The following is a 144,179-nucleotide window of genomic DNA, read 5'->3' as shown; positions in this document are numbered from 1 at the left end:
ACCTTCATTCAAACCTGTCCCTCTCTCCATCTCTCTAGCCCTGCCCTCCATTCAAAGTGTAACTGTGAACCATTAAGACTGCTTTTCTAGTGTGGTTCATAACCTAGTGTAAACAGAGGTTAAATGACTACTGCCAAGATTATAAGATTAGGTAAGAGGCAAGCTAGCATTAGACCCTATGTCTCCTGCAAATCACAGCATGAGAAACCAGCTAACAGAGAGACTTGATGACAAAGAGACCTAATTAATGGAAATGGATACGCAAAGGACCATCGGTTCTTCATCCCTAAAGGTCTTTCCAAATCTTTCACAGATGACGTAAGTATAGTGCTGCTTGATGGCAGTAAGAATTCCCTGTGATTTGGTACTTCTCTCCAGACAAGTCCAACTGGGGATCTGCCAGCATCTCTGAAAACTGACTTTCCAAATAGGGTATAAGTAAAAGGAGGTAAGAACTCTCTACTTCTTATCCCTTCTGGAAACAAAACAACAACAGCAAGACTGTAGGAAAGCCAGGGCTGTCCCTGAGAAACATTGTGAAGGCAGAAAAATATGCATCCTTGGCAACCAGTTTTCCAAATCTATACCCCTCCCCCCATCACCACTTTCTCCCTATTTCCCTGTTCTCCAGTGAGGGAGAATTGTGTCTGATTTGTGCATTCATGCTAAAGGGTTGCACAGATCATCTGCATTTTAGAAGAGAGCATCAGTGCTGTGATTATCCCAGAGGGAAAGAGATCAGACCAGCAGAGACTTCTGATGCATCATTGAGGGAGATACTTTTAGGCAAGGCAGGGGTATGCCAGATCACCCCGGAGAGGCAATATCTACCACTCTTGTGCATGAACTTATGCCTGGAGGGAGCTCTATTGCAGGCTGCTTTCCCTCAAGTTCTGGGCACTGTTTGAAGAGCTGGACTTTGAATTACAGAATTTCAGAGCTGCCAAAGCCCCCAGAGAGGAGGCCATTCCCTCATTTTGAAAACTGGGGCCTAGGGAGGAGCAGGGTGAAGAGTGGCCTGCTCCCAGATCACACAAGGAATTGCATGGCCCCATGCGGGGCTAGAGTTCAGGTCTCTGGCTTCCCACTACACCACAGCATGCTGCAGTGAACACCTGACCTTTCTTGGGTGTCTTCTGGCCAGCAGTTTTTTGCAGAAAGCCCAGCTCCTCATTTAGTGTACCCCCAAGGCTTTTTGAAGTGGGCCACGGTTCTCATGCTAGTAACCTCTGGCTAGTGATAGAAGAAACTCTTGTGTTTCCCCCACAAAAAAAAAGGGAGTGAGAGAAATGTCAAAGTCCTGTGCCCTTTCCAGAGACCCAACACCTTCTCTCTTTTGAGGACAAGCAATCCCACTGGGAACTCAGGAACATTGCTTTTGAGCCCAGGCAGCCAGCATCCCTTCCACAGCAACTCAAGTTTGTATTTGCTGTTGAATCCCTAAGATGAACTATTGGAGAAAGTATTCCACTAATTATGTTTTCGTGGGGCCCAGAGCACATGGTCTTGATTAGAATGAGCAAGAGCAAAGCAGATTTCCCCCTGTGAAGGCCTGAAAGCAACTTGAAATTCGGCCAATATTGTTCTAGCAGCCAATGCCTGGCTTCCAGCTGCTGCTTGGTAAAATTTCCAAGCTCAAGGAGATGATACCTGGTGGGGTAGGTGGAGGTGCAGAAGGTCAACCTAGGGAGGAAGAGAACCACAGGAAGACTGTAGTTAGAAGTGTTATATTATGGCTTTCCCTATCCCCTCTGTCCCAACTCCAAACCCCAACACACCCAGGCAGAACTGATTGCCAACCCAACACAGTATGCGGCTGCATGGTGAGACTCACTGGATACTAGGTCTATTCCTACCTCCTGTACAAAATCTTTCCCGACTATTCTATCTCACCAGGAAGCCTCCATGGCCTCTCAGCTCTTACGGTAAGAATGCAGTTGCTCACAATTGAGCTCACATCTCTCCACTATTATATCCAGTTTTTCAGTATCCAGTGGGTATGTTAACCTTTTCCTCCCGATTTCTCCTCCTTTGCATAACCCATAGTGCCTCATTCAGTTAAGGCCTCATAGGTGATTGACCACAGAGGAGTCTGGAAAGGACGCAGAAGTACAAATGGCCCCTTCAGCTTTTGCTGGACTTTTCCATCCAGGTTGCCACTCTGACATGCACTATTCTGGGCAGGAAGAACATGAGGTAAGGTCAGCCCCTGAAGAGGCCACTGGAAAGAAGTTAAGTTGAGGATAGGCGAGTGCTTTAGCAGGATGTGGCAGTGAGCGCAGGCGATTTGGGCACAGGGCAGTGAGAAGGACATTAAGAGAAAGAACCACCCCCCCCCATTTTTATCTAGAGATTACCTTGCCTGGAGGAAGATCTGTGAGAGAGGAGGAGAGTTACAAAGAATCTAACTTCTTCAATCCAGATGTGAGCACTATAGCTCTTATTTGCGTACATATGCGAGGCCAAGCTTTGCTGCTGTGCCTGTTTATGTGTGTGTATGAAAGAGGTGTGCTAGGGAGAGGAGGTTAGAAAAGCCAAGAACCTTATGAATGTGTATGTGTGTGTGTCTATGTGTGCTGCATGTGTGCATGTGTCTATATATTTGAACTCTCTTGTGTTTTTCACACTGTGTCCCAGCTACTCGAAAAACTCATGCCTTTGTCACATCTTTTCTGAAATGTCACCAACAGGTCCCAATCCACACAGCTCCCAGCACCAATAAGATGGCATGAGAATAATATGTTGACCGCCACATGCTAAGTGGAAACACATGACCTATCAATCAAACAAGAATCAGTTTTTCCTCTAGGATGCAGAGCATTAGTAGAAAAGGAGCCCCAAGCTAGATTCAGAGAACTGAAAATAACACCTCTACAGACAAGCTGGAGAAATAAGTTGGTTTCTGCTTTGGTTTTTCTTTAGTTGTGCCAGGAATCTCTAAAGTACCAGGAAATTAAGAAATGCTCTGACTCTTGACGATTCCTGCAGGACTTCCCAGAAATAATAAGAGCAAAAATGGTTCTGAATGTTTTCTGGGCAAGTGTCACACACTTAAGTGGGATTTCTTTGCTGGCTCTTATTAGCCTGGCCTGTTGAGGCCAGCAACCTATGTCATTCCCTCAGGCTGGGGCTCTGAGCTGTCCAAACTGCAACCGGATTCTCTGTCAAGCAGAGAAGGTGACCTGATCTTGAAGGTTTACCTCCTTTGTATACCCCATAGCGCCTCACACGGGAAAGCCCACTCATCACTGCTTACATCACCACCTGCAAACCAAGAAGTAATAAGCTTGTGGCAACACAAGAAATATAAGTTAGGAAAAGGGAACATTTACAAACATTAATTAAGGGAATTTCTAAAAAATTCTTTAAAATAAGTGTGCTGTGGCATCAGCCTGGAGTGATTTAAATGTGACTGTTTCTCAAAGTCCCTTCTTGCCCTAGGATCTTGTCATCTAAATGTCCTCCTTCTTAGAGATCCAGAGGAAAAACAACTTTAATCTAAAAGGGGTAATGCCTTAGCCCTCATTGCCCTCTTCTCTGCCACTTATGCTGTTTTGTTCCCCTGCTTGTTCAGACACCTGTTAGCCCCGATGGCTTTGTGGAAATGTACAGGTGCTTGTTGAAGGTGGAAGGCAACTTTGGGAGCAATTTCAAGGGTGGGTACCCTGGTTTCAGGAATTCCTAGAAATTGAGTCTGTCTTGGTGGATGGGTTGAGGTGGGTTGGGGGGCACCTTTAGGTATATGTGTATATCTCTTCAGCTATCTTTTTTCTTTGGAAGGAAATAGACACATAGTTACACAGACACATGCAAAGACACACACAGCCTTCCCAAACAGGCTAACTACTATAAGGAAGCTGAACGATAGAACTGCACCCTTATAATGAAAGGCAAAGGGTCAAGGAAGCCAAGTTTACAGTTTTCTAAATAAAATAGTTTTTTAAATAGCAGTACTAATGACAGAATTTGGGAGTGAAAGGGATCTAGAAAAAACCCAAATCTGTTCCAGCACCCCTGCCCTTAGTTATTTAGAGAACGTGCTTGTTTCCTCTCTGTCCATTGAAGATGTACCTGCTACTTCCTTTCCATGTCACCAGAACCAACAGAGTTCCTCATAAGGTTGGCCTTTAAGTCTCCCCTGCTGCACTGAATGCAATGTAGTTACTGGGTTGCTGGTGTCTGGTGTTTCACCTGAAACTTTAATGAGGTATCAGAACTCCACAAAAGCTGCCGCCAGATTTTTGTTGATCTGATCTGCTGTGTTTCTGGTTTCGAATTCATTGATCTCTGCTCTAATCTTAATTATTTCTCTCTAATGTGTGGCTTAGGCATCATTTGTTACTTTTTCTCTAGTTCTTTAAGGTGTAAAGTTAGTTGGTGAATTCGGGATTTTTTTTTTTTTTTTTGAGTGAAGCTTGGATGGCTATGTATTTCCCCCTTAGGACCACCTTTGCAGTATCCCATAGCTTTTGGACCGATGTGTTTTCATTCTCATTGGTTTCCATGAATTGTTTAAGTTCTTCTTTGATTTCCTGGTTGACCCAAACATTCTTGAGCAGGGTGGTCTTTAGCTTCCAAGTGTTTGAATTTCTTCCAAATTTTTTCTTGTGATTGAGTTCCAGTTTGAAAGCATTATGCTCTGAGAATATGCAGGGAATAATCTCAATCTTTTGGTGTCGGTTGAGACCTGATTTGTGACCCAGTATGTGATCTCTTCTGGAGAAAGTTCCATGTGCTCTCGAGAAGAATGAGTATTCTGTTGTTTTAAGGTGGAATGTTCTGTATATATCTATGAGGTCCATCTGGTCCAGTGTGTCATTCAAAGCTCTTGTTTCTTTGTTGATTTTCTGCTTAGAGGATCTGTCTATTGCTGAGAGTGGAGTATTGAGGTCTCCTATAATTAATGTATTATTATCAATATGACTCTTGAAGGAGATTATGCTAAGTGAAATAAGTCAAGCAGAGAAAGTCAATTATCATATGGTTTCACTTATTTGTGGAACATGAGCAATAGCATGGAGGACATTAGGAGAAGGAAGGGAAAAATGAAGGCGGGGGAAATTGGAGGGGGAGACGAACTATGAGAGACTATGGACTCCAAGGAAAAAACTGAGGGTTCTAGAGGGGAGGGGCGTGGGGGGATGGGTTAGCCCGGTGATGGGTATTAAGGAGGGCACGTACTACATGGAGCACTGGGTGTTATACGAAAACAAGGAATCATGGATCACTACATCAAAAACAAATGCTGTACTGTATGGTGACTAACATAACAAAATAAAATTTAAAAACAGCTGCCACCAGAGGGAGACTATGGGTAACTTTCAGGTAGAACCAGATAGCAATTTGGGCCAATAGGTAAGACAGTAGGACTTAAGAAATCCAGTTGTCCAGGGGTACCTGGCTGGCTCAGTAGGAAGAGCATGAGGCACTTGATCTCAGGGTCATGAGTTAGAGCCCCACATTTGGTGTAGAGATCACTTAAATAAATAAGTGAACTTAAAAAAAAAAAAAAAGAAATTCAGTTGTCCATCTCCAGGATGGGGTGCTAAGCTGCATGAGGGAAATTACCTAAGCACTTCTATAAATCCACTTGGACTGTATTACTTTACATCCGCTGTACTTTCTTGGAATTGTCCTAAATTCATGTGGGTATGTTTAGATAGCAGGATAAGGCATACCAGGGCAGGGAGGACTTCCTTTTTCTTAAGTTCCTGCCATAATTCCAGTGCTGTGAATTTACCAGATACACACATTCTGGTTATCCAGCTTTGTGTAAATATGATCTCAACACACCTCATTGTCATGACTCAGGGACACGCAGAGGCAAGGTTTGCTCTATTTTATTTCATTTCATTTTCTCTCCCTTCCCTTCCCCTCCCCTCTCCTCTCTCTCTCTCTCAGTCTCTTTCTCTCACTCTTTCTCCCTCTCTCGCTCTCTCTCTCATTCTTTCATCCTTTCTTTCTCTCTAGTTCTTTTCAACACCTCTTTTAAGAGCAGAAACTAAAAAGGCATTTCTTGGAAATCTGTGCTGCCTTCAGCATGGATGGGTGGAAACAAGTGTGCTAACTTGGCTGCAATGACTCCTGCATGGCACAGAACTGACTGGCCACCTGACTTGTCAGGTCAGGGAAGCCCTGCTGTTCTTGCACTCTGCCCTCCATCGCTTTGGCTCAGCTCACGACAGAGTGCAGTGGCTGGCCTTGTGTACTTTGGCAAGGCAGCACTGTTGTAATAGGCCAGGATGAGGTTTTCCTCAAGCCACTGTACAGTCCCCTGGGAGACTGTGGATGGCCCAACCTAGCTGAGAATTCACTTCCTCTTAAGACTTCATCAAGAAGTTGTAAAATGCTCAATGACTTCCTTAGACATTGGAAGGAATACAGCTGCTGTCAGGCTCGGAATACTCACCAAGGGAGGCTTTCCAAGAAGTAGTTTTCCTAGGTTAATGAAAGGCAGTTAACTTAGCAGCCTAGGGAAGAAGCTAAGCTGGATGGAGGCAATTAGCCAGAATGGGTAATAGGCATTCCCCATTTCTATTGACAACAGCACAAGAGGAAGTGCTCTTAAACTAAAGCATATGGGCTTTAGGGGAACTTTAAGGGACAGTCTGGATTGCTGGCAGACAATGGACCAGGCTTGGAGGAAGACACAGACAGCAACTCCAGAGTGGATCTTTGGCAGTTTGGGAACCAGATGTGCATACCTTGCTTGGAGTGCAGAGACCACTCTCCCATGTAATAGTTGGTACCTCTGATTGAGAGGGCAACCTGGATGGGTTAGGCCATTGTGCCCAACCAGAAGAGACTTCTTTTTGTCTATTCTCAGGACAGAAAACAGGAAAATTCCTTTCTGTTTAGGAAGATTTAAGGAAAATACACTAAGCAGTCTGTAAAATTGCTTCTAGCTCAAGGGGTTGCTGACAATCGGCATCCGCTCAACCAGGATGCATGTAATACATGGGCCAGATCTAAGAAACTGGAAATTTCTCACCCAGCATTGCTCTGTCCTTGTGGATGGGGGAGCACCTTCAGTGAGAGCTAAGGATTAATTGTCTTCTTATCTGAAACCGGAAGCATAGAGGGCCAGGCATTCTTGGGTTCTTTTGATCTTTACTTCAAAAACTCCTGCACTGTCTGCCCATCTTGTGTTACTCCCATCCACTTTGTCATTCATTATTCCTTTATCCCTGGCATGCCAAACCATTTTCTCTGCCATCTCTTTCTTTACTTATTCCTTAGATTATATACATATTTCTAACTATATATGACTGATATGTGCATTAGTCAGGATATGATAGGCTATAGTATAAAAACAGACTCTTCTTATATCTCAGTGACTTGGCACAACTAAAGTTTCTTTCATATACATATAAAATCTGATGAGAGGGATGCCTGAGTGGCTCAGTCGGTTAAGCGGCTGCCTTTAGCTCAGGTCATGATACCAGGGTCCTGGGATCGGGTCCCGCATTGGGCTTCTTGCTACACAGGGAGCCTGCTTCTCCCTCTGTCTGCTGCTCCCCCTGCTTGTGCTTGCTTTCTCTCTTGGACAAATAAATAAATAAAATCTTAAAAAAAATAAATAAAATCTGATGAGAGTCATCAGGGTTTCTCCTCCAACTTGGACAACTTGGGAATCCAAGCTCTTTCCATTCTGTGATGGCACCATTTCAACATGAGGTCCAAGTTCTCTGCAGCAGGGTGAAAGAGGGCTAAAAATATTTTAAAGGCCCGACTAGAGAGAAGTATACATCATTTCTTCCACATCCCATTGGCAAGGATGTAATCACATTGTCCCCACCCAATTGCAAGGAAGGATGAGAAATAAAACTTTCCTGTGAGCCCAAGAAAAGGAAAATAAAACAAGACGTGACAAATATATAACATTGTCTTTGACAGAGTTTATGTCTGTGGTTTTGTGCCTCCTTTTTCATCTTGGTGTCTGCCCTCTAGGGGAGCACCTTACTTCCTGGGCCCCCACACAAAAGGATAGGTATCACTAGATAATAGTGAGCATTAACATTATCTCAGAGCCAACCTAGTAAGTAGAGCGTGGCACCCCCACAGCCATAGTAACATGTGAAACTAATCTGCCTCTTTCTCTAGTGGGAAAATGGGATGTGATATTTATCTTGCAGGGCTGTCAGGATTAGAAATACCATAAGCCAGACACAGGTAGAAAAGGGACACCTTTACAGTCTTCACTTTGACCCATGAAGATTCATGACCACTAGGATGGATCCAGAAGCGTGCAGGCTGGCTTCTCTGGGGTATAGTGAAGCCTGTAGCATCTTATAGTGAGCTGTTCCCTGATATGTGGACTGAAGACGGCTGCCTGGCTGTCACTCTCTGCCTGAGTATATATATTTCACCCTTCTGATGAGACTGGCTTGCCTTCTGATAGGCATGCCTAGGTGGGGAGATTATCTGGGTCTGCCCAGAGGGTAGTGAAGATTTCATTATACAGCAATAGAAAGTTCCACAGAGCTGTTTTAAGGAATGGCAACAGCTACCATTTATTTTTTTAAGATTTTATTTATTTATTTGGGAGAGAGAGAAAGAGAGAGCAAGAGAGGGGGAGGGTCAGAGGGAGAAGCAGACTCCCCGCTGATCAGGGAGCCGGACACCAGACTCCATCCTGGGACTCCAGGATGATGACCTGAGCTGAAGGCAGCCGCTTAACCAACTGAGCCACCCAGGCGCCCAATAGCTACCATTTATTGAATGCTTGCTATATGCCAATGACTTTATATGTATATTTACATTTAATCTGCATAAAAATCCTCCTAAATTTACAAATGTGGAAAACTGAAGAGAGGTTAAGAAAATTGTCCAAGATCCACTAATAAGTGACCAAGCTGGAGTATGAATTCAGGTCTCTCTGGCCTATAGCAGTCCTTTGTTGGGAGATACAGAGTAAGGGAAAGGAGTGTTTGGAAGAGTGAGCCCTTCTGCTTCAACTGCATTTTTTCTTCCTCTGATCCAACTCCACTTTGAACTCCCAATTTCTCCACTTTTCCTTGTCTTGATAGCACAGCTCCAGCAATAACTAGTGTAGGAGAGCAACTTGGTTTAGAAGAAACCTCCAGACCATAGAGATATCCACTCAGAAAGGGTTTTTGGACCAAAGGCAATCTTATCTATCATAAATGAACAAATCAGTTTATTAGAGAAATAGCATATAGCTAGAGAGCCATGAGCAATTAGTGAAGTGACCTTTAGTTCTCAGCTAGCAGACCCCAGCACGAAGCACTCTTTTGGTGATATAATGCAGAGCTGTAGGGGAAATGCCATCCTGAGCTGACCTTGCTGAACCTGTAATGGGGCAGAGGAGTAAAAACAGGATGAGGAAGCTCCTGCCACCAATCCAGCAGCAGCTGGAAGGAAACTTGCTGGTAAACAAGGATTGAGCTACCAGGGAAGCCTCCATCAGCCCCAAGTGAAGCAGTGGCCAGGTAATGAACTGAGGTCAGTTTGGATAAGGGATGGAGTAGTGTAGGGAGGATGTTAAAGTTACAGGGGCCTGCAGATATGTCTAGTCTAACTCCCTCATTATCCCAGTGAGGAAACCATGGCTCAAAGGGAAGGGACAGGAGACTTGCCAGAAATCACACAGCTGACTAGTGTCAGAACCAGGACTAGAACTTGGGTGTTTGAACTCTAACTAGAAGGCCCTTTTCATCCTTTCAATACATGATGTAAGCAACCAGTATTTAGAAAAGATGGGTCCTCCTAAGTGTGCACATTTGGAAAGGTAGGGAAGAGATTATACTTTGGGAAGACTACTTGTGCTACCTTGCTTTACCCAGGGACTGTACCAGATTGTTTCGAGAAAACCTGTTTTTCTGCTGATAGGACATCCCTGCTTTTAGCATACCCTCATGCCTCAGAAGGATAATGGGAAGAACCATCCTTCCATCTTTCTACCCTCTTGGTCCAGAACTTTCTTACCCTATGTCCTCACATCTGACTGTTCTGGAAGACTAGCCAGTGTCATCCCAGACCAGCCAGGAGGTTGCCTCCAAAAGGCTGAGATTGTTAGCTCTCATATAGAGCAGAACTTACCAGAAGCCAATATGTGGACCAGTTCTGGTCTGTGACCATGTTTCCACTGGTCTGTGTTGAAATTAGATGAATCAGGGGATGCCTGGGTGGCTCAGTTGGTTAAGCGTCTGCCTTCAGCTCAGGTGACAACCCCAGGGTCCTGGGATGGAGTCCCTCATCGGGCTCCTGGCTCAGCGGGGAGCCTACTTCTCCCTCTGCCTGCTGCTCTCCCTGCTTGTGCTCTCTCTCTCTGACAAATAAATAAATGAAATCTTTTTTTAAAAAAAGAAATTAGATGAATCAGGACAAAATAATGGGTTTTTTTATGAATTAAATTTAAATTTATTCTGTCCTTGCTACCTTTTTGGAGCTAAAGTATAATTTTTATTTTTTTAAATTTTTAAATGAAATTATGGAGATTTTTGCTTGTAGAGGTTTTTTGTTTCACAAAATAAAAGCCAAGCAACCTATGCATCCCTAAATAAATGATTTGTACTCTTCTGCAAAATTCTAAATTCTGGGGGGCACTAATGTAAGCTACCCAGTCTGTTTCCAACAACACATCCTCCCCCTCTCTAGGCCTTTTCTCTGCTTGCTGCTTTTTACTCAATTTTGCTTCCTGCTCTGAAAAGTGAATCTTCAGATACAAGGAACACAGCCAGTGTCAGGTATTAGTGATGCTAATGCTAATCACTGCTTTATCAAATGCTTAATGAGATGCCTAGGGAAAGGCACACATGCCATGCCTATTTGTTAATGGAACTGAGGGTAGCCACAGAATTATTAGTAAATTAGCTGCTTTATGATGTGAACCTCACACACTTCTCAGGCTCATCCTCCTAGCTATTGGCAAGATTAAAAGAAATAATCTGTTAAGTTGGGGACATCCCAAAAGAAAATTTGACAATGGCAAAGGGTTGGGGTAGCCTGCACATAGGTAATTCCTTCTCATGGTTAAAGCTGGGAAGCAAGGCAAGACAAATACAAAGCCCACAGAGGAGTGGAAACACAAAAGCTCCAAGGTAAAAGGACCCTTTCTCATAACACAAAGTCATCTGATCTCTCTAATAGGCCAGTGGTAACCACAAGAAAGGATGAATGGCATGGCCATGGTCTGATGAGACTATGTGCATTGGTGTTCCTCGGTGTTCCCAGGGCTAGGGTAAAATTAGGGAGATCAACTGGATGATTTTTGACCCATTCCAGCTCTGCCATTCTGTGGGTCTCTACATTATAGCCTGCTAACTGCAGTGATCTTTAGACATGATTAGACTAGTAACTCCCTGAACAAGGCAACATATTTCTTAAACCAGTGGTTTTATGATCTGAGTTCTACAAATCTTAGGCACAACCCTACTGCTGCTTGGTAGTTATCCACTTTAGAGAAAGAGGTGTCACTTCCCATTGTGTGGCACTTTTAAAGTATGATAGAACAGCTGAGATTCTTAACTTCCTCGAGTCCTTGGTAAAATGAGGTGAGGAGTGAATAAGTGAATGCTTGCAAGCATGCTAAAAATCTGACTCTATTGAACCTGGTTCTGAGAAGCAGACATCAGGGTGCAATACACTTGGCTTCCACTAGTTTTTCAGTTCTTTCTCCCATTGCTGGGGTTTCCACAATCCTTACTCCAGGCCAAGTACCTGACTTCCACCCTTGCAGGGCTTCTTCACTGGTGACCCAAGGGGGACAACTGTTTATAAAATCTGTGAGTGGGTGGCAGGGAAAGGCACTTAAATGTGTAAGACTGGAGGGTGCTCTGGATGAAGGACTAAATGTAAATATGTTCTATGTTCCAAAAATCCAACTCCCAGATCTTCCTCCCTTCCAGAGTAAGTTGGCTTGGTTAATCCCTAGCCATGAACCCACCATGTATGTATGTCACTTTCCTCTGTTGCATCTGGGACTCTTCCACTAAGAGCTTTTTTTTTTAATTGAAGTATACTTGACACATAATGTTACATTAGATTTATTAGTTTCATAGTGATTGAACAACTCTATATGTTATGCTATGCTCATCACAAATGTAACTACCATCTGTCACCATACAACGCCATTACAATACTATTGACTATATTTCCTGTGCTGTACCTTTAGTCTCCATGATATATACATTCCAGAATTGGAGGCCTATATCTCCTACTCCTATTTACCCATTTTGCCCATCTCCCCAGACCCCCCACCCCTGGTAACCATCAGTTTGTCCTCTGTATTTTTTTTACTTTATTTTTATTTTATTTTATTTCTTCTGTATTTATAGGACTCTTTCTGTTTTGCTTGGTTGCTCATTTGTTTTGTTTTTTAGATTCCATATATGAGTGAAATCGTATGGTATGTTTTTCTCTGTCTGACTTATTTCACTTAGCATAATACCCTCTAGGTCTATCCATATTGTTGTGAATGGCAAGATCTCATTCTTTTTTATGGCTGATTAATATTCTTCTATCTATATATCTATCTATGCCACATCTTCTTTATCTATTTATCTATCAGTGGACATTTAGGTTGCTTCCATACCTTGGCTATTGTATATAATGTTGCAATAAACATGGGGTTGCATATAACTTTTTGAATTAGTATTTTCATTTTGTTTGGGCAAATACCCAGTAGTGGAATTATTGGATCATATGGTATTTCTATTTGTAATTTTTTGAGGAACCTCCATGCTGTTTTCCACACTGGCTGTGCCAATTTACATTTTCACCAACAGTGCACAGAGGTTCCTTTTTCTCCACATCCTAACCAACACGTGTTATTTTTTGTATTTTTGATTTTAGCCATTCTGACATGTGTAAAGTAATATCTCATTCTGGTTTGGATTTTCATTTTCCTGATGATTAGTGATGTTGAGCATCTTTTCATGTGTCTGTTTTCCATCTGCATGTCTTCTTTGGAAAAATGTCTATTCAAGTTCTCTGCCCATTTTTAATCAGATTTTTTTGGTTGAGCTGCATAAACTTTTTATATATTTTGGATATTACCCCCTTATTGGATATATCATTTGTAAATATCTTCTCCCATTCATGGGAGAATGTTTTGTTGATAATTTCCTTCACTGCACAAAAGCTTATTATTTTGCTATCGTCCCAATACTTTAATTTTGCTTTTATGTCCTTTGCCTAAAGAGACATACCTAAAAAAATGTTGCTACGGTCAATGTCAAAGAGATTACTGCCTATGTTTTTTCTAGGAGTTTTATGGTTTCAAGTCTCATATTTAGGTCCTTTATTCATTTTGAGTTTATTTTTGTGTATGATGTAAGAGAGTAGTCTACTTTCATTCTTTGGCATGTAGCTGTCCAGTTTTCTCAGCACCATTTATTGAAGAGACTGTCTTTTCCCCATTGTATATTCTTGACTCCTTTGTCATAGATTAATTGAAGATCTAAGCATGGATTTATTTCTTAGTTCTCTATGCTGTTCCATTGATCTATGTGTCTATTTTTGTGCCTGTTTTGATTATTGTGGCTTTGTAGTATATCTTGAAAACTGGGATTGTGATACCCCTTGCTTTGTTCTTCTTTCACAAGGTTGCTTTGGCTATTCAGGATCTTTGGTGGTACCATACAAATTTTAGTATTATTTGTTCTAGTTCTATGAAAAATGCTATTGGTATTTGATAAGGATTGTATTGAATCTGCAGATTGCTTTGGATAGTATGGACATTTTAACAATATCAATTCTTCTAATCCATGAGCATGGAATATCTTCATTTGTTTTTATTATCTTTAATTTCTTTCATCAGTGTTTCATAGTTCTGAGTATAGGTCTTTCACTTTCTTGGTTAAGTTTATTCCTAGGTACTTTATTCTTTTTGGTGCAATTGTAAATGGAATTGTTTTCCTCTTTTCTCTTTCTGCTACGTCATTATTCATGTATAGAAATGCAAGAGATTTCTGTATATTAATTTTGTATCCTGCAACTTTACTGAATTTATTACTTCCAATAGTTTTTTTTTTTTTTGGAGTCTTTAGGGTTTTCTATGTACAGTATCATGTCATCTGCAAATACTGACAGTTTTACATCTTCCTTACCAATTTGAATGCCTTTTTTTCTTTTCCTTGTCTGATTGTTGCAACTAAGACTTCAGTATTATGAATTGCATGGACAGCCTTGTCTTGTTTCTGATCTTAGAGGAAAAGCTCTGAGTTTTTCACCATTGAGTATTATGTTAGCTGTGGGTTTTTCATATAAGCCCTTTATAACATTGAGGTATGTTCCCACTAAACCCACTTTGTTGAGAGTTTTTATTACAAATCGTTGCTGAATCTTGTCAAATGCTTTTTCTGCACCTTTGGAGATGATCATTTGATTTTTATTCTTCATTTTGTTTTTGTGGTGTATCACAGTGATTCTTCTGTAGATACTGAACCATCCTTACATTCCCAGAGTAAATTCCATTGATCATGGTGAATGATACTTTTAATGCATTGTTCAATGCAATTTGCTAATATTTTGTTGAGGATTTTTGCATCTATGTTCATCAGGGATATTGGCCTATAGTTTTATATTTTTGTAGTGTCTTTGTCTGGTTTTGATATCAGGGTTATGCTGGCCTTATAGAATATATTGGAAGTTTTCCTTCCTCTTCTATTTTTTTGGAATAGTTTGAGGAGAATAAGTATTAACTCTTCCTTAAATGTTTCATAGAATTCACCCATAAATCCTTCTGGTCCTGGACTTTTGTTTGTTGGGAGTTTTTATTACCAATTCAATTTTGTTATTAGTAATCAGTCTATTCAGATTTTCTACTTCTTCCTGATTAAGTTTTAGAAGGTTCTATGTTTCTAGAAATTTATCCATTTCTTCTAGGTTGTCCAATTTGTTGGCATGTAATTTTTCATTGTAGTTTCATAATTCTTTGTATTTCTGTGGTGTCAGTTTTAACTCTCCTCTTTCATTTCTGATTGTATTTATTTGGGTCCTCTCTAACTAAGAACTTTTAGCTAAGTTAACTCACTTGACCAAGGCTTTTTGTTTTGGGAAGAGGGACCAGAGCAGAGCAAGCAGGAGCATGAAAAGTCACCTACAAAAAGTCATGTCACCAAAAATGTTGGCCTTTTATCTTCACCAAGACATCTTATCTCTCAGGCTGGCATGGATATTTGGCTTCAGCCACAACCCATGTAAGCGAAAAATGTTCAGCCTATGTTCTAGGCTGCTTTGGTGACAACATGCTGAAGTATAGGGGTCCTACATGTGTCTCACCAAGCATCTTATTAATGGGCAGCCAACCAATTATCCAGCACATGCATTGCCACCAAACAGCAGGGGTCTCAAAGAGCCATGCCATGCCAGCCAAGGTTTTTTAGCTTTCCTAATTGTCCTGTGGTCTGTCGCACCTGGCATTACCAGAATTCAAAATTTAATTTCTCTGGTTCAATTGCCTGAATTTACAGTACATAGAAAATTTTCCAGAGCTATACATACCAAACTGCATACAGCATTAACTCATGGGGTAGAGATTGGGGGATTAAAAGGGATATTTTCCATTTTAGTTTATACATGTTTGTATTGTTGAAAATCTGACAACAAGTATGCATGTCTTTTGTAATTTCAAATAACTTAATCTGTGAATGTAGATTTGGTGCCAGTTTAAACGGCTGAGGAAGGAAGACAGGCTTAGGCCATAAGACACCTGAGAGGGAGAGGTGCCAAGAGCACTTAAATTTCTGAGCCAGGGATTGGTGTGGTCAGCCTGAAGCAAAGCAATGAGGGCTCCTCCCAGGTTGGGCTGGAGCTAGGCGTTGCAGCGGGCTCCTAGGGGCACTGCTGGACTTGTTTCACCATGACCAACCTACTCCCACCACCCCCAGAAACAAAAAATCAAAGTGGTGAGTGGTTGAGGTAGAGCTGCAATGGGGTGAATTGTGAGCAGAGAGAATAAGGAAGTCTATTTCCTGTCCCTTTTCCTCTAGCTCAAAACCTACCCTTAAAGTTAGTTGATACTCAGAGGACTTAGGGGGCAGAGGACTCTTTAAATGTTCCTTTTTCTCTCTTCTTTATTCACAGGCAGCCACAGCTTCTACCCACCATCCACCCCCTCTTCCACCCCACCCTTTACTACCTTTAAAAGCTCAGGATTATTCTGGCAGCATAGAGTAGTCAGTCTCATTTGAAGCATTAGCCAATGGCTGTGCAGTCAATTCATTTAAAACTTTGGGGGAAAGCAGATTTGTTTTCATATTTCATCAAAGTAACCATGCCAGCCTATGATCCCTAAAGACATGCCCAGGTGATGGATGGAAGATGAATAAGAATCTTTGTATGTACAGACTATAGCACCTTTCACATAAATTTAATTCAGGGACTTCATCAACAGCTTGTTGTTTCGCTGTATTGGATTTGGATTTGGGGTAGGTGGACACCAGGACACTGAGATATCTAGTGACTTTTGATGACTTGTTCAGTGTATGTCCATGGCAAGCCACAGGAGGGCAGAACAAGATGGCCAGGAAGGAGGTGAACTGCTTATTTCCTCAGGCGTAGTGATTTTAGGCCATCTAAGAGACTGGTGATTGACCAAATCCTGAAGGATTAAGGGGACTCTAGCCTGGTTCTTGAGGTAGCTGAACCAAATAGGTCATTGCTTTGAGTCTCTGTTTCAAATGTGCAGCTCATTCTCAGGTCCAGTGGAAGTTTTGGCAAAGAGAATCAATTGGGATTCTGGCTTCAAGTTAGACTGGCCTTTTGGACTTAGGGCATGCTTTTCCAAGGATTAAGCCTGACCAGCCTCATTAACTAGTAGCTTATTTGTTTTTTGTCCCCAGGGGCTTATCTTAGTTTAGGAATATGAGAAGACAACATGACGTTTGCACGAGGTTAAACCAGTGAAAATGGCTTCTTGCAGAACACCTGACCTCAATAGTCTGGAAAGAAACATACACATATCTAGTAACTTCTATTTTCCCAGGGACTTCCATATATATTATTTCTTTTGAATCTAGCAACATCTCCATGAATGAGATAAAGAAGAAACAAATAGTCCTATTTGACTAGTGAGGAAACCAAAGTCCAGAGAGGTGACATGATTTGTCCCAGACCGCAACAAGCTAATAACAGAGTTTAGACTAAGTCTGAGTTTTCTAACTCCGAGAGTTATGTTCTTTGTACTGTGCCATATTATCTTATGTCATGTTTCCTTTTTTCCCAAATATTTATTGAATACCTACCACATGGCAGGCACTATTTTAAGAACTGGGGATAAGGCAGCGAACAAAACAGTCTTTGCTCTCATGGAACTTACATTCCTGTGGGGGGAAACAATCTGTAAACAACTAAACATAAAGGTATAATTTGTCAAGTGGTGTTGGATGCTATAGAAAAATTTTTAAAAGAAGATGAAAAGTGTGATGGGTGCTATTTTTGATAAGATAATCATAGAAAACATTCTCCATTAAGTTGATATTTGAGCAGACACCTGAAAAAAGGGAAAGGGCAGATTATGTGAAGGCGAAGTATTCCGGGCAGAGGGAATGGCATGTGCCATGGCAAAGACTAAGGCAAGAAATATACATAGTGTGTTTGAGGAACAGTAAGGAGGTCAGTGCATATTTTATAATGACATCCACAAACATCCTACTGTATATGAAAGCAGACAACACTCTTCCACCCTAGTCTGTTACTCATGCTCTCAGAATTTGAGTGGGTTTATGGGTAATATGACTCAGGGAGCAACTCAGTCGAGGCAGAGCTGAGCCCTCCAGAGTAGAGCTCAGCTCAGTGGCATCGTCAATCAAGAACTGAAACTACACTACATCTGTATCAATTCAATTCATATTTAATATTATGATTTTGAAGTTCTGTGTTAGTTTTGGCTAAATCACTTTAGAAAATGCACAACATCAATATATGTTAAGAAAACAACAACACACTTTTTTAGTTTTTATTTAAATTCCAATTACTTAACATACAGTGTTATATTAATTTCAGGTGTACAGTATAGTAATTTACACTTTCACTCATCACCTTATGCTCATCACAAGTGCACTCTTTAATACCCATCACCTATTTAACCCACTCCCCCCACTCACCTGCCTTCTGGTAACCATCATTTCATTCTCTATAGTTAAGAATCTGTTTTTTGGTTTGCCTCTCTCTCTTTTTTTCCCTTTGGTCATTTGTTTTGTTTCTTAAATTCCACATATGAATAAAATCATATGGTATTTGTCTTTCTCTGACTGACCTAATCTCACTTAGCATAATACTCTCTAGCTTCATCCACATTGTTGCAAATGGCAAGATTTCAGTCCTCTTGATGGCTAATATTCCATATATATATATATATCATGTCTTCTTTATCCATTCATCAGTCGATGGACACTTGGGCTGTTTCCATAGTTTGGCTATTGTAGATAATGCTTTTATAAACACTGGGATGCATGTATCCCTTTAAACTAGTGTTTTTATATTCTTTGGGTAAATACCTATTAATGTTGAATCATAAGGTAGGTCTAATTTTAACGTTTTGAGGAACCTCCATACTTTTTTCTGGAGTGCCTGCACCAGCTTGCATTCCCACCAACAGTGTAAGAGGGTTCCCCTTTCTCCACATCCTCGACAACACTTGTTGTTTCTTGTGTTGTTGATTTTAGCCATTCTGACAGTTGTGAGGTGATATGTCATTATAGTTTTGATTTGTATTTCCCTGGTAATCAGTGATGTTGAGCATCTTTTCATATGTCTATTGGCCATCTGTACATCTTTGGAAAAATGTCTGTTGATGTCTTCTGCCCATTTTTTAATTGGATTATTCATTTTTGGGGTGTTGAATTGTATAAATTCTTTATATGTTTTGGATATTAACCCTTTATCAGATACGGCATTTGCAAATATCTTCTCCTATTCTGTAGGTTGCCTTTTAGTTTTGTTGATTGTTTCCCTTGCTGTGCAGAAACTTTTTATTTTGATGAAGTCCCAGTAGTTTATTTTTGCTTTTGTTTCCTTGGCCTCAGGAGACATATCTAGTAAGAAGTTGCTATGGCTGATGTCAAAGAGGTTCCTGCCTGTGTTCTCCTCTAAGATTTTGATGGTTTCAGGTCTCACATTTAGGTCATTCATCCATTTTGAATTTATTTGTGTGCTTGGTGTAAGAAAGTGGCCCAATTTCATTCTTTTGCATGAACAACACACTTTGGTTCAGATTACAGTTCACTGAGAATATTTGGCTTCAGTTGGTAAAGTGTGACTTAGCAAATAGGTGTGGCTAGTCCTAGCATTTGGTTTTTTATTTGGTTCCATCCAAATTCGAGTATTCAATATCCATCAGAGGTCCCTTCTGTAAGCAGAGGTAGAGCTTCTTGAAGCATTGATGGTGTCGGTGATATGGAAGTGTTTTTTACTGTTTGTTTGTCTTTCAAAATTTTATTTTTAAGTAATCTTTATACCCAACATGGGGCTCGAACTCACAACCCCAAGATCAAGAGTAGCAAGCTCCAATGACTGAGCAAGCCAGGAGCCCCTATATGAAAGTTTTTTTTTTTTTTTAAAAATGGTTCAGTAGCTGGAGTGGAGGGGGGTGGGAGGGATAGGGTGGCTGGGTGATGGACATAGGGGAGGGTATGTGCTATGGTGAGCGCTGTGAATTGTATAAGACTGATGAATCACAGACCTGTACCCCTGAAACAAATAATACATTATATGTTAATAAAAAAATACAAAAAAATAAAAAATAAAAGACCATCTGAAAGAAAAAAAATGGTTCAATAAATAGTTTTTCCTATGTCAAATGTTTTGAAATAAAACCTCTAAGAGGCTGGAACTTTGGTTAACAGCAATGTGATTTAATGGTTTGTGTTTGCATATTTCATTTCACATTTTGAGGAAACTTATTTCCACTTATCTGGCCAAACAAAACCCAGGGAGCACACACTCTGACTCTGGTTGCTGACTATGCTTGCCCCCCACCCTTCTGGGACTCCAGTATCTGCTTCGTCCATCACGTGTCTGTTGAACCAAGCCTCAAAGCTAGGAAACTGTTCCCTCAAGTGGGAAAAGAATTCCCAGAATTCAGAATTCCAAATAGTCCAGTGCCTTGCAAAGTCTATAGTGAAAATGTTATTTTGGTCTCCTTGGATAATTTCACATCATGTGAGTATAGTAGAATGTGAATGGGCTTTGGAATCAGGATGAACTGGTTTTGATTCTGCTTGGCACTTACCATGTTTGTGGCCTTGGGTAATATGCTTAACCCCTCTGAGCTTCACTTTGTTCATTTGTGAACTGGGGTTAATAATAGTACCTGTCTCCCAGGACTGTCGTGAGGACCAAAAGAGATCGCGTGTGTACGGTTTCTAGCACCCAGTAGGTACACAGTGATAGTGCTAATGACAATAATGAGATTTTCTGCCAAGAGGAATAGATTAGAAATTCCTGAGTTTGAAAATGTTGTTAACTGGCTCTTCAGAAAACTAATGGTGCCTGGAATTAATAGCCACAGTTGATGTTTACTCCAAGGATGATCAGCTAAAAAGGCAGTAAGTCTTAAAAATTCTGCAGCAACTTGATTTCTCATAAGTAGACACCCAAGATCATTTCAGCACCACTATCACAAACAAAAATCCACCTTGGAGACCACTTATCTGGTTTGGCTGCTTCTGCGGATCTGATTAAAAGGGTTTTTGCCAGATTTCTTTGCCATATTTGTCAACCTTACCTTGATTCCTTGGTTCAGAAATGGATTGGAAGAGAAGCAGAAAAGAAACTCCAACTATTACCCATCTGGTGCTACCTCTTTGACACTGTAATAAAAAATGACTGGAGAAACTTCCAAGCACATGCCCAGGATTGCCAGGCTATATGAATACCCAGCTGATGTCACAGGATATAGATTAACCAATGAGTTAGTTTAATGGGGAAGACTCTGGACAGGCTCTAGAAGACAGCTTATGCCAAATTGTTCTATTGTAGTCAGGTAGGTGGATGGTATATCAGTCTTCTGGGTAATAGTCTGTTTCACTGGTTAGCATTCAATATATTAAAGTGTCCTTTGGAAGTTGAGTTACCTCTACGCCACTGACCAGAGAGAGGAACAGGGAGGACAGGTCAGAATTGCAGTTCCACCGAACTTAGCGTCACCACTGCCTATAACTGACTTTGAACAAATTCAATTCTCTTTTTCCCAAAATAGAGACTACCACTCTCGTGAGCGTCATAAATAAGTGAATTAGCACTCACTGGCATAAGTACAGGATAGAATTTTGAAATCAGTTACCTTAACATCATGAAAGCATTATGTTAAGAAGTTAGTCCGAAAACCTGTTACCTAGAAGATATGGCAGCTCTTAGTAGATTCTTGATCTGGTTGTAACTTTTCACAGTCCGAAGATTTAGGTCAGAGGATTTGGAAACTAACCAGTCGATATGTGATCCTAAACTGATCCACAGATTGATAATTTCAAATCTTTCTCCCATGGGGGACAAGAAAGCTGAATAAATATATTACTCACATGAGCATGGTTTACTTCCTTGTAAAGTCTGAAGACTAAGTCCATTTAGAAAGTATAAGTCAGGAAATTCTTAAGAGTGTAGACTAAATAATCAAAAGTTGACGCCTTTCCTTTCTACTGATGTGATATAACTAACCAACTGAGCTCGTCCAAAAAATGGTTTGTGTAGCTTTTTCAGTCAGTGCCAAAGAGGAAGGGAGAAAATGCAAGATCATGGAGGAGACTAGAAATTATACTGCCACATGAAGACCTAATGAATTACTAATGATTCATTGGCTTCATAATGGAAAGGGGTCAGAATATATTGAACTGAAGCACAAAAGTTATTATGGACACTTGGTACCTTTTCAGTAGCAGTTACTCTGCCGATAGCCAATGTTTAAATTTAATAGTAACTATGCACCTGAAACAGAAAAGAAGTTCTAGCCCCAGCTCTGCCACCTACCAGCTGTGCAAACTTGGAGAGGATAATTTCTTCTCTGAGATTAGTTTCCCAGTCTGTAAAATAAGAAAGTTGAACTAAATGATATTTGAGGTCCCTTCCAGCTTTAAAATTCTATAAATCTATTTATTGGGAACAGAAAAAGGAATAAGAAGGTGCAAAAACTGTATATTTGGGGTCCTGTAGGTGGGATATTTGGGTAGATGATAAAGAATGTATATCATAGTCGTCAACCGTTAAGCTTGACCTGCATTTTTATCAATATATGAAAGAGCCTTTGCTAAGTTCTTAAAACATTATGCCAACACTGCTATGAATCATTGAGTTATTCTCATTGCTGTGTTTATGCCATCTACTACTCTCAATATCTATAATCAGAGTGAAAATCCCATCTGGTGTCAAAATCCCATGACTTACATGAGATAGTAAGGTAGAATGAATACTGAAGTGATTGACTTTGTTAATCTGGGAGTAATCTTGAAGAGATCTAGAAATTTAGGCATACTAAATTTTGACTTTACCTTTTCTATAATACATAGAAGCTATCATTTCTTCACTTCTACAGGTAGTATTAGGGCCATAAATGAGAAGACAAAAATGTTTTCTTCATGCCTTTAAAGTGCTTTCAATTGAATTTTCTATCCTTAGCCAACATTTTTGTTAATAAAAAGGACGGTATGATTGGTTACTGAAATATTTACATTTGCCTTTAGAATTTGGGGTTGGATTTTTGTTTCAAGAGGTATTCCTAATGCTTAGGGACTTTACACCACAAGCCAAATACTGAAGCTGCATTGCAAAGGGCAGGTATAGAAAGCACTGGGAAGTTTAGCCAGCCCCTCTTTGCTCTCTCTGTATGTTGAAGATAGTGTCTTTCAGAATGATGTATAGACCTAGTTCAAAAGGGGCTTCAGCCCTTCCACCAGGCTTGCTGCCTCTTCTGACCACATCCACCAGGAGATTTTTGCTATATCTAACTACTGTTGCCAAATATTTTTGTTTCCAACTTTTGTGGGAAAGCCTATTTTATAAGTTGGAGTAGAAAAGAAGAGAAATTGGGTTAATAACAAAAAGGAGTGAAATTGAGTGATTCTGGTAATTCATCTGTCCATAGTGAAGAATTGACTAAACCCACATCATGGTGTGATGGGGTGAAAATTATTAATGTGTATATGTTAAACCCAACTTTCTCCTCTATCAAAGAGAGGTTGGCTTTTGTTTTCTCGGATTTTTACCACTCAACCTCTTCTTTCTGTGTTTGGCAAATTGATTTTTGGCCTTATATAAAGAAGAATCAAGAAGAGAAAGAGCAAGAATACATGAGAGGCAAGTGGGAAGTATTTAGGCTGAATTCTAAGTCAATATACATAATAAAGTGCTTGGAGCAAGGCTGATATTGAGAAAAGAGAATTGTTCTGCCTGGAGGTCCTGGAAAAGTTGGAGGGGGTGATGAGTTGAAGAGAGAGACACTAGAGACCTGTGGAATATGATGGAAAAAAAAAAACAGGAGAGAAAGTAGGATTTCAATGAGTTTTTCTGAATCCCCTCCATGGTTTTTGATTAGTGCAAGGATATGAATTATTTTGAAATTACTTTTGGTAGCTAGACTATGTCTTTGACCAAGACACTACTCTGACACTGGTCAACAAGGGTCCTTACTCCATAAAAGTTCCATCAATTTCATAAAATCATCTTTCTCTGAGGTTGAATGCCTTACCCCTGTAGATATGCAATGACACTTCATAGCAGATCTGACAAATTGGCTTTTCCCAGTAGCTAACCATCAAAGCCCTCCCTGAGGCTTAGGCCCTGGTGAGATGCAGTCTGATGGCAATAACACTATCCCTCATCCCTGACATTTGGTTAGAAATTTTAACTTTCTCCAGTGCTTTGACATCAATTTTCTCTTCTTCCATCTTCATGGCATCCCTATGAGGTAGGTAGGACCGGAATGCATATCTCTACTGTCTTTTGCCAGCAAGTAACTGGCAAGACCACAAATCCTTAGACTCCTAATCTCTATTTTTTATATGTTCCTCCGATAATTCAACAAAAAATTGTCTGTGATCCAAAGGATTAACTTGATACAGGAGATACTTGAGAGCAGATAAGGATCATGTTAACTGTCCATTCTTCTAGGTTCTCTGTGCCAGGTCTCTATATTAAGCCAGATCAACAGAAAGCAATTTACCTTAACCATAATATCTTAGCTTTTTAAGAGAAAAAGACTCCTACTGGCTTAAGATGTGACATTTTACAGCCTTTTTTTTTTTTTAGAGGGAAGCAAAGACGTTTCCACTTGAAGATTATATCTGTATCTTTTGTAAAACCACATTGTCCATTATAATAAACACTACTTATTATATAAGGAATTACATGATAAATTCCTCCTAGAATTCAGTGGCAGGGGAAAATGTCTAGGCAGATGAACTCATAGTCATTTTACTTTTTTACTTGACAGAGAACCATGTGACTCAATTTTGTTGTTTTCCTCCCTTTCTACCTTAACTGCCAAGAAACTCAAGAGTAAAATTTAGTGGTCAAAAACAATGATTTATCATGAGGCTATCTAAAGCTTCTAATTCTGCCTCTCATTACTACTTGTCTGCTTTTAATTTGAACTGATCTGTTTTCATGTGTTCTTAACATTTGAATACTGCTTTAGTCTATTTTAAGGAGGCATGTTAGAAAATCATGAACCAAAGACTCAAGTGGGAAGGAATATCAAAAGACCATTTATCCCAATCCTTCATACAATGCTAGAAATATCATCTACTCTTCCTCATAACATGACCATCCAGCCTCTGTCTGAATACCCCCAATAACAGAGAGCTCACTATCTTTGAGACCCATACATTCCTTTTTGGACATTTCTGATTACTAGAAAGTTCTTCCTTATGGTGACCTTCTGCCTCCAGCTTCCATCACCTGATTTAGATTCTATCTCTTGAGGCCCCATAAAACAAAGCAAAACCCTGCTCCCCATCTTATTTTTTTCACATATATCAAGAGAGCTATCATGGCCCCCCTTAGGCCTTTAGTCTCTACCTCTCTTGGCTAAATGTTATAATTCCTAAAATTGGTTCCCCTCAATGTTTCAAGGGAAAACCATAGTAAACAATAACTGGATTCTTTTCAATGCATGAATCATCAAAAACACAAGAAATAACAAGTGTTGGTGAAGATGTGAAGAAAAAGGAACTCATGCACTGCTGGTGAGGATGCAAATTGATGCAGTCACTGCGGAAAATAGTATGGAGGTTCCTCAAAAAAATTAAAAATTAGAATTCAGTGCATGAATGGGGAACATTTTTGCTATCAAAGGTTAGTAACCATCAAGAAAAAAATAGCTAACCAACAATGGTATAATAAAAATGTGACTTAATTTATCTCTGGAATTTTATGAAGGGGAATATGAAAACACTACTGCTTTTCAGGTTAGAAGGAATGTATTTAACCTCAACTTAATAAACATGACAAATACAAAATATACTTTTAAAATAATAGTTAACTAAGTTGTATAAATATATCATTTTACATATCTAGAAATAGGGATAGAAAAGGGTAATAGGAGATAAACAGCTGTATAGGAAGAAAAACATTAAAGTAAAAAGGGAAAAGAGATAAAAATGTGCAGAGAAAAGTACACAGAGAGGCATAGAAACATTCATTTATTTATTTAGCAAATATTTATTGAGTGCCTTTTTTATGTGTCAGGCACTGTGCAGAGTACGAAGATGATTCAGACATGATTCCTGTCCTCAAGAGGCTGTAACATTTGCTATTCTCTCTAGATCAGAATATAAGAGAGACAAGTATGCAAACAGCTATATAAAACAAGTAAATATTATATAAACATTAAGGAAGTATAGGTAAAATTATTATAGAAATTCAGAAATAAGGACATATCACTACAGAGAAAAGGAAAGCTTTATGGAGGAAGTAATATTTGACTAGACTTTCAAGGATGGGTTGAATTTAGGCCTGTGGTGGTGGGAAGCAGGGGAGAAATTTTAGATAGAGGGAAAAGCATGAATAAAGGCATGGAATCAGAAAAGGTCAGGGGAAAGAGCAAGTAATAGGTTTGGGCTAGAGCATTAACTGTAAGAGGAAGGATAGAGAAAGTTAGGTTGGAACTTCACTAAGGAATTTATAAAAATGTAAAAACATTAAAATTTCTGGAACAAGACCTGAACTTTAATCCCAGAAAAGTACACTGAAATACAGACAGAGGTACACACAGAGGGAAAAAATTACTTCTCTGGAGTAACATAACCACCTTATGACACTCTTTTGGAATACTATCATTATAAACCATGAAAGTAATGTTGTATTTTTAAATTATAGGCATAAATGAGGATATTCCATGTTAATGTTTGTCCTGTGGGACAGTAAGTAACTAAGTCAACCCAAATCTGACAATGCGGCAGGTTCTACAGACTCACAACTATGCCAACGAATTTACTCTGACTTTAGGTTGCTCCTGGACCAAGAAGGAATACCCAAAAGAACAAGCCTGTCTTGCTTCTTAACCACACTGCCACTTGTAAAGAACCTAGCTCTATCAGCTAGCCCCATAGAGGGCTCCCAGCAATTGCATTGCTTTTCCTTTGATCTCTCATTCCAGGAAGGCATGGTCATGAGAGGTTCACCTGGGACTATTCCCCATGATGGGCTCAATCACCCCTGAAGCAGCTGAAGTCAGTGAGCACAGGAGCTAAGTCCCTCTTTGGCTAGCCTATACTCACTGGGTACACAACTATGCCCACAACTCAGATTTCATGGTTCTGGAGGATAAAGGTTGTGTCAAAAATAGTAATCTGAATTAGTTCTTATCTTGCTTTGTAGTTTGTGGGCTTAGTTCTCCTCTGACATCCCTCACTATATACTAGAGCTATTATTTGGATGATGGGCACAGTGAAAATATTCCTAAGATGTCCTCTGAAGTCAGGCCTCCTCTCAGATATTTTTGAGGCTAATTCTGTAAATGGGAATAAGGCCTGTACTATAAACTACAAATGAATCCATAGGGTTGGGAAGAATTGAAGGTTTGTTTTCCATTCACTTGGGACAAATCAACTTAGGAATATTTATGGCTATGGATGAGATCCTGTTTGCATGGTAGAGGTGATTTAGGAATCTGCAATCTTTTCTCTCTCTCTCTCTCTCTCTCTCTCTCTCTCTCTCTCTCTCTCTGGACTGTTATGTCAGTACAGTCACCTAGCTCAAAACACTAAACCAAAGTATTCCTGCCAAGCTTGTGCCCATATACATGGTTAGAGGTCTTACCCCAGGTTCTCTAAAAGAAGTGTTCCCAAGGTCAAGGGTTGTCCTTGATAACTGAGATCTCTTTTTGACCTTGGTAAGAGCAGTTCCTCTTCTACCAATTAGATGGTGACCATAAAAATATGACTTCTCTTCTCTGGACCCCAATATCCTTTTTCACATCTCAGCAGGGTTGACGATCTCCAAGGTCCTTCCAACTCTATGATTCTATGTGCATATTTATTTGCTTGGAATTAGGTCACCTTTGAAAAATTCTTAATGGCTCCTGGAGCCACTCTAATTTGCAGTAAGCCAAAGTGAGAATATAGATTAATGGTCACCTTTATTCTCGGTGCCTCTTTGAAAAAGATCCACTATTGCTTGCCTACAGCAAATTCAAATGGGAAAAGAGGTGAGATAGCAGGGTTTTTACAAACAACTCCAGAGAAACCCAAGCAACACACAAACAACAAATATATCATGTATTTTTTAAGGTAACTTGTGTTTGTGTCTGTGGTCTACTTCTCAATTATCTTGACCTGAAAAGATGGCATGGACCAGAAAACGGGTAAGAAAGAGAGTTTCCACTATTTTAATGGACTAGAAGCAACCAACCAGATGGAAAATGTGCTTGATTAGGTCAACCAGCTTTAACTGGAGAACAGGTTAAAATAAAATGGTCAATCTACTGTGGCCTTTCATCTCATTAATGCTTACTTGATCCAACTAAGTTTTTAAGTTACATCCAATTGTTTGATGTCACATAGATGTGACCACCCCGTGCATGAAGTATTACTATTTGGCTGTTTGCCACCTCCCACTCCTTGCAAGTTGATTCCACTTGGATTAAGGATAAGAATGTGATGAGATGAGTAGCTCAGTAATAAAGCTGTTTATACTAACTCTAAGACAAGGTAGACAGAATGGGAGTCCTTGGAACAACACTTTTCGGTAGAGTATCTTTATGTAGCAAACTGAGTTAGAGCTCTCTGATGAGGTATAGCCATCTGCTATCTCCTCCTGCTTAGCTATGCCAAGAGAAATAAGGAACGAGTGGATCACTGAAAGCTGTCCACATTCTAAGCAGATTCAGCCTCAACCACCAAAAGTATGAGTAACATGGCGAGCAATAAAAGTAAAACGGGCTAATTTGAGAATCAGCTGACTTAAGGTATTATTTGGCTGAGTGGGTGTTTTAATAACATGCAATAATGTATGAAATGAGCCCAAACAAGGATAAAATAGAATAAAGGATCTAAAAGGAATCTAAGCAATTTAAATTTCCTATAAACCTTTCTGTGTTTTCTAAATTTTCTATAATGAACCTGCATTGCCATTGAGATCAGTAAGAAAAAAATCTAAAGGGACTTAAATGATGTCCCATGGGATGACCATTTTGAAAAGTTACATTGTAAAGTACAGTAAAACCTCAGATAAGCAGAACCTAACATGCAATTCATTAGCATTTGGCTTTCTTTTTCTAATGATCTATTTTGAGAAGAGACAATTCACAGGAAAACACGCAGATATAAGAGGGGTGATGAAACGTTCAAATCTGTTTGAAAACATTCAAATTGTTTCTAAATATTTTATTTTGTACAAGGAATATAAGCTAGAAAAGAACTGTGATAACAAATCATTTTGGTCGCTCTTAACCACCAACGCAAGCCACTGTGCACTAGCAACAGGTGAAGAGAGAAATGATCAGTTGTATATAAGAAATAGGCTTTACTCCACTATGGTTCAGAGGAGTAGAGAGTGTTTTTCTTCTCCACAGATAATTAAAATGCTAAGCAAATTAAAGAGAGCTTAGTTTTGGTCAATGCAGAAGGCCTTAATGAAAAAGAATACAAGAAAGAATAGACTGGTTTTAGATAGGGGTTCATGACAAAATCAAGCAAAGAAAGATGTGATCATGCACAAGACAGGATTAGTAGGCTATAAAAGGTGGGTTTGGTTGACATGCTGGACTTGAGAAATACCAAAGAAGGAAATAAGGGATAGGATCAGACACAGAACTAATGGATTCCCCTCAGTGGGTCTTGTTGCTCAATATTTTGCAGGCCTAGCCCTGGGGCTGTACTTCCTGCACTAAAGGACTGGACTAGGTTTGGGAGAATCCTGATCCATGGAGCCTATAGTTGCAGCCCCATCCCCCTCCCTTGCCCTCAATGATCCTTCCAATTCATAATAGAGGGCAGTGCCACCTCCTCTAGGAGAAGTGAAATCCTCTGTTTCGAGTTGGTATCTTTCTTGGCCCTTGCCTCTCTAGAATTCTTTTCTTTTTTTTTTTTTTTTGCCTCTATAGAATTCTTAAAAGCTCAGCTTTTGACTGAGACCTAGCCACAAGTAGAGGATGATATTTTATGTCTCCTTCTCCTCCGCCATGTCTAGAAAAAGGAATTAGAAACTCTGATCAAGGAAGCTGAAAGGCAACATCAGCCTCTTCTGCATCCTCTTGAACAGTTTTAGCGTAGTAAATAGACTACCTGAGGCTGAGAGAGGTTAAGCTTCTATGAAGAGTCCGAGGGTGTTTGTTTTGACTGAAAGTGGAGGGGAAACTGCCAGGAAGAGCTTTTGACTTTAAGCTTAGATTCAGGGTGAGTTGATAATGGAAAAATTAAATATGAGTGAGAAAGGTATCAAATTATACACTAGGTATTTCTTTTTTAAAAAAGGCTTGTTCTAAAAGAATTAACTGCTTTACTGGCTGATATGTTTGGGTTCAGCTGTTTTAATAAAGAGATTATTTTTTATAATAAAAGGGAGGAAAACCTTGCTTAACTATTTTAAACATGCCTGTGACTTAAGTCTTATTGCTTTGGTCCATGTGACTGTGGCAAGCCACTGCCAATAACCCCTTGAAAGTAGAATCTGGAAAACTAAAAGCACAAAGTAAAAACAAATGTTCAAAGGGATTTATTTTAGGGGCCAGGGTAGGGGCTTGAAAGGCAGAGTGGGCAGGAGAAGGGAGAAAAAGAATAAAACCTAAAGGGAATTGCTCAATCCAATCCACTACTTCTGTATCTTTTACCCTGACAATATCTCTTACATCTCTTCCGTCATGTTCAGAATTTATAACCCTGAGGCCCAGTGAGCTACTCACCTATCTAGTGAGGATAATTCAATTATGTTGCTTAGATTCTCCTTACTTAGACAGGAAAAGAGACCATGACAGTTGTGGAAAGATTTTGAATAATAAGCAATAAGAAAACAAAGGAACTTCTTAGTCTTCAATTATCCAAACAACACAATTAACCAGACTCTTCTCCTCCCCCCCTATTCCCTATGCATTCCAGTCAACTGAGGTCACAGTGGACTGGGATTCAGATGTATGTTTGCTGGAAGTTTTTTTTTCCTGGCACTAATCTCATAGTATCTGAGTTATAAATTATGCTCATTAAATACTTTCTAGAGATTCAAACGAAATGAAAAAGAAAACAAAGTGCCTCCTACTTTTTCTGTGAAAATAGAGACCTTCTTATCTTAGTCCAAGTTGGGCCTGTTATTTTGGAATGACTAAACTTGGAGGTGGTTCTCTACCCTTCCTTAGGGTTCACATCCATTGCAGTTTACATTCAAATGGCCTTTTTGGTGATAGCTGTGTAAAGAACAAAACTTATGAAAGTTACTTCCCAGGGGCCCCCTTACACTGGAGTTAGGCTTGAATAACCCCGTAGACTGGTCATCCTCAGAGGTATAGTCATTCACTAATTTCTTGCCCAGGCAGAACAATTTGTTGAACTGGAGTGAGCTTTTCCATTGCCTCACCAATAGAAGATTCCAATCTCACAGCCATTCACTCCTGGGTGGGAGAAAAAGAACACAGTAAGCATACCTTCTCCACCCTAGGCCTTTCACAGGATTTCAATATGAATGACTCCAAGCCACACAACGCCACTCTACATGAAAAGCTTGCAAATTGCTAAACTTTCCTGGATCACTGAACAAATAAACATTATATTTGTCAGGTTTGCATAACTAGATGTTGCTATTTATAAGGGTTTTTACAAATTTAAGAAAAAAAGGGGGCATGTTAATATATAAGTAATCTTCAACTTACTAATGAGATGTGTCCTAAACATTTATAAGTCAATGATTTGGAACTTGGAATGCCTTGCTCCATAGAAACTGTGTTATATATATGTAGTGGTCAGGTTTCTAGGCCAGTCCACAAAGGCTGATTTAACCCACATGGAGCAGTTATATCAGAGCTCTGGCAGAGGTCCTAGGTCCTGAGAGCAGAAGGAAAAGCATGCTTTCTTCCCATTCTTTGTGTCCAAAGAAAACCCAGAGCAAAGGTTTAAAAGTGGGGGAATCTATAAACGGACTTTTCCACTCCCATACTTGTTTTCACCCTTCTCCCATCTCCCAGGGATCCGTTGCTCTTGTGTTGTCTGAAGACCTCCACTATGACCTTCGGTTCTCCATAACTGCCAGACTTCCTCATTTCTCCTGGTCCCAACTAAAATGAAATTTCCAGGTGCTCCTGAACATCTAGCTCAGTTCGCCTTCACTCTGATATGAGAAATTAATCACCCCTTACTCTCCAAAAGGTATATCTATGATTGAAAGGCTCATCAACCCCAAATAGCCCAGTTAGTGAAATTCTAGGGCAAGTAACTAGATGAAGTGATAACCTTTAGAAAGGTTTGAAAAGTGGTAGATATTTGGGGACATGAGGAAGGAGCTACTAGGGAGACAGCAGGGCCCTGCTTGAGAGGCAGCCACAACAGTCAGTTCACCAAAGCTGTGCCCCTTTCACAGCATTTTTCTTTCGTCCCAGTCTGACCCCAGAGGGCTCTCTAAAGGTTTCAGATTTCCCCCTAACAGCTCCCATGACAACAACAGCAGGTGAGAGGCATTCACTGGTATTGTGGGTCTTCTGTGCATTGGTCTATCTCACCAGAAGTCAGCCTGAAAATTCATAGAAAGTTGGAAACATTGTGGAATAAGTGGTGCTACTGCATGACATCAACATAGGACATTTAATGAGGGAAGTGAGATGTCTGAGAGTTCTTAGATTTAGGTCAAGCCTTCTGATATTTGTCAAGGGTGCTCTTCCTGAGGATTTTTGTGATTTGCACAGCCTGCCAAGGCCACTGTGGTCAATTAACATGCTGATTAAAGCATAAGTGCTAATGAGGCCAAGATCAGAGGTCAAATCCACTTTGGGGCCAGTTGGCTTCAATCCGTCCCATATACTCACAGCCCACAGAAGAATGCCCTCTGTCAAGGGGGTGCAGATGAGTGAGTATAAATGGCCTAAGCCACATCCATCTGTAGTGCTGGGAAAGCACTACAAAGTACACAACCAGTGATGGTGAGTCAGCTGCAGTGTCTTCTATAAGCTCCAACACATTCTTAGGAATGGATAGGTTCTTGCACAGTGCCTACAATGTCTATGCCACCCCACCAAAGGGAAAACCCTTCAAGAGCTTCCAAGACCTTTCTTGCTGTGAGAAAAAGAGAGACAGAGAAAGAGACTGACCGTGTGTCTATGTGTGTCTGTTTTCTTCCCCATGGGAAAAAACGCTCCTGGAAATTAGATGAATGTGTGCCCCAGCTGCTTAATCTGCTTGTATTGACCAAGAGGAAAAAAAACAGAGGTAGGCCCCAGGTGGAAGGATGGCAGAGGGTGGTAAATGGAGCTTCAGGGGAGACACATGTTCAGTACTGAAGCCTTTCTGAAGCATAAATAGTATGACTTACAGAGGGTACCTGTGATAGCTGCAGAAATGAAGATACACTGGTTTTCCTTAGGAAAGAACCAGTCATAGAGAGCTGACAAAGTTAAACAGAGGTTAATGGGAAAACAGGAAGTATGTGGATGCATTTGGTAGTTGCTGCTAGAATTGTGATTATTCTGAAACAAGGGAGCAGGAATGTGTGGAGATGACTTAATGTTTACTTCAGAATCTTGTGATTTCTAAGTATATGTAGAGGGAGCTATAAGTCTTAGGGTCAAAGTTTCCATAAAAGAGAAAATAAGAAAGCAAGATAGAGAAGAGATACTGACAGGAGCCCCAGAAAGCAATGGATTCCTCAGAGATAAATATATGGGGAGAATTATTGATAATTAGGCCGTTGCTGCTTCAGAATCATACCATTCTAGTAGGAGCAGGACCAATGGGGGAAATTGTCCTGAATTCAAGCCAGGCAGTCAAGGAGTAAACAGTCTTATTTTGGTTGGCAATGCCAACCTCAGAAGGGATCAAGCAGTGCCTCCAGAGGAAATGACATAATATCCCCTCAAAGATGGTCTTGCCAATGGATCCTGGGAAACGGGGGTCATCATAATATTGCTGTATTGCTTAGATAGATGTGAATCTCCAAAGATATGAGGTGGCTCATCATGTGGTCCAGGTTCTTGACAATGAAACAGACAGGTGCTCCTGTCTGATAACTAGATGACAAGGCCAGCCTTGTTAACATTCAAATGTGTTATCAGTGCAGGAGGCAAGGGTCTCTCAGGCCAGGGCAGCTGACCTCCTTCAGATGCAGCTTGCTCTGCAACAGGCCTCCCCACAAGGTTTTTGCTCAACTCAGTGGAGCTTGGAAATTCACCAACTTCATCACACTCTGCCAAAAGAGTGTAGGCTGAGACTGGCACCCATTGCCAAAGGGAGCCCCAGCTTTGAAAATTTGGCAAACTCCTGTGCTCTGTTTTCCTGCTGGCCATTACCTTATGGCTTGTTTCTCACCAGCTGCCTTTCTGCTTTTCTTCTCTGGAAGGCTGCAATCTCCACTGGTTGTAAGCCATGGCCCACTTGCCTGTGGGGCAGGAGAGACACAAAAATAGTGAAGACAGTGGAGCAGACTAGGGCATAGGAAGACTCTAAGTGTGAACTCTACTTACCCATCTTTGCCTTCTGGTGGGGGCTGAGGAAGGGGCTTCGTGAAGCCTTTTTTTCCAACCAGCCAGAAGGTCTCTTCTGTGCCTTTGCCCTTATTATAGAAAATACAGAAAATCTTAAATGTGCTATAACCAATTTTCCCAAAGATGTGCTTCTGATCAATGGGGTATAAGCATTCAGTCTGGCTCAGAAATTGCCTGTGCTTTCCCCTTATCACCACTCCCTGGAGTCTTCCTTCCTACACAGCTTCCTTGCTATATATACCTGTGCCTCAGGCAAGCTCCATAAGCCGACACAGCAGGCAGATGAAAAGTGAACACCGTTTGGGGGAACCTGGGTGGCTCAATCAGTTAAGTGTCCAACTCTTGATTTTGGCTTAGGTCATGATCTCAGGGTCATGAGATCAAGCCCTGCCTTGGGCTCCACGCTGAGCATGGGAGCCTGCTTAAGATTCTCTCTTTCCCCTTCTCCCTCCGCCTCTCCCCACTCTCTAAAAAAAAAAAAAAGAAAAAAAAGAAAAGTGAACACCATTTGAGGCTGTCATCCAGATGTTTTGTCTACCCACTGCCACACAGCTCCATCGTTGGGAACATGTTGTTGTTTGGCTTCATAGTAACCAAACATCTGGATGCTGAATTCAAGATTTTGTTTGTCATTTTTGCCCTGATCTTTGGGCCTTAGGCATCCCATTGTCTTTCCTGTCTAGAGTACATATATTCAGAGTCTACCTCCCCCAAATACTCACCATCCAAAGGCTCTCACAAAACCCAAAAATTGGAATAGAAATGGAAAGCAAGCTGTGCAGGCCAGGGCATCCTGGCTGCTTAGAGAGGTTTACATTTCTGCAGTGTTCTTTTCTTCCTGCCAAGGGATTCTCACAGGTAGAGAGAGACCCCAGGGAGGCCTCCTTCTACAGCCCAGTTCCTTGGTTGTCAAGAACCATGGGTCTGAGAAGAGAAAGGGAGTGTAAACTCCAGCTGGTCACCCCAGAGCCTAAGTGATGACCTCAGAGGAGCCAAGTTTTCTGTCTCTGCTTTGCCCTCCCTTTTTCTAATAAACCCTCCTCTCAATGTGTTTCACTCTCCTCCTTTCAATTGTCTTTCATCTGTTCTTTCATTTCCTCCAATCCATAAGGAAAAAAAATGTGTTTACTAAGACTAAGAAAAGTAATGGGATGTGTTTCCAACTCATTAATCTGAAATATGGTCTCACTCTTGGCTGATCTCATTTGAAACAGTTCTAAATGGTTTAACTTAGAAATTCCAATTAGGTTGTCCCCCCTTTAAATATCAAATCCATTGTTCTCTATTTTACATCACATATATTCATCCCTTAACAATAATGACAACCATAATAATAATAATAATAATAAGCACACTTAATGGAAGAATCTCAAAGCATTTTGCTGATACTTGGTTCAAGGCTCTGAAAAAGCCCACTATAGGCAAGTAGGAAGAGAATACCACAACAGCCCAATCTTCACTAGCTGGCAACCAACTCACTCTAAACCTCAAATAATTGGACTGTTTGGAGCCACGCCACTTTGTTTTCAGAAGAAGTGAACAACTTTAAAATATACTCGTATCACTCATTCTTACATTTATTCTACCCTCACTGTACCAGGTGTGGAAAAGCAGAAATGGCTCTGTCCTTCAGGAGCTCACAGTGCAGTTAAATAAAAACACTGTCAGGTCATGTTTTGGGCTCTAAATACAAGCCCAAATCTTCTGCCTCCTAAGCTCTTTTCCTCACAGTACCTGGTGCAGTGTCTCATACAGAACAGTTGCTCAGTAGATAAGACTGTTCCATTCACTGGAAAACTCAACCCTTGAGCACTTGGAATACTCAAGGTGTCAATGGACCTCACTTTGCTAAAACATACTCTTAAAGCTCAAACTTGAGGATCCCAACCCCCAGGCGTATTTGGCTGTTTGTCTTGAGATCTAGAGGCTATCAGGATAGTGTGCCAATCCCCAAGGGAGATTTGTGGATGCCAGGATTGTCCAGATATTTGGGTGAGTCCTGGGACACACACTGGGATGCCAAAACTAATGGTTGCAAAAGAGAATGGGAGTGTTATGGACTCAGGCAAGCTTCCAAATCAAAGAGTATGCAGGGGAGCCCCAGGGGCTCTCTGAGGTTTTGGAGCCCATCCAGGAGAATTCTTAGAATCCTAGCTCTCTGTTTACCCACCCTATTTCCAAAATTCTGCAGAAGAGAGAGAAAGGGGGGAACAAGGGGGGCAACAACTAAAATCTAAAGCACACCCTTGACTTGTTATCAATCCCTAGGCAGTCCCAGGACACCCCCCCCCCAATAATAGCATCTTACTTTGGCCTGACACTTTTAAGACACTTCGGCATCTCCTGTCTTTTTTAATTCTCACAAAAACTCTGGAAGGTGCGTTTATTATTAACCTCATTCTGCAAATAGGGACACTGAGTTTCATGGAAATTAAATGACTTGTCAATAAGCAGGCATAGCTGGAACTTGAACCAATTTTACTAAACTCCAAGTTTTATTTATTTTCTTTTTACTATGACTTAGCTATTTTTATTGAGGTATAACTGACACACAGCATTATATTAGTTTCAGCTGTACAATATAATGATTTGATATGTATATATATTGTAAAATGCTCATCATAATAAGTCTAGTTAACATCTTAGACTCCAAATTTTAAGTGCTCTTCCTTCTATACCACATAATTTTTCCAACACACTGGAGTCAAGGGACAGGTCTAGAGGCCAAAAAGCAACTGTTGGGAATTTTATAGTTTGTGATTAATGAGCTTCCTGATAATCACAGGTCAGAAGAGGACTCTATGTGAAGAAATGGAAGCACAGAGAGGATAAAGTTATTTGTCCAATGTCACACATTGAGTCATTGATGGGACAAGAATTACAGACCAGATCTTCTGACCTTCATGACTCTGCCAATACAACCTCATTACTTCTTTTTTTCTTAGAGAGGGAGGTGGGGAGGGGCAGAAAGAGAGGGAGAGAGAGAGAGAGAGAGAGAGAGAGAGAGAAAATCTTAAGCAGGCTCCATGCCCAGCACAGAGCTTGATGCAGGGCTCCATCTCACAACCCTGAGATCATGACCTGAGCCAAAATCAAGAGTCAGACGCTTAACCAACTGAGCCACCCAGGTGCCCCCAACCCCATTACTTCTTAGCTCAATTGCTGGTGTGTGTGTGTGCACGTGTGTGTGCACATGCTTACTCATGTGCAAACTTGTGTATTTGAGTGTTAGGAGTTGATGATAGGGGTGGAAGAGGTTGGGGAAAAAAGAGAAATCACAAATAAAACAGGACTACTGCTTAGGGGCCTGAGAATCAAATACTATTTAGCCCCAGAATTCAGAGACAAGGTCACAGGTGTCCACGTCTGGCAAGGACATAAACTGGCTGAGAACAACCATTTAAGAAAGTCTTCTCAGAATGTAAATCTACCTAAGAGGCCCTAGTAAATACAACTGATAAGCCTCAAAATATACAAAGTCTCAGCAAGAAGCTTCGAACTTGTCAGTAAAACAGTAACTAAAATAGGATTCATGTAAGAGAAGAGGTAATAAGATGACTTATCACCAGGCCATTAGGAGAGAAATATTGAAAAGGGCAGAATTGGTCAGTTAAGCACTGATGATTTGTTGCCAGTAGAGTCCAAAGGGGGTTGGAGTGGGCAGGACAACTCCCCAGAGAGGCTGAGCTTGTCATCTCTAAATGAGTCCTCCCCCAATCTACCTTAGCTTCCTCAGTTTGACGTCTTTCTTTGTAAACCCCACCCACCTAATTACTCAACTGCACTATGTTCTCTTCTCTCACCAAACCCAATCCACACTTTTGAGTCCCACTAGGCGAAACAACTTAAAGTGTCATCACCCCAATGAAGGAGATGGAGTGGGAAAAGAGTGTTGTTACTGGATCTAAACCTTGAGCCCAAGAGAAGAGGCTCTGATGAAGGAATTTCAAATACCAGCCCGCTTGAAGGAGAGGATGTTTTCTACCATCGTCTTGGCCATCACACCTGGCAGGCTATCAAATGTGGTCCTTCTGACCCATGTACTAAAGCAATTCTTGCTTTCCAACAACACAGAGTGAATGAGGGATGGAAATATTGAATCAGAATTTCTGAAGTGTACTCGTGATATGGTCTCATTGGGGATATACTGCATGCCCTCAAGGAACAAGGAATCTCCTGTCTCCCAGTCCCTACTATGTAATGTCCAATACCTGCCTCTGGTCAGGGGCAGGGGTACAGAGGCAGAAAGGATCTCCCATTTTCTCCCTTCCTTCTTTGGTACTTCTTATTCTCTTCTCCACATTGCCCCTTCCTCTCCCTTGGGGCCCCCTCTCTTCTCTCTCAGTATCTCCCTCTCCATCAGGAAGCCTCTACCACCTCAATAAGCATGGCCTGATGTAGGGCCTTAGGGGAAGCCTCTCCCTGCTTCTTCCTCCAACTTGCTGTAGCAGGTTCCCAAATTCCCTGGGGTAAGGGAAATTGGGAAGCTGCAAAGGGCCCTTTTGAAGTAGTCCTGCTTTTGTACTCAAAACACCCAAAGGTATAATGCTTCCTGACTGGAATTTGGGGGGCAATAAAAACCATGGGGTGGGGCATATTTTCCTTTTCAGTTTCAAAAGTGTCACCTCTTTAGCTCTCCAGCTTTTAAATGATGGAATCTGTGCCCAGCAATATAGACAGGAAAGTGCCTCAGGAAATAAAGCCACCTTTGTCCTCCTCTGCTAAGAAATGTCAATATATAGAGGTATCACAAAAGCCTTGAGTGATGTGATTCACTGTTCAAGTACTGTTGCCACTCCTATCATCTCACTGAGTTCTCTGCAGAGGTGGGAAAGGAACCTCTGTCCCCTCATAAATGACTCATCCCATCTGCTAGAAGATATTAGGATCTTTTGGAAGAGACAATCCAGAACTAGCCAGAAAAGTAACTGATCAACCAGAATCAAGCCTTCCCACCTTTAACTTCTGAAATCCTTTTACACGTAAATTGCCACCATTTGAGGAAGGCTTGTTAATGACAGAACAAATTGTGCATCACTCAGTACGTGGGTTTTGCTTTGCCCAAGCATATCGCTGAGAAAATAATTTTCATGCACAATGGTACCATAGAAAGGGTACTGAGTGGGAAGTCAGACTTCCTGGGTTTTGGCCTGATTCTGCCATCAGTTGACTGTGTGACCCTTACCAAGTTACTTCACCTCTCTGGGCTTTGGTTTTTCGTCTAAAAATGAAGAAGTTAGATGATCAGCTCTCTAGAGGCTCTTACAAATGGGGAAGTCAGGGGCTCTGGGGTTATCCAGAGGAAAATTAAAAGGATCCAGTGGAGATGGCAAAAAAGAAAGGAAGAAAAGGGAAAATTATCCTAATCCTGAATCCTAGATCAAGGGATAGTCCTAACCGAAAGAAAAGGTGCTACAAAATGTTTGTCTTTCACAGGAACTGACTTTATTCCTCCTGGTCCTTCGGGGAAGACATAAAACCTCTCTGTAAATGGAAGGGGGTCAATGGTGTAGATGAAAAATTAGAAATGTGGCCACTGAGCAGGCAAGTAGAAAACCCAAACTCACTAATACTTTAGTTTATTGAATCATGTCTGCAACTGCCAAAGAGTAAACAAAATGGAAGTTAGAAGATCTAAATAAATAATAGTGCAGCTCATTGAAAACCCAAATTCTGGGCAATCCTTTAAGAGAGAAAGATGCAGCTCATAGTCCGAATAATTCAGAAGGAATTCTAACAATCCTCCTCACTGTGGCCATATTTTAAAGAGAAGAAGATCAAAGCAAAAAGGAACAATCTCTTGGGAACCACAAATAGGGCTGGAAATTCTGCCCAAATTATAGCTCCAAGTCTCAGACATCCAGGTAAACTCTTTCAGCAGACCATGACCTCTCCAGAAGCAGGTGTGTCCAAGTGGTTTGATTTAAAAAAAAAACAAAAACAAAAACAAAAGGACATTATACCCTGAGCTCTGTCCTTCCTCGAAGCTCCACTTCATAGCCTTCACTCAGAGCTTGAAGAATTGTCACAGTGCTGTGACTGACATGAATGCGGTAAGCTGTAAAAGAAAGACAGACATGACCTTGGATCCTTCCAGGTAAAATCAATGAGAAAATATTAATGTAATAAATGCCCCCCACTCCTAAATGAATGAGACCCTAAGAAAAGTCCCTGAGAGAGAGCTTCAGTTAGGGTTTCACAGGAGGAGGAATGGGGAGTGGTGGCCTTCCTCACCAGGCCCAAATAAGGTGTTAGCTATAGCACCTATCAGCCTCCTAGACACCATCTCAGATGAAAGGTCATGCAATAGAAAGGTGTTAATTTAACTCGAGGGTTGTGACTGAGAAACCAGCTACCACTACTGTGCTCTCAGCTGAAATGTGACCTCCTCAGAGGGAAATTAGGTTTCAGCAGCTTCTTCTACAGGCTGCTGCTAAAGCAGAGCTCCCAAGGTCTACATATCCTACTTAAGAGACAACAGGGTGTCTTTTTTTTTTTTACTTTTTTATGGTTATGTTAATCACCATACATTACATCATTAGTTTTTGATGTAGTGTTCCGTGATTCATTGTTTGGGCATAACACCCAGTGCTCCACGCAGAACGTGCCCTCTTTAATACCCATCACCAGGCTAACCCATCCTCCCAACTCCCTCCCCTCTAGAACCCTCAGTTTGTTTTTCAGAGTCCATCGTCTCTCATGGTTCTTCTCCCCCTCCGACTTACTCCCCTTCATTCTTCCCCTCCTGCTATCTTCTTCTTCTTTTTTTTTTTTCCTTAACATATACTGCATTATTTGTTTCAGAAGTACAGATCTGTGATTCAACAGACTTGCACAATTCACAGCACTCACCGTAGCACATACCCTCCCCAGTGTCCATCACCAGCCACCCCATCCCTCCCACCCCCCACCACTCCAGCAACCCTCAGTTTGTTTCCTGGGGTTAAAAATTCCTCATATCAGCAAGGTCATAGGATACATGTCTTTCTCTGATTGACTTATTTCACTCAGCATAACACCCTCCAGTTCCATCCATGTCGTTGCAAATGGCGAGATCTCATTCCTTTTGATGGCTGCATAATATTCCATTGTGTATATATACCACATCTTCTTTATCCATTCGTCTGTCGATGGACATCTTGGCTCTTTCCACAGTTTGGCTATTGTGGACATTGCTGCTATAAACATCGGGGTGCACGTACCAACAGGGTGTCTTTTTACATACACATCCATACAACTATCTTCCAATATTGCTGCACTTAAAATAGAACATCAATAAAAAATGTCCCAAGACCTCGGTCAACATTCTGTGGCAACTGTACATTTATAGCTTTCCTTTGGGTGGATGCATCTAGATGTATACACACACGAATGTATTATTTTCCAACTAGTGAGCCCAACCTGGGATAAGAGTGTTACATGGAGAACTAAGACTAAAAATTTTATGCAGAAACTAAGTGTAATTCTTTGGTGAAGAACAATCACTTATTATTAACTCAGGTAGAATCCTTGACCTTCTTGAAAACGGTTATCCTATGAAGTAAGACCTGTTCAAGTTGAGTCTTAGATAAAAGTCCAAGACTTATTCCCACACTTGAGAAAATAATTCTTTTGGAAGCTGAGAACAATCTAAGTAGGAAGGCATAGGCTGTAAAGAACTGCAAGAAATTTCTGCTATGTGTTCTTATAATAACTTTCACATAATAACATAATAACTTTCCTTCCAGCTCAGTACTGTTGTTTGTATCTTCCTCCCTAAGTCATGGTCACCCAAAACCTCTGCTCAAAAAGGGTTCCTAAAAGCCATCTGCTCGTCTGGGTGCCCCTTGCCAGCTCCATGTATGCCATTCCACTAGCATCTGTTTGTCAGTCATAATCCTACTAGTGGGGAACACAGGTCAAAAGAGAGAGATAGCTCGTTCCAACGAGCACCCAGGTATGTGGCAAGGAGAATCACTCCAGGACTGGGTCACTAGTTACTTCCATTCCAGAATCCAGAATTAGTGAATTCAACTGGGCATAACGGAGGTACCTCTGACATGTCCTAGTCTCATATCCAACATGAGGCTACCTCTTTACAAATCTTCTCTCAGGTGTGGAGCTTAATGCTCTATTTTGGTCACAGTCATTAGTTTCCAGAAAAGCACACTAACCAGCTCCTTTAGTGCTGAGACCACATGTGTCTGCTTATTTGTATCCCTCACAATGCATTCCTTGCATAGTCAGTGCTTAATAAACACCTGCTGTGTATGTTTCACTCCATTTTCTTCTTCCTAACTCATCACTGGACAAGGTGCTGCCTACATCTGAAAACTCAATTTCTGCTCTCAGCTCTATATTTCCAATGTGAAATGAGTGGAGTTTCCCTGGTGCAGACCAGAATATGACTTCAGTCTTCTACAAGCTTACATCAGTCCAGAGTGCCGTGCCAAATCTGCATTGCGGTTCCATGATCAATTTCACTTCATCTTGGGTTGCACTTCAAGAGCAAAGTCATATGCATGCAGTGGTTCCTGGATGACTACTTCCATGGCTTCTGCCGTGTCTGTGGAGTTCGAAGACTTTCCCAGATGTCAGAAAATTTATTCTGACAACAGCTTCTAAGTTCCGTGCTGCCTCCTTAATCATGGCTGCGTAGGCTAGATTGACTAAGACTGGACCCATTGTGCAAGCCTGTTTCTGCACATGAGTGATGAGGAGTGGGGTCAGATAGGGCACCACCCACTGTGATATAGGCCACCATATCATCAGAGACTAGTTTGCGTATACTGCTGGAGTTTGGGAAGAACTTGTCTTGCCTAGTAGCTGCCAAAGCCAGGGCTGCTAAGAGCTTAAGTGTTTTTTTAAATAGAAAACCCATGAAAACTGTATATAGAACTTATTATTGTTTTCTATGCTGTCCTATATTAGCATAAACAAATTGCTTTGCTCAACCATGATAAAGGTAATGACATGCTGTGATTCTGACATTGCCTTAGTAGTGGCAGTAAATAACCAATAAAGAGGTGCCGGCAACAGACAGATGGCGTAAAGATTTGTACAGTTTTATTCTCAGAGAAGGCGAGGGGGAAGAAATGGTATCTTTGACACCATGCCTGTTTTGATAAAAACTAAAGATTTTATATACAGGCAAATTGGAATTGACTATTTCAGATTTCCAAGCTCCTTAGGTTGAGGGATTATTGCTAGCTAAATTCAAGGGGGCTATTTGATAAAACCAGAACTCCTAGGATCCTAACAAGTTCAGAAAGAGGACTAGAGCAGCAAACAGCAGTTGGGTGGGAGGCAGCTGATTCTGGGTGTGTCTCCACAAACTAAATGAAAAACTAAAAATGCCAGTCCCTTACTTTTTCTTTTTTCAACATGACTTCCCCACCAGGCTGGCCAATATTTTTCTGTACCCAAAGGACATTTTTAGTTGTTTCAGTCAGATTGACTGACTTTTTCAGTGTCACTTAGCTACAGCTTCATTTCTAGAATAAGAAAGGTACATGTTTAATCCAACATCACCCCCTACTGGCTTGCCATTAGAGACCAGGAAATATGTGTATAAAATCTTATTCTTCTCAAATTATTTTTTACTTAAAAAAAAAAAACATTAAAACATCAGGTATCCTGCTCTTCTTCCCCTTCTTGAAAATCACTTTTCCAACAGTAGGAGGTTACCATCCCATCCCATCACTTAGGTACTCACGTAAGCCTGTTGATTCCATCCGAGAAGCTGTGTTCACAGTGTCTCCAAACAGGCAGTATCTGGGCATGGTGAGGCCCACCACTCCAGCAACAACTGGCCCTGTAGAGTACCAGTCAGTTGGGGTTATAGTCAACAGGTATACATCCAATGCTAATAGAGGAACACTGCCAAGGGAAGGAATGTAGCTGCATAAAAGAATAAAGTTGCTACCAAATAGCTCTGGGAATCTGATGGAAGTCCTACAATGAGTAATAAACTCTTTGCCCTACAAGAAAGCAAGTTTATAATGATGCAGACATGACTACACTTCTGATTTACACTCTTGTTCCAAGTCACAGTTACACCCAAGATACTTATATCTGTCAACAGGGACAAATAAACTTAAAAGCCAAACCAGAAAGGCCCAGGTAGGGACTCAGGATCCAAGCATGTTTGTTGTAATAAAAAAAAAAAATGTGTCCCTTTCTTATGTCTTAGGGTAGGAAGGAGGGATCTCATGGGGCTATTTATTTCCCAAGAGAATTATTGCTAAGACAATTGGAAAATCTGAAAAGAAGTAGAATTTTCTTTCAATCATTTGTGTTAGGGGCATGGACAAGTAGCATATATAGATAAGAATATATTCTATTTGCCCTTAGAATGTGTTTTGTTCTTACATTTTAATATGGCCATGTTAGGTGTTCGGACAGTGAACATTACTTGATAAAACTTCAGCAGCCATACTGAAAACCTAATTCAGGAGTATCTAAAAAGTTCTCCACCCTTTTCTGGCCTCTGCTCTCTTTCTATTTAAAATTGTTCAGCATTATGTTTTTGCTATTTCCTGAGTTAAAGAAAGTAATTAAGGGCACCTGGGTGGCTCAGTCAGTTAAGCGTCTGCCTTCGACTCAGGTCACGATCCCAGGGTCCTGAGGCTGAGTCCCATGTCAGGCTCCCTGCTCTGTGGGGAATCTACTTCTCTGTCTCCTTCTGCCCCTCCCCCCTGCTCGTGAGCACTCTCTCTCTCTCTCTCTCTCTCTCTCTTTCTCAAATAAATAAAATCTTTTAAAAAAAGAAAGTGTTTTTGTTTCAAAAAGTTCTTTATAAGGATAAAAATAAGAACTACCAAACTTATGTTTTTCATTTTAATTCATTTCTCACCCATTCATATGCATTCATTGAGCACTGAGCTAGGCACTGAGGGGAATAAAAAAGAAGTGTAACACATGGTCTCAGTTCTTTAGGAGTTTATAGTCTAATTAAAGAGAAGAGACTACTAAACAGGAAGTAATTAGGCAACAACCCAAGACAAAGTATGGTTGAGGTAAGATAAATGGTATAGAAGTGGGACTGGAAGTCATCAGCATACAAGTGGTAGTTAAATCATAGACATGAATGAGAGGAGAGTATGTAAGGGGAGAAAAACAGGGGATGAAAGCCAGAACCTTGGGGAATATCAATATTTAAGGGACAGATAAAGACAGAAGAGATTATCAGACAGTGGTAGAAAATGAAAGCCAGGTTGGAGTGGGTTGAGAAACAGAAATCAAGACGTGCAGAGAGCAAGGGGACCACAACTCAGAGCCTTGCAGAAAATGGGGGAACAGCCACAGTTAGAGAGCAGGAGTTGCCAAGACAGCCAGTGAATGAAATGGAGAAAAAGCATTCAGAGAGTGAGGAGCATGTCATAAAAGCCAGTTGAGGGAAGTGTTAGGCATAAAGTAATCAGGGGCACACTACCCTTTTTCTAGTCTCCCCTTGAGGCACATAGGAAATGTTGGCTCTAAGAAGAAAGGTAGATTGAAAGGGTTTGGTACCTAGAACAAGGATTGTTTCCCACTGGGATAGTGCAGGTGCTGGGAAGAGAGTGAAACTCGGGTAGGCATAAAGAAATTAGGCAGCACTAGACACCTGGATAATTCAGCTGCCAGTAATCCGGGAAGCACTACCCTCCCCGACCTTTTCTAATCTTCTCTTGAGGCACATGGGAATGTCTTTTCTTACTTTAGCTGGCTGTGGTTACCTGAATGCAGGCCTATTCGAATCCGGACTGGCACCTCTGGCATGTGTCTCATCTTAAAGGTACCCACAGAGCTCAGGATATCTAGGGACATGTTTGCAATCTCAGCTGCATGCCGACTGCCATTCCTCTTTGGGAGGCCTGAGGCCACCATGTAAGCATCTCCAATGGTCTCTACCTGGGAATCAGGGGAAATAGAATTAGCAGGGAAATAAGTGTGTGTGTGTGTGTGTGTGTGTGTGTGTGTGTGTGTGTGTGTGTTTCACAGTTTAAGGGGCATGAGGGAAGCTTATTTCTTGTAAAGTGAGGAAGATGGAGAGAGACTGTCAGAGGTTCAAGGTCTGGCTACATATTAGAATCACTTAAGGAGCTTCAGGGAAAAAAAAAAGTTGATGTCTAGGTCCCACACCCACAGATTCTGACATAAGCTACTTTGCAGTTTCCTGGCTGGCCCTAGAGAACGATCAGGCCCCAAGTAATTCCTGGGGGAAGGAAAAGGGAGATTTCTGAGAGTATCCATAGGTGTCCATGGAAGAACACCCTAGGAGAAGGTGCATAAGGCACTCCTCTAGCAAGCATCTCTCTCAAAGATTTGGTAATGAGCTAGGGCAGCCTTAAGGCAAGTATAGAGAAAGGGAAAGGAATGAAGTGGGAGAGACTGTTCCTTCTGCTTTGCATTGCTAATATGATGAAGTTAGTTTATAGTCCCTCGGGTATGAGAACTGAGTCTTTTTTCCATCAGCCACCCCCTCCTCTCCTAGTGCCACCTCTCAAAAGGACAGCAGTATCTGCCCTCAGCTGCTTTGAGCTGGACACCTGTAAAGAAAGGCAAATCTGTATTCCTCATTTTCCCAAAAGAAGTGTGCTTACTCTTTTAGGTGACTAGTAAGTTGAAGCTTTTCGAGTAAATCCAAAAGATAAGTAACCTGGAAGGACTTCCATGAAATGTGCCAGTCAGACTCTGCTAGTACAAGTTTGGATCCAGTTAAAAATCCATGCTTTTCTGGAGAACTGCACTCACGGAGTACAATAGTTAGGACCACGAAACTCTGATGTCATACTGCTTTTGTTAGACTCCCAGATGCACCATTTACAAACTGTGTGGCCTTGCCAAGTCACTTAACTTCTCTGTGCTTTAGTATCCTTATTTGTAAAATAGGGATAATGACAGTACCTACCTTACAGAGTTTTCTAAGGACTAAATAACTTAATATATGCCAAAGCACTTAAAACCTACCTGGTGGATAAGTGCAAGCTATCATCATCATCATTATCATCACCAAACTGATATGTCTTGACACATGCCATGGGATGGTGGCTATGACTCAGCTCCAGAGAGAGTTTAGTAATCAGCAATAGGCCTCTCATCATGTCTTTCTGTATAGCCAATAACAATGATGTTTTGAACCCATGGGACTTTGTACCTCTCCATGCTTCCATCCAGGGCCTCCCTTTCCTGGTGCAATTGGGGAAAAGAGACTCACTGGCTGACCATTATCAAAGAATAGTGGTTGACTCTTCCCTGAAACGAGTCAGTCACTCAGGAGCCCCACAGACATGGATGAGGAGATTAGAAGAGCAGGGAGCATGGGCACTACCTAGCCTTGGTGAGAGACTGCTGTGAGGGACTGTGGGTGGCATGAGCCAGCAGAAGGACACAGAAAGGTCAGAGGAGGTATAGAAAGGGGGCTGGTTGAGATTGGGTGGTAGCAGGAGAACGGAAACTGAAAACAAATCACCAGCTTTGTAATTCTGCAGTAACCTTCTCACTTCCATTTCAGATTATCAAGTGCCAGGGGAGGTGATTCGGATTTTACAGGTAAAGAAAATGAAAACACAAACGGGTTTGGTGACTCACTGCTGGTTCAATTTTATTTCCTTTGCACTGTTGTTTTTAATAAGCAGGACTGAAAAATTAGATTTCATTTTTGGATTTGTATAGCCCTGCTCTATCCTGGAAACAGACCACTAACTCCCTACTACAGCCACAAAGTACCAAAATATCTTATGGCCTCATCCCTAAGACTTCCACCAATTGTCTGAACAGTATCAGCTGCATTGATTAGACCAGTGGCTGTGTTACTGCCCACGCTGAATCATCTTTGATTTTAGTTTCAACTGAATTAGCTTTCGGTGATTTGTTTTTCTCTTCAGGCTGCTTGAGTTCAACAAGTTAAGACAGGTAGTCTGATTCCATGGATTTTTCCTCCACTGTGGTTTCCATGTGTGCTTCTTGATTAGTTTGCAGCTCCGGCTGATTGACAGGTATAATGTCTATTTCTGAGACCTATTTAGGTAGCTTGGCCTAACCCTGAGGCTCTCTACCTGACCTGAAAGGGCCCTGTCTAATCTGAGATAAACATACTGCCCTGTGTGTGATTTGAGAGTTGGAACATTTCAGACTACTGTGAAGGATCCAATGAATGGAGGTACTCATTCCCCAGCTCTCCCTTGGTTCCTGGGACAGAGGAGCTGTCTAAAGTTTGGGATGCCTGGGGCATATTTCTCCATCAATAAGACGAGTATCCATGTTGCAGAAACATGGAAATGGCCTTGCACAGCTATAAGATTTTTAGTCATTTTCTGCCTAGAGATAAGACAATATATAAAAGTCAAGAGTAAGGAAGCATGGCACCCAAATGAGTGAACGTAGCCATCTGTTCTCTGCTCATCTTCTGCAATCTTGGATAGGAAGAATGGAAATTGACAGCTGGAGGGGTGGGGGGAAGGTGGGAGCAGGGGGTTGCAACCTCACCAGTACTGACTTCCCTAGACCTCAGACCACTAGGTGGGCTCTTGGTTACCCTGTAGCAATCCCAAAGAGCCTCAAGTCTAATAGTTCTTTGACCTATGTGATGCCAGAGTTCCCTCCTGTATACAAACGGTACTTAAGGGAGCATACCAAATTTTAACAGTATGTGTTGGAGCTACACAAGCTTTACCAAGATGAACTCTGTAGCAGTCACCAACTACAGGCAAAGCACCAATCCTTCTTCTGTCTCCCCTTCAGTACCTCGCATGATACTGCCTACACTGGTAACTTAGCCACTGAAGTACAATAACCCTTTTGGCTCCAACCTCTTCTTCATCTCAGTTCTAGAAAACACTTCAAGGGAAATCTGACGGGCAATCTTTTGCTTGGTTCATACTGTTAGTTTGTAAAGTGGGAAATTTTATGCCTTCTGTCTGGCCTTCATTTCGAATAAGATACTAATGGAACTGGTATACTGTTTAAATTTTACTTCCTTAATCAGAGAGGGAGACAAACCATGAGAGACTCTTAACTATAAGAAACAAACTGAGGGTTGCTGGAGGGGAGGGGGATGGGGGAATGGGGTAACCGGGTGATGGGCATTAAGGAGGGTACGTGATGCGATGAGCGCTGGGTGTTATACGCAACTGATGAATTACTGAACTCTACCTCTAAAACTAAAATAAACAAACAAACAAACAAATAATAAATAAATAAATTTTACTTTCTACATAACAACATTCAGTAAAATTCCACCTTTTAATTTTGGAATTATGAGCATCATATAAAAATTTATCTCTAGAATATATTTCTCTGCTCAATAACTTACCTTGTAGACATCATGACTGCCAATGATGGCATCGAAGAGTGTGTACAGGTCATTGAGAAGGTCCACCACCTCAATGGGCTCACTCATGGCTGAGATGGTGGTGAAGCCCACAATGTCACTGAAGTACAAGGTGACCAAGTCAAAGCCCTCAGGTTCAACCGTGCAGCCCTTTTTGAGGGATTCAGCAACTGATCTGAAAAGCAGACACAGCTATTCCTCAGAGGACACTGGCCTCCCTGCATGCCACACACACATCTGCTGGAACCCAATTTCTCCAAAAATCACTGCCAAGTAAATGAGGAAGATGTCATTTGGATGAAAACATTAATTCTTTAATTTAGTCTATAAATATATTTTGAGTGCTTATGATGAGCCAGGCACTCTGCCAGATGCTGGAATACAGCACTGTACAGACAGCCCTGGTCCGTGTTTTTGTGGAGATTTTTCAGCTTTCCTTCTTCCTCAGCTGTCCCTTCACTCAGGTTATGATCCCAGGTGGTTGCTTTGCATGAGACCAGTTATCCCAATTATCTCCTAGAAGATCATGTTACAACATGATCAGGTGCCTGGAAAATTTTGGAAACAGTATCAACAGGTAAGGCTTTGAACTAAGGAAGGAAAAACCTAGAAAAACAACTCTGCTACTCTTCTCTAGGAGTTCAAAGAACTGACTCCTTTTAATTGGTCAGCTTCCAGGCAAAGTCATGAAGTAACACATAGAAAAACCGAAGCACCAAAAACTTAAATGACCAGCATGCTCCACAGGTAGTGGGAAATTAGGAAGGTGTGCTCTACTCCCTTGGTTTCCAATTCATCTTTGATTTGAAGGTGTGACTCAAGCCTACTGGGAAAAGAGAGGGTGCAGGACAGGGGGAGGGAACAGTTAGTTGATGGGTAATTTTTTTTTCTATTTTTAATAGAACACACTGTTACAAGGATTCACACTCCTCAGGTGTTCACACATACGGTGGTAGCATCTGTGTTAGAAGCTTTTCCGTTTTCTGTTTTTCAATTTCCAGCTCTTCAGTCCGTTCCCGAATCAAATCTTCCAAGTTGCTAGAATATTGCTCCAACATCCGAAGCATGGAATCAATGATATTGGTCTTCTTCCCTTTATTGAAAGTTTTAAACTGGAAGTAAAACAGAAAAAGGAGCCAGGGGAATTTTTACTCTCCAAACTCAGAGATGATAGAGTAGGTCCCCTTATCACAAATCCCTTCCTCTAAAATGCCAGGGCACAAGAAGTAAACCTAGATATAAATAGGAAAAGTCACCACTCAACCTCATTGTTACCCTGGCCCATTCACAGGGCTCTTTTTCCCTGAGTGGCTCTTCCCCCTACCCTTCTGGCTCTCTGAAGTCTGAGCAAAGGTGTTCTGGGAAGGATTCTCCAGCTCTCAGATGCTTTCACATGAGTAGTAGCCACTTCAAAGGCAATAGGATCTGGTCTTGAGCCCGGGCCATTTGTGAGTGGAGTGAGGGGAGAGAGGGCAGGAGAGTACTGTTTTACCCTTCTGGATAATCAACCTACGAAGTCATCCTGACTTCTAATGCCACTGTGTTACCAGTTCTTGGACAGTGGATGTTTCCTTGACCTCTTAAATATGACCCAAGATCTACATGGTTAGATCTACCCCATTTCTTACCATCCTACCATGGAGGTCCAGGAATAATTATGTGATCTAGCACCCACCCTTCATGTGAGTCAGGGTCATGTAGAAATTCAACTGGTCTTGTCCCATTCTATGCCCTGATCCTTTAGAGGTGGCTGCATGCCACAGATTTTTAATGTGCCCTCCTGAGGCCCTGTCCATCTACAGAGACAGGGAGCTTGGCATAGCACTGGAATCACGAGGGGGTAGCCCCTCCTTGCTGATGTGTTCAGCATGCACAAGGCTGTGTGTACAACAATAAAAAGACTGGTGGTAGTTTTGCTGAGCAGACATCTAGGAATCTTGTCCCAGTGAACCTTTCATATGCAGCTGGGCCACACATGCTCCCCTTAGCACTCAACGCCCCAAGGCTGATACCAGGAGTTTTCTTCTGAGCCTGGTCCACATCTACGTGTCTACCAAGGTCCTGCAGGTGATCTCAGTAGCCTGCTCAGATGTTTAAGGCTCCCCTACTGCCTAACCCAGGGAGCCTCCCTCTCCTCATCTTCCCGTTTAAGTTTTATTAGCTGCAGGGAGTGGGCAGACTATCCTGGTCTTTCAGACAATTTAAACTTCCACCAAAGCATTTCAGTGAAGGCAGCCCCACCAATGTCTGTTTGAAGGCTGTATGATGTGCACTCCTTCTATCACCAGCTTCTCTGCTGCCTTCTGAAATAACATCTCTAGCATCAACACAAGGGCAAATGCTTTTTCTCTTGCCTCGTGGTAAGTTTTCAGAAATGTGACCTTCATGGTCCTTTGCCTTTTCCATACTATTGGATACCTGTTTGAGTGTCCTCAAGAAACCCAGCCAGGCTAATGGAGGCATTGTTAGTTGGGGACATGGATGACTTCATATGCAGGGCCCCTCAGGCTTTCAATCCAACTCCTTCTTTTTTCCGCCTCAGATACCTGCCACTCACAAAGCATCTCAGTGCTGTACTCCAGCCAGGCTCAAAAGCCTCTCTCCACCAGAGCTGACACAGCACTCACAGAGAGCACCCTCAATTTTGGTATCCTGTAGTTTCAACAAAGCCCTTAAGCTGCGTGTTCCAACATAAGAACTGCACCCTAGCTCCCCTTAGCAGGGCTCTCTCTGCCTTTTCCTCATTTCCCCCCTTCTAACCCCAGCTCTAGGGGGAAAAATAGCCTCTTTAGAAATTTAGTATCTTAAGGAGAGAGTTTACCATTTTTTGTGCATTCTTTTGCCTCAAGTAGTTCCCTAGGAACCTAAAAAATTCTCCTGCCTGTGTACTCCCCATTTGCACTTTCTTCTGTCATGAGCATCTTTCAAAAAACTTATGTCTTTCCTAACCCCTCAAAACCACCTGGCATCACTTCAGTGGTATCCTCAGCAGAGTTCTCTGGGGTCTCCAAAGCAAACATGGCTCTATGAGGACCTGCATCTATTCTATGATACCCATTTTTAACAGTCTCAATGCCATTGCCTTGCAAGTGCCAGTGGTTCAATTCTATTTCTGAAAGGTTGGTTACGTCAGGTTGGGGATGGTCTGGAACAGAGGTTCATATACAGAAGCACATTAAAATCAACCATTGCGCTCTTGGAGGATGTGCTGGGGATGCTCCAGTATCGAAGGCCTCCAAGTAGCCACCCCAATGCTTCCTCCCCAAGAGGGAGTGATTTTTTTTTTTCTCTTGCAAGAGTTTCCTTTCACAATATGATGAAAACCGAAGGAGTTAGTTTTCGGTAGGCTGGCTTTAGGATGACTTCTGGGCAAAGCTAAGATTCACAGAGTCCTTACCTGATTAAATATTTCATCAAAAGTTGGTCGCTGTTCTGCAGCTTCAGCCCAGCACTGCTTCATCAGCTGGAGACATTCTGGAGGGGCATACTCAGGAGGAACCACTGGTCTGTACACAGGAGGAGGCTTCTTAAGTCTGTCTATGATTTCTGTCCAGAAGTAAGAAGAGAAAGTTTTACAAATCGTAGAAAGAGCACCAAGTTTTGACAAAGATCATTGAGTTTTAGCAAAAAAAGAGGTTAACCAGGTAAAAAAAAAAATCACAGAAAGGCCATCTCCTTTGCTTTTTCCTCAAGTGGCTTGAATATAAATTGTTTCTGAACAAAGGAAGTATTAGTCAATTGAGGAGGGGACGAGAAAATCAGTTGGGCTGGTAGTATCATTTAGGCACAGCTTTTTCCTGCTTTTAGGTTTTAGGTTTTAGGTGTGTCCTATCTGATGTCAATTCTAACACTACACCTCCAATGATCTGGCTCCCTTCACCTACCCGCAAATCATCTAAACTTTCCAATCCCCACAGTAGACCCACTTAGCCCTCCCTGAAGGCCCAGGCCCAGCCCAGATGCACGCTGTGAGCCCTGCCTGGCCCCTAGGAAAGAGGATTAAGAACTCCAATAAATAGTTCAAGACCTCATCTAGATCCTCCTAACTGCTTGTCCTTGAACTCCACTTTCAGTGGAACATTTAGCATGTATCAGACTATGGGCTAAGGACTTTGAATGTATTCTTTCATTAGATTCTCACTACAAACAGATGAGGTAGGAGCCCTTATTTTTATTTTACAGAAGGTGAAAATGAGGAACAGAGAGAAAGTAAATTGTTCAAAGTCACATGGCTAGCAAGTGACAGAATTTGAATTTGACCCCAGGCAGTCTCAATCTACTACATTGTCCCACTTCCAAATGCCTCAGACTTCAACTGGGAGTTCTAAAACTCCCTATTCAGACCCAAAAGCCATTAGTGACTCAGAAGTCCAGATCAGGCAGACTGACAGAGTGAAAACTCCCTGGAAGTAGGAGAAAACAGTTAGCCTTCAATGTCCTCAGCAACCCACACTGGACCTCAAACTGTTCTCTCTGCTTCCAGCCTAGCCTTCTAGTCTCCTTAAATTTAAATATTTAAATTTAAATTTAAATAGATAAATCTATTCTTAAAACACGAACCAAAAAAAACAAACAAACAAAAAAAAAAACCCCATGAATTTGGCCATGTCACTTTTTCTTGCTTAAAACCCTTTCACAACTTCTCATAACACACAGGGTAAAATCTAAGCCCTATCTCTTCAGCTCATTTCTTATCCCTAACCCCCTCCCCACAGCCCCAACTCCAACAGGCACCAAACCTTGCTTGCCCCACCAGTGTGCCCTTCCCACCCCTACACTGGCTGTAACACTCCAACAGTGCTGCTTCATACCATAGTAAGTGCCCCCTTGTCTCCATGAAAGAAGGGGAGGTTGTTGCCTCTGACCTCTCAGCTCCTTGTGATATTGCACCTCTGCTCCTTTAAGCCAGGTCGACCTATACCAGTAATGGTTTCTCCACTGCAGCACCCTGCTCTCAGTGTAATAGATTCCATGTGAACCAACCCCTTGGAGAGTGACTGCCCTCATCCACTCTCTCGTAAAGGGAGTCCTTATCCTTTTGCCAGAACGCCACTGGGTTGAATGGGTTACCTCTCCATTTAGGCCCAGCATAATTCATGCCCTTGAGGAGCTTAGAGTCCAGGGGAGGAGCTAGACGAGGACCAACAATATAAGTGTTCTCGCAGACATTCCACACAGGTGAGCACAGAGGGGGCACCTGGTCCACACTGAAGAGGTCAGAGAAGGCTTTCCAGAGGAGGTGACAAAAATTGGATGAGGCAAAGTGAGGAGAAGGTGAGGGCATCCCAAGGACTATGACTAGGTCTCTCGAAGGCACAGAGATAAGAGAGGCCATGGTACTTTCAGTCATGTGGTTTAGCCGGAGTGTAGGGAGTGACAGAACGTAAGCTTAGAGAGGTGGCTAGGGGCAGATTTCAAAGAGCCTTGTATGTCATGTGAGGAATCTGGGCTTCATTGACAAGTGATGGGGAACAGTTAGGGAGTTCTGAGTAGAGGAGTGATATGGGACTCTGGGTGGGGGCAAAAGACAGCTAAGTATTTTGGGTTTCTTTGTTTTGTTTTGTTTGAATTTTTTATTCTTTTATTTTGAAATAAATTTAGACTTCCAGAAAAGTTATAAAACTAGTATAATAATTGCCTGTATACCCTTCACTCAGCTTCTTCTAATGTTCATAGCTTATATAACCGTAGTACAATGGTTGGTACGTTACTATTGGTACATTACTATTACTACTTGTAATATTGGTACATTACTATTACTACTGTTCTAGTCTTTATTTGAATTTCATCAATTTTATTCCTAATATTCCTTTTCTGTCCCACAATCCAATTCAAGATCCCATATTGCATTTAATTATCGTGTCTCTGTCTCCTTCAGTCTGTGATGTTTCTTCATTCTGTCCCTGTCTTTCATGACTTTTGATAAATATTGGCCAATTATTTTGCAGAATGTCTCTCATTTGGGGTGTGTCTGATGTTTTCTCTTGGGTAGATTGTTATGCATTTTTTGGCAAAAATTCCACAAAGGTGACATTGTGCCCTTCTCAGTGCATCATGTCAGGGGGTACATGATGTCAGTGTGCCTTGATCACTTGGTTAAGGTGGTGTCTGCAGGATCATCCTTCCCTAGTAAATTTATTATTTTTCCACTTATAATTACTATGTATCTAGTGGGTTCATACTCTTAGATTATGCAAATATCCTGTTTCCCCTTGAACTTTTGCCCACTGACTTTACCATTTCTTGATGGATTGTGCCTGACAGGCAATCATTTTGATGAAAAATGAGGATGAAAGCTTACGGCATGTCATAGGGAAAGTATGGAAGGCGCTTGCCATCCAGGCGCATCATGAAGGGTACTGAAATACCTGGCAGGGAGTGTCTCAAAGTAGAGGAGGCTGCTAAAAAAAAAAAAAAAAAAAAAAAAAAAAAAGTCCAATATAGGTCCTGTAGGTCCTTGGCTAATGTTCCAGTTTGGAAAGGGCCAAATTCTTGGGTTGGGAAACTTCTTCAAAATGCCTAAATCTGTTTGGCTCTAAGTCCCACCTGCACACAACACGGGCTATTTGCAGACTAGCAGGCAGTTAGCACAAACACATAACTGTGTTCACTCTTCTGGCAAATTACAACCGCCTGGGTTAGGCTGATGATCTGGGTCATGGTGGGCCCCTGGTGGCCTTTTCTCACCTCCCGCTTACCTTTGGCAGGCAGATCCATCATGCAGAATGGGGTGCCCCGGACCATCACTTCTTGCATGATGATGGCAAAGCTATAGACATCTCCTGCAAAAGAACCTAACCTGCTGCCCTTTGGGGCTCTCAACAGTTCAGGGGCCGTCCATAGCAACTCTGAAAAGAAAGCATTGTGTAATGAATGCAGGGAGGATTAACTGACAGTGTTTGCAATGCCCTCAAGGGTTCCAAGGGTGCTGTTTCATTGACTGCTTTATATTTTTATTAGACAGACTGGCATGCTAGTGCCCCCCCCCCACCCGGGGTCCAACTCTATGAATCTAAGAAACTGTGCACAGAGAAAGCATACTACTCTCCCCACTCCAGGACCATGAAGGCAGACACAGCGGAGGTGTGGGGCAGGACAGAGAAGCTCAAAGTAGAAAAACTATCTGGCACTTGCTTTCTTGCTCTCTTGAGCCTGCAAGTAGCAATTGGCAGGCTTCCAGGGAAAGGCAAGTGCACAGCCACTCTGGTTGCCATGGATTTGCTATTTGCTGAGATCTATATGTGTCTGGTAATTTGATTGTGCTGGGGCTCAGGGATTCACAAGTTGCTTTCTCCGGGTCTTCTCTAAGAGGATTAGAGGATCTCCAGGCCTCCACTATTCCTCACAGAGCAAGAAGATGCAACAATTCCTTCAAGTCAGTTCTACAAATATTTATTGAGGGTCTACTATGTACTGGGCACTACACTGGGTGCAGGGATGGCACCAGAGATGAATTAGACCCTGCCTCTGCCCTTGTAGAGTTCACAGAGCAATGGGCAACACAGACATGTGAACCCCCTAACTGCAGTACATGGCAGGGCTACTTAAGTAATATATAGAGAAATACACATTGGGGCGCCTGGGTGGTTCAGTTGAGCATCTGACTCTTGGTTTCAGCTCAGATCGTGATCTCGGCGTCATGAGATCGAGCCCCCCACCCCCCACCCCCATCAGACTCCGTGCTCAGCGTGGAGTCTGCTTGAGATTCTCTCCCTCTCCCTCTGCCCCTCTCCCCACTCATGTGCGTCTCTCTCCATCTCATAAATAAATATATAAATTGCACATTTACACATTAGTAATATAAATGGAGTAGTCAAAAGTGGGAGGGAGCATTTTACATGGAATTATATGAAATTGCCATTTCTATGGGTAAAAATGGTTGAATATTGACAATTCCATGAGGCTCAAACAAAAAAAAAAAAAAAAGGAGAGAGAGAAAACTGAGCTGATCAAATCAATCCAGGAAGGCTTCCTGGAAAAGTTAGATCTTAAAGGATCTCGTTAAAAAGGTCAAGGATGCTGTTTCCTAGAGCTGAGAGGGTAAGGGCTTTGCAGGGAGAAAGAACAGTACGTGCAAAAGAACAAGAAGTAGAAAGGAGCAAATTGCAGATGGGGGTGGTGGTAAGCAGATTAGCTTGGCCGAAGAGAAGGGCTCTGTTAAGGAATAATGAGAAATGGGGTTGATGACGTGGGGGAGGGAGGGTGGCTAGAAGAATGAGGGCAGAAGGTGAGAGGCCCTGAGAGCCAAATGAAGGCATTTGGAGTGAATACAAAAGGCAGTAGGGGTGCAGGAGCTGGAGAGGGATTTGATGAAAGCTGTATTCGGAAGATTAATCTGGCAACCTGCACAAGCTGGATTGAAGGAGAGAGGCTGGAGTCAGGGAGACCAGTTAGGAAGTTATTACAGTAAGAGCCCAAGGCGAGGTGAAAGGGCCGTGAATGGGGTGGAGGCGGCAGCAGCAGGACAGGGAACCAGATACACAGGATGGCTATAATGGAGACGGTAGTAACCGGGCTGGGGATGGACTCAATGTGCTCCTTGGAGGGAAGAGGTTTGGAGTAAACAAGGGGTTGAAGTCCAGAACGGAAGGCTGGAGCAAAGTCTGCTGAGAGTAGGGGCAGTGGGGGAAAAGTGCTGGCTGCCTTTTCATCCTGTTAACTTTGGGGTATTGGGAAGGGAGTCCAGGGGACAAGCTCCTGTGAAGCAGGAAGGAGGATGGAAAGGTCAGAGATTATTTTGGTGTGTGAGTGAAAGCCGGAAAGAGAAACTCACCCTGGAAATTCCTATTTTAAGCCAATCCTGATCAAAATGGTGGAATAGGGAATTTTAGCCTTACCCCCAATCATGTGGTCATCTTCCCTCCCTGTCCTCCAGGTGTCCCCAGTCTTTGTCACACACACACACACACACACACACACACACACACACACACACACACGCCCCACACTCTCCTGCCCCCGTGAAAGTCTCCGATATAGTCACTATAGTGGTTTTGCCTTTATGTCTTCTTGCCTGGGAGGACTTATATTTGCAAAGAACGCCCAAAGAGATTGAATGTTACTTTGGTCAAAGGAATGCATTTCTGACTGTGGGGTTTGAGGAAGACATGTTTGATATGGTTTGGAGGAGGAGGGCAGGAGGAAGAAAAATGCAGCCGTTCCTTCTGCTATCCTCTCTCCTATACATTTAAAAGCACAAGAAGGGGAAAGAGGACAGAACTCTCCAGTAAAAAGCTGGATGATTAAATACAATCATTACCAAACAGTATTTTCAAAGAGCACTTACATGTATGTTGTTAATGGCTAAAATGAGGCTTTATCTGTGCTATACTTACGTAATTGAAAGTGGACGGTAATGAATACACTTACAACCCACCCCCATTTCCGCATCCCCACTCTAGAGCCAAGTAAGAGCCACTACCTACCATTAGACTTGAACTCTTAGGAAAACTAGAAAAAATTACTTTGGCTTGTTTAGCATCTACTGATGCTAGTACCAACTCTGAGCCTGGCTGTGGTAATAAAAATCAATTGTAGAGAGCCAGTGCGGTGAAGTGCAAAAGAACAGAGAGCTGAAAGTCAAGAGACCGAGGTTCAAAATCTTAGCTTGGTCACTAGGTCGCTCACCTTACTGAAGCTCAGCTTCCCCATCTGTAAAACAGAAGTTGAGCCAGATGATCTGCAAGAGGCTTGCAGTTACAAGATTCTATTAGCCCTGTCATCTATGGAGGAAGCAGCAAGTTTCCTTATTTCCTTTTATTTCATCCATTCATTAATTCACCAAACATTTATTCTGCCAGGTAGGGTGAAAGGCACTGAGGGAGGCAAACATGTTTCTTGCCTTTGCAGAGCTTATAGGTTGAGTTGGGAGAGAAGACAGCTAATTAAACACATAATACCAACAAAGTATGGTATTTACAACAAAGTTCAAAGCCCTAAGGATCATAAAGAGGGAAACTTAGCTGAGCAGAAGGGGTCATGGAAAGTCTCTTGTTGAATCAGGGGTATTTAAGTTGAGCCCTGAAGAAGGAATAGAATCTAGCCGGACTCAGAGGAGTTTATAACAGAGTGGGAAAGGAAGAGTGTCCCAAGGAACGGGCACAGCGTGTGTGACGGTCTGGAAGTAAGAGAGAGCCTGGGGTAAATAAACAACTGGAAGGAGTTCAGCACTGCTGGAGCCCAGAGATGGAGGGGGAGTGATTAAGCACGAGAGGTCCACAAGGCCCAAACCACACAGGGCTCATAAGCCATGTAAAGGAATTTGAACTTTATCCTAAGAGCAATGGGAAGCCATTCAGTGAATTTTGGCACAGCTCTAACATGATCAGATCTGCAGTTGAGAAAACTCCCTCTGGCTGCGGTGTGTGAAGAATGGATTGAGATCCAGACTGCCATTGCAATTTGGAGAGTTTTCACTGAAACAGTGAGAAGGAGAGACAGAGCAAGACACAGACAGGGTACACACACACACACACACGCACGCACGCACGCACGCACACACACTTCCCCCCACCCCCCATCCTTTCCCCACTCTAAGACCAGAGTTTCTTAAGTATGTGAGTTGCCAACCTGTGAATTAAGTGGAACTCTGGGAAGCTGGGCATTGTGTTTTATCTTTTGTAGACGACTCATCTTGACAGGAAGCTAAGTACTTGCCAATCTGCAGCTGCTGTCCCCAACATCCTAGCCATAATACCAGGCAACTACTCCAAGCTTTCAAATTGGAATTAGCCAAACAATAACCATAAGACTAAGTTGGCAACAAGAACAGGTCCACAGAAAGAGAGAGAGGGAGAAAATAGAGAGAGAAAGAGAGAATGGTTTTTATTGTGATTACCGGGAGCTTCACGTCCTCCAAAGCATGGATAGGCAGAGAAACGAAAATGTTATTATAAGTTGTAATTTAGCTGCATGTAGGGGCCAGTCTTCAAAAGACCTGAATTGAATTTCTGGAACTGCTGCTAAGTAGCTGTAGGACTTGGGAGAATCTTGAGCCTCACTTACCTCATCTGTAAAATGAGAGAGTTGGACTAGATGCCTCCCTAACGTTCAGTATTCTGCAAGTTTTATAAAGCACGAAGACGCTGCCCCTGGTGGCTGGGCTGTCTTGTCTGTATCTACGCATGTGTTTCTCGGTGTCTTTCAGTCTTGGTTTCTCTCACGTCAGCAGTTTTAAAACTTACACTGCCAAAGATTCTTTTAAGAATATATGTTGTAATTTTGATCCGTCCCTCTGTCTGTCTTTTTTGGGTTGTCTGTTTCTCTGTGTTTTGGTAGTCACTCTTTTTTCTTCAACCCTGGCAATGCTGGTTAAATTCTTTAATGCCCACATTTCCTCTATGTATTTAACTCTATTCATTCTCTCTCCTTCTTACTCTTTCTCTTTCTTCTTTCCTCTCTTCTGTCAACTCATTTCCTCCTACTTCTCCCTCACCCACTCTCAATTCCCCGCCTCAGATTTCTCCCATTTCTTTGATCTGTTATGACCCCTACAGGCATTGTTTGGTGCTGCCACTAGGGCACTTAATAGAAGACAAAAAACACCAAATGCGCTTTACAGGCCTGCCTACTTATTTACTAGGAGGACACAGTTCTGTCTGAAGCCATCCCGCGCAACCCATAGAGTATTTACTTGCTGGGATCCCCCTCGCTTTTTTCTCTCTGACAGAGACAGTGAGGGTAGGCTCTAGGGACATCCCATTCCAGAATGTGCTTTGTGGGGGTCCAGCTACCAAATTACCTTCCATTCAATCTGACAAGTATTTATTGAGCACCTACTGTGTGCCTATCGCTCAGCAAGCTCCTCCAGAGACTTCTGGGGTCTCCAAACAATGCAGCCTAATCCTGCCACAGCAGGAACTCAACATTATTGCACTGGCTTTGTTCTGAAGCCTAGGCTGTGCTGAGATTACAGCCTGCAGACTTCATTCAACTCCTTTGGCTTGGAAATGAGGCTGAATTTTCAACAAAAGTGGGGAGTTGAATCAGCCTGAGGCTTTAATTCAGTGCATATTCTCATTTGAATTTTGGAGTTACCTTGCGTGCATCAGAAGGGTATAAATACACTGCTTACCTTCTGCAGAAGGTTCCTCTTGGGAGAGTCTTAGCGTTTCCAAGATGTCATTAAACCCGTAATCTGTCACTTTTAGTACAAAACGCCCATCTACCACACAGTTCCGAGATTTCAACCTCCCATGAGCAAACTCTCTGTGGTGTAAGTACTTCATGCCCTGCAGATGATACAAACAGGATTTATTTAGTAACTTATTTAACTATTTTGTGCTTTTAGAGCCAGTTTCTGAGCTTGTTAATGGCATGAGCTATTATGGTCCAGAATTCAGTCTCTTTTTTCTTATATGCAGGCAAAGCAAAACTTTGACAACAAGAATTACTTCCAGGTCCCTTCCAGCTCTAAAATTTTATGCTTTTGATGAAGAACTGTATCTTGTGTGTTTAGAGACTTGTATGCTATTGGGAGATTTATTAACATTTCAAACATAGGATGGATCCATACACGTATAATTTCCAAGAATTGGAAGATTCTGATTTTCTCCCAAAAAGGTCTAGCTCAACTTTCATCCACTGTTGGCAGGAATGGAAATTGGTACATCCTTTTTGGTGGGCAATTTGGCAGTAGATATCAAAATTGAAAGCATGCATACCCTGTGACCTAGGGATTCTGCTTCTCCTCTAAAGAAATGCTTGTACATCTGCACAAGGAGACATACACAAGAATGCTCAAGGCAGCGCCGCTTTATAATATTATATAATTAAAAATACAATAAATATCTGTCAAGAAGGGACTGTCCAAATTTTGGTACGTCCAAACTATGGAATATTCTGCAGCAGTTAAAAATAATAAAATAGATCTGTATATACTAACATGGAATCATCTTTAAGCCATAAAGTAAGTGAAAAATAGAAAGGTGCAAAACTACATAACAGTATGTATTTTAAAAAACAAACAAAATCTAGAATGTATGTAAACACACATGAAATGAATTGCAAGGTCAATCACCAAATTGTCAGCAGTGATTAACTCTGGGGGAGGATATGAAAGAGGGCTGAGTGAATGTCAATATTTTTCCCATATATATTTATATCTTTTGATTTTTAAATTTAATTTAATACATTATTTTTGTAATTAAAAATAGGCAATTAAAAAGAAGAAAGCTGAATACTGCTGATCTTTGCAGCTTGCTTGGCAACTTTATATGACATTCAAATGTGATCTATGAGGACTCTATCAGATGGGTTTACTCATTCACATATAAATAAAATTCATGTTCTAGTGCAATCATCTCAGAACTTTTTATGCTGAGCCTTTTTAAGGATCTGGCTCTATTTTGCACCCTGACACCCCTTTGTATTTGTATGCTTTACATCTTGTGCTCTCAGAAAGTCTGCGCTCCCCGGTACTTCCAAGAAGAGTCTGCAGTGGGTGAGATTTCCCCCAGGGGTTGTCTAATGTTTGGGTTTCATTCATCATGGGCCTGAGAGGTCTGTCATTTAGAAGCTTCTCCCCTAACTCATGGGACCTTGCTTACAGGATGAGTGGAAAGAGGACTAGAATTGAAATCAGGAGATTTGGATTCTATTATCACCTCTGCCCCTTCATAGTGGGCTGATAAATATTTATTGAGCACTTACTATGTATGGCAGACACTATATAACAAAGTGTACTTCATTTAGCTTCTCTGAGCCTCTGTAAAAGGAGGCTAATCATACTTATTTTATGGAGAATTGGAATGAGATAATGTCTATAAAGCTACCTTGAAAAGGGTTAGGCCACAGTATAAAGATCAAGACTGTGGTCAATATGCAAGAAGCTCAACAAGTCATTGCTTAACCAGTTCAGTCCCATAAAAATGCACACAGACACAATTTGCATATTATTACCAGGAGCTCATGGACTCCACTAAAGCCCATCCATAGACGCATCCGTGAGGCCCCTTGACTTTCAAAAGTCACTGCCTCAGAGAATGAAAGTGCTGCCTGATAGACCCTATGATCTTTTGGCTTTCTGGTCATGCTGAGTTACATATCTACATCTATGCTATGCAAAGACCTATCACGTAGTTCTAGACTGAACCACCTTTTAGAAGGTGAAAACCAGGATCTGAGGTTAAGCAGCACCAAAAGATCTGGGAATGAATACTTTCCCACATCCAGAAAGCAGAGAAATGGGATGGAAGAAAGGGTTGCTTAAGGCAAAGAGTGCTCAATGGCAACAGAAAGTAAGGACAAATCTGGCCCTCAAATCGGGGGAAGGGGTGGGGCAAGTAAGTCCCTCTTATATCAGTCAGTACCTTATAACAGATATTGACAAAGGGACTATGAGAAGGGGTGGGGGCAGACCTTGGGAAGGAAGGTAGAAGAATGAAATCATCACAATGATCCAAGGAAAATAAAATATCCCAAAACATTTAAATTCTAATCTATGGGGAAAATCCAAGATTTCCTCAGTCTTTCCATTAACCTTGATGAGATCGAGCAGAAGTGACGATTTAAACATCCAGTCAAGTTTCACATCCTGATTTGTCAATACGTCTTCTAGGCTCCTTCTGGAACAGAATTCTGTCACAATGGCAAACATCCCTGAATCATAGAAGAAACCCAATAAAGGGTTAATATTCTCATGACGCAGGTCCTTCATCTGGAAACAGAGGGAGAGAGGAAAGTCACAACTATCCTGTCACAAGTGGGGACCAGAGTTGAGGGCACATACCCTTCTCTTCATCCTTCCTAGGACTGCTTGCTGTGAAAAGCTGAATCTTGGCCAGCATGATCTCCAGTCCCTAATGTTAGTCCTGTGATTGTTATGTTATATGGCAAAAGGGAAATTATTCAGGTAGGCCTAATCTGATTACATGAGCCCTTTAAATCAGAAGAGGAGGGAGGAGAGGAAGTCAGAGAGATTCAAAGTGGGAGGACTTAACACTCTGTTGTTGGCTTTGAAGAGAGAGGAAGGAGGCTATAAGCCAAGGACTGTGGGCAGCCTCCAGAAGCAGGAAACAGCTCTCAGCTAACAGCCAGCAAGGAAATGAGGACTTCAGTCCTGCAGCTGTACAGAACTAAATTCTGCTGACAATCTGACTGTGCCTAGAAGTGATTTTCCCCCAGAGACTCCAAATAAGAGCCCCGAGTGACTGACACCTTTACTTCATCCTTATGTGACACTAAGTGGAGCACGGACTTCTGATCTACAGAAAAATGAGATAATAAATGGGTGTTGTTTTAAGCCACTATGTTTGTGCTATTTTGGTATGGCGATAAAGGTTCTACTCACCAATTCCACTGTGTCTGTTGGGGGAAGGGGTTCCCCACATAACCAAACAATTTTCCAACACCAGCTGGGTGTCCTATAATGCAACTCAATTCTGACACTATCTACCTGGAGATCGCATCAGAGTCCACAGGTTAAGGGTTCAGTCCTACAAGATTGCCTCCCCCCATACACACTTCAGACACTAGTCACAAGCCCAAGTCACCTGGGCATTTACAAACCACCTATAGATTGGAGGTTCTAACACCCCTCACCTTGGGTTCAATTAATTTGTTAGAGTGGCTCACAAAACTCTTAGAAACATTGTACTTACTAGATGACCAGTTTATTATCAAAGGATATAACTCAGGAACGGCCAGATGGAAGAGACGCATAGGACAAAGTATGGGGGAAAGGTGTGGAGCTTACATGCCCTCTCAGAACGCATGCCACTCTCCCCAAATCTCCACATAGTTCACCAACCTAGAAGTTATCCAAACTCTGTCCTTTTAAGTTTTTATGAAGGCTTATTACACAGACATGATTGATTAAATCATTGGTCATCCATGACTGATTCAACCTTCAGCCCCTCTCCCCTCCCCAGTAGTCAGTGGTGGGTGGGACTGAAAAGCTCCAACCTTCTAATCAAGTGATTGGTTCCCAGGCAACCAGCTCCCATCCTTAGGTATGATCCAAAAATCTCACTAACATAACAAAAGACACCTTTACCACTCTCCTCACTTAGGAAATTCCAAGGGTTTTAGGAGCTCTGTGCTAGAGATATGGATGAAGACCAAATATATATTTTTTACTATAAATCACAATATCATAGCCAGTGATAGAAAATTAATGCAATGGTCAAAGAGGGAGATTTTTAGAGAGAGATCTCTCTTGGCATATTAAGTGATCTCTCTTGGCATATTAAGTGTGGCCTTCTTCCTGATTCTTTGGGGACTCTAGAATGGAGCTTGGGGAGCCAGGAAGACTAAGGGAGTTTCATACAATGAAAGATGGAATAGATTGTCTATTTGTGAATATTTATCTATTAAAATAAATAGCCTACATAAACATCAGGCCAAAATCTTCAAAATTTGTTTCAGAAGAAACATCTAGAATTTTGGCTACATTTTCCCTTTGCATCACTAATTTTTTCACTAATGCAAGAATCATTTAGTGTGTGCCCACAATGTCCAAGGAACTGGACCGTATGCTAGAGATGCAGAGTTAAACAAAATGAAATCACTGTCCTAAAAGAGCTCATATTCAAATTGGGGGTGATAGACAAATAAGCTGACAGCTGTATTTTACTGTGAAATGTATTCTTATGGAAGGAAGAATGGCATGTTGGGGGAGCTCGGATATTTATTCAGCCTGAAGGATCAAAGAAGGCTTCCCTGAAGAGGTAATGTCTTGACAGTCATGAAGGACAAGTAAGAGTTGACCAGGTGAAGGTGACAGGGTGGGAGTGGCTGAGAGGGAGAGCATATTATGTTGAGGAAATTGCAACAGGTTTAGGGTGGCCAGAACAGAGTGCAGGGAAGGAAGATGAGACACAAGGCTGGAGAGATAGACAGGAACCACATCCCAGGCATCTTTGAGAACCTTGCTATGGTATTTGAAATTTATATTATGGGCATTCAATAACAGCTACCTATTATTCTTACTATTTAATAGGGGATGAGAGGGAAAAGGGCTCCATGATCACTTCCAGATTTCTACCGGTATTCCTGGGTAGATAGCAGTGTCACACACCAATATAAGGAATTCAGGGATGGTGCAGTAATGGATATGTTGGTGTCCCACCCATATCACCTTTACTGTGCATTCCCCAGCCACTGTGAATGTTGGCTGATAACTCACAGCTGTCCCATTCTTGGGAAAATTGTCCTAGAGCCCAAACCAAATGGAAGCCAACTTACTTTAAAGGTTAGGTCCCTCCCACAGACCTTAGCCAATGACTGACAGCCTGGGGTTGGTACAAAAGTCTAACTCCCTAGCCTCAAGCTGGGACTCATGGTATAACTTGCACTCCAGCATTTCTCCCATAATATCATACTGAAGCTAGTCTCCAGCAGAGATCACATACTCGCTGAGCTATGACTTCTGCCCTGTCCTTCTTCCCTCACTCCCTTTCTCTTGGAGCATTCTCTCAACAAGGAATTTGAATAAGAAACTCCATCTCAGGCTCAGCTTTTAGAGAATCTGACCCAAGACAGATGGGAAAACAAAATTTTGGTGGTAGGGAAGGCTGATTAATTCAGTTTGGGACATCTTAAGAATGAGGTGCCTGTGGGACATTAAGGTGGAACTATTTCAAAGACAGTTGGATATTCAGGGTTTGGGGCTCAGGAAAGAAGTCTGATCTGGATAAATAAACTTGGGAACTGTAAGCATGCAAAGCATGGTACATGAAATTAATGGGAGTAGATGAGATAGCCCAAAGAAAACATATGGAATAAAAAGAGAAGAGGGAAATATCAACATTAAAAAATGGAAAAGAAAGAACATCCTAAATAGACTTAGAAATAAGGCCGAGGAAGTGGAGAAAAGACTATTTAGAACAATATTAAGAACACCACAGGAAGAGTTTCAGGAAATTGAGGCAAATGCCAGAAAGAATTTCAGGAAAATGTTATAAATACCAGAGAAGTCAGATGAAGATGAAGACAGAAAAATATCTGATGAATTTGACCAGTAATAAATTATTAATTATAGGAACTTAACCTATACATATGTCTACACAGATATACAAAGATATACACACATACATATTTCATGTGGAAAATAAGGGAAAGGATTAAATCACAAATTATTCTATTTTGAGCATTGGGAGTATGGTGGGACATTTACTGAGATGAAATATACTGGCTTAGAATATGAACCTACTCCAACAGGGTGATCCAAGCTGAGGTTAAATTATCCCTGGTGTGAATGGCAGCTATTGACTATTAAAGCTGCCTTTTAAGCATAAAAGCCTGCCACCCATCACAAGTCACTTAGTCCAATGCAGCTTAAATCAGGTAAGGCGAACATGGAAATTCAGCCCACACGTAGCAAAGTGGGCACTTACTATTAAGGTTTTATTGTGCCATCTCTTATGAACCAAGCAGCCAAAACTATGGGGTTCTAAACCTCTTTTGGAAGACAGAATACAAAGTGTTATGTCTGTTAGCTATTCAACACAAATCTATTTCCTCTCTTATTGGGAAAACAACTAGTCCACATTTTACAGCCTCCCTTGGAGCTAAGTGTAGCCATATGACTGAATTTTAAGCAGTGAAATGTAAGAGGAAGTAATACATGCCATTTCTAGGTTAAGGCTTTTAAGAAGTAAATATATGCCTTTCATGTTATTTTTCACTTGTACAGATGAATGCAGATGATGCCAGGGTCCTAGGAGATGGCAGAGCCATAAAATGGTTACATCCTGGGTCCCTGAATCCCAATATTAGAAGGAAGTCACCTGCCAACAAAGAACACCTACCTTGTACTATTATTTGGATGAGAACTAAACTTCTGCTGTGTTTGAGACATTAAATATTTGGGAGTCTATTTGTTATAGAACCTAGCTTAACACTAGTAGCCCTAGCATGGAAAAAGTTCAGACCCAGGTTTTCCCTAGATTGTTACAGTCATATGTCCTCAGCTACAACCAATAGAGAAGAGCCCATATAGGAACAGGTAGATACCTACATGCTGTCATGTCCTACTGATATTTTGGACAACCCCAGGAAACAGGGAATGTTTGGAACACCTTTTTTAGCAAGAAGGTCATCTGAACATTTACTGGATAGGCATGTACTTCACCCTTTCAATAATATGCCCCTAAGTGGTTATCATCAAATGTTCAAGAGTTAAATTGTCCTGTCTCCCAAGATGTTTGTTAGTACTGCATCTGACATGAAACCTTTAAGCATACAATCACCAGAGAAAACTGCTCCTGAGTCAAGCATTAGCTTAAGTTATCTTAAAGATGCCTTTTGGTGCCTGACAATGTTTCTGGGACATTGTAACATCAGAATAATTCCTACTTGCCCTGCAGCTGCAATACTGTCCTAGTGTTAGGTATGGACCCTTATGAAAATTTAATTCTCCACATCAATGCCTGCCATTTCTATATCAGCTGTTGCTACCTATTCTGGCCGTAAGATTTTCTACCTCCATGGACTAAATGGCTGCTATGTCTTCTTCCTCTATTTCATTTTGTTTTGTTTCATTGTAGAGAGCTATTGTTCAAGACCTCCTACCCTTGTATCAGTCTATTCACTCTTTACCACCCAGAGGTCAATGGTCATATAGTAGATATTAACCAGGTAATAGTGGAAGATTCCTGATGCTATGTTTCCTGCCAGTAACACTTCATTAATTTAACAAACATGTATTGAGTTCCTTACTATGTGTTAGGCCCTGAGGTAAGGGTTAGCCACAAATGGTGAACAAAATATTATACTTTTGTATAATATTTTACAAATATTGTGGGGCACCTGCGTGGCTCAATAGGTTAAGCGCCTGCCTTCAGCTCAGGTCATGATCCTGGGTTTCTGGGATGGAGCCCCGCATCGGGCTCCTTGCTCAGCAGGGAGCCTGCTTCTCCTTCTCCCTCAGCCTGCCGCTCCCCCTGCTTGTGCTTGCACTCTCCCTCCCTGTCAAATAAATAAATAAAATCTTTAAAAAAAAGAAATGTAAACTTGCAACTCTGACAAGTCCTATAAAGGAGAGATACATAATCTAAGTATGTATAATTGGGGCTTTGACCAATCAGAGAGGTTGAGGGAGGGTTCCTGGTAAGTGATAATTGAGCTGGGAGCTAAAAGATAAGTGGAATTAACCAGGCAAAGAAGGGAGAGAAAAGTATTCCAGAGATTGGAATAGTATGTGAAAAGGCTCTGTGCTAGGAGCATATCACAATCCAAGGACTGAAAAAAAGCCAGTGTGGCTGATGCAGCGAGGGTAAGGGAAATATTGTGGTATGAGATAAGGCTGAAGAGGCAGGCAGGGCAGAGTCACACCATGGAGGATCTAATAGACCATTTTAAGTAGCTTTTTCTTGATATTAACAGCAATTAGAGGCACTTCTATACCATGTAGGATGTAGTAAGTCATGGCAGACTACCATTCCCGATACCACAACATTAGAAAGCCAGATAAATTGCAAAAATATCATATTTTAAAAGATGACAAAGATATGTATAAGCAAAAAAAAAAAAAGGACCTGAAATTAAGAGGGGCAGGAGCCCTTCTGAGATAAGCAGATTGTTGCCAGGCATTTTCTTCCCTGGGGACATTTGCTAATCCTTGGAAAAGCTGAAGATCAGGTTTAGCCTAGCAGAAGGGCTTTGCTGGGAAAAAGAGAAAATCAGCAAAATAGACCAAAACCCCCATAACATATGGACCAATATTTTTTAAACCATGAAGGCAGTAGAGAGCGACCAAACACACAAATGGAGGTAAAGGTGAACCTGAAAAACACACTAAAATTGGTAGAATTTGTGTTTCTTGTTTTTGTTTTGTGAGACTGTATTCCCCAAACTGGACATGACTTGAAGGCAGAAACTGTATCATTCATAATGTTCAGCAATCAACCAAAAAGCCTTAGATATGTGAAGAAAGAGGAAAATGTGACCTATACTCAAAAAAATAAAAGCAGTCGGTAAAAATCAACCCTGAGATGATATAGATGTTGCAGCCAACAGAAAAGAACTTTAAAGCAGATATTCCAAATATATTTGAGGACTTAAAAGACAATATATGCAAAATGAATATACAGATAGGGAATATCAGCAGAGAAACAGAAACTATAAATATGAATCAAATGGAAATTCTATAGCTAGAAAATATAAAATTCACTAGATTGGCTTAGGAAATGACAGAAAAGTCAATGAACTTGAGGAAAGAGCAATAAAAAATACACTAATCTGAACAACAGAGAGAAAAAAGATTGGGGATAAAATGAGTAGAGTCTCAGGGATCTGTGGGACAATAGCAGGCAGTCTAGCAATACAAAACTTCAGTTTCAAAAGGATACAAGAGAGAATGGAAAAGGAAAAAAATATAAGAAACGGTGGCCCCAAACTTCTTGAATTTGTTGAAAGACGTCAATTGAAATATTGAAGAAACTTCACTGAACCCCAAACAGAAGAAACACAAACAACTTAGGAACATAACACTCACACTCCTGCCATTTGAAAATCAATTTAAAGATCCAAGAAGTTCAGTGAACCCCAAACAGATTAAATACAAAGAAAACTACACCTAGACACATCATAGTCAGATGCCTGAAATCTAAAGATAAACTTTTGAAGGCAGTCAGAGAATATATTAAAAAAACTCCTCATGATTAAAAAATTTTTCACAGAAAATCAGAAATAGGGACGTGTGAAAAACCCTTCAGGTAACATCAAACCCAACAGTAAAACATTAAATCATTTTCCTCTTGAGTCAAGAGCAAGGCAAAGATGTCTTTCTTCACCAATTCTACTCAATATAATGTGAGATCATCAAAACACTGATGAGAAAAATTAAAGAAAACTTAAATAAATGAAGATCTATACCACATTAATGGACTGGAAGATTCAATATTGTTAAGATGTCCATTGTCGCTAAGTTGGTTTATAAATTCATACAATTATTATCAAAAGTTCCTGAAGCCTTTGCTTAAGTAAAAGAAGCTAATTCTAGAATTTATTTAAAATTAAAATGAACGACGCTATCCAAAACAATCTTGAAAAAGAACAAGTTGGAGGAGTTTACACCACTTGACGTTAAGACTTACTCTAGAGCTATGACAAGCAGTGTGATATTGGCAGTAGAGTACATTAATGAGTTTGTGAAACATAGTAGAGTCCAAAAATATACCTACATATATATAGTCATTTGATTTTTACCAAATTGAAAAGCTAACTCAGTGGAGAAAGGAAAGCTTTTTTTAAGCAATTGCTGTAGGAACACTGGATATCTTTATGGAAAAACAGTGAACCTTGTTCACTATCTCAGTCCATACACAAAAACTAATTCAAGATGGGTCATAGTCCTAAATCTAGAATCTTGGAATAGGTAAGGATTTATGGGCAATAAAATGAAATAAAAATAAAATTAAAATAATAGATTGACCTTCCTCAAAATTAAAAATTTTGCTTGTCAAGAGATACCACTAAGAAAATAAACAAGCCACAGATGGAGGAAAAATATTATAAAACATGTATCTGACCAAAGGTTTATATCCAGGATACATGAAGAATGTCTACAGTTCAAAAATTAAAAGACAAAAAATACCCCAGTTTTTTATTAAATGGCAAAAATTTGAATGGGCAATTCACAAAAGAAGATACACAAATAAATTATAAACATATGAAAAGGTGGTCAACCACTTTAGCCATCAAGAAAATGCAGATTAAAACCACAATAAGATACCATTTCACACACACCAGAAAGGCAAATATCAAAAAGATGCTGCTGAGAATTTAGAACAAATGGAACATCCATACATTTCTGATAGTAGTGTAAAATGTTATAACCAATTAGAAGAACTGTTTGGATGTTTTATATAAAGTGACACTTGTATCTGTTCTATGACTCATTTAGTCTATTCTTTTTTTTTTTTTTAAGATTTTATTTTCTTAACTGATCTCTACACCCAACATGGGGCTCGAGTTCACAATCCTGAGACCAAGAATTGCATGCTCTACCGACTGAGCCAGCTAAGCACCCTTCAGTTAGTCCACTCTTTAAGTATTTACACCAGAGAAACGAAAATATATGTTCACAAAAAAACATTAAAACATTTATAGTTGCCTATTAAAAGATACTCAACATCACTAATTATCAGAGAAGTGCAAATCAAAACCTCAGTGAGATATCACGGCACACCCCCTAGGGTGGCTACTACCAAAAAATTTTTAAAAAAATGAAAATAACAAGCACTAGCAAAGATACGGAGAAATTAAAAGCCTTGTGTACTGTTGATAGGAGTGTAATTAAATGGTGTAACCACTGTGGGAAATTGTATGATGATTCCTCAAAAAATAAAAAATAGAGCTACCATATGATACAGTAATCCCACTTCTGGGTATATACCCAATGAATTAAAAACAGAGTCTCAGAGAGATATCTGCAAACCCATATTCACAGGAGCACTATTCACAGTAGCCAAGCAGGGGAAGCAACCAAAATGTCCATCAAGAAATGAGTGAATAGCATACAATGGAATATTGATCAGCCCTAAGAAGGAAGGAAATCCAGTCACATGTTACCACAAGGATGAGCCTTGGAGACATTATGCTACATGAAATAAGTCAGTCACAAAAACACCAGTGCTGTATGATTCCACTTATATAAGTTGTCTAGAGTAGTCACATTCACAGAAACAGAAAGTAGTATGGTGTTAGTAGGAATTGGAGGGAGGGGAAAAAGAGAGTTATTGCTTAATGGAGACAGAGTTTCAGATTTGCAAGATAAAAAAGTTCTGGAGATCTGTTTACAACAAATGATTACACTTAACAGAACTGAACTGTATATTTAAAAATAGTTAAGGAGGGCACTTGTTGTGATGAGCCCTGGGTATTGTATGTAAGTGATGAATCACTAAATTCTATACCTGAAATTAAAGTTGATTCTTTGTAAAAAAAAAAAAAAAAAGTTAAAAGGCTAATTTTGTGTTTTTTCACAACTAAAAAAGATTACAGTTGCCCTATTCATTACACCAAAAAACTAGAAACTAGCCAGATGTTCATCAGCAGGAGAATGATAAACAAATTGTGATATATTTATAAAATGAAATACTACTCAGCGATTTTAAAAAATGAACTAGTGTTACATTCAAAAACGTGAATTAACCTTAAAAAGTACTGTGTTGAGAGAGAAAAGCCAGACATGTAAGAGTATACATTGCATTATTTTATTTATATGAAATCTAAGAATGGAAAAAAATACTAATTTATGATGACAAAAATCAGAACAGTAGTTGCCTCTGGGCTAGGGGCAATGACTGAGAAGGGAAATGGAACTTTCTAGGATGATGGACAGATTCTATATTTTGTTTTGGGGAGTGGTTACAGAAATGTATGCAATTGTCAAAATTCATTGAATAGAACATCTAATTAAACCTCAATAAAAAATCTATTTTAAAAACACAATGATACTATGTAAAATAAGCCAGTCACAAAAAAAGACAAAGGCTGTATGATTCCACTCATATGAGATAGCTAAAGTAGTCAAATTCACAGAAACAGAAAACAGAATGGTGGTTATAAGGAGTTGGAGGGGGGTGGGTAAGGGGAGTTGTTTAAGCGATACAGAATTTCAGTTTTGCAATATGAAAGAGTTGAGACAATGTGTTGCAAAAATAATGTAAATATACTTAACACTACTGAATTGTATACTTAGAAATGGTAAATTTTGTTATGTTTTTATCATAATTAAAAATAAAAATTTAAGGGGTGCCTGGGTGGCTCAGTTGGTTAAGTAAGTGTCCAACTCTTGATTTTGGCTCAGGTCATGATCTCGGGGTTGGGAGATCCAGCCCTGTGTTGGGCTCTGCACTGAGCGTGGAGCCTGCTTGGGATTCTCTCCCTCTTCCTCTGCCCCTCCACTCCCACCCCTGATGGTGTGTTCTCTCTCTCTCTCTCAAAATAAAAATATAAAAAAATAAAAATTAAAAATTAAGAAAAAAACCAGTGAGGGGGTACCTGGATGGCTCAGTTGGTAGAGCATGCAACTCTTTTTTCTTTTTTTTTTTATTATGTTATGTTAGTCACCATACATTGCATCATTAGTTTTTGATGTAGTGTTCCATGATTCATTGTTTGCATATAACACCCAGTGCTCCATGCAGTACGTGCCCTCCTTAATACCCAGCACCGGGCTAACCCATCCCCCCAGCCCCCTTCCCCTCTAAAACCCTTTGTTTCTCAGAGTCCATCGTCTCTCATGGTTCATCTCCCCCTCTGATTCCTCCCTCTTCATTTTTCTCTTCCTACTATCTTTTTTTTTTTTAACCTATAATGTATTATTTGTTTCAGAGGTACAGGTCTATGATTAATCAGTCTTAAACAATTCACAGCAGAGCACACACTCTTGATCTCAGAGTTGTGAATTCAAGCCCCACCTTGAGCATAGAGATTACTTAATAAAAAAAATTGTTTTAAAAACCAATGAGATACCCCTATAAGCCCACTAGAATGGCTAAAACTATAAAGGCTGACAGTATCAAATATTGCTGATGATGTAGAGCAAAGGGAACTCTCATAACTTGCATGCAGGAAATTAAAATGGGAAAAGGTTTGATAGTGTCTTATAAACTTAAATGTACACTATACTTTAACATAGAAATTCCACTCCTAAGTGTTTAACCAAAAGAAATTAAAATATGTGTCCATAAAAAGACTTGCGATTAACATAACATAATAAAATAAAAATAAATAAATAGAGACTTGTAAAAAGCATATTCCTAGCAGCTTTATTCACAATAGACAGAATTGGAATAAGCCCAAATGCCCATCAACAGGAAAATACATAATTAAATTGTGCTGCATTCATACAATTGAATACTACTTGTCAACGAAAAGAACAAGCTATTTATACACACACAATAACACAGATTAATATCAGTTGGGATGCTGTATGATACCACTTCTATGAGGTTATAGAAGAAGCAAAATTAATGTAAGATAGGAAAAACCCTGGAACAGTGTTTCCCTCTTTGTGGGAGGCACAAATTTACTGAAGAACACAAAGGAACTTTCTGGAAAGAAAGAAATGTTTCATATCAGGGGTCAGCAATCTTTTTCTGTAAAGGTACATATAATAAATATTTTGTGCTTTGCAGATCATATACTGTTTCTGTTGCATAATCTTTGCTTTCCTTTTTTTGTTGTTGTTTTTACAGTCATTTAAAAATGAAAAAACATTTTTAGCTTCCAGGCTGTGAAAACCAGGCCATGGCCAGATTTGGCCCATGGGCCATAGTTTGCTGATCCCTATTCTATATCATGATAACGTCTAGACTATATGGGCATATCCCTTTATCAAAATTATAGATCTATAATATGGGCATTTCAGTGTGTATAATTATACCTCAAAAATAGAGAGCTGCAAAATAATAACAATAGCAATAATAACCAAGTTAGAGATGAAATAATAATGGTAGAATGTTGATAAATTTTGAAGCTGGGTGATGGGCATATGGTGTTTGGTTATATTATTCTGTTTCTTTTGTATATGTTTGCTATTTTCCATAATAAAATTTTTAAAAAGAAAAGAAAGACTTCCAGGATGTAGCTGAAGCAGTATTTAGAAGGAATGTTCTAGCTTTAAGTGACTATATTAGAAAATAAGGAAGATTTCCAGCTTAAAAAATTAAAAAGAGCAACAAATTAAAAACATAGAAAGTAAGGGCGCCTGGGTGGCTCAATAAGTTAAGTGTCTGCCTTCAGCTCAGGTCATGATCCTGGGGTCCTGGGATGGAGCCCCATGTGTTGGGCACCTTGCTCAGCAGGGAGTCTGCCTTTCCCTCTCCCTCTGCCCCTTCCCCCACTCATGCTCTTGCTTGCTCTCTGTCTCTCTCAAATGAATAAATAAAAAATCCTTTTAAAAAACCACAGAAAGCAGAAAAGGAGGAAATAGTAAAAATATAAATCAATGAACTAGAAAGCACACATACACTAAAGAAAAATCAACAAAACCAAAAGTTGATCTTTGGAAAAGATTTTAAAAATCCATAGTCCTCTAGCAAAACTGATCAAGAAAGAGAAAACACAAACTATCAATATCAAGAATGAAAAGGGGGCATCACTAGAGATCCTAAGGCTACTTAGAAGATTGCATGAGAGGGCGCCTGGGTGGCTCAGTTGGTTGAGTGACTGCCTTCGGCTCAGGTCATGATCCTGGAGTCCCGGGATCGAGTCCCACATCAGGCTCCCTGCTCCATGGGGAGTCTGCTTCTCCCTCTGACCCTCTTCCCTCTCGTGCTTTCTATCTCTCATTCTCTCTCTCTCAAATAAATAAATAAAATCTTAAAAAAAAAAAAGATTGCATGAGCTTATTAGGTACATCTTTGTGCCGGTGAGTTTCACAGCATATGTGAAATGGACAATCTTCTTTTAAGCCATAACTTACCAAAAGTGGTACAAAAGGAAGTAAAAGGTTTAAATAGTCCACTATCTATTCCAGAAATTGAACCTGTAATTTAAAATCTTCACACAAAGAAAAGAGCAATAGGAATCTATTTAAAGAGATTTAGGTAGAAAACTGACAAGATCAGATTCTATTTTGGAAAAGACCACTTTGCAAAGTGGAGAAAAGATTTGAGAGTGATAAAAGTAGATGTGGAAAGAGTAGTTGAAAGACAATTGCCAGTGGTTGTCAGGCACTAGGGAGAGGGAGGTATGAGTAAGTGGAGCACAGAGGATGTTTAGGGCGTTGAAACTATTCTGCATGTTACTCTTATGATAGATACATGTCATTATACATTTCTAAAAACCCACAGAACATACAAAACCAAGAGTGAACCCTAAAGTAAACTACAGACTTAGGGTGATAATGATGTATCAATGTATGTTAATCAGCTATGACAAATGTACCACTCTGGTTCAGGATGTTGATAGTGGGGGAGGCCATGCATGTAGTTTGGGCAGTGGGCATATGGGAACGCTGTACTTCCTATTCAATTTTGTTGTGAACCTAAAATGGCTTTTAAAAAATTACCTTAAAAAAAGACAATTGCAATAGTTCCAGTGGAAGTTGATGGTGGTTTGGAGCAGAATGGTAATAGTAAAAACAGAGAAAAAGAAGAACATTGAAGATTGAAGGAGCATGGAGAATCTTTGAAGTATGAGTTGTAGAAAGTGAACTAACCAATGAAGTATAATGGACCTAAAGGACAGTGGTAAAGGGCACTTTAAGAAGAGAAACATGAATTTATAATGAAAACAATATACCTTGCTGCATGACTTTCTGCTATGATACTTGGCTATTTAAGTGCAGGCACAGAGAAAGTCAAGAGTTAGGATCGTCCAGAATTTGGATTTTGTAGATGTGTTTGACTAGAAAGTCAGAAATAAGAATGTGTTCAAATGATGGATTATGGAATCTAAATGGACACAAAACAAGGGTTTCTGGGTTGGAAGAAAGCAGAAGTCAGTAGACAGGAAGACCTGCTGTAATATACAGGCACAGGTGAAAGAAAAAGAGGATACAATCAAAGAGTATGATGTCTGAATCTATGATTTTGGAGGTAAAGCATTTTCAGTAGCAATTATAGATGAGGAAAAGGCCAAGGTATACTGATAGCAGTGGATGGCCAAAGTGGGATGGAAGAAAAGATGATTACAGATTATATGGCAAAGAACTAAGTAGCCAAGGTGTTAGGTGGCACAGGGAATATGCCAATCGGCTGCAGATGATGGTGAAGAACATGAGCCTGGGAGATACTGCCTGATTTTCCTACACACATTTTTGCAGAAATTCAGGCCCTAAAGGGATATTGAAAGTCATCAGTCCTTTGGCCTTCTGACTCCAGCTGTTTGCCTTTCAAGAACATCCATCTCATTGTGCAGGGCTCTTTTCTATAGCTGGCTCACCAAGATCTGCTTTCCAGTCTGGCTCCTGATATCCAGTCCCAACATTTTAAGATCATGAAGGCACATAAGATGCCAAGGCAGTGTTGGACATGTGCACAGTGATGGCACAGTCAATTCCATCTCCTGCTTCATAAAAGCACTAGAAAGGAATTGGGGCCTTTCACATGGTAAATTCTGGAAAACTCTGTCCTTCTCCCTAGAGCTGAGTTGCTATCTGCACCTGACATGGCCACACGAGTCAGTAAGGGGACATGTAAAAAGATGTCATGAGAATAATGGGAGCCAGTTTTCTCACTATTAAAGAACAGAGTCACAATATGGAAAGGGGAAAAGACAAAATGAACTCTGTGGCATTCAATTATAATTGGAAGTATTCATATGAATTCGTGGTTTTAGATAGATGATAGATAGATCTGAATAAAATTAAAAATCCATACATGCATGCTGATATAAATATATGAATAAATAAATAAATGGTAGAAAAGGTAAGGCTCTTTCTTAACACTACAATACCAACCAATAAACACAGAAAGAACACTGGAGTTAGAAAATCAATGGGTACCTTTGAAACCAATATAAGACATTATATGTGAATTAATTGAATTAAAATTTAAAAAATGAAAAAAATTTAAAATTTAAAATTTAAAAAGGAAAAAAAGAAAATCAATGGGTTCTAAAATTAGTGAGCAAAAGTTTGATGAAAAACAAGATATTTATACAGACTTAAAGTATCTGTTTACAGATTATGTGCTAATTACAATGGGAAGAAGACAGTAACTCTATACTGGAGAAATTTAGTAGATTTTGAAACCACCAAAACCAAATAGTCAAAATTAACATCACAACTGGGACAATTGATATTGTGTGCATCCTGATATAAAGCACTGAAAAGAATAACACATCACTTCTGTAGTATTCTGCTTAAAGATGCATAACCTAAATCTAACCATGAGGAACATGGGATAAATCCAAATTGAGGGACCATCTACCAAATCACTGACCTGAATTCTTAAAAAAATATTCAGGTAAAGAAAAAAACGAAGAAAGTCTGAGAAACTGTTCCGGATGAAAGACACTAAGGAGACATGACAACTAACCATAATATGTGATCCTGGATTGGAAACTGGCCTGGGGAAAATTAGCTATCATGTATTTTGACCATTGACAAAATTGAAATATGGACAGTAGTTTCATATTATTGTATCAATGTTTAATTTTCCAACTTTGATAATTATGCCATAGTTATATACAAGAATGCCTTTTTTAGGAAATACACACTGATGTATTTAGAGATAAAAGGGCGGGATGTCTACACCTTACTTTCAAATGGTTCAGAAAAAAATAATATACAAAAGCTTATAAACAAAGAATGAAAAGTTTGAGGTCATATCAAAATCAAAAATTACCCAAAAATCATGGACACATTCTACCTTGGATCCATACCTATCTTCTTATTTCCATACTTCTAGTTAATTAGCTCCCCTAAGTTTGAGCCTGTTTGGCTCCCAACTTTGAAGTTAGCTCCCTGTTTAGCATCCTGGATCATCAAACCAGTGTGGATTGTCTATTCTAGCTCTGGCATTGGTCCCCCTTCTGGATTCATCTCTCATTATTTTACCATCAGCTCCAAGCATCAAAACCACACATAAGAGAAATACCAGATCATAACATCTCATCTGATCCCTGGGATACATCCTGTCCACGGTGAGCCACATACCTCCCATTTCTTCCTTTCCTTTATTTTCTGACTTGTACAGGGCTCAGGATGTAGCAGGTGTCTGATTCATACCTGTCGGATTGATTTGAACTTGCCTGTTTCATAGATGTGAAGAAATCTATTATTACTTTCCTAAAATTCCCACTCTCATGAGTCTGAAGGACAGGCTCTGTGAAACTTTTACAGACTCAAAGCTCAAGGAGGAGCCAAGATTTTAAATGGTTTGGGAGGAATCATCCTTATTTACATACTGCTTCCTTAAACAAACCATCCAAGGACTCTTTAAACATAATTGGTGGGACTGGGGAAATCACCATTTTTCTTATGCAAGTAGTAATTACAAGATGACTTTTCTAGGCCTGGCAACTGGAGATTTTGAATGATTATGGGATATATACTTAATAATAATCATAATAGCTACCATTTTATAAAGAAGCTATATGTCAGGAAATGTGCAAGATGCTTTATGTGTATTATCTCTTTTCATCCTCATGCCAACCCCGGGAAGTATTTCCTTTACAAATAAGGAGAGTAAGGCTCAGGGGGGCTAGGTGACTTACCCAAGTTAAAATAGCTCTTAAGTGGGTAAGAGCTGGAAATTGAATCCTTCATGTCTCTTTGATTTCAGAGCCCATACTTCTGCCATAGCATCACGTGGTTATATCAAGCCAGTAGCAACCCTGCAGCTTCTCCACACTGACTTGTTAAGGGGTCTTCCTAACAGCTGATGTTAGTTACTTTGGAGAAAGGGATTAATTTTAGTGGGAATGTACATAAACCAGGGTTTCTCATACCATTTCAAGCATATCACTTGCACTCGATTTGATGGACTTAATGTCTCCAAAACCTCCAGAGGGGAACTTTTTCAGCCACACCCAATCACCCTAGAAAGAAAAGGCAGAGAGGAATGATCAGACTTAGTTGCCAACAGCTTTAGAGCAATGTTCCTTCCACATGAAGGGTTTATAATCAGACCATCAACTCAAACAGGCTTTGTTCTTCTTCCATCACCCTCCACCACATAGACATTCTGTATTTGAGCTAAAAATGAGGTCATGCAGGGATGCCAGGGTGGCTCAGTCGGCTAAGCATCAGACTTTTAATTTCGCCTCAGGTCATGATCTTAGGGTAGTGGGATCAAGCCCAGCGTCAGGCTCCATGCTCAGCGGAGAGTCTGCTTGAGATTCTCTCTCTCTTTCTCCCTCTGACCCTCCCCGGCTCACTCTCTCTCTCTGTCCCAATAGAGAGACAGATAGACAGGTAGATAGATACATCAAATGTTTAAATATGAGGTCATGCAGAGAAGTGAAAGGTAAAAATTCCAATTAACTAAAGACCAGGAAACCATTGCAGGTATGCAGACCCCAGAAAAGGAATGATACCACTCTGCAATGACTCCCTTCACTAACTGCAGTAAGTGCTAGGTCATTTCATTTATTCATTGCTAAGTGATATAGCACCAGGTTCTCTGCGATTGATGATGATGGTTGGCGGTTGCAATTCTTACTGCCTTGAGGCATCCATGGTGGGAGATGTAAGGCCGGAGATGTAATGCAGCAATTGTTTTCTGCATTTACCTTGCTCCAGTTTTCTCTTGTGGGACAGGCCATTTTGGGGGCCTCTGATGCTTCAATCATAAACCAATTGGCTTCAATGTAGATTAAACATTTCTTATTTGGATGCACAGATATACTACCGCAGTAATACAAGTAATCTAGACTCTTTCAGAAGTCTATTTCTGACTTTTTAAGTACAAAGCAGCTATTTCTAAGGCTGCTGTCAAGTCAAAAACAACAATTATTTTATTGTCTTCACTTTAACACCAGCACCTGATAGATAATTTTCTTCTCCTTGCATAGCCTCAAGGATTCATCAGTCATCAAGCCCTAGTTTCTGTGCGACCCAAATTTTTTAAAAAAGCAATACAAATATAGATTCCTTTTTCTCCCTGATAATAATAATGCCTTGCATTTGCACAGTGCTCTTTACCCTTCAAAGTGCTTTCATATCTATTACCTATAGCCTGGAGATTCCATTTCAGGCTGCACCAATTTGTCATCAAGTAGAGATAATAAAGCAGAGAGCTCTGTGCAGTCAAATTCCAAGAATAAGAGAGTGTAACCACTCTCTTATTAAGGAATATATCCAGCTGTGGCACTGCATCTGGAGACCTGCCAGAGGCAAAGGCTAATAACGGGAGCTGCGGACATCTGAGTTACACGCCCGCACTTTGGGTTAGAGGGCATCTTCGAGCCAAGGAGCTTGAAACCCTTTAACTAGGGAATGGCTCTCAGAGGCCTTCAGCAGCTGAACAGAACTGTGCCAGCCAGGTTCACTGCCCACAGAGCCCAGCAAGGTTAAGTCCAGGATCCGCGCCTGCCTGTAGCAGAACGGTCAAGGCAGCCTTCCTGGTCTCTTGCTCGATAATTCCCTGAGCGTGGCCCCAGACCAGCTGCATCACTGTCACCTGGAAACTGGTTAGAAAGGCTGAGTCTCACACTCCAACCCACACTTAATTCCTTAATCACAGAAGTCATGAGGGCCAGACACGAGCTCAAAGTTTTAGCCTTCGGAGGACTTTGCCCTTTAGAGGGATCAAAGCCAAGGTTTAAGCTGAAAGAAAAAAAAAATTCTACCTGGGAATTCACAAAAGCAACAAATGTGTGGGAGATAGCGGTAGGCAATAAAGCCTCTCCAAGCACCTTTGCAACCATATTACTCGGCCATGGTCACTACGAGCTGTAAGGGCACCTTCTTGCTAATTAGAAAGGGTGCTTTCCCTCAAGGAAAAATAAATAAACAAACAGACAGACAAACATGTGAGAATATTCTTTTACAGCCTGTGGCAGCCCTGGTGCCACACTCTCATTTACTCATACATCCTCCAGATACCAGGGAACACATTCCACTCACAGCATGGCTGGTCTGCGTACCACCAAGCCCTGCCTGCCAGGTGGAGCCTCTTCATCAGGTTTGGAGTCAGGCTATAGAGGTGGAGGAGAGAAGCTGAATTTGGACCCCCAAGAATATTGGGCAGGAGAAAGGAGTAACTTCAAAAAAAACTCCTGGGGAATAGTCAAGGCAGCGTATAATCAGGTGCGCATATGTTTACCAGTGACTATGTATGTGCATAGTCGAGTGTGCTAGTATAAATGTAGATATGAGAAGTAGCCCCTTCCCCTCCCCCCCCATCTCATTCCCAAACTAGGCTGGGAGGTCAGAACCTCTTCGCCCACTCCTGCACCTCTGTCATATAAGTTAGTACATGTCTATAATGTGAATAGCACCCTCTTAAATATGGTGCCCTTGGGCGCCTGGGTGGCTCAGTTGGTTAAGCGACTGCCTTCGGCTCAGGTCATGATCCTGGAGTCCCGGGATCAAGTCCCGCATCGGGCTTCCTGCTCAGCAGGGAGTCTGCTTCTCCCTCTGACCCTCTTCCCTCTCGTGCTTTCTATCTCTCATTCTCTCTCTCAAATAAATAAATAAAATCTTTAAAAAAAAAAAAAAAATATGGTGCCCTTGTGCAGTGCACAACCTGAACATCAGAACTGGCAGTCCTGACTGCCTCTAGCCAGTACCTGATACTCTCTTCCTGGAGTCAGCCTTATTACAGACAGGGGTTAGCCTTCTCTCTGGCTTATTAACTTTTAGAGGTAATTAAGCCAAGCTTTTTTTTCCCAGCCAAATCACCAAATTTGAGAGCTGGAAAGGGTCTTGGGTATCCCTGTTCTAATCCCTTCATATTTTGATAAAGAAACTGAAGTCTGAAGAGATGAAGTGACTTGTACAAGGTCAGAAGGCTAGGTAGTAACAGAACCGAGGTCTTCCACTTTCCACTTTATTGCTCCTTTCTCTCATGGCTTTCTTTGGTTTGGGGGATTTGTGTGCATTTATTTTAAGATTTAAATAATTCTCACAAACTTTATAAGCAAATTTTTATTGAGTCTGTGTGTGTCCTACTTCATTAATAATGAGGAAGAGGAAGGAAATGGGCAGGTTTTATCTTCACCACACATACATTATTTGTTTTGATTTTTTCTTCTAAGTGAATGATAAAATACTCCATTCATCATTCACTTTTTAATTAAGAGGAAGAAACATCAAACTCTATCCACTAAAGTTTTTAGAAGTAATTTAAAGTCCATCAGTTTTGCACTAAGGCCATGGAGCCTTAACTAAGAGTCAAGAGAAGTAGGTCCTGGACCTGGCTGTGCCTCAAATTCAGGAGCGGCCTTAGAGCAACCACTTTGTTGGCCCGAGCCCCAGTTTTCTAATGGACAGAGCTGGACAATTCTGTGATGAGCGAGGTGGTTGGTGGAAAGGATAGGGGAGTGGAGACAGAGTTACATGAGATATAGAAGAAGGTGGGAACATAGAAGAAAAAGGGCTCTGGGAAAAGAAGATGAATGGGGAGGGTATGCAGTGAGGGGGAAGAGAGAATGGAGATAAGGAGGAAAACATAGGGAGAGGCTGAGAGGCAGAAGGAGTAAGTTCAGTGGGTTCTCGCTGAATGTATCAGTGTTGTGTCATTGCCCACCTCACCCCTGTCCCCTAGGCTGTGGCTATTAGAGCAGATGGTGACATGTTCCCACGGCATCTGCTATTCCCAGTTCTCTCTCCCCAGTGATCTGCTCATCTGACTTTTCTCTCTTCTCTCAAAGAGCATCTATGAAATAAGGGCCAATTTTCTGGTCCAGGTCCTAAGGTGATGCATCTCTGCGTGGAACTGAAGTGGGAATCTGTCTCAGTGTTGGACCACGTTATGGCACATCCTAGGGAAGCCTGTCCTTTGCTATTAGCTGTCTGCTACTCCAGGCGCATTAGCTGGAACTTGCAGATCTTCCAGTAACAATTCTTAGGAAAATCTGATTTATTTTAAACAGAAACTAGATAACGAATCTTCTTTAAAACGCTCCCAACAGAGGACCGTTTCAGAAGGCACACTGAATCTCTTTGTTTGATCTGTTGATTCAATTAACTTAGGCTCCTTCCCAGGCAGTTTTCCAGCTTCGGCTGTCTTCCTTCGCACCCTGCCATCAGCCTAATCTTGACTTCATGGTGTGGTATTATTCTCACTAACACCCTCCTTTTGTGCAGATAAAGGCCCCCTTTGGCCTATACAGTTCAGAAATACTCATGAGCTGACTGACCAACAGTCATCATGGGAACTAACTCAACTCTCTGCCTCCTCCCAAGATGAGGAAATATCTGACAGATTCTTAAAGGCCAGTTACATACAGATGTTTATTTTTTCCCTTCTCAATTCTACACTATAACCTTCTGTCTCCACCAAATAAAACATACCACAACTCGACACATAAATTCTTCCCCAGTCCTGGATGCACACATAGGGAAACCTGAAAAAAATGTCAATGCCTGAAATCACCCCATACCAACCGAATCAGGGTTACTAGCCAGGGAGGCTAGGCACAGGTATGTTTTTCAGTTTCCCATGGAGATTCCAGTGAGTAGCCAAGATTAAGAACTTAGTTCCATACCTCATTTTACAGATGAAAAACCAAGAGACTGCCTTAGGTTACTGAGATTTATTTCAGAATCTTCGAGGTGTCAGTACATTCATAAAGCCATCAGCCCACTGCATCTGACATTCAAAAGCTATACGATTGTCTTGGTTTTGGTCTTTGAGAGAACAGAGCTGTCAATTCCCCAATACTGCAAGTTTACATTTGAAGCAAATCTCCTCTTTGATTAAATGAGCTTCAAGGCAAGATCCAGAGGTTTCCTGCTACAAATTTAAGTCAGAGCACTCACGTACACTGAGCAAATATATACCATGCCAATCTTCGTGTTTTAGGCGTCTGTCAATTATTTGGGCAATGGAGAGCACTCACTTGGAAAATTCAATACGTTGGACAATCTAAAAACTCATTCTGTCCTGTTTTGGACTTTCTTTGTAGTTACTATTGAAGTTGAGAGTGTTTGCTGCTTTTGGGAGTATCTTCAAACAAAACAAGGAAACCACACTGGGAAGGCATCACTTAGGAGGGACTAGTTTCCCTCTTACCCCCTGCTTAACTCTTTCCTGCTGAGAAGAAACAGTTCATCTCTCCAACTGTTGCAAGATTTGTTCTGGTTGCCAAATTCCAGTATCTTAGAACAAGGGGTCAGGGGTGGCCTCTTAAAGCTTGTAAGACAGAAATTTAAATGAAATTTAAAAAAAAGATTTCTATTTTACACAGCAGAAGGTCACCTGTTACTCCAAAAGGCAGCAGCACAGGCTGAGAAAAAAAGAAAGAATCTTTAAAAGATTTCAGTAATATCAGAGGATAACGGGTATAGAAGAACAACTAAAATTTGAAGGGAGGGATTTGCCCAAAACTCTACACAAACATGTTTCTAGATATTTCATCCCAAACAGGTGACTCGGGAAGTCATTTCTTCTATTATTATACCCATATTTTCTAGAACGAGTGACATGGCTAAGTGTATGGATCCGCTGACTTTTTTTCACATGCACAATAAATAGATGGATATGAAATTATAAGTAAGTAGATTAGTTGCTGAGGAAAATCGTCGTCCAAAAGGTCATCCAAACAAGTCTATGAGTGGATAACGAACAAAAAACTGGAAAGACTTTCCAAAAGCCTCAATGTTTTCACCCAAAGACTAAGTCTTAAATCACTGTCTCATTTTAAAACTCAAGAAGGCAGCAGATTAGATAGCTGTTGGATATCCTACCTCATAAATTGCTATGTTGGAGTTTTCATAGGTAGCTGGAGTTAGACTCCCTGAGGAAAAGGAGAGCCTTGGGGACCTCCCACTTTGGACTTCTGAGGTGATCTGGAAGCTTACACTGGCACGACTTCCTCTCTGTGAAAAGATTAGGAAAAAAAGGTTACAAATAAAACTCTCATGATTTAAGATAAAGCATTGAACTATGGTATAGATACTGTGCTTATCTGGCTTTTCTTTTTCTTTTTTCTTTTTTTCCTCAGAGAGTAACTATATGACCTGAACTTTGTAAACAGGAGATTAATTTACCTATCCCCCAGCACAACATTTTTAGGCTAGGGTTGATATCATGCTTCACCTCCATATAACACACAAAAAAGGTAAATATTCACAGGTACCTCCATCTCTTAGAAAGGATTAGAATCAGAGTTTTGGGGGATACCTGGGTGGCTCAGTTGGTGAAGCATTTGCCTTCAGCTCAGGGCATGATCTCAGGGTCCTGGGATCAAGCCCTGCATTGGGCTCCCTGCTCAGTGGGGAGTCTGCTTCTCCCTCTCCCCCTGCCCCTCCCCCCCGCTTGTGCTCGCGGGCATGCTCTCTCTCTCTCAAATGAATAAATAAAAAATCTTTTAAAAAAATAAAAGAATCAGAGATTTGGGGTGCCTGGGTGGCTCAGTCGGGTAGTTGGCTGCCTTCAGCTCGGGTGGTGATCCCAGGGTTCTGGGATCGACTCCCGCATTGGGCTCTCTGCTTGGCGGGCAGCCTGCTTCTCCCTCTCCCTCTGCCTGCAGTGCTGCCTGCTTGTGTGCTCTCTCTCTCTCTCAATCTGTCAAATAAATAAATAAATAAATAAATAAATAAATAAATAAATAAATTCTTAATAAAAAAAATCCGAGATTTGGTGGGGGGGGGCAAGAAAGAACACCAGTCATAATTTAATCTGGGACCCTCACTCTATAGACAAAAATAAGAACATAAGCATCTAACATTTTGAAAAAATCAATAGCAGAACTAGCACATAATCCCACCCTTCTGACTGGCTCTCAGGCCTGGCTCCTTTTGTTATACCATCTGGAATGGCAGCCTTCTTTGTGCAGGCAAGATTAATGGCAGAAGGTATCCCACAAAGCAATAAGACAGTAGAGAGTGAGTAGATCGTCTGCCCATGATTTATGAGTCTGATGCTTAAATAGGCCAAGTTCCTTATTCCTTGATTTCTTAACTTGTACACGTAAGTCTGGTAAGAGAGGACCAGGAAGTGCACCATTGAATGACAAGAGGAAGAGCTATCTGCAATCTGTGGTAACCTTTAAAATCGACCAGCTTTATCTTCAACTAAACCAGCAGACTTATTTCATGTGAGGAAATCATAAATCAACAGGTTCCTCATATTCTTCTCCATGTCTCCAAATGTGCCTTTCTTGGAAGTACAGTAATTCAGAGCCAGCAATTACATTTGGTATTGTCTAGGCTGGACCCCGCCCCTCCCAACTCTAACACCCCCATTTTACAACTAGGAAATAGAGACTTAGTGAGGGATATAGGGACTGGAAGAGGAATGTGGATGTTATATCCCGGTCTTGTGTTTTTTCGAACACACCATGCTCTGTTTCACTCTTGCTTGCCAATAAAAATGAATCTTACGTACTTTGACATACTCTGCTCTTAATGGTCTTTGATAAACTGAAGATCACTAGTTGATTTAGCCCCCGAGTTAAGTTCATTCTACCAAGACAAGACTATCACGAAATTCCAAGGCACTAGTGAACTATACCCAACTCCTAATGTGTTGAAATCCCAACAGCTCACAATTCAGACAAGATGTAAAACTTGACTCTTCACATAACCCTTGCATAAACCTGAACTCTCCTCAACAGAGTGAGGTCAAGGAGGAATCTACTTCTCTTTCATTCTTTATTTTCATATCTCAGCAGGAGCACCTAGATCTGTATATTGAGGCATAGACCTCTCCATGAAGGGGCACAGGAGAAAGCAAGAGAATCTGCCAAAATCCACATACGTTTGGGCTTCAGCTTTACTTTCTTCTAAAAACTTCCTTTCCTGACCTGACTTCTACTGACCTGCCAATTTTTCTAGACTGAATTAATTTTATATTCACCAAGAGTTTACACTTTCAGACATTCCATTTGGATGGAATTCTTGGCTTGGCTTCTTGACTGATTAGACACAACCAGCTGCAAGTCTGTGACTACACAGCAATTAAGGAAAATGTATGCTTCCCCTACCTTTTCCCATCAGAAACTCTGATAAAAGCCAAATGCCAAAAGGGATCTGGAGGCCAAGAGCTATGTTCTAGAATAATGCCATCCTTTTTGCACCAGGGCGAAAATAGTAAAAAATAAAAGAAACACTCCCTATAAGGCTATCAATCCCTGTTGCTCTTCATTTTTCTCATTCATGCAATGAAAAGTGATTATTGGGTTGTTGTTGTTTTTTTTTTTTACTCTCATTATGTCAAAATGTATGCACAAGTGAAAGAAAAGATCTATCATCATGAACAAGATTTTAAAAACTTAGACACTTTGTTCATCTGAAGGTAGCGCTATTCTATTATTTATGGTGATTTTCTGAGACCCCGAATGAAACCCAAACACGTTTTGTGTCTCAGTAGGAGAGAGAGAAGGCACAGGTGGAGATTTTACACACTTTACTGGACTATTGCAAGGCCTATACAAAGAGAGGGTTAATTCAGCCCAAAAAGTATCTGTTTGTTGTTTTGACACTTGAGAGCCAAAACATCCGGGCAATCGACATGAACTGTCATTTTGACATGGATACCACCACAGAAGTAAGATTTTTAAAAACAGGTTTATTGCTCATAACCAAAACTTTAGTAAACATTGCTACGTTTGAACAACGACTTCTAATCATCTGCTTTTACTACTGATTACCCATTTCTGGATAAAATATCTTGTCATAGAATTAAATACTTGTTTTCTCAGTATCGGGTTATATACTGAGATTGCTTCAGAGCTTGCACTTCAGTATCTACCCTTTCTGATTAAGGTGGGAAATTTCACACATGGCATATGGGATTATAGCAAATCCAGACAAAATCTACCACCCCGAGTGAGTCCCAGGGTCCTCTGGTGGCTTCAGAAATAGAGACTAACATCAATACGTTTTTATGGCATGAGGGTGGAATGTAGCTTTCAGCCACAGTGATAATTTTGGCATTCAGCAGTACATTTCCAGGAACATGATATCAACCTTACAAAAACTATGTGATGATTTAAACAAATAAGAGTTAGGGTTGTAATTGAGAATTAAACTAAACAGCTGAACATTTCATCTGATTCCAACTGCACAGAGTATTGCCATGTAAACCCATCGTCACCCAGCCAACTAGTTCAAGTATAGTGTTCAGTGCCACATTTAGGCAAATGATCAGTTTGGTCACAGAGATCATTCTCAGATCTGGTACACTAGCACAAGTAAGTAGCTCATGTGGGACAAATAAGATGTGTTTGCATTCTCTCCTTACATCCTGCTACCACTATACTAGAATTTGCAAAAATGAATGTCTTTATTTTGGCCACACAGACTGGGCACAAAGAGGCATCCTCTCCTATTACTACTACAGTTGACAAAACTCTTCCCCACACTTTCTTTTTTCCAAGCTTTTGTTTATGCTGTTTTCTCTGCCTACACAGGTCAGGAAGGTAAATATAAATTGGTGACATAGGCTGAGTATAAGACAGTAGAGAGTGATGGGAACTGGGTCAAACTGCAGAGAACATGCTTCTCCTGAAAAGAGCAACTACTACTGAGTCCCAACCAATTGCCACGATGATACCCAAGGCTGACGGATCTTCCAACCTTTAAAAAACACCCAGAGGGACGCCTGGGTGGCTCAGTCGGTTAAGCATCTGCCTTTGGCTCAGATCATGATCCTGAGGTCCTGGGATCGAGCCCCATATCAGGCTTTCTGCTCAGTGAGGAACCTGCTTCTTCCTCTCCCTCTGCCTGCCACTCCCCCTGCTTGTGCTCTCTCTCTGTCAAATAAATAAATAAAATCTTTTTAAAAAATAAAAAACACCCAGAAATCCAGATTTTTATGTGTAATCTCCCAATTTCAAAATTCTGGGTACGATTTTTTTATAACTATAAGGGTCAAACAAAAGTGGTTACCAGTTCGGGACCTGTGACCTAGACAAATCCTACCCATCCTTGTTTAAGACCCAGCTTTAGTGCTGGGTCTCTAAAAAATCCTTCTTCCACTGATACGTTTCCTCTGACATTTACCATATTTCTAGTGTCTTTTGTGCAATATGGCAGCTATCAGCTCTCTTGTGTGGTATAATTTGCCTCTCTGACTTAACTATAATCTCTTTGAAGGCAGGGACTCCGTGCCATGCTCACAAAGTCTAGCCCAGGGCCAGTACAGGCATTCAGTGAAGAGCACCAGTTTTAATAAAATCACCATCAGAACAGAACCCCTGGAGACATTCAACCGATTTTCACTAGTTGATTCATTCACCAAACTTTTACGAGCACCTATTATACCATCAGCAGGAGGTCAGGTGCTATGGGCTAACATTAAGAGAAAATGTACCCCTGCCCTTGAACAAGCAATCAAATGTGGAGTTCAGATAGATTAGAGAAGGGCTATATGAAGTCAAAGCTACATTATTGCTTAAAGTGCACTGCATCGCTTTCACAAAACTGTTCTAAGACAGCACTATCCACTAGAACTGTAACCTGAGCCACATATGTATTATAAGCTTTCTAGTAGTCACATTAAAAAATGTAAAAAGCAGGTGAGATCATCAGTGGCTAACTGAACATAATAAAATTTAAAATTTTTAATTATATGCTTTATTTAACCCACTACATCCAAAGTATTATCATTTTGACATGTAGTTAATTTTTTTAATTTAATGAGATATTTTACATGTTTTTGTACTAAATCTTCTAAATCCAGAGTGTATTTTACTCTTATAGCACATCTCAATTCAGACTCACCACATGCTTTTTTTAAAGATTGATTGATTGATTGATTGATTGATTTATGTGAGTGAGAAAGAGACAGAGACTGAGAAAGCATGAGTGGGGGGAGGGGCAGAGGAAGAGGGAGAGAGAGAGAACCTCAAGCGGACTCCATGCTGAGTGCGGAGCCCAACACGGGGCTTGATCTCACCACCCTGATCATGACCTGAGCTGACATCAAGAGTTGGACGCTTAACAGACTGAGCCACCCAGGCACCCCCGGCCTCACCACATGTCAAGTGCTCAGTAGTCAGTTGTGGCTTGTGGATACCATATTAGACAGTGCAGCAAGACAGGATGATGCTCCTTACCTTACTGCCAAAGTGGGGATTGATGAACGTCACATCCTCCAAAGTTAGTAGAATTCTGTTGGGTCCTTTAATCAACTGGATTTTATTTATACGATGCCTGAAACAAGTGTAAAATCAGAAGGTCACAGGTGGCTGGGTATTTTGCAAACCTAGGATAAATTTGCCCCATGATAGAAGTTTTAAAATATACAAGATAATGAGGAGACTAACCGCACATAGGTCTTTACCTTAGTACCCACAGCAAAGAGAAATAGCAACCCTGGTTCTCAAGACTTGCAGAGTTACAAAGACCAAAAGAGAAAAATGAAGATGCTATTGAAGAGGCATCAAAAGGGAAGAGTGAGGATGCTGCATGGGGACATTAAGTCAGACTAATAAAATGGTGATCCCACATCAAGAGCACATTCAAAACAGCACCTTGTAATACTCGAAAAGAACTCAACACCCTTTCTCGTATGCCACAGTATATATTCTAATAATATCCAGGCCAAGAAGCATTAATTTCCATTTTATAGACACAAAAACACATTAAAGAAACAAAACAAAATTAAGCAAATTGTGAGATCCCCTGGCTCGAGGCAGAGCTGGGTCTCCAATCCTTGGTCCCTGGCTGCAGGCCCAGATTTCTGCCCACAAGACCACTTGTCTTGCGAAGTAGCATCTATGCGTTGCCAAAGCGACAGGTTGAAAAGTGGAAAAATTCAATCAGTTGGTTGCTTTGTCTACATGATTCCAAACAAGTGGGCTGACTAGGTTTTTTTTTTTTTTCTTTTACTGAATTGGTCTCTTGTCTGAGCATTACACAGACACAGTTTAAACCTGATTCTCTTCAAACATGCCCACTAATTTGCAGCAAATATAATTATTTCCTACAAATCAGTTACTAGACACATAGAAGTTTTTGATGTCTACCCACACAGCCAGGTAGGTCATCTCAGTTGAGCCGTCCTGACAACTTGTGGACCTGAAGGATACCTTGGATTTAGTCTGTGTGGTTGTTTTGTTTTGTTTTGTCTTGGGGGTGCTGACAGCTACGGTTTGGCTTCGCTTTTTCCACAACCCCTTAATGGTCACCCTGTGGAATGTATTAAAGCCAGTGCCAGAGTGGGGAAAACAACCACTGAATCAAAATGCTTTGTCAAGTTGCTGTAAGGAAGTCTGCAATGTCACTGTAGCTTTAAGCACCAGCAACACAATCCGCTTGTCTCAGTGATTCCACTGGTTTGTAAACAAACAATTAATGTGTTTCTAATTGTCTGCCAACAAATATGTCCCTTATCACTGTGGGAGTTGCTGCCCTGCAGAGAAAATTAAAAGAGCCCTGTAGTGAATTCTTGGGTAGAGCACATGAATCTTCTGGCAAAGTAAAGCATTACTCCCAAACTTATCCGTTTCATATGTGTAGTGAATTGTCTTAAAGCAGGCACACCTGTGAAAATAACCATGCTACACACTCTAGAAAGAGAATCAGACTCCCAATGCAGAGACCTGGGGTGTAGTGCAGATTCTGTCATTAATTAGCCAGATGACCTTAGATAAATAATTTAACCTCTTCATGCCCCGCATGTCCTCATCTGTCTAGCAGGATAATGGTTCCTGCATTACCCGCTTTATAGAGTTGTTTTGAAAATCAAATGAGATAATATATGTGAAAGTGCTCTGAAAAGCATGAAGCACCATGAAAGTATAAGAGCTCATTATTATCATTATCATCATTAGTTTTACAAAGCACTGGAGAGCTTTATAGGAAGGCGAGGCAATCTGGTTCAGAGTCCGGAGAAAGGAGGAGTTCAAAGAATCCTTTGTTTGGGGGTGGTTGGGTTCTTTGCACGTCTTTCTTTCTGGAAAAAAAAAAACTTAAACAATCAAAACACAGAGAAAAGGAAGGAACAGAGAGTCACTCTCCTGCAAGTAATCACCCTCTATTACAGAAACTCATCAGACGCTCAGTTCTTCTGATTGCAGCCGTGGTGGGCAGAGAGAGGGAGGCAGGCAGCAAAGAGAGCACATCTTTTGTGCTTTGTTAGCTGAAGAACCAAGGACCAAGTGACTCTGGGAAATGATGTGCCTCTCTCCCATCTCTGAGTTTTCAGTACCACTTGAAGTACCAATTGTCTCAAACTCATTTTCCTCTCCAATCATGTCCCTCTCCAGCCTTCTTGGCCCTTCAGCCCACAAACTCCAAACAACCCCCTCGCGATTTTACAGACTTTTTTTCCTTGCCTTCCCACGAATTGCAGATTGAGCTCACTCTAAGCTGAAAGAACCAGTCCATTCCATGGGAAAGACCAGTGAGGCCAGTCATAGGGGGTGAGGTGGGAGGTTGACAACCTAAGCAGCTGAGTGACTCCATTTTCAACCTTGCCATGGGATGTTTTGACATCAGGCAGCCAGAGACTAGTACTCTTCAAATCTCCCTAGAGAGGGGAGCTTTCTGGTTGGATAACATTTATTTTCACTAAGCATCTAATGATGTTAACTCAATACTTTGGCCTTTGACAACAGCTAAACTTAATACATTAAATTTCTGTTCTGTGCAGGAGTATGTCACAGTCTCAGAAGTTAAAAAAAAAAAAACCTCCTTTGAACTAATGTCTTTGTCAAGTGTGTTTTAGCAATTTACAAGCTACCCACCACTCTGTATGGCTTTGTCAAGTTTCTAATATGAGGAGATTGAATAGTAGTGGTTTCTCACAGTGATGCCAACATACTAAACGCTAAGAGTACCACCTGTTAGAGTTTCAAGCCAGGATTTCACGGACTTGTTAGAACATCAGAGCTGGAAGGGCTCTTAAAGATCACTTAATCCAATCCCTTCATTTTACAAATGAGAAAATTCTGGCAGAGAGAGGTTTAGTGTCTTGTCCAAATTTACACAGCTGCTTAATATACTCTGGACATTTTTTCTCAGAACTTGCCAGAGGAGCTCCATTCTATTCCCCACCAAGTTTGTGTCATATTTTTGTCAGGACCACTCTTACAAAGAGATAACAAAGGTGTGGTTAGCAGGATGGACAAAGTAAAGTGGGAGGTTGTGGTTAATTTCATTTCTTTCTTTCCCCAAATCATCTTAATATGGGGAGGGTTCAACCATTAAAATGCAAAGATTATGAAAAAAGAGCATCATATTAAGCCATCTTCAGCCATTTATCCCCGATCCTGAATTCATTCATCAGAGTAGTTGGTCACCTCTCATGGGATCTCAGGGAGAAAGACAAAGACATGATGATAATGATGATATTGGTGATTAGCTAGGATAGCTTTTGTTCAAGGAAGAAGGACAGTGTGGATCTGGAGTATAATACCCATGGCAAAAGGTATGAGTGTCAAAGTGAGGATTCTGGGCTCCCAACAATCAGCAGGAGAATCCCATGTGCCTGGGAAGGAGGTGAGACTTTACTACTTGTTGAGCACCTACTCTGAGTCGGTATTATTATTCTAGGTGTTTTACTTACTTTAGTTTATTTAATAATCCCTGCTACAATCCTGTGAACTAGTACCATTATTCCCAACTCCTAGATTCTCGCCAAAGTCTGACTAATTCTTGGACCTGGTTAAAATATCCCAATTCTATTTTCTACTAGTCCATACCATTTGGGGAAAGAGATGGGTAGTGGAGACTCTGCCAGTGGAAAAGGGAGCATAGATAGGGAGTACACAGGCCCTAAAGTACTAGTTCTCTTATTTCACAATAATGTGGCAAGCCAAATCTACTCACAGGCAACAACACTGATAACACAGCTGAGGAAGTTATTCTTGGCATCATGAAAACACTTCACTCTAAATGGGGCCAGTAGGGACAGTAAACCGCTATGGAAAACAGAAAATCAGTGGGTCATGTAATGAGGAAATTGTACTGAAACATGACTTCCTGGAAATAAATATTAACAAGGCTATTATGGGCTTGTATTTTTATATCCAAAAGAACAAAAATGTACCTTATAAAGTAAGCAAATCCATTAATAGACAGCAGGGCTATAAGCAAAGCAAGGCAGACCATCACAGCAAAGGCAGGGTCGATGCCTGTAGAGAGCGAGAGGAAGAATGGCATTATCAGAGAGAGACTGTAAATAAAGGGCACCACGGAGTGGCTCCTCATGCTTTCTGGTGAGTCTAAAATCAAGCCACATCTACCTAACTTAATTCCATTTTTCTACAGCACAGTATGTCTTGTTGACTTTATGGACACAGAAAGCAATTTCGCCGTTCTGAGGCAAAACCACTCACCACTCTGACAATAACAAATCACATGAATTAAGGCTGACCCAGGTGTTGCTTTGGAGGAAAAAGTCCACGAATGGAAAACTTTGAGTACCTTAATTTAAGTTGGATGGCAATAGAGTTCTTGAGAATAAATATGTTATCTCACCTGTGAAGGGTAAGTATTATGTCACCTTCATAAAATAAAAGACCTTTAAATTCACTGGAGCCCATAGACCTTGTGAGTTATAGATGAAAAACATAGCACTTGTCCTTCAAGGGTGAGTCTGGTTTTGATAATTAGGGTTTCAGTGAGATGTAAATTAGCCTCTAGAAAACCTAAACATTTGGATGGATTACTAAGATTTCAGAAGGAAATATATGATGATGCTAACGTCAAGGTAGTTGGGTATGTCACACTCAAGCAAACTAGAAATTGAAGTCCATTTCAAATAGATGCATTTGGTTTTAGAAGGGTGTGGTGTACACTCACATAGGAATAATATGGATCCTTCCAAAGTTCCCTTCTGGCTCTCAGAGATTTGATGGAGTTTCCACTCTTCCTCAAGCTAGAGGAGTTCCATCAGTCAGTCAAACTGCAAGTATATTTTGGATGCCAACCGTGTTGGTTGGGGGGCGGCGCATAAGAGCTATTAGCTATGGTCCCTGCCCTCAAGGAGCAGCATGTTTGGGAGGGGGAGACACAATCAATACACAAGAAACAATCGAGAAGCAATTTTGTGCTAAGCTGTGAGGTACAGACTTTTAGTTCAATGGGAGTTCAGAGAAGAGAGGGTATAGAAATGGTATCTCTGTGGGTGGACCTGACTGACAGAATTTGGATACATCAAGGGAAGGACAGGTGATCTTTCTAGCAGAGGAAATGATCACAGGTCATAGCCGACAACAGACCAAGGAGAAGACTCATGGCTTCCTCTTCTTAGAGTAAACCTCCTTGGGAGTGGGATCATTTTGAAAATGAGTGGGGTTGGCTTTTAAATTGTAGATGATTATCCAAGGCTGCAAAGTACCTCTCATTGTCCTCATTATTTTAATCTAACTACCCGGAATGCCAAGATGTTTATCTCCCTTGAATGCAAATGACTGATTCTATGAGTGTTCCAATGTTAAAATACGTCTTCCCTTAAAGAGGTTCCCTTATAACCCACACTGAACCAAATTGACCACCGGTGATTTTCCATTCCTTACCTCCTCGACAGATCTTCCCTTCTGCAAACCAGCATTTTGCATCTGCTCGAGGGGGCCTGCCACCAGGGAAGTGAATGGGGGTCCCTCGGAATCGCAGCAGCTCCATTTCCATGTCCACAGTGTAAGTACTATAGAGTTCCCATTCTTTCCAGTTGGTGTCCAGGATTACATATTCTGCAATTCCATTTCCATTTGAATCTGTCCTTATCAACTGGTTGAATCCATAGAACTGCATGTTTCTGGAATGCTGAACCAGGCTGGCAGCACTAGCCCGTCCATTTTCTTTCATAGCATTATTCATGGCTTGTGCGATAAAGTAAATTGAATTGTAGATGGTTCCAAACAACGGTGAAACCTATTTTTAAAAATTACAATTATCTTGAGCCCTGGTCGCCCTAGAGCAATCTCAGAGTGTATTCCAAGCCTGTGTTCATTAGTATGGGCTGCACGTCTGAGTGGAGGAGAGCTATGAAGACCCAGAGGAAAAAAACAATTGTTTCTGAAGACTTGCTTGGTTTCTCCCCTGAATTTTTCTGTTTTTCTCCCCCAGGCCTTCACATCTTTAAATATATCAAATATGACAATTTTATGAGCAAACCAGTCATACACAATATATTTTTATGCTCCTAAACTAAGAAAGTGATTTAGAGTTATAAAGGGCACTAAAAAACAAGTATGGAATAGACAAGAGGCATCCAAAAGAAATTTACCAGGTTAATTACCGGTACATTATGCATGATAAAATCATTTTGCTGGCACTACTAGAATGGCAAGTGAATGTGGTAAGGCTGTAAATAATGTGTCTCCGCAGTCCATGTCTGTGTCCTTAGTCCAAAATGGCTCTTCTCCTAGACACATGCTCTCTGGAGAGAGTGAACGCTAGAATACAGTTTGAAACACACAACCCCACACATACACATGCAAACATACATACTGACACATAACACCCCCCAAAGACAGAGCCAAATGTTGTAATGTATGGAGAATGTGGGTTTTAACCAAGAAACCCTATATCCTATTGGTGTCCAAAGCGGCAAAGCTTTGGTGAGAAACCACTGTAAAGCAGTAAGGCTTCTATGGTGGACGGCAAGACTCTGCCTGCTATATAAATATAGTAAAAGCAACAGCATTTGGTGTACTATGCCTGATGCACTGCTTATTAACCTAGTAAATTTGGTTTCGGAACAAACTTGTATCTGTTCCAAAAAGGTAGGGAGGAAGAGAGAACAATCCCTCCCTAGCCCCCCCACTGCCCACGGGCCATGGCTTCATGGTTTTCCATAACATTTCACCTCTAGGATGGAGTTCAAGAAAGCTATGGTCATGCCATTTTACTGAACTTCAGAGAAAGCTGATACTTGCTACTTCGTTTTCACCAGGTCTAGAAAGCTATCCTCCTCCTTCATCTGAATAAAAGGGTTTAAAATTGAGTGAATCATTTTCGTGCTGGAAAGACAAGTCAAGATGCAGAGAGGTGTAGTAGCAGCTAGCAAGACACTGCCATGCCCTGTCTACAGAACAGTGGGTTGTCAATTACCCAAGGAGTGTCAAAAATACCAAGGCCAAACCCAACGCAGACCAACAAAATGAGATACTTTAGGTTTGGGACCCAGTAATCAGTGTTCCTAAAAGCACCCCAGGTATTCTAATACACATACGGGGTTTAAAACAATAGAGAAGAAGACACACTGGCCTGTGGTCTCTCCCTAAAGCCAGAATGTTAGGCAAGTCACTTAATCCTCTCTCCTTGGGCTTCAGTTTCTTCCTCTCTAAAATGTCTAGAACCATGAATGTCTAAACTTGGAGATCATCTGGTCTGGCTGTCTGTCTCTTTAGACAGGAAAGGGAGGCGCAAAATAGTTCAGTGATTTGTCAAGGTCACTTACCCGGGCATAAAATCAGGACTAGAACCCAGGTTTTCTGTTCCTAGTTTAGCATTTTGGCTTGAAATAGGCATTACCTGTGGTCTTTTATAAGCGTGAACTCCTATGAAATTTCCCAACACTTGGTCTAGTACAGGGACCAAATTTAGCTTGCAGACATTTCCGTTTGGACTGTATATGGGTTTTTTCCCCCTTCATCTCTCTGATCTTTTAACATGAGAGCATTAAACAGCTCAGTCCTTGGTCCTCTTCTCCAGGAACACTTAACTCCGTTGGGGATCTCTCCTGGTCTCATGGCTTTAAATACCACATCTATGCCAGAAATCTCAGTTTTATACTTCCAGCTCAGACCTGTTTCCTAAATTCCAGACTCATAAGTCAACTGCCTACTCTGATATCTCTACATGGATGTTAGATTTCAATGTACCCAAAATCGAGCTCCTGATTTTCACCTCAAATCTTCCCACTTCATCTATAATGAGTCTTCCCCATTTTTGTTGAGAGCAACTCCATTCTTCCAATGGTTCAGGCCAAAAACCTTGCCCCAGATAACAGAGCTAACTGAGATCAGGGCAGAAACCAACACTTCAGTTCCCTGAGTATTTGTCCAATGATCTCTCTCCACCGCCCTGCCTTAACACTCACTGTAGAAAGAGGCATGGCGAACGGATGGCATGCACATCCACACTTAGTTCCCTAGCACACACTGAGGTCCCTTAAGGGGCTTTCACTAACTCTCCCTGTTGACTTTCTCAGATGCTCCATTTAACTGTCCTCAGGATTTCTGTGAGAGCCTGCCTGTTTTCTGGGGCTTTGGTAGGTTATGACAATAAGTTAAGGCTGGAAGGTGGAGTATAAAATCAATACTAGTAAAACAAATGAGTTAAAAAAAAAAAAAGAAAGAAAAAACCACAGGGCAGCAAGCCCCTGAAAGCAGAGAAAATGCTAGTATTCTGTTTTGAAAGGCACAGAGCCTTCTGGGAAAGAGACTGTATCTACCTACAGCCAAGAGCAAAGATTGAAACTATTAAAAAACAACACCCTCACCTCTGAGTTGACCCATCTCACAGGGTTTTCAGCTGGCCAGGCTATGCTGCCCTTTATGTTCCTGGGGTGACCCCTGTTAGAGCTGACTGACAGCAACTCTCCAAGACAACTGAAACCCTGAAACCTGAAGCCTGTTTTTCAGGATTCTCTAGCCTCCACCACATAGCACACGCACGCACGTGCATGCACACACACACACACACACACACACACACACTACATGTGCGCATGTGCACAAATGCATGCACATACACACACACACACACTACATGTGCGCATGTGCACAAATGCATGCACATACACATACACACACACACACACACACACAGAGCCACAAAAATATGGTAGAGGGACCTGAAGCTGAAGGAAAGAGCATAGCAGTAGCGTTCAGTTGTAGAAGAACAGTCACCACGGCCCACTGTCACTGTGAGGGCTTGGATTTCTGTGCCGGCCAGTTTGTGTTGCTGTTTCACCCACACTGTGCCCTTCCGTGCCCTTCAGCAGTAGAAATTGCCCCTTCCCATAAGTCAAAGGCACACTCTGTGAGTATTGGCCACAAAAGGTCTCCAGTTGCAGCTGCTGCAAATAAATGAGAGCGAGAAGAGGTAGAAGGTAGGGTGAGGGAAGAAAGGGCCCTCTCCACAACCTCTGTCCCGGCTTCTGACTACAGCTCCAGAGAAGCATGATGGGATTGGCAGGAGTTTTGTCAGGCAGATGACCTTGTTGACATCACAGCCCAGAATGGTGAACCGACTCATGACTCAATCTATTAGTTTTGCCTGTGGCATAGACCTGAACCTGATTGAATGAATTATGAATAAATGAATGACAATTGATTGTTTGTTATTCAGCAAATTTAGCTAGCTCTACCTTAGGCTTCTTGGAGCTTGGTATCCAAGAAAACAAGGTCTAGGTCAGGAGCAGTGATTTTCGAATTTGTTCAATTTAGCGGTTCATGCTGTTGTTAAGTTGACTATCATCAGTTCAGATTTACTGTGCTTGCAAGACACAAACCTGGCTTCCAAAGCATTTTGTCCTTAGAAGTATACATTGAAACATACCTGGGTCAGAAAGCATCATTTGAAGGACAAAATGGCAACATCACTTTCGAACAAAAAGCCAGGCACATGCAGAGATCAAGAAACCAGAGAGTAATCAAATTCCTGTTATTCAAGGTGGTACCTCCAATAATGCATGGTCTCAACACTTGGACTTAGCCAAGAGATGGCTAATAACCCAATCTATTTGATATGATACTCATGAACATAATACCTTTATTTTTTATAGAATGATCCATTTTTTTTTTATAGAAGATGTACAGAGACAACTGTAGCCACTGTAAGCTGCAGGCAACCTTTCCTAACAAGTTTCTGGTGGGCCCCATCCTGGAATGCTTCAGCCATAACCACATCCCCTGCAGCCTGCTATCCCCCTGCCAGGCACCTATATTTAAGGTAATAGAAAGCAACGGGTGCCGGGAGCTTTAGGTCCCCCCCGGGCTTGCTGAGAAATCCAGAGGATTTCCTTTGCTTAGGCAAATAAGGCCACATTTGGAAAAATTATCCCAAATGTGTGTTCCAGCAATATGCATTTGTAGCCAATAGCATTTTCCTGAAACAAACATTGGGAAGACAGCAAAAGTAAAAGATGCAGGCACTAAAACCTTATTTCAGAAGTCAAAATTTAAAGGTACAAAGTGATAATCCTTGCCGAATCATCCTGAGACTAATTAGGAATTTTTTCACTGGCTTCCCACCCCCCAATCTCTCCATTCTGATTTATTGTTCTCTCTTTTTTTAAAGATTTTATTTACCTATTTGAGACAAACAGAGAAAGAGGGAGTGAGAGAGAGAGAGAGAGAGAGAGAGAGAGAGAGTATGAGCAGGGGAGAGAGGCAGAGGGAGAGGGAGAAGCAGACTCCCCGCCGAGCAGGGAGCCCAATGCAGGGCTTGATCCCAGGACCCCGAGATCATGACCTGAGCCAAAGGCAGACACCCAACCGACTGAGCCACCCAAGTGCCCCTGATTTATTGTTCTCATTTCATGGATCCTCATAAAGCCCTAGCACCTGCTAGGTTAGAGGAAAACAATCTGAAAAACCCATTCAAATCAAAGTGTTAGTTACTTAGTAATATTACTTTGGATAAAGCACTGGACATAGACACAGTGTAATTTTTTTTTTAAGGCTCATGTATGGTTAAATGGTCAGGTTCTAGTAGCAGATTAGTGTTGGAATCCCAGCTCTGCCACTTGCCAGCAGCTGCATGACCTTGGAAAAGTTACCATGAGCCTCAGTTTCATCATCCATAAAGTAGAGATAATAATACCTAATTTGTAGGCTTGATCTATGGATCTGATGAGACCATTTATGTTAATTACCTGGCACAGAGTAAGCACTAAATACATGAGAGCTGCTGTTATTTGCACTTTAGAAGAGGAGCACAGAACTCTAGTGATATCAACCTGGAAAGCATAGTGGTCAAGTACCTTATCCCAGTCTTGAATTTGTGACCAAAAAATAAAAATCTCAATTTTATTTTAAGATTTCTTATTTGTAAGTAATCTCTACACCCAACATAGGGCCCGAACTCACGACCCTGAGATCAAGAATTGCACACTCCACCAACTGAGGCAGCCAGGTGCCCCTAAAAGTCCTAATTTTAGACCCAGTGTTCTTAGCACCCTGAAATGGTAAAACTGTTCCCCTTCACTGGGGGAAAGACCTTATTTCTATTTCGTTCTCCATGATATCACCTGCAGAGTGCCTAGCCCATAGTAATAATAAAAACAACAACATTAATAACACTAATAATAAACATTTATTGAGGGGTTATTAGGTGCCAGGCAAGCTCTTTATGTGTATTAACTCATTTAATCCTCACAACAACTCTATGAGGTAGGTACTATTATTACACCCAACTTAAAATAATTAAAAGAAGATGCAGAGAGCTTAAGTAAATGTACAGCACTCTGCCTTCAAAGCCCATGCTCTTAACCACCATGTTATACTTGAGCTTAATAAATACTTGCTAAGTCAATTAACTGTGCTAGATCCACCAATGACTTTTTTTGTAACTTCTTTTTTCTTTCATGACTTCCTGATTGAGGATAGTGAGATCAAGATTTTCTTCCTCACTCTCTTCCTCCTCTCAAATATCACTCCCAAACAAGGAGAACAAGGAACAGAAACACCAACCCTCCATATCTGTCAGTAATAGGGGATATCTATAACTCTGACCCACTGAATATGAAGACAGAAAGTGGTAACTGATCTAGCAGAGTGGGGGGCAATTAAACCTAAGTACCCGAAGAGGGGAATGTTGGTAAGCAACAAGCAGATTTCCCCCCTGAGAATCCCAGAAAGTCTTAGGAATTAGAGGCACCAAGTACTATAGAAGTGGTAGTGAGGCAGAACTTTAAAGGAGGGACAGCCCTTTGAATGTCCCTATAAGGAATGATTAGACATCTGCCATCCCCACCTCTACTGAGGAGAGCCAGACCCTGCTGGAAACAGGTTAAATCGATTCAGAGCAGGTCTGGAGCTGGGACACTCAATCCAAAGGAAGGTAAAAGTTAGGTGGGCCACAAAAAAGAGTGATGATGTTAAAGTTTTTATACTTAATAATGAGAGTCCCAGGTTCCTTCCCCCAACATGACTCCTAGAATAATGACAACCAGGATTATGACTCCCAAGAAGATGGGAGTATTCTTCCCTGGAGAAAGTGTAGCCCAAGAGGCAAGATCTACAGATACTGACAAAAAACTCCAGCTGGCTAGCCAATTTCCCTATGCTGAAGCCCACTGGTCAACAAACACATAATGTAATACACCTTCAAATCTGTATCTTAGAGCTTCATTCTTAAATATGGGCAACCAGGATCAGCAGAGAGTTAAAGAAAGCTTCCAACATGAAATAGAAACACCAAAACAAAGAAGCATGAAAAATTAGAAATGGAGAAAAACACAGACAGCTGAAAAAAACTTCAAAGAAAGTACAATGAATATTTTCTGAGAAATAATAGAAAATACCATATTTACAAAACAAAAGCAGGATGCCATTAAAATAGAATAATCAAACAACAAGAACCAACTCTTGGAAATTAACAATATGATAGGAAAAAAATTTTAAAAGTTAGTAAAAGAGAATGCAAAATTGAGAAGCTCTTTTAGGAAGAGTAACATAGCAAAAATATGGATGATACAAGAGAAATAATTAGACAATTAAAGAAATCAACCCAGACAATCTTATAAACAACTAATAGTATTTCCAGAGAGAACAAAGACAATGTTGTGGAGGAAATTATCAAATAAATAATATACAAGCATTTCCCAGGTGGACTGAGATTGAAAGGCCCCACAATAGATACTGCATAATATATGTCAAAGACCCAGACATCATCATGAAATTTCCTAACATCAAGAATAAAGAAATAATCTTAAAAGCTTCTGGGGGAGATGGGGAGGAGTAAAGAGAGTTTGCATCAAAGACTCAGGAATAACAATGGCATTGGAGTTGTCAGTGCCAACAGTGGAAATAAGACAGTGTGCCATGTCTTCAAAGTGCTAAGGGAAAATGATTTGATTGATTGATTGATTTTAACTAATCTCTACACCCAATGTGGGGCTCAAACTCACAACCCCGAGATCAAGAGTCACATACTCCTCCGACAGCCAGCCAGGAGCCCTAGAGAAAGTGACTTTTTAAGCTAGATTTATATACTCAAACTATCAATCAATAGTGAAGATAGACTAATGACCTTCAGAGATGCAAAATTTCAAAAATTTACCTTCCATGTACCTTTCTCACTAGAGAATGTGCTCCACCAAAACAAGAGTAAACGGGGGGGGGGGAGAAATGGGAGTCACAAGATTCATGAATAGTGGATTCAGCACAGAAAAAACAAAAAAGAGAAAGGGACCTTCCAGGGTGATAAAAAGGGAGATCTTAGCATAACAGTTGTGCAGAAGCTTTAGAGAGCAATAAGTTTAGATTGGAACAGGAGGACAGAGAGCCTCAGGAAAAACAAATGAAACTGATAAGGGTTTTTTACCATGTATAAAATTGTTCTGTGAGAATTCTACAGCTTTATCAGACAATGTGGAAAGACTTTGAAATTCAAATTAAGGTAAACAAATTTAAAAATAAAGCAATTATTAACCCCAGTAAAAATCAAAAGTTACATGCAGAATGAATTATTACCATAGTATACCACCTGGGTCAGCAATCAATGATATTTAGATAAGTATAATATTAAAAATACCAAACATGAATTTAACTAAAAATTGCGGTGTACCTATATTGATCTGAAGGAGCATAAGGAAGTATATAAGACCTAAAAATACTCAACTCTAAGAGAAAGTCAACAAATAATGTCTAAATTTGATTAATCAAGGGGTGCCTGGTGGCTCAGGCCATTAAGCATCCAACTCTTGGTTTCGGCTCAGGCCCTGATCTCAGACTCATGAGATCAAGCCCTGCATCACACTCGGTGCTCAGCACAGAGTCTGCTTAAGATTCTCTCTCTCCCTCTCCCTTTGCCCCTCTCCCATGCTCTTACCCTCTCTTTCTCTCTCTCTCAAAATAAATAATCTTTAAAAAAAAAGAACAAAAAATAGGAGGGGGCGGAGCAAGATGGGGGAGGAGTAGGAGACCTAAATTTCCTCTGGTCCCAGGAATTCAGCTGGATAGGGATCAAACCATTGTGAACACCTACGAACTCAACAGGAGATCGGAGAGTAGAATAGCAACAACTCTCTAAATAGAGAAGCGACCACTTTCCGGAAGGTAGGACGTGCAGAGAAGTGAATCCGAGGCCATATTCGGGAGGATAGACGGCGGGGGAGGGGGCCTCCGTCGGCCACTTCTGGCAAGTGCTAGAGCCGCGGAGCACAAAATCGGAACTTTTAAGAAGTCCGCTCCGCGGAGGGACGTCGCTCCAGTGCCTAAGCGGGAGGTGGAACCCTCGCCAGACAGCGTGGTCTCAGGACCCTCGGGGTCACAGAAAGACCGGGGGTGCCTGAGTGCAGCAGAGCTCCCAGGTAGCGGAGCAGGGAAGCCGGCTGCAGAGACGGAGCCGAGGCGCGGGCTCTCAGCTTGGGGTGGCCATAAACTGTGATCCGCGGGCCAGTCGGGCCACTGCTCCTCCAGCAGGGACCCAACAAGCGGCAGAGCCGGGGAGACTCCCCTTCCTTCCCGGGGAGGAGCGGCGCGGGAGCGCACCGCAGGGATCTGCTGGGTTTGGAGACTCCACACGGGGTCGGGTCCCAGAGATAGAAACGCTCGGTCACAGGCCGGGTGAGCACGGAGTGCGGCCGGAGACCGGGGAGACGGGAGTGATTGACTGTTTTTCTCTGGGGCTCACTGAGGAGCGGGGCCCTGAGTTCTCGGCTCCTCTGGGGAGGAGATTGGGAGGCTGCCATTTTCACTCTCGTCCTCAAAAGCTGTACGGAAAGCTTGCAGGGAACAAAAGCTCCAAGAGCAAAACCCGGGCAGATGACTTAGCCCGGACCCGGCAAGAGCGGGGCAATTCAGCCTCCGGCAAAGACATTTGGGAACCACGGCAACAGGCCCCTCCCCCAGAAGATCAGCACGAACAGCCAGCAAGCCAAGACCACGTTGATCGATCAAGGAGAACGGGAGAACTCCAGCGCTAGGGGAATACTGCACATAGAATTCATGGCTTTTTTCCCATGATTCTTTAGTCTTTCAAAGTTAATTTTTTTAACTGTCTTTTTTTTTTAATTTTTCTTTTTCCCTTTTTCAACCAACATCTTATCAGTCCCTTTTTTAAAAAAATTTTTTTTTAATTTTTCATTTTTAGAGTCATATTCTGTCCCTTCATAGTAGTTACCCTTATTTTTGGCATATATATATATGTGTGTGTGTGTGTGTGTGTGTTGTTCTCTCTTTAAAATTTTGAGATACAGTTTCTTCTAACAGATCAAAATATACCCTATATCTCTAGGGTATAGCTTTGTTCTAGTCTCCTGCCTGATCACAAACTCTCCATTTTTTTTTCTTAAATCCTCTTCTTTCTTTTTTCAAACAACTTTTTATCTTACCAATTCCTTTTATAAAATCTTTTATAATTTTCATCTTTACAGTCATATTCCATCCCTTCATTGTATTAACCCTTATTTTTGTACATATATAAGTTTTTTCTTTCTTTACAATTTTGGGATGCACTTTCTTCTAACAGACCAAAATACACCCAAAATCTAGTGTGTGGCACCGACCTATGCACCAGCCTGAACATATTTGATCATATTCTGGGGTTTTTTTTTTTTGTTTTCTTCTGTTTTTGTTTGTTTTTATCTTTTTCTTTTTTTTTCTTTCTTTCCCTTTCTTTTCCCCCAGTTTCAGGTCTTTTCTGATTTGTTTAGAGTATATTTTCTGGGGACGTAGGTACCCTGTTAGCGTTTTGTTCTCTCATTCATCTATTCTCCTCTGGACAAGATGACAAAATGGAAAAAATCACCTCAACAAAAAGAACAAGAGGCAGTACTGACTGCCAGGGACCAAATCAATATGGACATTAGTACGATGTTGGAACTAGAGTTCAGAAGGATGATTTTAAAGATACTAGCTGGGCTTGAAAAAAACATGGAAGTTATTAGAGAAACCCTTTCTAGAGAAATAAAAGAACTAAAATCTAACCAAGTCGAAATCAAAAAGGCTATTAATAAGGTACAATCAAAAATGGGGACTCGAACTGCTAGGATAAATGAGGCAGAAGAGAGAATTAGTGATATAGAAGACCAAATGATGGAAAATAAAGAAGCTGAGAAAAAGAGCTACACAACTACTGGATCACGAGGGCAGAATTCGAGATAACTGATACCATAAGACAAAACAACTTGGGATCCCAGAAGAAGAAGAAAGAGAGAGAGGGGCAGAAGGTATATTGGAGCAAATTATAGCAGAGATCTTCCCTAATTTGGGGAAGGAAACAGGCATCAAAATCCAAGAGGCACAGAGAACCCCTCTCAAAATCAATAAAAATAGGTCAACCCCCTGACATCTAATAGTAAAGCTTACGAGTCTCAGAGACAAAGAGAAAATCCTGAAAGCAGCTTGGGAGAAGAGATATGTAACCTACAATGGTAGAAACATTAGATTGGCAACAGACCTATCCACAGAGACCTGGCAGGCCAGAAAGGACTAGCATGATATATTCAGAGCATTAATGAGAAAAATATGCAGCCAAGAATACTATATCCAGCTAGGTTGTCATTGAAAATAGAAGGAGAGAGAAAAAGTTTCCAGGACAAAAACTAAAGGAATTTGCAAACACGAAACCAGCCCTACAAGAAATATTGAAAGGGGTCCTCTAAGCAAAGAGAGAGCCTAAAAGCAATATAGACCAGAAAGGAACACAGACAATATACAGTAAGAGTCACCTTACAGGCAATACAATGGCACTAAATTCATATCTTTCAATAGTTACCCTGAATGTAAATGGGCTAAATGCCCCAATCAAAAGACAGACGCTATCAGATTGGATAAAAAGACAAGACCCATCGATATGCTGTCTGCAAGGACTCATTTTAGACCCAAAGACACCCCCAGATTGAAAGTGAAGGGGTGGAAAACCATTTACCATGCTAATGGACACCAAAAGAAAGCTGGGGTGGCAATCATTATATCAGACAAATTAGATTTTAAACCAAAGACTGTAATAAGAGATGAGGAAGGACACTATATCCTACTTAAAGGGTCTATCCAAGAAGAAGATCTAACAATTGTAAATATCTATGACCCTAACATGGGAGCAGCCAATTATATAAGCCAATTAATAAGAAAAGCAAAGAAACACATCAACAACAGTACAATAAGAGTGGGGACTTTAACACCCCTGCATATTTTCAGACCACAATGTTCTGATATTAGAACTCATTGACAAGAGGAAAGTCAGAAAGAACTCAAATACATGGAGGCTAAAGACATTCCTACTAAAGAATGAATGGGTCAACCAGGAAATTAAAGAAGAATTAAAGAAAATCATGGAAACCAATGAAAATGAAAACACAACTGTTCAAAATCTTTGGGATAGACCAAAGGCAGTCCTAAGAGGAAAGTATATAGCAATATAAGCCTCTCTCAAGAAACAAGAAAGGTCTCAAATACACGGCCTAACCCTACACCTAAAGGAGCTGGAGAAAGAACAGCAAATAAAGCCTAAACCCAGCAGGAGAAGAGAAGTAATAAAGATCAGATCAGAAATCAATGAAATAGAAACCAAAAGAACAGTAGAACAGATCACCGAAACGAGGAGCTGGTTCTTTGAAAGAATTAACAAGATTGATAAACCCCTGGCCAGACTTATCAAAAAGAAAAGAGAAATGACCCAAATAAATAAAATCATAAATGAAAGAGGAGAGATCACAAGGAACACCAAAGAAATACAAACAATTATAAGAACATATTATGAGCAACTGTATGCCAGCAATTTAGATAATCTGGAAGAAATGGATGCATTCCTAGAGATGTATCAACTACCAAAACCGAACCAGGAAGAGATAGAAAACCTGAACAGACCTATAACCACTAAGGAAATTGAAGCAGTCATCAGAAATCTCCCAACAAACAAAAGCCCAGGACCAGAGGGCTTCCCAGGGGAATTCTACGAAACATTTAAAGAAGAATTAATACCTATTCTTCTGAAACTGTTCCAAAAAATAGAAATGGAAGGAAAACTTCCAAACTCGTTTTATGAGGCCACCATTACCTTGATCCCAAAACCAGACAAAGACCCCATCAAAAAGGAGAATTACAGACCAATATCCCTGATGAATATGGATGCAAAAATTCTCACCAAAATACTAGCCAATAGGGTCCAACAGTACATTAAGAGGATTATTTACCACAGCGAAGTGGGATTTATTCCTGGGCTGCAAGTTTGGTTCAACATCCACACATCAATGTGATACAATACATTAATAACAGAAAGAACAAGAACCATATGATCCTCTCAATATGTGCAGAAAAAGCATTTGACAAAGTACAGCATCCTTTCTTGATCAAAACTCTTCAGAGTATAGGGATAGAGGGTACATACCTCAATAACATGAAAGCAATCTATGAAAAACCCACAGCGAATATCATTCTCAACGGGGAAAAACTGAGAGCTTTCCCCCTAAGGTCAGTAACACGGCAGGGATGTCCACTATCACCACTGCTATTCAACATAGTATTAGAAGTCCTATCAATCAGACCACAAAAAGAAATAAAAGCCATCCAAATCGGCAAAGTAGAAGTCAAACTCTCACTGTTTGCAGATGATATGATACTTTATGTGGAAAACCCAAAAGACTCCACCCCAAAACTGCTAGAATTCATACAGGAATTCAGTAAAGTGGCAGGATATAAAATCAATGCACAGAAATCAGTGGCATTTCTATACACCAACAACAAGACAGAAGAAAGAGAAATTAACAAGTCGATCTCATTTACAATTGCACCCAAAACCATAAGATACCTAGGAATAAACCTAACCAAAGAGGCAAAGAATCTGTAATCAGAAAACTATAAAATAGTTTTGAAAGAAAGAATGAAAGAAATTGAGGAACACACAAAGAAATGGAAAAACGGTCCATGCTCATGGATTGGAAGAACAAATATTGTGAAGATGTCAATGCTACCTAGAGCAATCTACACATTCAATGCAATCCCCATCAAAATACCATCCACTTTTTTCAAAGAAATGGAACAAATAATCCTAAAGTTTGTGTGGAACCAGAAAAGACCTCGAATAGCCAGAGGAATGTTGAAAAAGAAAAGCAAAGCTGGCGGCATCACAATTCTGGACTTCCAGCTCTATTACAAAGCTGTCATCATCCAGACAGTATGGTACTAGCACAAAAACAGACACATAGATCGATGGAACAGAATAGAGAGCCCAGAAATGGACCCTCAACTCTATGGTCAACTAATCTCTGACAAAGCAGGAAAGAATGTCCAATGGAAAACAGACAGTCTCTTCAACACATGGTGTTGGGAAAATTGGACAGCCACATGCAGAAGAATGAAACTGGACAATTTCCTTACACCACACACAAAAATAGATTCAAAATGGTTGAAAGACCTCAATGTGAGACAGGAGGCCATCAACATCCTAAAGGAGAACACAGGCAGCGACCTCTTTGACCTCAGCCGCAGCAAATTCTTCCTAGAAACATCGCCAAAGGCAAGGGAAGCAAGGTAAAAAATGAACTATTGGGTCTTCATCAAGAGAAAAAGCTTTTGCACAGCAAAAGAAACAGTCAACAAAACCAAAAGACAACCGACAGAATGGGAGAAGATATTTGCAAATGACATACCAGATAAAGGGCTAGTATCCAAAATCTATAAAGAACTTCTTAAGCTCAACACCCAAAGAACAAATGATCCAATCAAGAAATGGGCAGAAGAAATGAACAGACATTTTTCCAAAGAACACATCCAAACGGCCAACAGACACATGAAAAAGTGCTCAACTTCACTCGGCATCAGGGAAATCCAAATCAAAACCTCAATGAGATACCACCTCACACCAGTCAGAATGGCTAAAATTAACAATTCAGGAAACGACAGATGTTGGCGGGGATGCGGTGAAAGGGGAACCCTCCTACACTGTTGGTGGGAATGCAAGCTGGTGTAGCCACTCTGGAAAAACAGTATGGAGGTTCTTCAAAAAGTTGAAAATAGAGCTATCCTACGACCCAGCAATTGCACTACTGGGTATTTACCCCAAAGATACAAATGTAGGGATCCGAAGGGGTACATGTACCCCAATGTTTATAGCAGCAATGTCCACAATAGCCAAACTGTGGAAAGAGCCAAGATGTCTAATGACAGATGAATGGATAAAGAAGTGGTATATATATATATACACAATGGAATATTATGCAGCCATCAAAAAGAATGAAATCTTGCCATTTGCCATGACATGGATGGAACTGGAGGGTATAATGCTGAGCGAAATAAGTCATTCAGAGAAAGGCATGTATCATATGACCTCACTGATATGAAGAATTCTTAATCTCAGGAAACAAACTGAGGGTTGCTGGAGTGGTGGGGGGTGGCAGGGATGGGGTAGCTGGGTGATAGACAGTGGGGAGGGTATGTGCTATGGTGAGCGCTGTGAAGTGTGCAAGACTGTTGAATCACAGATTTGTACCTCTGAAGCAAATAATACATTATATGTTAAAAACAAAAAAAGAAGAAGATAGCAGGAGGGGAAAATGAAGGGGGGAAATTGGAGCGGGAGACGAACCATGAGAGACAATAGACTCCGAGAAACAAACTGAGGGTTTTAGAGGGGACGGGGGTGGGAGGATGGCTTAGCCCGGTGATGGGTATTAAAGAGGGCACGTTCTGCATGGAGCACTGGGTGTTATGTGCAAACAATAAATCATGGAACACTACATCAAAAACTAATGATGTAATGTATGGTGATTAACATAACATAATAATAAAAAAATATATTCTCTCTGCTTCTCCTTCTGTCCCTCCCCATGCACTCCCTCTCAATAATTAATAAATAAGTTGATTAATCAAGAGATATCAAAAGAGAGAGACCAGTGGCAGTATGGTATTTACAAACCCAGAGGTAAATCCCTGAATACAGAGCTAAAAGACAAGAAAGTGGTTGCTTCTGATGAAAGGCGGGGGGAGGCCTAGGAACTGCTTTGTTGTTGACACAAACTTTTTAGCATTTCTTAACCTTTAAAACTATGTGCACATATTACTTTGACAGTGTTTGGTTTTACTTTTTAAAGAAGTAAGGGCATAAATTAAAAGAGATTGCAAACCACTACTATAGGCAATATAGCCTATCCATAGAAATTTCAATTCCACTGGAAGTTATTGGGCAAGAGAGAAATACAGCCATGTTTTTCATACATTTGTTTATTCATTTACTATCTCTCTCACTGGAATTTACACCCTATAAGATCAGGAACAAGAGATGTGCTAGTAAATAACTCTATGAGAAGGAAAATAACTCTTACTTGTATCATTTACCAATTTCTGTGGTGTAAATACTCCCGATGCCTGGTTTCTAGCTACCAACACAATGTCACTAAACACAGAACTGGGAAAAGGTGCACACCATCAGCTTTTGTAAACTGGCTCCAACATAACACTGACAAAAATCTTGCCTTGTTTACTGTTCCATCTGGAGTTTAACATAATGCATGGCACATGGCAGGTGCTCAGCAAATAATTGTTGATCTCTTGACTGAACAGGGCAAAAACAACAGGAGCCCAGGGACAAGAAAACAATGCACTACATCATTTGATCTAAGAAAATACCATTTGGAATTCTGAAAGCAAAATAATCTTGAAAGCTGAAACTATTGAGAGATTTTTTGCCAGGAATCAGAAAACTTCAAGACTAGGGGGCTGAAATCAGATTGTAACTTAGATGGTAAGTATGAGGTCATTCTGGCCCCATGGAAGAAAAAGTGGAAAAGGAAGGTAGCTGTGAGCCAGACATTCTGCTAGTTACCTTACACGTGTGATTTGTTTAAATCTTTGCAATAATCCCAGAAGATGTAGATCACTAACCCATTTTACAGATGGAAAAACTGAGACTCAAAAAAGTGTAAGTAATTTGCCCAAGGACACACAGCTAGTAAGAGTGGGATCTCGGGATTTCAACCCAAGTGTGGCTAATTCTTTATCATATGCTCTTTCTGCTATACCAGCTGCCTTCAAAAAATTTAGCAAACTAATTTTAGGTAAAAGGGGGTTTTGTTTTTCAGAAATCTGAAGATAATTGTCTCATCCTTCTCTCAATCTTTGGTTAGGAGGGTATACCTTAGGCACCTGCAAAGTGGGGGGTGGAAATGCATCCAAATAAGCTGTTTTATAAGATCTAGATTCTTTGTTTTAGCTCTGTTTTCTTGTCTAAAGCAGAGTGCAGGCTGCCTAGCAACCAAGATAATGGTGTCTTTTTTTCCCCTTGCCTTAATTACCTTATGTTTTCCACAAGCACAAAGAGATTGGATCAAATATTAAGAGTAGAAGGTCTGAGTTTTTTGTATCAAAATATCTGTTCATATGTATGTATGATTTACAATACACATACACACACATCTTTCTCTTTCCCTCAATTTCGTGATTAAAGTAAAAAGACTTAGTCTGTATCGATGTGGTGTCATATCATTGGCTAAAAAAGTACAAAAATTCACCATCTCTTTGTTTGCCTATAAATATACCAAGCAACTGGTTTGAGCAACAATTCTTAGCAATTTGCGGGATTCTTGCAATTCTTGACCAAACTGACCATTTGCTTTTAAACATGTGTGTGTCTCCTAAAAGAAAGATTTTTTATAAACATCTCAGTAGCAATCAAGTTCAAAATCTGCCCTGTTAATATCTCTGCTAGTTACTTTTTTATTAGAACAAGAATCAGCAAAATCTTTGTTATCCATACTTAAACTAAACCTAAGTCTTATCTGAATCATTTGTTCAGAGGCAGAAGCAGTCCACAGGATAAAGAAATAAAGGGTGGATATAAAGGAGAATATCATGGAGAACGTGAGTGTTAGACACAATCAGCTGCCTACCTGACAGCCTTCTTCCCTGCTAACAGAATTTCAATTCTGTTCACATTTTTCCAACAGCCATAGGGTCGATCATGATGGTCTTGTTCCTCTTTCTAAAGTACTGATTTAGGTATGCATATGAGACATGAATGTGATCAGGAAAGTATGGAGAGAAGTCTGCTTGAGGAGCATCTGGGAAAGATTTCCTCACTCTTAAAAAGAGGCACAAGAGAGAGTCATTCCCCATTTTTATCTGGAGACCATTCCACCTATAATATGTGATGTCTGGAACTGTGGCAGCCATCATGGGACCATAAGACCAACCAAATCACAATGGCAAGACAGCATGCTATGGCTTGTAAAGTGGAACGATGAGTCGAACTTGGTTCATTGATAACATCATTGAGCTGATGAATTAACTGCCCCTTGAGCACCCATACCTTCAAATTTTGAAAAGAAAAATCACTTGGGCCATTTTGTGTTGAACAGTCTATTACTTATAGCCAGAAGCATTATAACTTACACTATGCTAGCAAATGCTAGAACTTTTAATCCTACTTATGTGTTATTCTAAATACTTCTAAAAATGACTGCCGTCTTCTACATCTAGCCTCCAACCTATACAAACCCCCTCTGTATTTTTTCGAATCTAACTGGTATTTTTGGCCTCACCACCTTCTTCCCATATTCCTTGTCTTTTTTGGATGTTTCCTCTTTATTTTTGTCTTTCTTTTCTCTGCTTTCTTCCCCTCCCTACTCCTTTACCTTTCTCCAGCCCTTAAGTGTCTGTGATTTGGATCTGAAATGTTTATACATATATTCATTTATACACATGTAAATATCATGTCTCGCATATTTTAAGGGAGGAATTCTTCCCCATTCCAAATGATTCCTTTCATACCGAGATAGCTCTACTAGCAAAAACACATCTGACCTCTCTTCATCCCCTTTTTCATTCCTATCCACAAAGGAGGAGTGACTTACCTTACTGGTTAATTTGGAAGGAAAATTAAAGATGTGTGGCCCAGCCCCTCCTAACTTCTTTCTCTTGGGAGCCAGCTACCTATAGGAAGCCCACACCCACTATGCTCCTCCGGGCTGTACATTTTACAAAAGGCATGCCTTTGTGGTGCCAGAATATGGTGGTCCTGCAATGCTGCTGACTAGGTGAAGTCTGGGTAATCCTCAGATTCAGTACTGGGAAGCTCGAATGCCTACAAACAGAAGCCGCGCATTCTCTAATACCAGTCTTATCAATAATGAAGTTAATATGGTCTCATACACCAGCTCTCTTTTATTTTGAATGGATTTAGAACTATTCAAACCAGCTGAACTTGGGTCAGAAATAAGACTTCTCTAGCTCCCTTGAACAGCCCTAATATATATAAAAGCTTTGTTCTCCTGTTCTTAAATATATTTTATTTATTCTTCATGGCTGCATGCTGTCATTGTGGGCAGCTTGACAATAAAAAAAAATGCTTCAACAATGTGCCTTTGTTTTATAAATGTTTTCTGCAAACAAAAGGTGTTTTTAATTTGTGCGTGGTTGCCTGCTTTTGATTGGGTTGCCTGTAGAATAGAGGTTTTCATAGGAACAATAGTGACCTTCCTGATGTTTGAGGGCCTCTGCTTATGATAACTTGTAAATCTTCACTTACTTGATCTGACTCCAGCTTCTCAGGAATTTCATGTCTAGCTGCTGCCTCAGTATAGGCTTGATAGAAGGTCTTTTCTTGGGACTCCATTGTAATGGTCAACACAGCATCGTAGGCTTCCCGGAGCTTTGGGTTGTTCCTCAGGACCTGGTAGGGGGTATGCTTATAAGGTAAACTGTAGAGCAGGGCATCATAGGGAACAAAGACATAGGTTCCATCAGTCATTTTCAGATCATGAGCCCATTCCAAGAGATGCGTCTGAGTTTCTCCCCCAATCAAGGCTGAATGCATACACATGATGATTACTGAAACCAACAAAGCAGGGAGGTTATGGCAGTAATATGTTAGTAAAATAGAATTCCAAAAACCACAGAGGGAGAAATAAATAAATGTGTTATAACCAACTGGTAAATGATTTATATCTTATGCCTCTAAGATGATCAAGATGTTGAAACCCTGAGCTAAGGCTGAGGTATGTTCAGGGACTCTGGATTAGGCATAGGGACGACACAGATACATATATAGACTGCAGAGCCTACTACTAGACAGGAACAAGAACAAATTTAGCAAATGGGAGGTAGCATAATGAACAGGCTTTGGGATTGGAAGATTCAGGTTTATATCTTAACATCGCTAATTATTGTTAGCTGTATACCCTTAGGTAAATTGCTTTACCTCTCTCTGCCTCGTTTATAAAATGGAGATCATAAATATGTACTTCATGCGGTGGTAGTGATAACTGAAGGAGCAATTCGTATAATGGGCTTAGCACATAGCGCTCAAAGAATAGTAGTTATTATTAGTACCTAAGAATAAGAAGGCTAGAGGGAGAGGATGGGGGACATTCTCAGAGCCACCACTGCTACTTATTGCCTGGTTCCTGCAAACATAATTCCAATAGATTTTGCACAACTCTTCCCACCCTTACCATGGCCATTATAGACAATGAGTGGCCCTAGCTCACACTGACCTCTAAATGCTAATAATATTATGGATGATATGTTCAACTTTTAAAAATCTAACTTCCCTATAATTGGAATTACTTTGCAGTCTATTTATTCTTCCTAGACTTATGAAACTATGTTGTTTGGCAAGGCCATGCTAGAACAGAGTGGATTAGAGGAGGCCACGGTTGAAGAATGGCAGCAAGATCATGAGACTGAAAGTCTTCTATCCAATTTCGCCCTTGGCATGCTAAATGAGTTTAGTTTAAGCCCACTTGTGCTTCAGTGCCCACATCTTTAAAATGTAGATTCTAAAGCATTTCACAGGTACATTGAGTAGTTTAATTAGATAATGCCTGGCAAGTATTCTGAGCTCCTTGAAGAAAGGCAAAGGTCCTATTGCTATTGGTAAATATTAATTATACATGCTTACATGGAACCTTTAATCTCAGGGACCGAATACGCTTAACTATGTTCAATGACTGGTCTTTGGCATTTACATATTTCTTCCTCTATTTCCAAGATCTTTTTTTACACTGGTTAAATACCCCCAGAAACTTTCCCCTTTGACTTAGAGCTGATACCATTCAGTTTTTTTTTTTATTTTTATCTATTTGAGAGAGAGAGAATGAGAGATAGAGAGCACGAGAGGGAAAAGGGTCAGAGGGAGAAGCAGACTCCCTGCCGAGCAGGGAGCCCGATGCGGGACTCGATCCCGGGACTCCAGGATCATGACCTGAGCCGAAGGCAGTCGCTTAACCAACTGAGCCACCCAGGCGCCCCTTTTCAGTTTTTTTAAGGTGTAACTAGCAAGTTATGAAGATGATTTAAATCACGTGCACGCACACACACATACAGTGTAACTTTGAGTTTTCAAATAACCATTAGTTCCTTCAATATAATTGCCCTAAGAGGTTTTTACATGTATTCTGATCCTTAAATGTTCCTTCAAATACTCTGGGATATCTTTGGAGCTAGTTCATGAGCCACACAAGGAATTCAGCCTCCTTTGTTCATAATTACATCTTGCATAAATGGATAAATGGGGTGCCAGAGAGGTTTGACAAGCAAAGAGCTGGATTTAGAAGGAAAATCTAGAACCAAAGACATCTAAGTCCCTAAATTTGGTTACACCATTAAACGTGAATCAGTTTGGTCAAATTAGTCCAGTAACAGGTCCACTGAGGGGGAGAAATGAGTTAAGTCAGTTGTTTCAGTTAGTTGGCCAGTTAGTCCACCAGGATCCTTAGCAAGCAAGTCAATATTGGCATCTTCAACAAAAACAGAGATTAGGTGACTGGACCAAGATTCCCCAACAGAGATAAAATTGTATTTACTACATGTCAAGGAATATTAAAAGTACTTCACTAGATGGAAGGTTAAATGGAATTAAGTGCTTTGTGTTGGTTGAAACACAGCAAATAATTTAACATACACTATGTGCAGTGGGTGCCATGGTGTACCACCCAGCTGCACCCTTCACGACTGAAGCACTCATTCTCCTAGCTGCTGGGGGTGGGGCGGTGTTAGGAGATGATAGCTAACACCTCTCTGGGAACTGCCCTCAGCTGAGGAGAGCCACCTCTCCCAAGGTCACACCACTTCAGAAGTGTGCTGGAGCTGGCTGGTGCTGGTTCACAAGAGTCTGTGGTTAAATTTTCAGGGATTTTGTGCCCTAGTCAGTGTCAGACTGATAGCTTGAAATTGGGCATGGTGGGGGTAATTATGGAAATCACTCCATGAAAATTGGCAAACATTACAAATCAGGGCTATTTTCCTTCGACGAACCAGTTATTAAACAATCATTATCACATTGTACCCCTTTCTTGGCATCAGCCTGTCCCCAATGACTGGTCAAGGACTGTGTCTTATTTATCTCTGTATCCTGGTACGTCTTATGCACCCAATGAACATTGTTTAAACGAATGCCTAAAAAATTCAGAGAGGTTGTACACTTAGGTATCTTTTGTAGGTTCCTTGAGATGGAGAGGCATGGTCATATTTGGATTGTTAGTATGGAGAAACAAGTTGAAGTAATATTTACTGAGCAGGTAAATTCTACCATACTTGTCCTTAATGCTTAGTGTCATTAATTATGCTCAAGACCTTACCCTCAACCTTAATCTCTCCTTGTAACTTTTCTTTCATTGGCCCATACTAAGGATATCTTAGACAAAGAGTCAGAATTTTTATGACTGGAAAGACTCTTTGAGACCTACTAGTTCCTTTCCTTCCCCTCATTATTTTACAGATGAGAAAATGGAAGCCTCGAGAAGGTATGATCACAGTCTCCTCCATTTTTTGCATGGCAAGACCTTGCCATTGAACATGACTAAAGTAGAAAGCATAAATACTGAATTCAAACAACAGCATCTTAATTTAATAGATTGAGTGCTTTGTGAACAGGGATTTGTGGATGCATCTGTTCTACATGATGATTTTACTAAATAGCTTTATTATCTCAAAATTACATTCATTAAAATGGGATTTTACCTGTAAGTTGTTGTCAGGAAAGGATTAGTGGACAGAAACCTTAAATCCTAGACAAGGCCTGGGTCAATGGGTGATCATTGAATAATACTAATTTGTAAGTTTCCATCCTGATTGTTAACAGTCAGCCACTCTATAGCCAAAACAAGGATCAGGAGATACATCCTGCTGAGATCCCAGCTCACCACAATATGATACTAGCACTTTCTCTAAGCTTCCTGAACCCCACCCAAGACATCCAGTGGCTATGTCTTCATACTGTGGTACCCACTAGGGCAGGCTGTCCAGGACTTTCTCTTTCACCCTCAACACTAGCAGCAAGAAACATCATGAAACTCCAGGAGAAGTGTATTACTAAGTCGCTCAACTCCTACTTTTCTTCTTATATTGAAATATTCTGTCTGATAGTTCCTTGAGATAGAGGAACTGTGTTTCTCAGAAGGCAAAGTTCACTTCTTTATTTCTCACAGATTACTGGCTATAGAGTCCTTAGTGGAGGAAAACAGGCTCAGTCTCACACCTAAGTCTTTAGTCCTTAGGAGTCGTATTCATACTGTGAGCCCACAATATTGCTCCCAATCCACAGAAACACCCCCCTCCGAATTCTACTGTTCTTTATCTTCATTTTAACCCTTTTGTGACATCTCCTATCACTGACATTTATTTTAACCTATTTCGTTTTAACAAATGTTTAGAGAGGGGGGAAGGTACACAAGCCAGAGGAAGGGAGGGGACATGCTCTGTGATTTACCCCAAGTCTCACATTCCCCCCAGGGTTCAGCCATCTGGCCATACATTTCTGTGAAAGAAGTACATCCGGACCCTCTTCCTGCCAGCTTTCTTCTACTCGGTCTATAAAATGGATTCATAAGAAGAGAGGAGGAGGCTCTGGAATCTGTTTCCAAGCTCCGCCCCCCAGTGTGATTGGCTGCAGGCGGCTTCAAAACACAATGTAAGAACGTGGCACTGGGCAATGTGTGACTGTTTCTATCAGCTAAGGGTACCCCCACCCCGACACACACATTTTTGGCTGTAAGTCCAGAGACCACCACCTACATCAGATCGTGTTTTCTCATATCCAATAAAACTGGTACTGCAAGTGCATTTATTGCTTTCACATCGCTGCCCAGCTTGAGATAAGTTTTTAATATTTCTCCACACCTTGCGACATATGTTGTCTTCAACTTTTTACAACTGCTACACAGATAAGGCCTCTTAAATGTTGAAAGCTTAGATGTAGGATGCCTCTTTAGAGACTTCCTCTTGTGCTGAGTCTTCAATAATTTTATCATTACTGATATCGGACCCATTCATGAGACCGGGTGGTCTTTCACCATTTACATTTACTTACACTTATCCATACCAAATCCTATACCAAATGCCCTATCAACACGAAGGCTCTTAGCCACAGTATTATCAGTACCACTGTTGTTATTACTGTAGGAAAATAAGGCCAACACCAGCTACCCTGGGGTGCTTTCAAAGAATTTCATCAGTAGACCCAACAATTAAGAAAGAGAAATGGAAGAGCTGAATTATACACCTTATATGGCACACACAATCTCAAGTGAGTATGCTTTGGGGACATACCTCAGGTAGACAGGAGGCAGTAGAGTATAAGTCTTTCATTAGACCAGTGGTTCTCCAAGAGTGATCCCTGGACCAGCAGCACGGGCACCACTGTGAACTGGTTAAAAATGCAAATTCTGGGGATGCCTGTGTGGCTCAGTCTGCTGAGCCTCTGCCTTTGGCTCAGATCATGATCCCAGCATCCGGGGATCAAGCCCCACATTGGGCTCCATGCTCAGCGGGGAGCCTGCTTCTCCCTCTCCCTCTGCCTGCCTGCCTGTCTGCCTACTTGTGATCTCTTTCTCTTTCTCTGTCCAATAAATAAAATCTTTTTTAAAAATGCAAATTCTGGGGCCCTTCCCCAGGTTTTCTTCCTTCCTGAACCAAAAACTCTGAAATCTGTGTTTTTTTCATCTTTTTTATTGTTATGTTAATCACCATACATTACATCATTAGTTTTTGATGTAGTGTTCCATGATTCGTTGTTTGTGCATAACACCCAGTGCTCCACGCAGAATGTGCCCTCTTTAATACCCACCACCAGGCTAACCCATCCCCCCACCCCCTCCCCTCTAGAACCCTCAGTTTGCTTTTCAGAGTCCATCATCTCTCATGGTTCGTCTCCCCCTCCGACTTACTCCCCTTCATCTGTGTTTTAACAAGCCCTCCAGCAGATTCTGGTAAACACCAATGTTTGAGAGGCACTGCTTTGGACCAACCTGAGTACATAGCCCGCTTTCCCATTCACTAGCTGTGTGACATTTGGCAAGTTATTTAACCTCTTTCAGCCTCTGGAATCTCATCCATAAAGTGTGTTAAATAATAACCTTATTATATAGGGATGTTGCAAGAACTGAATGAGATGGTCTGTACAAAGCCCTTGCAAAATGACTAGCATGCAATAAACTCTCAGGAAATATTAGCTATTACCAATGTTGCTATTATTTCTTTGACTTTTTTTAATGTACAATAATCTTCAATAGGTGGGAAGAGGCTAGCCAGATCCCTGGCAATAACATAGTAATAAGGTTTTCAATTTCGGACAAACAAGAGAAGACCATTCTGTGTCCTATTTACTGAATATCATATTGTAATGCAGCATTCCTAATTTGAAAGGATTTAAAGGCATCCCCAATGGTTCAACAATCCGGTAAGCCCAAATGGAAAGGATTTCACAGTCAGCCAAGCATCCATAGGCAAAAAGGTGATGAGAGGAGAGGAGAATTTGAAATCGCCTTTTGAAAAGTTCTCCAAAGAGCTTTTCAGTGGGGCCTACTGCTAACCTTTGTGAGAATCAGCAAAAACAAAACAAAACAAAACCAAAAAACCTCTTCTGGGTAATTGCAATCCAACAGGTGCTCCACCTGGTGAGTTGATGCTCTTTTATACCATGGGATCAAAACTTCCACCAGGGCTCATTTTTTAAGTAGAGAATAAACTGGATTTTGGCCCTCCTGCCCACTCAGCTAGATCCCCTGGTGCCAGACACAACCTCCATAAGCATGTACAGCAGCCCTGACTGTAAATTGAGGCCTTTTGTCTTTGATTACTATCTTTCCTATTTGACTTTGTCAGAAACAAAGATTATTGGTAATTGCTTCTGAAGCTTCAAGGAAAGGAGCCGAGCATCTGGGACAGGCCGAATCTCCCCTTCTCTGGGACTTCACTTACCCCATTGTTTGTTGTTAAGAAGGCCTACACCTACCTACTTGTGATGTGAGGCTCACAGGTGTTGTAAAACTTGAAAGGAAATACCTATCTTCTGGGTAATCCTGAGGATTAAATGAGATTAAATATATGCAAATACCTTGTAAACTGTAGAGAGCTGTTCACATGTAAAGTGGTATTATGGTTGCTTTCATTGTCTCTATGGCAGCATCTAATAACACCCCTGCTGTTTCCCATCCAAAGAGCCCACAGCCATTATTATTGCTATTATCATCTTTACTATTAAATGTTAGTACTGCCTCGGTATTGTGTAAGCACAATTTAGACCTGAGAAAGACAGTTCTTCTGACTCCAGTGAGGTGCCAGTGATACTTCTTAACTGGAAACCTAAATTTACAGAAACGAGAAGCCACACACCAACCCGTAGTAGACTCGCTTTCTCTCCCCTTCCTCCCCACCACCATTCCTCCATACCACCACCACACGGAGCTGGGATCACTGTTACTGTGAGCAGCAGATCGGACAAAAACCATCTTTCAACTATTTTTATTACTGCCAGATATCGCTGGGCCTCTCTGAAGGAAAGGATCCATTTCCACCGCATTTTGTACATCACAAAAGGTCCTCCTCTGAAGGTTCGGGTGGGGGCCCACAGCGTAAGGAGTAGCCTCATATCCAGCAGAATAGGGAAGAGGCTCAGCTGAGCTCACACAAAAAGCTTAGTGCCTTTTCAATCAAGATAAATAACAGCTAGGAATACTTCAGCTGTCTCAGCCCGACCAGATAAGAGGGGCTAGAAAAATCAGCCAGGGATTTGATCCGGTATATGCTGTGCTTCATGTGTTGTAACCTTCCTCACAGCCCTGCTGCCCCAGCCCATATTCACTGGCCTCTGGCTCAGTTTCTCACCAGATCTCCCACTTTCTATTGGGACAGGAAATGGGCCCTATATCCCAGGCCGCTTGGTTCAAGTCCTGATAGTCTCTTTGTGTTCATACTCTGGATCCTGTTTCTCATGCTCCTACTGGCTGGGACACTGTTCTCACCCAACAACAAAGCTATCTTACTTTGACTCACTACCCTTCCTCAACTCCTAGCATCACACCCCACCCACCGCTTTGGCGTGCCCTCAGATGCCACCAACTGGCTGTACCAAATGTGAGCACCGCACACCTTTGGATACTCCACACTGTCAGAGGTCATACTCAGGCCACAGCCCAGCTGATGGCTCAGTTACCCTGCTCCCCACCCCTACCCACATTCTGACTCCTGTCTCTGAGGTCCCAGAATGCCCCATCTGAGTCTGCCTATGTTTTGTCAGAAACCAGAGGCAAAATCCTGCAGTGCAGAGCTTTGTCTTTGCTCCCTTTTCTCTCCCTTTCTGAGTCCCTACTTCACTTCCCCTTGCTGTCCTCCCTACCCAGGGTCGGCCTCTGTTCCATAACCACAGACCTTCCTCTCTAGGCTTCTCCCCCACCCCATCTTAAAACTTCCATTCCTTTAATGGGCTGATGCAGACTGTTATAAAGAAAGCAATCTGATTAAACAAAGTTATATTAAGACAAAAATGACTGGCAACCTAAAGTAAGGAACATTTATTTGCATTTTCATTAACTTAAACCAGTGGTTCCTTTTTTAAAAAAAAGATTTTATTTATTCATTTGAGAGAGAGCGAAAGCGAGAGAGATCACAGAGGGAGAGGGAGAAGCAGACTCACGGCTAATGGAGAGCCTACTGTGGGGTCGATTCCAGGACTCTGAGATCATGACCCGAGCAGAAGGCAGATGCCCAACCGACTGAGCCACCCAGACGCCCCTAAAGCAGTGGTTCTTAACCCTGGCTACATTTTACATGCACTTGGGAGGCTATTGAAAATACCTCTGCTGGGGGCCCACCGCAGACCACCAGAATCTCTGGAGGTGGCATTCTGGCACCAGTCATTTTGAAAAGATGTCCAGGTAATTCTAGCGTGCAGTCAGAGTGAGAACCATCGACCTAAAGGAATGGATCTCGAAGAGTAAGGCAAAGATATGTACATTTGCTACCTCTCTGCCTCAAAGGATTTGTGGGTTAGCACTCAATCCTAACTTCTCTCAGTCTGACAGCCCAAAGAGTTTCAGAGCCTGGATTTATTTAACATTTCATGGTAGAGGCCAAAATGTCATTTCAAAGAGTATACTATTTAGAATGGGCGGGATGTGAAACACTCATGGAATGTAAGCTTGCAGGAGACACTGGGCTTCGTGAAGATTTGTAACATATTCTAAAGTTATGATACTAAATCTGTGAGCCTGTTTCTGGCATGACTCCTCCCTGGAAAGGGTTTTATATCTTTCAAAATAATTCTGTGCTCTGCTTTGAAAGTATCAAGCTCTATTATGAAGTAATCAGAGCCACACTGATTGCTTAACATTACAGGATCTTGTAGACCGGAGCTGGAAGCGGACTACTGTAGTTCCAGGAACTAAAACTTCTTGCCCTCATCTTCCCACAATGATCATAATTAAGGTCCAAGACTGGTGACACTTGAACCTTAAAATGGGCTTCTGTGTAGAGGCCAGGCTAACCCGGACCATTCTCTAACAAACCCATTGTTATGTTAAGAAAATGACTGGGACCAGGACAAATCCTAGCAGTAATCAATTTGACAAGTAGTTTCCGAGCTGTCCGTTCTCAAGCGGTGGAGTGGCCTGCAATGGGGAAATGAGCAGTGTTCCCACAAATCACTGCCACTTTCCGGAAAAAAGTCAAGCCTTAAAAAACTGGAATAAAAAATATCGAAACCAAGTGCCACAAGGGCTTGGCAATAAGAATAAGTAAGAGACATCGGATTCAAGAGGACCAGGAAGGGTTCCTCTTCCCCCAGATCTACTCAGCTCACTCTGGTGATGGTAGCTTTGCTGGGTCAGCCCTTTGCTTCATGCTTTGTCCATTGTCTCTGCAAGAATCACCTTTGAACATCAACCTTCTCTTGGAAGGGGAAAGGTTAAAATCTGGGCTGTCTCCTCATTTTAATATGTTTTTATTTATCAGCTAGGTCCCTCCGAATCAGCTAGTTGTGTGCTGCAAACAGATAAGCCCTGTTTTGGGGGGCCCGGGGAGGGGGGAGGCAGAGGAGAGAAGGGGGATGTATACCGTGGAGTCCAGAGAAGACAGGTTCCAAGTGAAATGTGATGAAGCAGGTGACAAGAATGGACCAAATTGGAGCCATAAGAGCACCCCTCTTTGGCTGATCTGAAACTACTGGGGTCCTAAAGGCATGGGGGGGGGTGGCTCCCGTGATGCTGAGAGCAGGCACTGGGACCGAAGGGCATTTTAACCACCGAGTTCTTTGTACCTTTATCTCGTTCATAAAGGAGGTTCCCTTGAAGCTGGACGGTCTTGGAGCCTGAGTGTGAGTGAAAGAGGGAGGCCGCCTGAAAACCCGGGGAGTAATGTGCTCTCCTAGGGTGCGAGGGCAGGAGACCTTTTGGAGATTGTAATACTACCCCCCGCCCCGCAAGCCACGTTTAAACCTCAGCGGGGAGAAAGCACTCACTGCGAATTCTGTCAGCCTGGCGAATCTGCTGAAGAACTTTCCCAATGCTGTGGCTGTCTTGTCCTGTGGTCAGGACGACCCCTACAGGTAGGCCATGGCTCTGAAGAGCACTTGCGACTCGGTTGGCGGTGTGCACCCAGAGGTCTTCAGCGGAGGAAATGACTCCTGCGTGAGCCCACTGGAAGTGCTTCATGACCGTTACCAGCACCCGGATGGGCGAAGGGATTGTCCGAGAAAAGGTCGGGTGGCTGTTTTGATTGTCTAATTCGTAATTCACACAAGCCCAAGAAAAAATCCCTTTGTTCCAACCGTTTGCCAGGAGCGAGGCGGCCTCGCAGTAGCCAGGATTGGCAGGGCCTAGAAATCCTGAGGCCATCTGGTGGTGAGAAATGAAACTGGAAAGGGCTCGGGCAGTCTGGCAGTCTTCATTGAGAATCACATATTCAAAAGAGTAGCCCGGGTCAAACGATGGGTCCCTGTTGATCCGCTCAATGGCTAATCGAGCAGCAACCTCAGGCAGAGCCTTTGAGAACAACGGATCACAAGCCCAAGGGCCCACTACCCCTATCTTGTAAGGGGGCGCCCACACCTGCTGTGGGATGGTCGTGAGGGCCAGGAGGCGCAAGCACCACAGGAGCTTGAAGGCTGCAAGGCCATGGTGTCTTCGCTGTCTTCTGGGAGCCGCACACCAGAGCATAAGGCGACAAAGAGGCCAGGGTCCCAAACACATAGCCCTCCTGCTTCCAGCGAGCTAGTGAAGAAATATTGGAAGGTTAGTCTGCTTTCCTGAGATGGACCGCGGTGTTTCCAAATGTCTGTCAATTAGAAGGAAAAATTCATTACTTGCCCTTATTCCTGAAGCTTCTGGAAAGATTCATTACAAAAGAATGGCAAGGAATGGCAGTACCCAAACTGAAAGTTTCTTCCCACTACCCTGACCAAAACGCCTCTTCTTATACTGCCTGTACTCATCTCAATAGATGGCACCTCCACATCCACCATTGGCCCCCTTGCTCCAGTCAGAAACCTGGTAGTCAGCTGAGATTCTGCCTTCTTCTCTGCCCCCACATTCAATCTATCACCAAGTCCTGTTGATTCAACTTCAGCAATAGCTACCCGCCTCACAGCATTTTGAGGATTACACGAATAAACATACAGCAAGTGCTTATGACAGGGTCTGGCATATTTTTAGCATTATATTAGCGATATTACTATCATTATCATTATTATAGTTTAAAATGTGCTCATTTTCCTCCACCATAATGCCTCTTGGAGAGAGACACAGATAAAAACCAATAATGGCAATGCAGAGTAAAAATATAGTATGATTTGGGGCGCTTGGGTGGCTCAGTCGTTAAGTGTCTGCCTTCGGCTCAGGCCATGATGGGATCGAGCCCCGTGTCAGGCTCCCTGCTCCGCGGAAAGCCTGTTTCTCCCTCTCCCACTCCACCTGCTTATGTTCCCTCTCTCACTGTCTCTCTCTCTGTCAAATAAATAAAATCTTTAAAAAATATACAGTATGATTTAAGTAGTTCAGCAGAGGAAGATAGGATCACCCAAACTCCAATTTCATGGAAGGTGAGGAGGGAGAAGGGACTGTCTCTCCAACTTGAGTATTGGAAGAAAGGTTAGCCAGGTTAATGGGGTTATGAGGGGGTTGGTGCTAAGGGCCTTCCAGGCAGAAGGAACAGAGTACAGTAAGACCCAGAGGTTTTTTTAAAAAAAAATGTTTTTATTTTTTTAAAGATTTTATTTATTTGATTGAGAAACAGAGAGGGCACTAGCGGGGAGAAGGGCAGAGGGAGAGGGACAAGCAGATTCCCCGCTGAGCGCAGAGCCCTACTCGGGACTTGATCCCAGGACCCTGAGATCATGACTTGAACCAAAGTCAGACACTTAACCAACTGAGCCACCTAGGCACCCCTAAAAATTATTTTTAAAGAAAAGGATCTGTTAGATACTTGGAATTCCAAGACATTTGTTCTGCTCAAATCTATGATGTCAGCTAAGGCAAGGGACGGGTCACCAAGAGTCTTATATGCCATTCATAGGTTTTTAGATTTAATCCTGTAGACAATAGTTTTAAGCAGAGAAATGGCATAATCAGATTTCACTTTTTAAAAGATTGCTCAAGGAGCAATGTGATGAACAGGTTGGAAGTGGGTGAGACTGGAGGCTTCCAGGTTGGAAGCTGTTGTAGTAATCGCATATGGGAACTGATGACAGACCAAGAGAGGGGTGGTGAAGATGTAAAAGAATGGAGACAAACTCCACCAAGATTAGAAAATGTCAAGGAGATTAAGCAAGTAGGACCAACAACAACTCGGTGACTGACAGGATGGAGAAGGTAAGGAGAAAAAGGACACTGGGGTGATTTTGACCTTTTCAGACCTAGGCAACTGGTTGGAAAATGATACAAGTCTCTGAGATAGGAACACTAGAGGAAAGGGATGGAGATATAGCACATTCATTTAGTCATGGTGAACTGGTAATGTCTGTAGAATATACAAGAGGCAATACCCAGTGGACAATTTGACACACTGGATCTCATCATAGAAAGCTGAGCTAGAGATAGAAATGTGAGTGTAATCAATTGATAGAGGATAATGGAAGACATGTAGAAGATTGGCAAAAGAGAGTTGTGAGGTAAAGAAAGAAGACAGGACAAAACCCTGAGAATCCATGTCACTTAAAGGTCAGGAAGAGAGGAAGGAGGTCATAATGAAAACTGACATGACAAGTCCAGGGAGACAGCAACATCCAAGAGACGGGGTGGTATCTTACAGTCCAAGGGAGATGAAGCTTGGAGGATGAAAAGTGTTTAGCCCATCTCACACTCCACTGAGAAGTCAAGTAAGCTAAAAATAGAAAAGGATCTGTTCATTGGATCTGGATTCAGAGTAAGGCTGCGAGTTAAGGGACCACAGTGAGTCAAAAATGAATGGGAATTAACGGAGTCAGTAAATGTAGAGAACTCTTTAAAAGGGATGCATGCAAAGACTTTCTCCATCTAGCCCTTGCCTTTATATCCCCATTGCCCACTGTTTTCACCTGATGCTGCAGTAAATTTCCTGCAGTTCTACAAACGTATATCTCATAGCCTGTCAGGCATAGGAAAATGCCATTCCTTCTGCCTGGAATTCCCTCTTCCCTCCTCTCACATTCCACTCCTGTGTTCTGATGAACTTTACCTTCAAGACCCAATTGAAGTCTTCCCTCCCCTGTTGTAGCCTTGGTTAACACTTTCAGATTGAGTTCATTGTTTTTTTCCATCTGTGCCTCATACTTATACCCATTAGGGAAGGTGTCACTCTGATTTATAAATTGCCCCTATTTCTGGTCTCTATTGTGACATGGATACTGTTGGATATCTCCACATATATGGGACCTCATACTTTCAACCACAAAGGATGAGCAATAACAAGCCCAACTCCCTATGGGGAACAGAGCCCACTGGATTGGGAGCTCCTAGAGGTCTTCTTCATAGTCCTAATGCCTAGCCAAGTTCCCAACACAGTAGCTATCAGATAAATGTTTGTGAAATGAATTTAAAAAACATTAAGGTTGATCCAAGATCAGAAATAACCTCACCAGACATAAGAAGATGAATGAATTGCTTAGGGGGGGGATGTTAATGATGAAAATCCTTAGTGAATTTTTAATTCTAACCAAAGATCAAAATAATGGCATGTATCTCTCTTCAGGGCTGATAATCAGTGCTGGTGTGTACCAGTCAAGCTCAACTGGTTGTTTATTACCGGCAAAAATTTTGCCTGTGTCAGCCCTGTTGGTTATTATCTTGAGTCTCATTTCTAATTTTGTGGGAAAGTCTGATTCCTCAAGAGACCAGTCAGGGGCACACATGCAGGATCTTAAAGACCTACCACAATAGTATACCCCAACATTTGTAAACAGGTGAAAGTGGGTTAAATTGAGGGTCAAGAAAGACTTAGGGAGGAAATGTCTCACAAAACAGCCTGATCCAGAGGCTGAAGTGTGTATATAATGGAGAAGGGAAACTTCCAACTTTGCTTTGGGGGTAGTGGAAAGGTGGTTCTGGGCTGATTATATCCATAAGGTCCTCAAATCTATTCCTAGACCGTCAGAGTAATCTAGCCCCAATCTCCATTCCCCCAAATAGATGTATTCTATGTGCCGACTGTGTTGAAGGCGTGAGGGTGAGATTCACAATGGATGAGGTATGAGATGTAGACTTAGCCTTCAAAGAGCTCCCAGCCCAACACTACAAGTTGAGCTCTCTACTCAAGAGCTCACATGCTTCTCTTTCCACTCTCCCCCAACCCAAATCTTTTATCTGTCATGGCAAAACTTGGGAGCCAGGGCGCTCTCAGGGTAGCATGTGAGAGGTTCTTATTTCTGGTCTGAACTGTGACAAGGTTATTGAACTTGATGATATCTCTGTCCTTAGAGGACCTCGCTCTTTCAACCACTAGGAGTGGACAACAGAGAGGGTGACTCTGTATGGGGAAGAGAGTCCTGTTCACAAGCAAGAGGGCAAAGAGGCCAACCAATGGCCTCTTCTCCCCCAAACACACCCAGTTTTGTGAGTTCTCTCCCAGAAGTGGTACATTTAAGCCAGAAATTAGCATTTGGATAACAAAGGCTAAGATTTACTGAGTTCTTGCTATGTATCAAACACTGGGCTAAACTCACATATTATCTTATTGCCCAAAACTCAATCAAAAGGAAAAAATTCACCATCACCCTTTGAGGCAGGTACCATTATCACCTACACTTAACAGATGATGAAACAGAGGCTCAGAAAGAAGTAACTTGCCTGAGGGCACACTGTGGTAGAATGGGGATTTGCACCCCAACTGATTAAGCACTAAAATAGACTGTTGACTGCCCCTAATCTGTGAAGTCACTGAGACCACTATTATTATACCTTCTTTGCTACCCATACCAAGTTTGCATAATTCATTTGTGGTTTTAAAAATTCCCTTAGTCCCCCCATGAAAAAATAAATTACATAATGAGGGGGAGGGGCAGAGTAAACTGGGAGGAGCAAACACATTCATTATCCAACCAAAAGGAATTTACCTCTGCTGTTCAAGCCCAGTCTTGGGACAGCTCTCTGAATCAGGGTTCAATGTTGCACAACTGGGGGTGGGGGGTACCAGTGACCCTGTATTCTATATAGAGCTAATCCTAGTCTTTGAGAATGGAAGTTTTGGGAGTACAACTTTCGAATGATCTGATTCTCAATTTCCTTACCAGCAAAATGGAGGTAAATTTAATTTAATGCTTTTGAAGTGAGGGATTAAGTAAGATAGAATGCTGAGCTCACAATTTTCTTTCAACAAATACTAGTTCTTCCTTGCTGTTTAAAAAGAGGACTGCGTTGGGAATCAGAAGGCCTGAGCCCTGAGCCCAGTTCTGCCACTGACTTGCCATGTGACTTTGAAGTTATCATTCCTCCTCTCTAGATCTCTCTTTTTTTCCCTCGGCTGGACTAGAGGATCTGCAAGTCCCTTTCTTTTCTGATATACATTGATCCTGGGATTCTGTACTTCTTCCAGGCAGTGACTTTATTAAACCTCTGCACCTGTTAAACTGCTTTCTGAATTCATTCAACGTTCTCTAGCCTTGGCTGTTCTAATTAGTTTTTCACTGATGTTGTATTCCCACAACTGGTTTGTACTTACTCTATCTGGCAGGTCCAGTTCCTGATTGTTTTATAATTTTGGTCTAGAATCCTCTATCAAATACCTACAATGTGAAGTGTGAACCCCCACACATAGACCAAATGTTGGAGTTATGCTACATGGAAAAATCTGGGTTCCTAAAAACCATTCATCTTCTTATCTTCATTGTTAACAAGTATGCACTGAGATCCTTGTATATGCTAGGCCTGAAACTCTAAAAGTGGGAAAATATATGGCCTGAAATTTCACCAAGAAATGCAACTAGGTACATCATAAGTAAGAGGACAATAATGTCCACCAACATGGCTCACATGTAGGTAAAGTTTCTACGTTCCCTGCTTGCTTTTCTCATTGTATATCCAGTGCCCTGCACAGTATCTGACACATAATAGGTACTCGACAAATTCTTGCCGAATAAATAGCGAAGAAGAGAAATGGAGCACAAATGAAAGGTTTTATATTAACTATGTTCTTGAATAGGCTCTATTTTAGGCCTTAGTCAGGAACCACCTTCGACAAAATCATCTAGTACATAAAGTTTGTCATCAAACTTCTAGTTTGACTCTCTCCACACTCTCTATTAATGGAAAGAAAAACAACTCTAGAAAAAAAAGAAGCTCTTTACATAATTTCCACTGATTTGTAAAAGATTAATAATACTTGAAAATTTCCCATATTCCTCCCCAACCAATGGTGTTTCTTTTTAAATAGGGGGTCAAGAAAATTTATGCCAAAGGAATTAATCTCCAACATTATAATTTCAATTTTGAGCATCAGTTGCAGATAGGCAAAGGGGAGAAACCACTTTTGGAGTAGAAAAATGAAGGACTTTTGGTGTTCCTCAGATCAAAGTGATTAGCTGTCTATTCCAGATGTAAGGCTGGCATTTTTATGTTACAATCCATGTTCCTAAGCACATTCCTCCTAAGCACAATGCCTACACATCTCAAGTTCTAAAAACTTTGCTTTCAACACCACATTAAAAGGATCATACACATGATCAAGGAAGATTTATCCCTGGGATGCAAGGATGGTTCAAAATGCATAAATCAATAAATGTGATGCACAACGTTAACAGAATGAAGGATAAAAATCACATAATCATCTCAAGAGATACAGAAAAAGCATCTGACAAAATTCAACACCCTTTTATGAATAAAAACTCTCAACAAACTAGGTATAGAAGGAATGTACCTCAATACAATAAAGGCCATATATGACAAGCCCACAGCTAACAACAGACTCAATGGTGAAAAACTGAAAGCTTTTCCTCTAAGATCAGGAATAAGACAATGATGCCCACCCTCACCATTCCTATGCAACATAGTAGCGGAACTCCTAGCCAGAGTGGTTAGGCAAGAAAAAGAAATAAAAGGCATCCAAACTGGAAAAGAAGAAGTTAATTATGTCAGCCCCTAGATTGCATGATCTTATATGTGGAAAACCTCAAAGACTACACACACACAATTAGAACTGATTAACGAACTTGATAAAATTGCAGGAAAAAAAATCAACATACAAAAATCAGTCGCATTTCTATATAGACACTAACAATGAATATTCAAAATGAAATTAAGAAAATCCCATTTACAAAAGCATCAAAAATAAAATACTTAGGAATAAATTTAACCAAGGAGGTGAAAGACTTGTACACTGAAAGCCACAAAATGCCGATGAAAGAAAATAAGAAGACACAAATAAATGGAAAGACATTCCCAGCTCATGGATTTGAAGACTTAATATTGTCAAAATGTTTGTACTATCCAAAGCAATGTATAGATTTGGTATTATCCCCATAAAAATTCCAATGGCATTTTTTTACAGAAATAGAAAAAAATTCCTAAAATTCATATGGAACCACAGAGGACCCTGAATAGACAAAGCAATGCTGAGAAAGAACAAGCTGGAGGTATCATACTTCCTGGTATCAAAATATATTACAAAACTACAGTAATAAAAAACACTATGGTACTGGCATTAGAACAGACATATGGATCAATGGAACAGAATAAAGAACATAGAAATAAACACACACACCTATAGTCAAGTGATCTTCAAAAATGGAGCCAGGAATACACAAAGGGGAAAAGACAGTCTTTTCAATAAATAGTGTTGGGAAAACTGGATATGAACACGAAAAAGGATGAAATTGGACCTTTATCTTACACTATATACAAAAATTAATTCAAAATGGATCAAAGATTTAATGTGTAAGAGCTAAGACTATAAAACTCCTAGAAGGCAATAGGGGAAAATCTTGGTGTTAGTCTTGGCAATGATTTCTTGGATATGACACCAGAAATGCAATCCACAAGGCAAAATAGACAAATGGGACTACATCAAACTAAAATGCTCTGTAAGGCAAAGGAGACAATCAAAAGAGTGAAAAGGTAACTTACAGGATGGGAGAAAATATTTGCAAACCCTATATGACATAAGGGGTTAATATCTAAAATATATATGAAACTTCTATAACTCAATAGCAATAAAACAAATAACCCAATTAAAAAATGGGCAAAGGTCTGTGATTCAACAGTCTTACACAATTCACAGTGCTCACCATAGCACAGGTACCTCTGAAACAAATAATACATTATATGTTAAAAAGAAGAAGAAGAAGAAGAAGATAGCAGGAAGGGAAAAATGAAGGGGGGGAAATCGGAGGGGGAGATAAACCATGAGAGACTATGGACTCTGAGAAACAAACTGAGGGTTCTAGAGGGGAGGGGGGTGGGCGGATGGGTTAGCCTGGAGATGGGTATTAAGGGGGGCACGTACTGCATGGAGCACTGGGTGTTATACGAAAACAATGAATCATGGAACACTACATCAAAAACTAATGATGTAATGTATGGTGATTAACATAACATAATAAAAAAATTTAAATATAAAAAAATGGGCAAAGGACTCAAATAGATGTTTCTCTGAAGAAGACATACAAATGGCCAGTAGGAAGGGGCACCTTGGTGACTCAGGCAGTTGAGCATATGACTTTTGATTTTGGCTCAGGTCATGATCTCAGGGTCCTGGGATTGAGCCCCACGTCAGGATCCATGCTTAGCAGGGAGTCTGCTTGAGAATTCTCTCTATCCCTCTCCCTCTCCCCCTCTGCCTACTCATGCTCTCTCTATCTCTCTATCTCTAAAATAAATAAATCTTTTATTTAAGATTTTATTTATTTATTTGACAGAGAGATAGAGTGCACAAGTAGGCAGTGGCAGGCAGAGGGAGAGGGAGAAGCAGGCTCTCCGCTGAGCAGGGAGCGGGACATGGGGCTCAATCCCAGGACCCCAGGATCATCACCTGAGCCGAAGGCAGCCACTTAACTGATTGAGCCAGCCAGGCACCCCTAAAATAAATAAATCTTTTAAAAAATGGTCAGTAGGTATAAGAAAAGGTGTTCAAAGGGGCACCTGGGTGTCTCAGTTGGTTAAGGGTCTCCCTTCCCCTTCGACTCAGGTCATGATCCCAGGGTCCTGGAATCATTTCTTGCATCGGGCTCCCTGCTCAGCGGAGATGCCTGCTTCTCCCTCTCCCAAGCCCCCTGCTTGTGCTCTCCTCTCTCTCTCTCTCTGCCTGTCAAATAAATAAATGTTTAAAAAAAGAAAGAAAAGGTGCTCAACATCAGTAATCATCAGGGAAATGCAACTCAAAACCACAATGAGATATCACCTCACACCTCTCAGGATGATTATTCCCAAAAAACAAAAAGAAATCAAGTGTTGGCAAGGATATCGAGAAACCAGAAACTTTTGCACACTGCTGGTGGGAATATGAAAGGGTACAGTAGCTGTGGAAATTAGTGTGGATATTCCTCAAAGTAATGAAAGTATAATTACCATCTTATCTAGTAGTCCAGCTTCTGGGTATATATCCAAAAGATTTGGAATCAGGATCTCAAAGGGATATGTGCATGTTTAGGTTTTTTAAGGTTTTAATTCCAGTTAGTTAACCTACAGTGTACCATTAGTTTCAAGGGTACAATATGTGATTCAGCACTTCCATACAACATCCAGTGCTCATCCTGACAAGTGCCCTCCTTAATCCCCATCACCTATTTCATCCCCCTCCCCTCTGGTAACTATCAGTTTGTTCTCTATAATTAAGAGTCTGTTTCTTGATTTCTCTCTCTCTCTCTCAATCTCTCTCTCTCATTTTTTTCCCTTTGCTTGATTGTGTGCATATTTGTGTTTACTGCAGCACTATTCACAATAGCCAAGATACGGAACCACCTAAATGTCCATTGATGGATGAATGGATAAAGAAAATGTGGTATTATACATCAAAGAGAATATTAAGCCCTCTCTCTCCCTCTCTCAAAAAATTCATTCATCCATTCATTCATTTATTCATTCTAAAAGGGGCGCCTGGTGGCTCAGTCGGTTAAGCGTCTGACTCCTGATTTCGGCTCAGGTCATGATCTCAGGGTCAGGAGATGGAGCCCCGAGTCGAGCTCCGCACTGGGCATGCAGCCTGCGTAAGATTGTCTCTCATGCCCTTCAACAGATGAATGGATAAAGAAGATGTGGTCATATATACAATGGACTATTAGTCAGCCATCAGAAAGGGTGAATACCCAACTTTTACATCAACATGGATGGGACTGGAAGAGATTATGCTAAGTGAAATAAGTCAAGCAGAGAAAGTCAATTATCATATGGTTTCACTTATTTGTGGTACATAAAGAATAGCATGGAGGACATTAGGAGAAGGAAGGGAAAAATGAAGGGGGGAAATCGGAGGGGGAGACAAACCATGAGAGACTATGGACTCTGAGAAACAAACTGAGGGTTCTAGAGGGGAGGGGGGTGGGGGGATGGGTTAGCCTGGTGATGGGTATTAAAGAGGGCACGTTCTGCGTGGAGCACTGGGTGTTATACGCAAACAATGAATCATGGAACACTACATCAAAAACTCATGATGTACTGTATGGTGACTAACATAACATAATAAAATTAAATTAAATTAAAAAAAAAGAATGTCTCTCTCCCTCTGCCCCTCCCCCACTCTCTCTCTTAAATAAATAAATAAATAGATAGATAAAATATTATTAAGCCTTAAAAAGAAGGAAACGCTGCCATATGCAACAATATGCATGAACCTGGAAGACATTATGCTAAGTGAAATAAGCCAGTCACAGAAGACAAATACAGCACACTCCTCTTAAATGATATGCCTAAAATAGCCAAACTCATAGAAGCAGAGAGTAGAATAGTGGTTGCTGAGGGCTATGCAGAGAAGGAAAATGAGGAGTTGTTCAATGGGTAGAGGGTTTCAGTCAAGCAAGATGAATAGATTCTAGAGATCTGCCACACAACATAGTTCATATAGTTAACAGCACTATATAGTGTACTTAAAAACTTGTTGAGGGTAGACGTCAGGCTGAATGTTCTTATCACAACAAAAAAAAGTTAACTAAAAATTTTGCTGTTTTAAAATAGCATTTTTCAAGTTTACACACTTAAAATATGGATTTTTCCTCAACCCACCTTTTAGAGAGTAGCTCTTGCTATTTGTTCTCAGTTGTTATTGCTCTTTGTTAAACAACCCGCATGCTGATATTTTGTCCCTCTATTTTTTTTTTCTGGGCTCTATTTCACACATTTCGTGGTATTTCTAACTCTGCTAGGACTCCCTGTAGAACCAGAAAGTTCTATATTACTCTAGGATTTAGTCGTATTCCTGATCCCAAGATTTTGCAGAAAGAAACTCATTCTTAAAAAAAAAAAAAAAGTAGGAAACAGAGAAGAAAGGAAGACAAGGGAAAGAAGGAAGAGTGGAAGGAAGGGAGGAAGGAGAGAGATGCCCTACGCCTTCACTTGCTGATTTGGACTTAAAGACAAAATTATAAAGCCCTTTGTAAAAGACACTGTCTTCAAAACAGGGTGGCTGAAGCCTCCCCTAGGGTTAATGGGAAATTTGGACATAACTAAAAGCTCGAGGTACAAAATTTTGGTAATAGAATACTACTGACCCACAGCTCTTCTGGGGCCGTTGCCTAGGTAACTCAGATTCAAACACCTGCATGGAATCAGGCTTCCGCGGAAAGTAGCTAGAGCAGAGGGATGCATCATTTCATTTCAGGTGGCTTTCACAATCTGGTGGGAAGGCTGATTTCACAAGGAAAACGACTGTTCTTTAAACATGTACAAAGACAGACTATGACAAATAACTCTGAGGAAAATGGCTCGTCATCCTAGCTTGTCAAGGCAAGGACTTCTATGGATGATTGATCTTTGCCGTTACAGCCTGAATCAACTTAACAGCTTGTGTAAGACAACATCAGGAAGAAATAAAAAAGAGTCATGAGTGAATCTAAATGAAAGCTGGGGTGAGAACCTTTGAGGCCAAATCTTGATTTAAAGTGTTGAAAGTTCTTCCCCCCTCCCTTTCTTTCCTTCTTTTTCTCTCTTTCATTCTTTCTTTGGCTTCATTTATTTTTACTACATAGTGCAGTAAGACTGATATACCTCAGTCAAAATTCTCAGCTCCCACGTGGGCTGTCTTTCTTCCCCATTACAATCTTTCTAATAAGCAAGAGCTGTCAACTACTCACCATGTAATTCACTGTTCAAATGTCTTCAATTTGCCTTCTGTGCATGCAAATCTCTGGCATGGTTACCCAGTGTGTTCATTTCAGTGCATCCTCTGTACGTTCATCATCCTGCCAAGGACTCCAGTCTGCTGATAAATTCCATTAATGGGGTAAATAATTGAGAGGGATAGTAAACCTTCTTGTAAATCACTCTTCAGCATCCCCAGACCAAGAGCAGGATTAGGATTTAGACAGACACTGCTAATCCTTTAAATTGATCCCACCTGTAGCAGAGTTAGTGCTGACCTAAATGCATTGACCCAGAGATTAACGAACAATTAGAGTCCTCTGGATAAACGCGTCCTCCACGGACTACTGCCTTCTTCTGCCTTTCAAAATCAGACTTACATGCCCTCGGATTTGCCTCTGTTTTCTTCCTTTTTCCTTTCTGTCGAATAGCCACACATCGCCCCTTCAAGGACAGCTTGAAATGCCAGAACATTCATCAGCTGTGATTTCAGTCCAGGATATGAAAGATGGTCCACGCTGGCTCCCTGCAAAATTCAAAGTAGGTGTAGTTTGTCTCTCCTTCTAGTCCCCTTAAATGCCTTCACTGCCTTTCCCTCCAACTTAACCCACACCTCGGCAAACCTCCCATACTCTAGTTCTATCCTTTTTCCCTGAGTGGTCCTTCTGTCATGGGCACCGTTTGTTCAGGGCCCTGTTCTAGATTCCTAAGGTATGAGCTGAGGTGTTGGTGGTTGAAAATTACTTGTATTAAATTAGGGCTACTATGTGGCAGACATTTTGAAAAAAATAACTTTATTGAGACATAATTCACATACCACAAAATCCACTTGTCTAAAGTGTACCATTCAGTGTTTTTAAATATAATCACAAGGTCATACAACCGTCACCACTATCTGATTCTGGAACATTTTTGTTCTCCCCCCACCAAAGAAATCCTGCACCCATTATGGGCATTTTATATAAATGTAAACACAGTATGTGGTCATTTGTCACTGGCTTCTTTCACTTAGCATGTTTTCAAGGGTCATGTGTGTTGTAGCAGGTGTCAGTACTTTGTTCCTTCTTTATGGCTGAATAATATTCCATTTTATTGGCTTTACCACTTCTGTTCATTCATTTATCAATGGACGGACATTTGGGTGGTTTCCACTTTTTAGCTATCATGAATAATGCCTCTGTGAACATTACGTATACGTTTTTGTGTGGACATATATTTTCGATTCTCTTAGGTATATGTCTAAAACTGGAATTGCTGGGTTATGGGATAACTCTATGTTGAACTTTGTGAGGAAATGCCAAACTGTTTTCCAAAGACACTGTACCATTTTACCCTCCCGCTAGCAATATATGAGGGCCTTTGTTTCTCCGTGTCCTTGCCAACACTCGTTATCTGTCTTTTTTTAGTATGGTAGGCATTTTCACATGTACATCATCTCATTTTATATTCACAACAAATATGAAGATAGATATTATTCTTCCCTTTTGGTAAATGAGGATACCAAGGCACAGATAAAGAAGGCAATGTTATTTACTGAGTGCTGATGATGTGACAGGCATTCTTAGAAGCCCTGTCTCCTTCAAGCTGCACAACGATCCCATGAGATAGATGCTATTTGAATTCCAGATGTGCAGCGAGGTTAAAGTAACTTACCGAAAGTCACATAGCCACTGATCAGTGGGGCCAGGATTTAAACCCAGACAGTCTGATTTTGGTGCAGTCAGACTTTAAGCCCAAGGCCATGGGGCCCCAACAAAGTCCATGCACGTAAATAAAATTTCTAAAGTGACTTTTTAAAAAAGAGATCCATAAGCCCTTGTGTCTCTCAGTAAATATTTTTTAAAGATTTATTTATTTATTATTTTAGAGAGGGGTTAGAGGCAGAGGGAGAGGGAGAGAATCCTCAGGCAGACTCCCCACTGAGCGTGGAGCCCCACATGGGGCTTGTCCCTGGACCTTGAGATCATGACCTGAGCTGAAACCAAGAGTTGGATGCTTAACCAACTGAGCTACCCAGGTGCCCCTCTCTGTAAATATTAATAGCTAACAGTTATTGAGAGTTCACTATGTGCTAGGCAATGCTGTATGGGCCTTACATATACTAAATAACTGAATCATTACAACAGTCCAATAGGGTTGTTATTATTATCATCCACATTTTATAGATGAGGAAACCGAGGCACAGAGAGTTCAAGTAACTTGCCCAAGGACACACAGCTAGTAGGTGGTAGAGCCAGATTGTGAAGAGAATAAGTGGTCTAGATTTAGAGTCAAAGCTGTTAACCACTGCCCCATAAAAGAAATCACAGGGTGGGCTCACTGGATTTATCCATAGACTCAAAAATACCCATTGGATCTCCAGACTTCAGTGACAGTATATTTAATGATCATTTTAGAACAACTATTTGGGTTCCTTGTGAGTCCAACAATATTAAAAACTCCACATCCATGAGTATAATCAGGGATCATGCTTACAGACTTTTTAGAACCACTGGGTCAGAAAGCTCAGCCACACTATCTGGTTAAATATTGTCCTACCAGAACGTTAGCGGGATCCTACTGGATTTTACTGAAACATATCAGTTCCTGTTCTACATTCCCAATATCGAAGCCTAATAATTTAAGGAATACAGTTATCTCTGAATGATCTTTACTTCCTAAGAAGCCGTGGAGTGAAAGCATCCAAAATGACCCTCTCGCCCCACAAGATTGATTGCGAGGGCAGACACATCTTTCTGGCTTCCCTCTTAGCCTTCGTTGCAGAGACAAAAATACAGTCCCTTCACATTTAATGACTTTTTTGGTACTGCTAGACACTACAGGGAACCCCCAATTATATACCTCATGGGAAAGTGGCAGAGGCCTTCCGTGGCATTAGCCTGGGATCTACGTATTCCTTTTGAGACTGAGACACAAAATGAATAGCTAGCTCTGCAGGGCTGGAGCATGGACTATAAAAATAGGTCCAGAATGATGTGTTCCTGGTTAATCATCCAGAATGAGGCTTGGACAAGTAGCTCCTTGCAGTCAGGAAGTCACGTGAGAATCTGGGGAGCAAGGGAGGTGGGGGAAGATGAATGAGAGTAGGAGAGGAAAACTATAAGAAAGGATGTTAGACAAATGTCCACATTTTGCCACAAGGGCTGCCGTGTCGCGTTTAACCCCACTGAGGATGAGGAGGGAAACAGAAGCTGTGAGCTCTACGTGACAATCACTGTGCAGGAGCATGAAAGGCACTCTCTCATTTCAATGGTCATGAAGACTCTGATGCATGTCATATTACTTTCTCCATATTAGGTAAATGAGGCTGAGACAAAGTGGGTAACCTGCCCAGGCCAGATTCAAAGCCAGATCTGCCTGATTCCAGCACGGGCTCTGAACTGCAATTCTCAACCTCTCTTTAAATATTTCACATAAACCCTACCCCGCTGAAAGTTCTTTGGTGAATTCAGCAGTAATAACGAAGTTTTCTCTCCACTTATGGCACTCAACAAGTTACATATATATATTGTTTCTTAAAAAAAGAAGGATAGTTTGGGGTAGGAGGCAATATAATAATTACCAATTATCTCTTCTCAACTGGCACTATCAGTACTCTCAGTATAGTTTTTCATTTATTTCTCATAACAACTCTAAGAGGTGGGGGCAATTCTTTTTTTGTTTTTTTTTTTTTAGAAATATATTTTTTTAATTTTTTAAAAAGATTTTATTTATTCTACATATGAGTGAAATCATATAATTGTCTTTCCCTGACTTATTTCACTTAACAAAATCCCCTCCAGTTCCATCCACATTGATGGAAATGGTAGGCATTCATCCTTCCTGATGGCTGAGTCATATTCCATTGTAAATAAGAATCACATCTTCTTTATCCATTCGTCTGTTGTATGTGGAATGTAAGGAATAGCGCAGAGGATTATTATAGGGACAGTGAGGGAAAACTGAAGGGGAAGAAATCAGAGAGGGAGACAAACCACGAGGGACTATGGACTCCGAGAAACAAACTGAGGTTTGCAGAAAGGGAAGTTGGCAGGGGGATGGGGTAACAGGGTGATGGGCATTACGGACGGCACTGTGATGTGATGAGCACTGGGTGTTATATGCAACTAATGAATCATTGAACACTACACCAAAAACTAATGATGCAGGGAGGAGTAAGATGGCGGAGGAGTAGGAGACCTAAATTTCGTCAGGTCCCAGGAATTCAGCTGGATAGGGATCAAACCATTCTGAACACCTACGAACTCAACAGGAGATCAAAGAAAAGAATAGCAGCAACTCTCTGAACAGAAAAGCGACCACTTTCTGGAAGGTAGGACGTGTGAAGAAGTGAATCCGAGGCGATATTCGGGAAGATAGACGGCGGGGGGGGGAGCCTCTGTCAGCCATTTCTGGCAAGTGATAGAGCCGCGGAGCACAAAATCAGAACTTTTAGACGTCGGCTCCGCTGAGGGACGTTGCTCCAGTGGCTAAGCGGGGAGTGGAACCCTCACTGGGACAGTGTGGTCTCAGGACCCTCGGGGTCACAGAAAGACTGGGGATGCCTGAGTGCGCCAGAGCTCCCAGGTATCGGAGCAGGGGAGTCGGCTGCAGAGACAGAGCCAAGGCATGGGATCTCAGCTCGGGGTGGCCATAAACCATGATCTGCAGCCCAGTCGGGCCACTGCTCCTCCAGCAGGAACACAACAAGCAGTAGATCCGGGGAGACTCCCCTTCCTTCCCGGGGAGGAGCGGCGCGGGAGCGCACCACAGGGATCTGCTGGGTTTGGAGACTCCACCCCAAGTCAGGTGCCAGAGATAGAAATGCTTGGTCACAGGCCGGGTGAGCACGGAGTGCAGCCAGAGACCGAGGAGACGGGAGTGATTGACTGCTTTTTTCTGGGGGAGCACTGAGGAGCGGGGCCCCGAGTTCTCAGCTCCTCCGGGTGGAGATTGGGAGGCCGCATTTTCACTCTCATCCTCCAAAGCTGTACGGAAAGCTTGCAGGGAACAAAAGTCCTGAGAGCAAACCCGAGCAGATGACGTAGCCTGGACCCAGCAAGGGCGGGGCAATTCCACCTCCGGCAAAGACATTTGGGAACCACGGCAACAGGCCGCTCCCCCAGAAGATCAGCAGGAACAGCCAGCCAAGACCAAGTTTACCGATCAATGAGAACGGCAGGACTCCAGTGCTAGGGGAGTACTGCACATAGAATTCATGGCTTTTTTCCCATGATTCTTTAGTCTTTCGAAGTTAATTTTTTTAATTTTCCTTTTTTCTTTTGTTTTTGAATTTTTC

General features: G+C 41.2%; 1 protein-coding gene across 1 annotated transcript; it reads right to left on the bottom strand.

The window, feature by feature from the left end:
• Positions 1-30,115: 30,115 nt before the first annotated feature.
• Positions 30,116-127,399, bottom strand: GUCY2F (guanylate cyclase 2F, retinal). The gene is made up of 19 exons (XM_025853718.2): positions 126,670-127,399; positions 116,464-116,765; positions 97,344-97,698; positions 95,873-95,957; positions 91,935-92,031; positions 86,620-86,751; positions 80,715-80,804; positions 63,844-64,020; positions 61,438-61,594; positions 56,063-56,212; positions 52,762-52,910; positions 50,313-50,476; positions 49,347-49,539; positions 45,769-45,943; positions 43,767-43,865; positions 40,036-40,130; positions 34,052-34,140; positions 33,878-33,966; positions 30,116-30,997 (listed from the first exon to the last, which is right to left on the bottom strand). The coding sequence occupies exons 1-18, from the start codon at positions 127,397-127,399 to the stop codon at positions 33,879-33,881; spliced, it is 3,327 nt and encodes a 1,108-aa protein (XP_025709503.1). The 3' UTR covers positions 30,116-30,997; position 33,878.
• Positions 127,400-144,179: the final 16,780 nt, after the last annotated feature.

The sequence above is a fragment of the Callorhinus ursinus genome, unplaced genomic scaffold (assembly GCF_003265705.2).
Source record: "Callorhinus ursinus isolate GAN/ISIS: 27379988/994484 unplaced genomic scaffold, GSC_fseal_2.0 scaffold65, whole genome shotgun sequence".
NCBI lineage: Eukaryota > Metazoa > Chordata > Mammalia > Carnivora > Otariidae > Callorhinus > Callorhinus ursinus.
Note: the sequence above shows the minus strand (reverse complement) of the source record. Positions and strands in the feature narration are given on the sequence as shown.

What these genes read in the sequence shown, in the direction of transcription:
- GUCY2F (XM_025853718.2), bottom strand. Translation starts at nt 127,399, where the DNA reads ATGTGTTTGGGACCCTGGCCTCTTTGTCGCCTTATGCTCTGGTGTGCG. An exon ending in GGATTTGCTTACTTTATAAG is followed by an intron (nt 92,032 to 95,872) that starts GTACATTTTTGT and finishes CACTTGTTTCAG; the next exon opens with GCATCGTATAAATAAAATCC. An exon ending in CCACCAGAAGGCAAAGATGG is followed by an intron (nt 33,967 to 34,051) that starts GTAAGTAGAGTT and finishes CCTGCCCCACAG; the next exon opens with GCAAGTGGGCCATGGCTTAC.